Raw genomic sequence first — 144,179 nt, 5'->3', positions numbered from 1 at the left:
ATCTGTGCTGTACGCTCTCGGTTCCCTATAATGATACAGAGTATCTGGGATTTACGCTCTCGGTTCCCTATAACGATACATTGTATCTGTGCTGTACGCTCTCGGTTCCCTATAATGATACAGAGTATCTGGAATGTACGCTCTCAGTTCCCTATAACGATGCAGAGAATCTGTGCTGTGCGCTCTCGGTTCCCTATAACGATACAGAGTATCTGTGCTGTACGCTCTCGGTTCCCTATAATGATGCAGAGTATCTGTGCCGTACGCTGTCGGTTCCCTATAATGATGCAGAGTATCTGTGCTGCACGCTCTCGGTTCCCTATAATGATGCAGAGTATCTGTGCTGTAAATGCCTTGTTATACTGAGTATGATACGAAGTTACTGGTTCTGAAGGGGTTACTATTTAAAGTTTCTGTAAATCCAAAGTAAATCTCCCCTGGAGGGGTAATTGGCTTCGATATGATTCCATGTCCATATTCTGGGCTTAATAAGTCATTATCAGGATGTTCCCTGGGTGAGATTTGGTTTTCTTGCTTTGCCGTCCAAACCGTTTCTCTGATATTTGAGGCCTGTGAATTGCTGAGCGCATTAATTTAGCGCTGTCTGTCTCCTTTAATAAACTCTTCCATTCACTTCCTACAAACTGACGTCATCTCCCAAATATCAAACCATTGTATGTGTTTAACAGGAGAGATTTATATCAAGTGACTTATTGTGAGAAAATGCAATGTGCTGAGCGAGTATTTCACAGATACTGCTTGCTTAGTAAAGTAAAATACCGTGATTATTCCCCATACCGGCCAGAATCTGCTATCAGCAGTCTGTAGTCTCAAAACATGTCACCCCGAATCCAGGTAGGGGCCAGGGGGGATAGTGTCAGTTCATCTTCTGCCTAGATAACGCCCCTCAAAATACTCCTCTAATACCAGAGCTGCTCTATTTCTCGTTTTGATAAATATATTGGTTTCATTTAAAGGAAGACTTTTATTTTTTTAAATAAGCACAGCCCCCACTGTCCCCCCAAGCAAGGAGAAAACCTTACCCCTCCTGTCTCCACATCAGAGAGAGAACCTCTGTTCTCACTATCCTTGTAGCAGAGAGACCCTTAGCCATCACTGTCCCCAGAGCAAGGAGAGACACTCAGCCTTCAATGTATCCAGAGCAGAGAGAGACCCTCAGCCATCGCTGTCCCCAGAGCAGAGATAGACCCTCAGCCCCCACTGTCCCTAGAGAAGAAAGAGACCTTCAGCCCCCTCTGTCCCTAGAGAAGAAAGAGACCCTAAGCCATCGCTGTTCCCAGAGCAAGGAGAGACCCTCAGCCCCTACTGTCCCCAGAGCAGAGAGAGACCTTCAGCCATAGCTGTCCCCAGAGCCCAGAGACACTCAGCCATAGCTGTCCCCAGAGCAGAGAGAGACCCCCAGCCCCCACTATTCCCAGAGCAGAGAGAGACCCTCAACCATCGCTGTCCCCAGAGCAGAGAGAGACCCTTTGCCATTGCTGTCCCCAGAGCAGAGAGACCCTCAGCTATAGCTGTCCCCAGAGCAGAGAGAGACCCTTTGCCATAGCTGTCCCCAGAGCAGAGAGAGACCCTCAGCCCCCACTATTCCCAGAGCAGAGAGAGACCCTCAGCCATCGCTGTCCCCAGAGCAGAGAGAGACCCTTTGCCATAGCTGTCCCCAGAGCAGAGAGAGACCCTCAGCCATCGCTGTCCCCAGAGCAGAGAGAGACCCTTTGCCATCGCTGTCCCCAGAGCAGAGTGAGACCCTTAGCCATAGCTATCTCCAGAGGAGATAGAGACCCTTAGCCATAGCTGTCCCCAGAGCAGAGAGAGACCCTCAGCCCCTACTGTCCCTAGAGAAGAAAGAGACCCTAAGCCATTGCTGTTCCCAGAGCAGAGAGAGACACTCAGCCTTAGCTGTTCCCAGAGCAAGGAGAGACCCTCAGCCCCTACTGTCCACAGAGTAAGGAGAGACCCTCAGCCCTCGCTGTCCCCAGAGCAGAGAGAGACCCTCAGCCCTCGCTGTCCCCAGAGCAGAGAGAGACCCTCAGCCCCCACTGTCCCTAGAGAAGAAAGAGACCATCAGCCCCCTCTGTCCCTAGAGAAGAAAGAGACCCTAAGCCATCGCTGTTCCCAGAACAAGGAGAGACCCTCAGCCCCTACTGTCCCCAGAGCAGAGAGAGACCTTCAGCCATAGCTGTCCCCAGAGCCCAGAGACACTCAGCCATAGCTGTCCCCAGAGCAGAGAGAGACCCCCAGCCCCCACTATTCCCAGAGCAGAGAGAGACCCTCAACCATCGCTGTCCCCAGAGCAGAGAGAGACCCTCAGCTATAGCTGTCCCCAGAGCAGAGAGAGACCCTTTGCCATAGCTGTCCCCAGAGCAGAGAGAGACCCTCAGCCAGTGGCGTACATACCAGGGTCGCAGGGGTCGCGGCTGCGACCGGGCCCGGCCCACCAGGGGGCCCGGCCGCCCTGCGACCCAGGTATGTAGGTCACTGGGCCAGCCTCTTCTGCTGGGGGGCCCAGGAGCCGGCCACCTCCGGGCCCCCCGAGGCTGGCCCTGCTGTCACCCGGCTGGCTGGCTGGCAGGCGCGCGAGGGAGCTGAAGAGGGAGCACCCAGGGGACAGTGCTCCCTCGCGCGCCTGCCAGCCAGCCAGCCGGGTGACAGCAGGGCCAGCAACACCACTGGACCCCAGGGAATCCCCCCCCCAGCTCTCCCACAGGTAAGGAGGCTGGGGGGATTAAAAAAAAAAAAAAAGTTTGAGTGTGTTAGTGTTAGTGAGTGTTAGTGTTAGTGAGTGTTAGTGTTAGTGAGTGTGTTAGTGGTAGTGAGTGTGTGTGTTAGTGTTAGTGAGTGTGTGTGTTAGTGAGTGTGTGTGTTAGGGAGTGTGTTAGTGTTAGGGAGTGTGTTAGTGTTAGGGAGTGTGTTAGTGCTAGTGAGTGTGTTAGTGCTAGTGAGTGTGTTAGTGCTAGTGAGTGTGTTAGTGCTAGTGAGTGTGTTAGTGCTAGTGAGTGTGTGTGTTAGTGTTAGTGAGTGTGTTAGTGTTAGTGAGTGTGTTAGTGTTAGTGTGTGTGTTAGTGTTAGTGTGTGTGTTAGTGAGTGAGTGTGTTAGTGAGTGAGTGTGTTAGTGAGTGAGTGTGTTAGTGAGTGTGTGTGTTAGTGTTAGTGAGTGTGTGTGTGTGTTAGTGTGTGTGTCTGTTACTGAGTATGTGTCTGTCAGTAAATGTGTGCGTCTGTTCATGAGAGTGTGTGTCTTAAGCACTTACCTTTCTCCAGCGCCGGACTCCCTTAACGCTGGGGATCTCTCCGTCCCCATCCGCCTCTCAGCTCCGAATGCACATGCGTGGCAAGAGCCACGCGCGCATTCAAACCGCCCATAGGAAAGCATTACTCAATGCTTTCCTATGGACGTTCAGCGTCTTCTCACTGTGATTTTCACAGTGAGAATCGCAGAAAATCCTCTAGCGGCTGTCAATGAGACAGCCTCTAGAGGCTGGATTAACCCTCAGTGAAACATAGCAGTTTCTCTGAAACTGCTATGTTTTCAGCTGCAGGGTTAAAACTAGAGAGACCAGGCACCCAGACCACTTCATTGAGCTGATGTGATCTGGGTGTCTGTAGTGGTCCTTTAAGTGTATGTGTTTATGCATGCACTGGCATACATACCGCGGTCGCACGGGTCGCAGCCCTGCGACCAGGTGCCCGCCCCATGTGTTGCGGCCCCAGCCTGCGCAGAGTAAGCGCTCGCGCGGGGGGAGAGGGGGCCCCGGATCAGTTTTCGCACCGGGGCCCCATGGGTTGTGTGTACGCCACTGCCCTCAGCCCCCACTATTCCCAGAGCAGAGAGAGACCCTCAGCCATCGCTGTCCCCAGAGCAGAGAGAGACCCTTTGCCATAGCTGTCCCCAGAGCAGAGAGAGACCCTCAGCCATCGCTGTCCCCAGAGCAGAGAGAGACCCTTTGCCATCGCTGTCCCCAGAGCAGAGTGAGACCCTTTGCCATAGCTATCTCCAGAGGAGATAGAGACCCTTAGCCATAGCTGTCCCCAGAGCAGAGAGAGACCCTCAGCCCCTACTGTCCCTAGAGAAGAAAGAGACCCTAAGCCATTGCTGTTCCCAGAGCAGAGAGAGACACTCAGCCTTAGCTGTTCCCAGAGCAAGGAGAGACCCTCAGCCCCTACTGTCCACAGAGTAAGGAGAGACCCTCAGCCCTCGCTGTCCCCAGAGCAGAGAGAGACCCTCAGCCATCGCTGTCCCCAGAGCAGAGAGAGACCCTTTGCCATCGCTGTCCCCAGAGCAGAGAGAGACCCTCAGCCATCGCTGTCCCCAGAGCAGAGAGAGACCCTTTGCCATCGCTGTCCCCAGAGCAGAGAGAGACCCTCAGCCATCGCTGTCCCCAGAGCAGAGAGAGACCCTTTGCCACCGCTGTCCCCAGAGTAGAGAGAGACCCTTTGCCATAGCTATCTCCAGAGGAGATAGAGACCCTCAGCCATAGCTGTCCCCAGAGCAGAGAGAGACCCTCAGCCTTCAATGTATCCAGAGCAGAGAGAGACCCTCAGCCATCGCTGTCCCCAGAGCAGAGAGAAACCCTCAGCCCCCACTGTCCCTAGAGAAGAAAGAGACCCTCAGCCCCCTCTGTCCCTAGAGAAGAAAGAGCCATCGCTGTTCCCAGAGCAAGGAGAGACCCTCGGCACCTACTGTCCCCAGAGCAGACAGAGACCTTCAGCCATAGCTGTCCCCAGAGCCGAGAGAGACCCTCAGCCATAGCTGTCCCCAGAGCAGAGATAGACCCTCAGCCATAACTGTCCCCAGAGCAGAGAGAGACCCTCAGCCATAGCTGTCCCCAGAGCAAAGAGAGACCCTCAGCCATAGCTATCCCCAGAGCAGAGAGAGACCCTCAGCCCTCTCTGTCCCCAGAGCAAAGGAGAAACCACCAGCCCCTGCTGTCCCCAGAGCAGAGAGAGGTTCTCAGCCCCCACTGTCCCCAGAGCAGAAAGGCCATCAGCCCCCACTGTCCCCAGAGCAAGGAGAGGCTCTTATGTGATAAAAGTCACCCATCTCAAAGTAATGAAGTTATCAGAATTCACTCCCATCATTGGACCTTTTGTATTGACCGTGAAATGGAAAGAAATCAATAGCTCTCACGGCTAACATGTTGATAAATTTCCAGGAAGGGGGCAGCCATGTTAGTGTTAATGCAGACGTCACATTACCCTGGGCTCACTGTGACCTAATTATAGTGCGCTTAGTATATATTGACATACAGATACTGCTAAACAGATATTGATGAGTGACCGGGAAACCTTATATCACATTCGCTGGGATTAATATGCATATCTGCAGCAAAGTTAATAAGCGAGTCCCTGACTCCGACCCATGGAGTTTAATGATGACACAAAAAACTTGCAATCTAATTAGTGTCACTGCTGAAGGGGCTTATTCACTAAAGTGTTAACTGTCTGGAAGCAAATATGAGAAAAGATTCTAATTTGGTTAAATAGTGACATGAATGTTGCAGTTCTGCAGTTGTGAATTTGCCACCGTTCCCATTTTCGGAGATGAATCACACAGTAACATATAAAAGTTTTGGCAGTGGACCGAGTCGGAATCCAGACTATAATCACCTCGCACTGCAACTCACGGAACTTCTTCAAGAAATTCCACCGACTGGACGCTCGGATTGCTGGATGGATAAAGAACTGGCTGGTAGACAGTTGACAGAGCGATGCGTTCGGGGCCAAGCTTACTGACTCTCGCTTCGCATGTTTTATTCTATTCCTGGGTGTAATCTTGGGACATTTGGAACGCCAAGTAGTTCTTTTTGCAGACGATAATCTCCAACATACCAGCATCCTTCATCCGTACATTAATACATTGTTTAAATAAACTACGTAAACCTTAGCTCACCTTACATTGTTCTCAATGGCTTGCTACGTATTACACACCTTTTGGAGCAAAGCAACAGCTTGTTTCTTTGCAAACCTTGGCGCGTAATCATTGACAGCTGCTTCACCCTCTTGGTTTTCAGCGCAGCTAAGCTGATTCTTATTTATAATGAAGAAGTTTAGCAGTCTGCTCCACGGAGTAACTTATATTTTTCTCGGGTATTTATGTAGTCCACGCCGTCAGGGGGAGCATTTCTCAAACCGCAAGCGGGCGTCTGTGACTGTAGTTCATCTTTAAAGCCCCTGAGAAACACGGCATTCGCTTTGCTCTTAGTGATTGTAAATTCTCATTATTTGTATTTTTTTTTATATCGTTTTATACGATGGCGCTGTGCGCTGTCCAATTTTGTAGCAATTATAAAAATTCACTGCTTCTCACATTAACATTTTACCAACTTTTTAAATCCTTGCTTGCAGCCATGTACTTTATCTTAAGAGAAATTTTAATTTAACAAATAAAAATACAGATTTTGTGTGTGTGGGGCGGGAGGGATCCGACACGAGATATGATGCTTGTTTTTGTTTGTTTTTTGTCACATTTGAATTTTGAAACTCACTAACACAGAATTCATGTTGTTTGTTTCTCAGTTACTGAGGACTGATTTAGAGAGAGTACGCCCCCTATCAGTCACTATGGCTGGGTCGGACAATATTTTTGGAAGGAGGTACACGAATTTCTGTAACAGTAAAGTTGTCTTTACCATCAGTGAAGGTAAAAGCCATGCTCTTACACATCTTTAAACTATGCTATTTTAAGTGAGGCAATGTGGGCATCTATTTATCATAGTGCCCTGCTCGGTGATCACTCTCAGCCAGCCTGTCCCTTCCTGTCCATAGCATATTTTGTGCAACTTAACCTGTGTATAGCGCCCATCCATTAGCACCCCTTGACTAAAATCCCAGAACCCTAAACCTAGCAGCAGCATTTAAATATAGCAATGGTAAATGGTTTAACAAGGATCAACTCTTCATGGGTGACTAATAACGTACCTTGTGTCCTGTACTGACATAGTGATTATTGGATATTATTACCAAGGTATGGGTGAGACGGTATTTGTTCTAGGCTGCATCGCGATTCCCCACTACGTACATACATGATTATTGGGGTATACTTTAGCTCAACCTAATAGCAAATGGTTACTAGTCACCGAGTCCCGTCTGATAATTAGAGTTTTCTTATGCCAATGATAACATCCTGTGGCTGGAATCTCTCTACGGCTGTAAGGGTTGATGAGACGAGACAATGCCTCATTTATTCCAAATTGCTTCTCTGAGGAATATCTTTTAGATTTTGGTTCATGACCTTTGTATAATGTACGGAGATTAAAATTCGGCAGTGCCTTGCATATTGCAATTAGCAGGTCCCAGGCCTACGTGCACCCAACGGAGTTTGAGCATTAGAAATGTCACGGGCAGCCAGAAAGTGACCGTGACAATGTCTTAGGTGGTTGTTAGCTAAACAATGATTCAAGGTGAGTTTACAGCAAATGTGAAATTTGTAGCCAAAACAGCTAAGGCTGCGTTAGTGTCAGGTTTGGGTCCCGTTCGCCAGTAACCGAGCGAATCCCTGGACCCTCTAGACATGCCTCACCACATGTAAAAGGGACGGAGCAGTTTGTGGGAATCATGCTAATGAGTGAGGTGTGGCATGAGGAGAGATGCCTCCCCCTCCCTATTTAATACTCTCTGGAGTTCACTAGTCCTGTCTTTCTGATTCCCTTTATTCTGACCCCTGTGTGTTATTTATCTTGAGAATCTTCACTGCCTGGACTGGCCTTACCTACTGCCTGACCACGTCTTTGGACTCTCCCTTACAGTACTTCGCTACTGTTCTGCATATTGGGTTCCTCCCGCTCGAGACCCCTGAAATCATTCTGCAACATTCTGCAAAGTTGTGACTTCACTGTTTAGTAAACCAGCCGTCTAATATTGTGACTTTATCTCGTAGAATCTATAAGCTTTTTCTTGAACGCTTGAAAAAATAATTGAATTATCCATTAAATGAGGCTCAGAGATGTGGAATGTGCAACCAGGTTTAATCTGAAATTTATTTAATTAATATGTTATTTTTGCAAAAATAACAGACCCCATAGACAAGGATATGTGGTTGCTGATAGGTGGAGCTCCTTCCTGGTTGGGGAGGGGAGTCTGCCTGACATATATAGATATATTTATTGTAATGCGATAAACAATAGAATCCCATTTGAAAATCATATTTTTCCTACAACTCTTGTGGTTCCAATTTAAATAAGAGATGCTTGGGCACTCTACCGAACAAAAAGTAAAGAATCCAGACTTTTGCAGACATGTATAAAATAGGAAAATATCCGACAGTGCAACAAGAAGCATCAGAAAAATAATTTCCATATGTTTTTATTTTTTTATTTTTATAGCCTGAGCATTTTCTATTGTATTTTAAGGGCTTCAATGAGAAGAGGCTGTAAAATGGTATCATGTGTGCACGGCCTCTCCACCAAGATAATGAGATTATGTTGACGACAACCTCTTGAGTTGTAATGAGAAGATCCCTTCACGAGCCCCTCGTCCCGATGCTCCGGTGAGGGTATAGCTCCCTTAATGAGCAGTGTGTGCAAGAGGGCTACATATGCAGTGATTATCCCCCTCATTATAAACTAACGCCGGGAGATAGAGCGCCCAGAGTAATCACTGTCTACCTGGAAGCCGCGTCCTTCACAAATCCTGCCGTCTGTCAGAAAAACAAAAAAAGATTAAATATATTTTTTTTAAGGCTAATTTTCAGCTTTTGGAGAAACAGCAGACATTAGCTGAATTTATAGAGCCCGATCGAATTATATTATTTAGTACTCAATGTTTAATTCTATAATATAAACCCAGAAGTGAATTTCAAGCCGGATGATGGTAGACAGGAGAGTTTAGCCGGTCGAATGATGGAGGCTCCCTCGCTAACCAATAAATTACTGACCTTTTATTCATTGCGCATTGGAATCTGAGATATTTATCGTTTCTAAGCTCTGTCCAAGCTACAAACGTACATCCACCTCCTCATTGCCCTCAGTGGCGGAAAACAAGTCTCCGGATAAAACATTTATTCCCATGATGCGGCTGAGCCGTACATTTTGGCCAGAGCTGGATGAATCTTGAAATGATCTTGCAGTTTACTACAGAGAAAAGTAAGATCACACAGGAACACCGCTCTCGCAATGAACACAGGTTGTTTCGTTATTTGAGCATAGTTAAATATCCCAAATGTCAATTCTTACTAATAATCAAATTATAGTTTTGGATCTAGTGTACTTTAAATAGTCCCTGCCCCAAAGCAGTCACGGTATTAAAAACTGTTTGTAATCCTTAATAAACATATCAGCAGCATCCATCACCCACGGTCACTAACTGCCCCTCCAGATCGCCATTCGGACGCCATGTTTCTTTAGATGGTCATCTGATGTCTGATCTATGGTCCTTTCCGGTATATTACTGATCATTGATCCCCAGCCGCTACACATCACCCTGTATCGCATCATTCCCAGTCCGTGCATTGTGTCTTGTCTCGAGTTCTGAGATTATTCAGTATTCTATTGACAGATCATCTCTGATATAGAGAAAGCGAAGCCTTGACCGCAGTATTGTTTACCGTTAGGACAGATTCCTGATAAGACAATGCTGACAGGTTTGCATTGTCCTGTCTGTATTGATTTTAGCTCCTTGCTTGATAAGGCAAGATATTCGCCTATAGTTCATGATCAAGTGATCCTTCTGCATTTGTGTTTGTTGGATAAACTCTACTGAGTACAAGAGCAATAACTAAGGCTTTACCTGGACAAACAGAGGACGTGGAACTCATATTCCTCAATACCTGGAGACACAACTCATAGAAACAGAGCTTACTGTCTATTTGGAATATAAATCCACAGACAGATAAACAGACAGAAATAGACAGATAGACAGACAGACAGAAACCATGAGCTGACAGAACGTATACGTTGCGTTTCTCGAAAGTAGATAAAACAAGCATATGGCAGTAAGGAAGATTCTGTGGCACTGGGAGTGGGCGGAATAGCACTCCGAAAAACTATTCTCTTCACTAACTTTTACAATCTGCTAACAATGCTGCAGAGTTTGGGATATTTTATTCAGAAATAATTAACGCGTTGTGTAACACAGACATATGAGATTACCAAGCCTTTCTATGTCTTGGCTTTATTTTTTATCGATAACCATTTTCTTGACGTGTATATTACATTATTTCAATGAATCCTGCCATACTCCCACCATCTCCGTTATCCCCGGGACCTTTTTCCCAAACAGCGGACAAACTATGAGTAAACTGTGAGTGAGTCACGTGGACCGCCTGCTGTACAGGAAGCCCCTCTCAGTGGCAAACATGTGCAGAACACGTCTAAAGAGCCGTGTACTTGCATGTAACAACAAGCTTGCGCTATCCTCATTGGGGGGCAGTGGCGTATCCAGCATTCATATTTAGGGGGGCCAATGACAAAAGTAGGGGGGCAATTGTAAGATGTGTGTGTGTGTGTGTGTGTATGTATACATATAAATTATATATATACACACACACACCGTGGAGACATGTATAGGTTAACGGAATTCTGATTTCCCTCAACATTGTGAAATATGCTAAAGTCTACCTGCTTTAGATATGCAATTGTGACAATATCTCATGGCGCCAGAATGATTACAAAACTATCGTTTTTTTAAAATAGTATTTATTTTAAAATAATTTATAACATGCAATTTGAATCGAATTTTACTTAACAATTTATATAAATATTTCACAAAGAAAGTGATTTAATTCCTAAACTGCAGGTAATTGAGCAGTGAGACTGCAGGGGCATGATTTACACACCAAAACTACTTAATTAAGCTAAAATGTGTGCCCTGACCTGCCTATGACCTGTATAAAAATTGGTGAATCCTTAACCAACACAAACTAGAACTAACATTGCTTGTTTCGTTCTTATGCGCACAATATGAATCCTGGGTACATACATATCAGTTACTCAAAAGATTCAATTAAAGTTCCCATCACTTACAGTAGTAATGCCACTGTCTAGAGTGTCTGCTCCACTCAGTCCCTCTGAAAACTGCACTCTCAGGTAGGTAAGGTTTCACACTTTACGTGTGGCCGCACTGCAAACTGTCTGCAATCTCAGGTAGGTAACGTGTCATTGTCACACCAATGGAAGCTGTCTACAGTCACTGTCTACACACCAATGCGAGCTGTCTACAGTCACTGTCTACACACCAATGCGAGCTGTCTACAGTCACTGTCTACACACCAATGGAAGCTGTCTACAGTCACTGTCTACACACCAATGGAAGCTGTCTACAGTCACTGTCTACACACCAATGCAAGCTGTCTACAGTCACTGTCTACACACCAATGGAAACTGTCTACAGTCACTGTCTACAAACCAATGCAAGCTGTCTACAGTCACTGTCTACACACCAATGGAAGCTGTCTACAGCCACTGTCTACACACCAATGGAAACTGTCTACAGTCACTGTCTACACACCAATGGAAGCTGTCTACAGTCACTGTCTACACACCAATGGAAACTGTCTACAGTCACTGTCTACACACCAATGGAAGCTGTCTACAGTCACTGTCTACACACCAATGGAAACTGTCTACAGTCACTGTCTACACACCAATGGAAACTGTCTACAGTCACTGTCTACACACCAATGGAAACTGTCTACAGTCACTGTCTACACACCAATGGAAGCTGTCTACAGTCACTGTCTACACACCAATGGAAACTGTCTACAGTCACTGTCTACACACCAATGGAAACTGTCTACAGTCACTGTCTACACACCAATGGAAACTGTCTACAGTCACTGTCTACACACCAATGCAAGCTGTCTACAGTCACTGTCTACACACCAATGGAAACTGTCTACAGTCACTGTCTACACACCAATGGAAACTGTCTACAGTCACTGTCTACACACCAATGCAAGCTGTCTACAGTCACTGTCTACACACCAATGGAAGCTGTCTACAGTCACTGTCTACACACCAATGCAAGCTGTCTACAGTCACTGTCTACACACCAATGGAAGCTGTCTACAGTCACTGTCTACACACCAATGGAAACTGTCTACAGTCACTGTCTACACACCAATGCAAGCTGTCTACAGTCACTGTCTACACACCAATGGAAGCTGTCTACAGTCACTGTCTACACACCAATGGAAGCTGTCAACAGTCACTGTCTACACACCAATGGAAGCTGTCTACAGTCACTGTCTACACACCAATGGAAGCTGTCTACAGTCACTGTCTACACACCAATGGAAGCTGTCTATAGTCACTGTCTACACACCAATGGAAGCTGTCTACAGTCACTGTCTACACACCAATGCAAGCTGTCTACAGTCACTGTCTACAAACCAATGCCAGCTGTCTACAGTCACTGTCTACACACCAATGGAAGCTGTCTACAGTCACTGTCTACACACCAATGGAATCTGTCTACAGTCACTGTCTACACACCAATGGAAACTGTCTACAGTCACTGTCTACACACCAATGCAAGCTGTCTACAGTCACTGTCTACACACCAATGGAAGCTGTCTACAGTCACTGTCTACACACCAATGGAAGCTGTCTACAGTCACTGTCTACACACCAATGGAAGCTGTCTACAGTCACTGTCTACACACCAATGGAAGCTGTCTACAGTCACTGTCTACACACCAATGGAAGCTGTCTACAGTCACTGTCTATACACCAATGGAAGCTGTCTACAGTCACTGTCTACACACCAATGGAAACTGTCTACAGTCACTGTCTACACACCAATGGAAGCTGTCTACAGTCACTGTCTACACACCAATGCAAGCTGTCTACAGTCACTGTCTACACACCAATGGAAGCTGTCTACAGTCACTGTCTACACACCAATGGAAGCTGTCTACAGTCACTGTCTACACACCAATGGAAGCTGTCTACAGTCACTGTCTACACACCAATGGAAACTGTCTACAGTCACTGTCTACACACCAATGGAAGCTGTCTACAGTCACTGTCTACACACCAATGGAAGCTGTCTACAGTCACTGTCTATACACCAATGGAAGCTGTCTACAGTCACTGTCTACACACCAATGCAAGCTGTCTACAGTCACTGTCTACACACCAATGGAAGCTGTCTACAGTCACTGTCTACACACCAATGGAAGCTGTCTACAGTCACTGTCTACACACCAATGGAAGCTGTCTACAGTCACTGTCTACACACCAATGGAAGCTGTCTACAGTCACTGTCTACACACCAATGGAAGCTGTCTACAGTCACTGTCTACACACCAATGGAAGCTGTCTACAGTCACTGTCTATACACCAATGGAAGCTGTCTACAGTCACTGTCTACACACCAATGGAAACTGTCTACAGTCACTGTCTACACACCAATGGAAGCTGTCTACAGTCACTGTCTACACACCAATGCAAGCTGTCTACAGTCACTGTCTACACACCAATGGAAGCTGTCTACAGTCACTGTCTACACACCAATGGAAACTGTCTACAGTCACTGTCTACACACCAATGGAAGCTGTCTACAGTCACTGTCTACACACCAATGGAAGCTGTCTACAGTCACTGTCTATACACCAATGGAAGCTGTCTACAGTCGCTGTCTACACACCAATGGAAACTGTCTACAGTCACTGTCTACACACCAATGGAAGCTGTCTACAGTCACTGTCTACACACCAATGGAAGCTGTCTACAGTCATTGTCTACACACCAATGCAAGCTGTCTACAGTCACTGTCTATACACCAATGGAAGCTGTCTACAGTCACTGTTTTCACACCAATGGAAACTGTCTACAGTCACTGTCTACACACCAATGGAAGCTGTCTACAGTCACTGTCTACACACCAATGGAAGCTGTCTACAGTCACTGTCTACACACCAATGGAAACTGTCTACAGTCACTGTCTACACACCAATGGAAGCTGTCTACAGTCACTGTCTACACACCAATGCAAGCTGTCTACAGTCACTGTCTACACACCAATGGAAGCTGTCTACAGTCACTGTCTACACACCAATGCAAGCTGTCTACAGTCACTGTCTACACACCAATGGAAGCTGTCTACAGTCACTGTCTACACACCAATGGAAACTGTCTACAGTCACTGTCTACACACCAATGCAAGCTGTCTACAGTCACTGTCTACACACCAATGGAAGCTGTCTACAGTCACTGTCTACACACCAATGGAAGCTGTCAACAGTCACTGTCTACACACCAATGGAAGCTGTCTACAGTCACTGTCTACACACCAATGGAAGCTGTCTACAGTCACTGTCTACACACCAATGGAAGCTGTCTATAGTCACTGTCTACACACCAATGGAAGCTGTCTACAGTCACTGTCTACACACCAATGCAAGCTGTCTACAGTCACTGTCTACAAACCAATGCCAGCTGTCTACAGTCACTGTCTACACACCAATGGAAGCTGTCTACAGTCACTGTCTACACACCAATGGAATCTGTCTACAGTCACTGTCTACACACCAATGGAAACTGTCTACAGTCACTGTCTACACACCAATGCAAGCTGTCTACAGTCACTGTCTACACACCAATGGAAGCTGTCTACAGTCACTGTCTACACACCAATGGAAGCTGTCTACAGTCACTGTCTACACACCAATGGAAGCTGTCTACAGTCACTGTCTACACACCAATGGAAGCTGTCTACAGTCACTGTCTACACACCAATGGAAGCTGTCTACAGTCACTGTCTACACACCAATGCAAGCTGTCTACAGTCACTGTCTACACACCAATGGAAGCTGTCTACAGTCACTGTCTACACACCAATGGAAGCTGTCTACAGTCACTGTCTACACACCAATGGAAGCTGTCTACAGTCACTGTCTACACACCAATGGAAACTGTCTACAGTCACTGTCTACACACCAATGGAAGCTGTCTACAGTCACTGTCTACACACCAATGGAAGCTGTCTACAGTCACTGTCTATACACCAATGGAAGCTGTCTACAGTCACTGTCTACACACCAATGCAAGCTGTCTACAGTCACTGTCTACACACCAATGGAAGCTGTCTACAGTCACTGTCTACACACCAATGGAAGCTGTCTACAGTCACTGTCTACACACCAATGGAAGCTGTCTACAGTCACTGTCTACACACCAATGGAAGCTGTCTACAGTCACTGTCTACACACCAATGGAAGCTGTCTACAGTCACTGTCTACACACCAATGGAAGCTGTCTACAGTCACTGTCTATACACCAATGGAAGCTGTCTACAGTCACTGTCTACACACCAATGGAAACTGTCTACAGTCACTGTCTACACACCAATGGAAGCTGTCTACAGTCACTGTCTACACACCAATGCAAGCTGTCTACAGTCACTGTCTACACACCAATGGAAGCTGTCTACAGTCACTGTCTACACACCAATGGAAACTGTCTACAGTCACTGTCTACACACCAATGGAAGCTGTCTACAGTCACTGTCTACACACCAATGGAAGCTGTCTACAGTCACTGTCTATACACCAATGGAAGCTGTCTACAGTCGCTGTCTACACACCAATGGAAACTGTCTACAGTCACTGTCTACACACCAATGGAAGCTGTCTACAGTCACTGTCTACACACCAATGGAAGCTGTCTACAGTCATTGTCTACACACCAATGCAAGCTGTCTACAGTCACTGTCTATACACCAATGGAAGCTGTCTACAGTCACTGTTTTCACACCAATGGAAACTGTCTACAGTCACTGTCTACACACCAATGGAAGCTGTCTACAGTCACTGTCTACACACCAATGGAAGCTGTCTACAGTCACTGTCTACACACCAATGGAAACTGTCTACAGTCACTGTCTACACACCAATGGAAGCTGTCTACAGTCACTGTCTACACACCAATGCAAGCTGTCTACAGTCACTGTCTACACACCAATGGAAGCTGTCTACAGTCACTGTCTACACACCAATGGAAGCTGTCTACAGTCACTGTCTACACACCAATGGAAGCTGTCTACAGTCACTGTCTACACACCAATGGAAGCTGTCTACAGTCACTGTCTACACACCAATGCAAGCTGTCTACAGTCACTGTCTACACACCAATGGAAACTGTCTACAGTCACTGTCTACACACCAATGGAAGCTGTCTACAGTCACTGTTTACACACCAATGCAAGCTGTCTAAGGCTCCTATCTGCCTGCTTGCTCGGCTCCTCTCTACTTGCTCTGCTCCCCTCCCCTTTACTTGCTCTGCTCCCTGCTCCCCTTTACTTGCTCTGCCCCCCCTTACTTGCTCTGCTCTCTGCTCACTCTTACTTGCTCTGCTCCCCTCCCCTTTACTTGCTCTGCTCTCTGCTCCCCCTTACGTGCTCTGCTCCCCCTTACTTGCTCTGCTCCCCCTTACTTGATCTGTTCTCTGCTCCCCCTTATTTGCTCTGCCTCCCCTTACTTGCTCTGCTCCCCCTTACTTGCTCTGCTCCTCCTTACTTGCTCTGCTCTCTGCTCCCCCTTACTTGCTCTGCTTCCTGCTCCCTCTTACGTGCTCTGCTCCCCCTTACTTGCTCTGCTCCCCCTTACTTGATCTGTTCTCTGCTCCCCCTTACTTGCTCTGCCTCCCCTTACTTGCTCTGCTCCCCCTTACTTGCTCTGCTCTCTGCTCCCCCTTACTTGATCTGTTCTCTGCTCCCCCCTTACTTGCTCTGCCTCCCCTTACTTGCTCTGCCTCCTCTTACTTGCTCAGCTCTCTGCTCCCCCTTACTTGCTCTGCTCCCTGCTCCCCTTACTTGCTCTGCCCCCTTACTTGCTCTGCTCCCCCTTACTTGCTCTTCTCTCTGCTCCCCCTTACTTGCTCTGCTCCCCCTTACTCGCTCTGCTCTCTGCTCCCCCTTACTTGCTCTGCTTCCTGCTCCTCTTTACTTGCTTTGTCCCCTCTTACTTGCTCAGCTCTCTGCTCCCCCTTACTTGCTCTGCTCCCCCTTACTTGCTCTGCTCCCTGCTCCCCTTTATGTGCTCTGCCCCCCTTACGTGCTCTGCCCCCCTTACTTGCTCTGCTCCCCCTTACGTGTTCTGCTTTGCTACCCCTTACGTGCTGTGCTCCCCCTTACTTGCTCTGTTCCCCCTTACTTGCTCTGCTCTCTGCTCCCCTTTAATTGCTATGCTCTGCTTCCCCTTACTTGCTCTGCTCTCTTTCTTCCTCTTCTCCTCACTGCTCTTCTCTGCTTATGCTTTTCAGTGCCGTCTAATAAAGTATATCCAAAAAATAGGGGATAATCTGCTAAACCAATAAAAAACAGGAAAACATAGTGTATAACTGTGTGGATAATGAGCCACAAATGTTTTCCCAAATGGCCACTATTTATTCACTTACATAGAAGTTAAAAACAAGTTTTTATTACATACTCGATTGTGCACTACAACTTTATTCTTTCTTTTGAATGTACTCCAGCCAACCATGGTGATCTGAATACACTGTGAAGACTGAACCTTGGAGGGGATTTATGTTAAAGGCATTAATACTTCAGCGAAAGTGTGAGTGGCCATTTGGGAATACAACATTTGTGGCTCATTATCCACACAGTTATACACTATGTTTTCCTGTTTTTTATTGGTTTAGCAGATTATCCCCTATTTTTTGGATATATATTTCGTGGAAGACAGGAGGAAGTCTTCGGGGTACCTTTGGAAGCTTCACCTTGTACAGGGAAGTTTCTGTCTGCTAACATCTCATTTGCACGAATTGCACTTTTGGTTTGTATTCACATATATCCTGTTTTATCTACGCGTCTAATAAAGTATGGCCGCCCTGCACTGTGCGCTCCCACTCCGCTCCCTCCCTTTCACTCTCTATGGTCTATGACGGAACGCAAGCTGGCGCCACTCAGCCTCACAAGCAGCCGATACAATTGAAATCATTCAGGGAATTGACAGCCGTGCAAGGGTAAAGCAGTGCTCCCTCTCTGCGTGGTGGCATATTTTTTTGCTTTCAAAGTAAAGCGGGCGGAAGGCTGGTGGAAGGCAGGCAGGTAGAGCAGCAAGCCATAACTTTACTTTCAATTGGGTGGGTACAAGGGGGGGCCTGATCTAGAGGGGCCATGCCTCCCCCCCCCCCCCCCCCCCCGCCAGTGACGCCACGTTTGGGGGAGTATTTTGTGTGAACAATGGCCAAGGAAAATTCTGTCTGCGCTGCCAGAGAACAATGCTAGGGCCCATAATCAGAACTATCTAGCTAGATATGGGATAAAGTATTCAGAGTGGAAACAAGGGAATATTTCTGGTTACACTTGCTTCCTGGATGAGTTATATCTGCGAAGGTTCATTTTATAACAATCCTTCACATAGATTTATCTTACAGTTTAAATGTTATTTCCTTCTTATCTTATTGCTTGGACCAAGTCCCAGTGCGTAACAGCATTAACTACTATTGTAAAAAATAAATAGACTACATTTGCACGTGCTGGTCTTCCAGGATCCTCTAAAATCTGCGCGGAGGCCCAGGAGGAGGTCGGTTTTAGATCTTTGAGGCGCCAAACCCCGTTGATTAGTATCAATAACTCTACTTCCTACCACAGAGTCCAGGAGAACACAATGTTACTCCCCGGAACAATATCATGTTTTCTGAGATATTTATCAAAACAGTGGAAGCACATACTTATTAAAACTGAGAATTACATAAAAATGAAGGTCCACAGACCAATGCCCCAGTTTAGGAATCATTCCCAAAACACAAATATGGCACAAGATTTAAAATGCTCTGTTAGACTTTGTTTTGTAATATTAGTTTAATTTGTCTAGAAAGAAAGACCAGTGTTTTCTGTTTGTGCTGCATGTATCATCCTGTAATATCTGGGAGCTCTGATTTAGGTAAAAAAAAAAAGCGCCCCAACACATAGACACGTAATGAAATACAATGAATTGATGATAAGACGTCAGAAAAAATCAGGATAAAAAAACTTTGACAGCGCAGACAGAATTTACCTTGGCCTGGAGTCAGATTCATTTGATCTCTCAAATTTCTTCAATTACAACTTCAGTATACGGAACGGAAGAACAATTAATAGACGCGATGATGGCCTGAAAGGAGAGCCGTGGTGGAGATAAAGAGTTGAGCAGCTATGGTGGGGTAATTTCTTCTTCTTTTTTTTGTAAATCTTTCTTTTATTAAGGCATATATGGGGGATACAAAATAAAGAGAGGGAAATGCATAGGTAGTACATATTTTCGATGATATAACATTGAAAACATAGTGAGATACATTTCCAGGAATATAATGCCTTGTTTTTATATTTTGTGAGTCGCTTAGTGGAAACGAGTTTTAAACAAGCTAGAGTAAGATGTAATACCGTGAGTAAGAGCTTTCCATTAGAGATTATCATGTGGGGCATCTTTAGGTTAAGTAATGTAAGTTAAGGCTGAACCGTGCAGGCCAAGATAGCAGCGATGCCAACTATGTCAGCGGTGTTAGGGCAGCTATACTGTTTGGTAACGCTAACAGATGTCAGGCTGGTCAATACAGTGTATAATTTAGTGTCTCGAGTAGCTAAGTCATGGTATGTCGTTCAACGTCAGCCTATGTCAGCCAGACTGGGTTCTAGTGCATAAACAATTATCAGCGGCAAATTAACAGGTTGGTTCGCCTTCAAGGTGGCAGCTCGAGTAGCCCATAGTTATGTTAACATACGATGATATTTAACAGTGGGATGCATGTGGGCTATGGGCCTAGCTAATCAGTTGCGCTGGTGAAAACAATAGACAATAGACAACATTAAGATACAGCTGTTCAGTACTGGCTAAAGGGTGTTCATGAATGATTGGACACACTGAGGAGACATATATTAAGTCGTTTAGGCAGAAAACAGTGTGCACGGCAAATACTTAGATGAAAAATGTCCCGTATGTATGTTGCCAAGAGGAGTTTGCTTGCCGTGCTCAGGTGTGTACAGGTTCCGCCTGCTGAACCCTAAATTTAGTGTGGCCAGGCAGTCGGGCAGTCCGAAGCAGTCCACAGACATGTACCTGTCGGCGGTATCAGGGGTTTGCGGCCCATGACACGGGTAAGCAAGTGGGAAGTCCAGTTGGTGGCGGCCAGTGTGTCCGGTGATACTCTTAGTGCTCTTCTGCAACTCCCCCTGGGTATGCTGTTGTGTCTCACTTGCTTGGTGTGAAGATTTCCCGGCATTGTGGCAGTACCACTGCCATGGGTCACCGGCCTGAGGCCTGAGGCCTTAGCAGGCGCTCGTGCCCTATCGCCATTGATCCCATCAGCAGGATCGTGGGCCCCGGGTTCCGCCGAATCGCGGTCTTTTCCCAGGGAGTATGGCAGGCTGTAGAGGAGTTCCTCTCGGTGAGCGCCCAGCCCAGAAGAATGGCGTGCGGTCCCACGGGTAGCACCGTCCACGGGAGTAGAGCGATGTGCAGGGTCTTGGTTTTGGTATGTCACCGGATTTAGGGGCTGCTGTATGTTGTAGGTCACCATATGTTGGCAGCCTTGTGCTCCATGCCAGGACCTTTCTGCTGTCTGCCTCGGGGTCTGCGGTTCTGTCTCCGCACATGTGGCCGCCGCCATCTTGACCGCGGGTCTCAGGCCTGCTTGGTGGTCGAGCAATGTCTCCGAGTGTGGTCGTGGGACATGGACCGGGATCACCCGCCCCCCGGTCCGGTGGGGGGGGAACAGGACCGGGCCAGCCGATGTACCACTTGCATGTTCGGCTCCTTCGGGCGGGACAGTGAAGCGGCGGCCGTCCGCCTCGCTCACCGCCAGGTCGGGTCCTGCTGGGTACTGCAGGGATCCCACCTCCGGGGGACTGGAACTTCAAGAGCGAGCCTCTCCCCGGCTCCGGTAGCCCGCATACGTTGCGGGTCAGGGTTGTTGGTCGCTGGGTGCTTTATAATTTGCAGATTATAGCGTATATAGGGCTGATTGTGCAGGAGCTGTTCTTCCCTGCGACCGCTCGGCTTGGCGGCCCGGGCCTGCCCCCCCGGTAATTTCTTCTTAACGTGACTTTACGTGTCTGGTTAATAGCACAAACCCAGCCTGGAGTCACAGCAAGGGACTATAGATAGGCTGATACTACATGACATTAAAGTGTTACAATAAAGGATAATTCAGCCACCGATGTCTGGCCCACTTTGTCAATAAATCCATGATCATATTATCTGCCGGTTTATTCTCTGAGCAGTAAATTACAAAACAAAACATTGCAGTAAATGTTATAATTAAGATTTCAATTTGTTTCGCCAGTACATTCATTAAGCTTTTTTGGACATTTAGAGTATTTCTGGGTTTTCCCCAGAACACTCAATGTTAAACCTCTCACAGGTCATGTAGTATACCCCGTGCCAGCCATTAGCCAAAACCATTCACACCAAACTTAACTGGGTGAGGCTCAAACAAGGTTCCGATTCAGTGGCCAATCAAATTTACCCACAATCCATCAGTAAAATCAATCCCACAGAAGGCAGACAGCAGACACCTTGGATATAGGAGAACAAAATGGCTGCACCACGGTATTGAGATCCAGCGCACGGAAGAAAAGGAAATAAATATAAATAACGCAAAGTGGTTGTGGGGGTACAATCATAAAGATACAGGGGGGCATAACGAAAGAAAATACCACAAGAAAAAACATGACATTTTATTCCACCAGTATTTGAAAACAACATATGCCATCCCAAAAGTCATCAGGGAGGGAGCATTAAATCCTGGAGCAGAAAGTTAAATTATTTTATGATTATTTTTTATAACAATGATAAAGTCACTGTGTAAACATGTGAGCACGACACGGAGGATGCTTTGCTTCCAGTATATACACAGAGTTAGCAGTTGGTATATTAACCTCTCTACTCATTCTGACTGATTCATATTCATGTTTAGGGAATCAGCCTCAGTGGGTATAAGGTTTATCAGAAATGTCTGAATCTGCTGTCACGCCATGGTCACCCCAGTCACAGTCAACCCAGTCACAGTCACCCCAGTCACAGTCACCCCAGTCATGGTCATCCCAGTCACGGTCACCCCAGTCACGGTCATCCCAGTCACGGTCACCCCAGTCACGGTCACCACAGTCACCCCAGTCACAGTCACCCCAGTCACGGTCATCCCAGTCACGGTCATCCCAGTCACTGTCACCCCAGTCATAGTCACCCCAGGTAAGGTCCAGGGGGGAGCAACGTGCCTTGTAGTTTGGCATTAAGAATGTTTGCCTAACGCCCCCTAGGCTGAGTCCTGAGCGCTGGCTGCTGGCAGCTTCCCTTGTTTGACTCATTAGTAGTGCTGACGTGCTGGCGTCGGCTGCCTGTGTACCCAGTGGGCACGGAGCAGCAAGCAGTCTCCTGGCCTGGTATCCCTCAGACATGCTTAATATTCTGGGAAAGAAAGGAGCTTAGAGCTCCCTGGGTACCAGCGATCATTATGTCCCCTCGTTAGGACTGAACTAAACAAAACGCTAATTGTGTAAATTAAATTATTACCCAGGAATTGAATTAATCAGCTGAATAAAGGAATGAACTCACAGCTTTTATCAAGAGTCAGAAGGACAGCAGCGCAGCAGGATCATAGCGACAAATATGGACGCTGCATGTTAATTGGCTTTTTACCCTCTGATTTCTACACCTTTTACCTGTTTCCTATGAGCTAAAAAAACAACAACAAAAAAGAGTAAATATTCACATAAAGGGCCATTGTGAATAAACCAGCAGAATTATTAAAATTACAGAAATAATCTGCTATCCCCTCCTCATTCTCTCTGCCTCCCCTCTCTCATTCTCCCCCTCACTCTATCTCCCTCTCTCCCCCTCTCTCTCTCACTCTGTCCCCCTCTCTCTCACTCTCCCCCCTGTTATCTTTCTCACTCTCCCACTCACTCTGTATTCCTGTCTGTCACTCTCCCCCTCTTTCTGTTATACCTCTCTATCACTTTTCCTCCCTCTCTCACTCTGCCCCTCTCTCTCTCTCCTCTCACTCTTATTCTCCTGCTCTCTCTGTTACCCCTCTTACTCTCTCACTCTCCCCCTTTCTATATCTCCTCTCTCTCTCTCACTCTCCCCCTCTCTATATCTCCTCTCTCTCACTCTCCCCCTCTCTCTATCTCCTCTCTCACACTCTCCCCCTCTCTATACCTCTCTCTATGTCTCCTCTCTCACACTCTCCCCCTCTCTCTCAATCTCCCCCTCTCTATATCTCCTCTCTCTCTCTCTCTCTCTCACTCTCCCCCTCTCTATATCTCCTCTCTCTCACTCTCCCCCTCTCTCTATCTCCTCTCTCTCACTCTCCCCCTCTCTCTATCTCCTCTCTCTCACTCTCCCCCTCTCTCTATCTCCTCTCTCACACTCTCCCCCTCTCTCTATCTCCTCTCTCACACTCTTCCTCTCTCTCTATCTCCTCTCTCACACTCTTCCTCTCTCTCTATCTCCTCTCTCACACTCTCCCCCTCTCACTATCTCCTCTCTCACACTCTCCCCCTCTCTATCTCCTCTCTCACACTCTCCCCCTCTCTCTATCTCCTCTCTCACACTCTCCCCCTCTCTCTATCTCCTCTCTCTCACTCTCCCCCTCTCTCTATCTCCTCTCTCTCACTCTCCCCCTCTCTCTATCTCCTCTCTCTCACTCTCCCCTCTCTCTATCTCCTCTCTCTCACTCTCCCCTCTCTCTATCTCCTCTCTCTCAATCCCCCTCTCTCTATCTCCTCTCTCTCAATCCCCCTCTCTCTATCTCCTCTCTCTCAATCCCCCTCTCTCTATCTCCTCTCTCTCACTCTCCCCTTCTCTCTATCTCCTCTCTCTCACTCTCCCCCTCTCTATATCTCCTCTCTCTCACTCTCCCCCTCTCTATATCTCCTCTCTCTCACTCTCCCCCTCTCTCTATCTCCTCTCTCTCACTCCCCCCTCTCTCTATCTCCTCTCTCTCACTCCCCCCTCTCTCTATCTCCTCTCTCTCACTCTCCCCTTCTCTCTATCTCCTCTCTCTCACTCTCCCCCTCTATATATCTCCTCTCTCTCACTCTCCCCCTCTCTATATCTCCTCTCTCTCACTCTCCCCCTCTCTCTATCTCCTCTCTCTCACTCTTCCCCTCTCTATATCTCCTCTCTCTCTTACTCTCTCGCTCTCTCTGTTATACCTCTTGTAGCAAATTTAACCTAAAGGACCACTCATACTCGTTTTCCTGGCACTATAGTGCCCTGAGGGCTCTGGGGGATAGAAGGGGTTACATTTACCTCTTTCTCCAGCACCGGGCGGGGAACTCTCTTCCTCCTCTCCTCCTCCTTATCGCCGTCATCGGCTGAATGCGCGGCAAGAGCCGCGTGCATTCAGCCAGTCTCATAGGAAAGCATTCTCAATGCTTTCCTATGGATGCTGGCGTCTTCTCACTGTGAAACCACAGTGAGAAGCGCGGAAGCGCCTCTAGCGGCTGTCAATGAGACAGCCACTAGAGGCTGGATTAACCCTATTATAAACATAGCAGTTTCTCTGAAACTGCTCTGTTTATAGAAAAAAAGGGTTAAACCTAGCTGGACCAGGCACCCAGACCACTTCATTAAGCTGAAGTGGTCTGGGTGCCTATAGTGGTCCTTTAATGAATCAGTTTATTGTGTATAGATCATACCTCTGAAGTCTAACTGCTCAATTCTCTGCCATGTAGAAGTTAAATCATTTTTGTTTCTGTTTATGAAGCCTTAGTCACCCCTCCACTGACTGTGACTGACACAGCCTGCATGAAAACAAAATGGTTTAATTTTCACTTAGATGTCACTTAGATGTTCACTTAGATGTTACTTAATAAATTCTAAATTAAACAGAAAGTGCAATAAAGGAAGTTTAAACATTAGATCTCTCTTAACAGGAAGTGTTTAGGCAGGCTGTGTAAGTCACATGCAGGGAGGTGTGACTAGGGCTGTATAAACAAAGTGAGTTAACTCCTAAATGGCAGAGAATTGAGCAGTGAGGCTGCAGGGGAATGATCTAGACACAAAAACTGCTTCATTAAGCTAAAGGTGTTTTGGTGACTATAGTTTCCCTGTTATGTAAATTTTATAGATATATATTAACCATACCTTCAATTCAGCACGCCATGTCCTCCTCTTTGTAGGTGTTTCTCTTCTGTAACAACCTACTCCGCTTCGCCCTATCTCTTCTTCATCTTGTCCGGCGTGGGAGCACCAAGCAGGGCAAACCTCCTCCGCGATGTCGTCATTGCTAGAAAGCCGGCATTTAAACAGAGTGGTCTTACATCATATATTCCCTTTCCAGAGCTAGCAGTGTTGGCAATGGATTTACCATGGCAACCATAGAGCAAGATGGAGGGATATGGAAGAATTCATTTGGAAGAGTTGGCAGGCGTCAGTTCTGTGACCCCACTGATCACGAGATTTACTGCAGGCCAAGTCTTAAATTGATGGATTTCTACCGCCGTGAAATGCATGAATGCGCCACAGGCCGCGGGCACTTTATTACAGACGCAGGAACGATGTTGGCTGATATCAAGGTTCTTTGCTTCAAAAGGAAATTATTTATTTTAAAAAAATCATAAAATGCCACCCCGCCAGTGGTGTTTGCTGTGGATCCGGAGAGATGGTTAGAGATAACTCCAAGGAAGTGATCGACCAGCATTTTATTTGACGGCGTACAAAGTCACATCAATCTATTCAGAGACGACCGTGATTTGCATCTAAATTACTAGAATTTAATCAAAACCTTCATATAAATCTTACAGATGGTCATAAAATTAAAATACCGACTAAAGAAAAAAAATATGAAAATTCAGTATGAATCTTATAGTTAATCAGTAAAATGACCAGCACTCTGCCACGAATGCCCTATTTATGGGACGCACCACGAACTGTATTAAATTGACACGAAACTCCAAATAGGCTAGATTTTGTTAGCTTAAACGTTTCTAATCATTTTCAGTCCAAGATTTTAGTTTAGTAAATAGCCCCACATTAAATTCACCAGAATTAAAATAGTAATACTCTCTACTAACCCATAAATCTAACCACAAATATTAACAGATAACTGCGCTGACTTATACGTACAAACCAAAAATCTCTAGAAATCTGTTTAGCAACAAGTTATCCATATCGCAATATCTTCTCTCTTTCTCACTTACTGTCTTGTTACTTAACGTAATATTGTCTCTTGTAAAATACTGAATTCTGAAATAAAGTGCTATGTTTTTAGATCTGTGCGGCAATAAATTATCCCAAACGCGCCTTGGTTTGTTCTTGTGAATAAAGTCTATTTAGACATTAAGCCATTCTGAATACAGAGCCCCCCACTGCATTCTGGGAGGCAGTACGCTATTCTTGAGTGCTGGTGGTAGGGAGAGTGATAAAGATCTAGAGATTGCGTCATCCCGTCAATGCCACATTTGGAATTTATAAGTAAAGTACGAGTCACGGACGTTCTATATCTACAAGCTATATTATTACTTTATTACCGTATCAAAGTATAACAGGTTCATTTTAAATACTATAAAGGCTATAACTTGAAATTTGATTAAAAGTGACAAAATAAAAGGGAGATACGGCTTACTCAAATTTACAGAGGAGCAAATAAGTGAAAGTGCAAATTCAATGTTGATTAAAGAATTCTAAAGATGGCAATTACACTTATAATTTGTTTAAACAACGCATTTCGTTCTGCGCTCTGTGGGACTAAAGCATTAATAAATGATGTTTGGTGTTTTCCTAAACACTCATCGTACACAGAGCCCCCCTCGCTCGGCCCCCTTCTTTTACAATATGCAAATCTGGAAGAGATGGATTATAATGGCGGCTGTGGAACAGTTTGTTCTGTAATAGGCAGATGAAACATTTGACTTAAATGAGATATTTTGTTAATAGGGCTTTAATGAGTTTTATGGCCAGAGGCTGTGGCGTACCATTGTAATAAATCATACCGTACAAATTCTTTCAAACTCCCTGCCTATGGCGGCTTGTAACACTGAGCACACTGAAGATCATGAAAACAGATCCCTCCCCTGATTCTCCCGTCGCTGTCACAAGTTGATTTTTTAATAATCTGCTCGGGTACACTTTATTCAGAATGGAAAACGTTATCCTTTTAAAGTCCCTTTTTCGTTGTGAACTTGTAAGAAAAACTCACTTTTTTAAAATGTCGGCTCTATCATGCTTTCTTTCTTTATCAGATGAATGGGGGATTTAGTGAACATCCAAAATGAATGCGGCGCTGTAAAAATGATACGGATTGTGTGTCTGAAACAGGAAGAAGGCTGAGAGGGACACTTTCATTTTAGGGGTGTAAGTGAGGGTGTATCCAGGGGCGTGACTGACTGTTATTACTAATAATAATTAATATCATTAAAATGTAATTTATATCAAGAACAATGTACCGTATATACTCGAGTATAAGCCGACCCGAATATAAGCTGAGGCCCCTAATTTTACCCCCCTAAAAAACTGGGAAAACTTATTGACTCGAGTATAAGACTAGGGTGGGAAATGCAATAAATTTCTAAATAAAATTAGATCCTAAAAAAATTATATTAATTGAATATTTATTTACAGTGTGTGTGTATATAATGCAGTGTGTGTGCATGAATGCAGTGTGTGTGTGTATGAATGCAGTGTGTTGTGTATGAGTGCAGTGTGTGTGTGTGTATGAACAGGGCCGGCCTTAGGCCATTAGGCGCCCTGTGCAAAAAGACTTCACGGCGCCCCCCCCCAACAAGCTGCCTTATATATAGAGTCACACACACAGGCAAAGGCAGACAGTCAAACAAACAGTTACAAGCAGACAGTCAGACACGCTCAGTTACAGGCAGACAGACACACACACAGTTACAGGCAGACAGTCACACATGCTCAGTTACAGGTGTAGCGGATTGGTACCGGGCTGTCCTACAACATGTATGGGGATAATTGTATTTGGTCATATTGCTAGTTTAATGTGTGTGAACATGCATAGAAATCATTGTATCCGGGTATATTGGCAGTTGAATGTGTGTAAAGTACTGTATTCCTCTGGTTGTTCGGTAGAATCATTCGAATGAAACAAGGGAATGAAACTACCGAACAACCAGACCACCCTGTGTAAAGTGTGCCTTCAATTACCGTTTGCAACAATGTTGCAAACGGGTAATTACCTATTCGTGCAGTGTGGTCTTTGTCCTCTGGGTGGCCGCCATTCGGGATACGAACACGTGGCGGCGGCCATCTTAAACTACCGAACAGCGGTGTTTTGCCGTCGAGTGTCTGGAACTAAAATCGGACACTTGACTAGGCAAACACCGCTGAGACCTCCATACTTCCAGAAATTCGTATAGAATTACCGAATGACCCGCCGTTCGGTAGAAAGAAACTCACGAACTAGGGGATTCATGCAAATTCCCCTTAGTCTCTATAACCCAGGCAATTCGTCTGTTTCATTCCCTTTTCTGTGACCGACCGCAGGGCCAAAATGCATGGAACTGTTTTCGGATACTTTACCCATGCGGTTGGTCAAATCTTTGGAACCCCATATCTCACGAACCGTTTATCCGAATGGGCTGATTTTAAAATATGTTGTTCCTCCAGACTAGGGCTATCTGGAGATATTGGATTTGTGGATGTACCCCAAGTATTTAGGGTACATCTAAAACTCGGGTAAAACTATGTACATGATAAGGGGATTATGATGCTAGAGGAGGGGAGGAGATGTGTGGGAGGTTACTGTTCACAGATTGGATAATGTCTTAAGTGATAGAACCTCCTCCCTTGCATGGGAGAGGGCTTTATAAGGAACTGTGGAATAAAGCTTGTCAGTTCTACTCCTGAAACTGTGTGTCGTCCAGTTATTGGGATTGCGATGGGGATATTGCTGTATTACTCTACCTGCTAGAAACCTTGCCTGTGGACTTATCATCACCTTGTTCCTGAGCCTCACTGGGATCTCTAGTGGAGAATAGCTGTGAAAGATCGGCTCTCCGCTACAACAGGAAGACAGTCACAGAGCCAAACACACAGTTACAGGCACACAATCACGAACAGTTACAGGCAGACAGTCACACACACAGTAACAAACAAACAGTCATACATACTCCTTTACAAGCAGACAGTCACACACACTTGGTTACAGGCATGCAGACACTCACGCTGATAGGCACACATACAGGCACACACAATGGCACAGCTACAGCGACACACACAGTTGGAGTCACACACAGGCAGACAGCCACACACAGACAGTCACACACACACACACACACACAGGAAAAGCGTCACACACAGGCAGACAGACAGATAGTCACACACACACACACACACACAGACAGTCACACAGGCAGGCAGTCAGGCAGACCATCACGCACACACAGGCAAACAGTCACACACAGGCAGTCAGACAGACAGGCAGGCAGACACACAGGCAGGCAGTCACACACACACACACAGACACACACACACAGGCAGTCAGTCACACACACACACACACACAGGCAGCCAGTCACACACAGACACACACACACGCAAACAGTCTCACACACACACACACACACACACACAGGCAAACAGTCACACACAGGCAGTCACACACAAGCAGGCAGTCAGACAGTCACAAACACAGACAGACAGTCTCACACACACACAGGCAGTCACACACACAGGCAGACAGTCACACACACACACACACACACAGACACACACACACACAGGCAGTCACACACAAGCAGGCAGTCAGACAGTCACACACACACACACACAGGCAAACAGTCACACACAGGCAGTCACACACAAGCAGGCAGTCAGACAGTCACACACACAGACAGACAGTCTCACACACACACAGGCAGTCACACACACAGGCAGACAGTCACACACACACACACAGACACACACACACACACACACAGGCAGTCACACACAAGCAGGCAGTCAGACAGTCACACACACAGACAGACAATCTCACACACACACACACACACACACACACACAGTCACACACACACACACACAGGCAGGCAGACACAAAGACACACAGTCACACACAAGCAGGTAGACACACACACACACAGACTTACCTCTTTACATAATGGCTGAAGGGAGAGTGGAAGCAGTTAGATGTTGGGGAAGCAGGGACTCCTTCCTGCTTCCCTCTTCCTGTGCAGCAGTTACCAGGGACTTCGGGTAGGTATAAGCCCCGCCCTGTCTCGTGATAAGCCCCGCCCCCGCCGCTCGGTAAGCCCCGCCCCCGCCACCTCAAATTTTTTTTAAGTGAGTTTTTTGCTCCCCTGTCACCCGGCCATGTGCGAGCTGTGTCGGCCACAGGGTGCCCCCTGCTCCATGGCGCCCTGTGCGGCCGCACAGCTCGCACACCCCTAAGGCCGGCCCTGTGTATGAATGCAGTGTGTGTGTGTATGAATGCAGTGTGTGTATGAGTGCAGTGTGTGTGTATGAGTGCAGTGTGTATGTATGAATGCAGTGAGTGTGTATGAGTGCAGTGTGTGTATGATTGCAGTGTGTGTATGAGTGTAGTGTGTGTGTATGAATGCAGTGTGTGTGTATGAGTGCAGTGTGTGTGTATGAGTGCAGTGTGTGTGTATGAATGCAGTGTGTGTATGAATGCAGTGTGTGTATGAGTGCAGTGTGTGTGTGTGATGCACAGTGTGATGCAGAGCCTTGGTGGGGGGTGGGCATTTTTATTATTATTTTTTAATTATTATTATTTTTATATTATTTTTTTGTTGTTTTATTAGTCAGCGGGATTTGGTCATCGAGTGTCTGGAACTAAAATCGGACACTCGACCTCACGAACCACCGCTGAAGCTAACGAACACCTGCTTCCATTAGTTGCCGAACAGCTAGGAGAGCGCCATTCGGTAGTTTTATGCGTACGGACAAGGGGAGCAATCACTCCTATGAGCCAGGAGGATCCATTCGGTACTTTATTCGTTTTTGACCTTTTTCTGAATTGACCGACCGCACACGCTGAATTCGTGGAACTGTTTTGGGCAGGAGCCTCGTGTGTGGTCGGTAAAATGTGACTTCCATACTTTTTAAGAACCCATGAACCGATCTGGGTGAAATTTGGATATGTTTGTCCCCCAGATCGGGGCTATCAGGGGATATGTGAAAATTGTGTGCCCTCTGCCTGGAGATAATTGATTTAATCCTTAACTTATCTCAATATCTCCCAGGCAGAGAGAGGGCGGGTATTACTGTAAATCTGTATGGTGATTGGTTATTGTCTTTGTTTGCTGTGGGAGGTCCTCTTGCAGGAGGATTTCTCATAAAAGCCAGTGTGTTTTCAATAAACGTCATTCCTGTTACACCCTTCATGAAGTCTAGGCTCATGTTTGGGGGATATTCTATTTGCTGGGCAGAATCGTCTTGGGAACTGCATTCACCTACACTATTCCTCTACTCCCTGCTGCAGCTATAATCACTTATGCTCAGCTATTGGGAAAGGAATAGAAGACCGCAGTACCATAACCACTGCAGGTCTTAACAGGAGGTATGTCATAAGTCTATCAGTGGCCGTGTGGGCAGACATGTTCACTTAGATTAGGAGTGATATTTCTTACATGATAACATTAGAAATGCAAAGGTCTTCAGGGTCTGGCAAAGTGCATCTTTCTTGAAGTCAGATGGGTAACTCTAGTAATGTGATTTATGTGATTTATTTTTGTGTGTGTGTGGAGGGGAGATGAGGGAGTTTAATAAATATGATACCCTGATGTTGGACTTTTTAACTGTTCCACTTATCCCCATCACCTACCTGAGGAGGCCACGCTGCTGCAGTAAAGTCAGAATGAATAGCGCGTCCGTCTATGAATTAATTATCTCGCACACACCGAGCACTGATTTAGCAGTCACACTGTTTGTTGCCGCATATTTTGCTGTTCTGTCCTGTTGGTCTAATTATTTTGTCATTAGTCTCTCAGAGCAGCGGAGATATTAATATGCAGATGTCACACATGCTTTATACGCCCTGCTTTGACAATCCCACAAGCATTCGCGTCTTATTTCTAGTATAAGATTTAGAATGAGAAAGATAATGCGTTTTTAACCTGCGCCAGTTCACGCATCGATGCCCCATCTCCATATGGCACTGAGGTCACGGAAGAGAACTCGATTAAATTAGTGTTTAACGTCTACAAAGAAACCCCCATGGAAGGGGATCTTGATGAGTTTGAGAAACAAAATCTAATAAACTTGTCAAGTGTTTTCATTCACGTTTTACGTTCTGTAAGTTTAGTCTCCTTGCAGCACACCTGTTACCTTATCTCCTATTTTTACCTCAAATTAATTAAATAAGTCCAAGGATCGGCTGCAGGGGAGCAGTATTTACACTATATATATATATTTTTTTTTTTAAAAGCTTTCACAAATGACCAATAATGTTGAGTAAAGGTTTTGCCAATCTTGGTAATATGAAACTATTTCACCAGCACAGATACATTCAGGATTTGCAGGTTTCCAAGCACATGCTGGGGTGCAGACGCGTTAATGCCTGGCTTAATGATACCAAGTTTTAGTGAATTAAAAACTGAATTGGAACAATAAGGGCCAAACTATTTGATTTGTAAAAGTTCTCGATAATAGTATCATAACAGCTTGGCTAGTGCAGTCTAAATGTTGCTAGTCGCCAGCCTCCCAACTGTCCTGATTTTAGCAGGACTGTCCATATTTTAGGGTCCTGTCCTGACTTTGTTCTCTGATTTCCAATTTATGTTTCCAGACAGCACAGCCTGAGCACACCATTAGATGTATTAGATGTAAAGTTTTTTTTACAGTAAGAGCAATCAGGATATGGAATTCTCTGCCTGAAGAGGTGGTTTTATCAGAGTCCATACAGATGTTTAAACTGCAATTGGATAAATACTTAACATACAGGGATATCATTTCTAATTAGTGGGGTAATAGCTGCTTGATCGAAGGAGACATCTGACTGCTATTTTGGGGTCAAGAAGGAATTTTTTCCTAGTTTGTTGCAAAATTGGAAGCGCTTCAGACTAGATTGTTTGCCTTCTTTTGGATCAATAGCAAAAACAAATGTGAGGAAGGCTGAACTTGGTGGACGCAAGTCTCTTTCCATCTATGTAACTATGTATTGGCAATATTCTAAGAGCACTGAAACAGCAATTTCTGGAGGGTCCACCCATGGTAGGCCGGCCTGCGAGATTGGCACTTAGCCTGGCATGCATTCACTACGGAACTGACAATTTTTTAGCCAGATTATCCCCCTTCTATGTGGGTTCGTCCTGTTTGTGTGGCTCCAGTGACTTGATTTGCGTCATTGGCCTGCCCTATTTTAACGTGTTCACCGGTGTACCACTTGACAGGCCAGTGTTTGGGGGGTATGTAATCTGTTTCAGAACCCTGGGTGAGTTTTGGTGACTCCTAACTAATATGAAAAACACCTGCATATAATCTGAGGTTAATGTCCCCCAGCTTGGATATTTTGGGCTATACTTTGCCAAATCACCACAAAGAGACAGAGACAGACAGGCAGGCAGACAGACACAGATATATAGATAATGAATAGATAGATAGATAGATAGATAGATAATGGATCGATAGATAGATAATGGATCGATAGATCGATAATGAATAGATCCATAATGAATAGATAGATAATGAATCGATAGATAGATAGAGAGAGAGAGATAATGAATCAATAGATAGATAATGAATAGATAGATAATGAATTGATAGATAATGAATAAATAGATAGATAGATGATGAATAGATAGATGGATAGATAGATAGATAGATGATGAATAGATAGATAGATAGATAGATAGATAATGAATAGATAGATAGATAGATAATGAATAAATAGATAGATAGATAGATAGATAGATAGATAATGGATAGATAGATAGATAGATAGATAGATAGATAGATAGATAGATAGATAGATGATGAATAGATAGATGGATAGATGATGAATAGATAGATAGATAGATAGATGGATAGATAGATGGATAGATAGATAATGAATAGATAGATAGATAGATAGACAGATAGATAGATAGATAGATAGATAGATAATGAATAGATAGATAGATAGATAGATAATGAATAGATAGATAGATAGATAATGAATAGATAGATAGATAGATAATGAATAGATAGATAGATAGATAGATAGATAGATAGATAGATAGATGTGCAGGGGATTTTTTTTACATGGGGTTTTGTTATTGAAATGTAATTACAGTTGTTTTACGATGATGGTTTAAACGCTGCCTTTAACCTACTATCCTACTGCCTTGGAGATAGAGCCAGTCCTGTTTAACTGCTTACTGCTAATCGTTTCTTGAATCCATTGTTAAACCCCCAATGATATGTATACATTTATATTGTTTTATGGTTTATGCGCCATAGCATGTAAAGGGATTGAAGGTGAACGCAATGTTTTTATTGCACAGGAAGCTGCTTATTACAGCATTCTCCTGCTCGAAAAGAAAGACAAATTGATTTTTGCTTCATGTATCTAAAATGGATAGATCTGCGGGTCCACCGATCAAAGCGTGCCAAATCAATCCTTAGTTTATATTACACTGTAATTATCTGCGTTCCCTCCCTTTAAGGAGAGATTGGCAATAGTTTAAATGGATCAATACAAGCAGAATATGTCTGGAAGGTTCAGCGTAATGCTTTGTACAATCTTTCATTTATAGAAGCAATGTTACTATTTATAATTAGGGAATTCTATTTTTTATAATGCAGAGACCTGGCTGATAGCAATATTACTTTAACTCGACTCCCACATGTTTGAGTAATACATCATGTTATTTACACATATTTACCCATATATCTGCACCAGATCCTTTATCCTTTCTGCTTGTGTTTTATTTTTAGCTGTGTGTTAAGAGACTCATTGATAGACAGCTGGCCACATCAGTAGGTACGCCTATTATTCTATTCGGATATTTACATTTCTCCCAAGTGTCCCTATTTAGGAGGACAGTGCCTGTTTGGGCCCACATTCCTCTGTTCCTCTTTTCTATCCTTCTATGTCCATATTTTGCAAGAGTGATCAGGGCTTGTGCAGTACAATTGGCTGATGTATTTATGGATATTTTTAACCTATCTTTAGCTCAAGTCATTATGCCATCTCACTTTACAACAGCTAATATGGTACCTGTACCACACATGCTACTTCTAAGGACCACTTTTAATGTAGCCAAGTGTTTTGAGAGGTTGATTCTTGCTCATTTAAAATCTTGTTTGCCCCATGCACTGGACCCATTGGACGCTATCTATGGCAGAACGTACCTTTCCTTTCGTATGTTTTCCTTTTTATACGTTCGGGAGTAATTTGCCCAAACCCACTTTATTCGACTCCCGAACGAGAACCACCCCTGTACCCCATTAGAACCTTCACACCAGTGAACGTTCGTGCGAAACCACAGTGGAAGTAATTAATGAATGCTTCCCCTGTGTGGCCGCCGTTTTGTGTATCCGAATGCACGTGGTCGACAAAATGGTGGCGGCCATTTTGTCTCCCGAACGTGGGCAGCCGTACTTGGTCGTCAAGTGCCTGGAACCCTTCTCGGCTATGTGAACGACGTTCAGGAGATAAAAAAACGGGTCGCAAGAGTATTCTGAGAACGGACAGCAACTGAAATAGCCTGCCCTTCGGTAGGTCCCCGCTCAGAACTCAAGCTGGTTTTAGCTCATCTTGTGCCATTACAGAGAGAACATATCTGAAGCATATCAGACTGGTCCCACCCATATGGGTAGTCCAGATCCGAAATGCCAGCAAGTTCTCTCTGCACGAGAGATACAGCAACCCCAGACGATCGTTTCAGCCTTGTTAGGCATCATCAGTGAGGCATAGCTAATATCTCTCTAGGCACCGTGAGCAAGGGGTCCACGTCTGGATTACCCTTTAAACTTATGGAGAGAAAAAACGGGTCGCAAGAGTATTCTGAGAACGGACAGCAACTGAAATAGCCTGCCCTTCGGTAGGTCCCCGCTCAGAACTCAAGCTGGTTTTAGCTCATCTTGTGCCATTACAGAGAGAACATATCTGAAGCATATCAGACTGGTCCCACCCATACGGGTAGTCCAGATCCGAAATGCCAGCAAGTTCTCTCTGCACGAGAGATACAGCAACCCCAGACGATCGTTTCAGCCTTGTTAGGCATCATCAGTGAGGCATAGCTAATATCTCTCTAGGCACCGTGAGCAAGGGGTCCACGTCTGGATTACCCTTTAAACTTATGGAGAGAAAAAACGGGTCGCAAGAGTATTCTGAGAACGGACAGCAACTGAAATAGCCTGCCCTTCGGTAGGTCCCCGCTCAGAACTCAAGCTGGTTTTAGCTCATCTTGTGCCATTACAGAGAGAACATATCTGAAGCATATCAGACTGGTCCCACCTATACGGGTAGTCCAGATCCGAAATGCCAGCAAGTTCTCTCTGCACGAGAGATACAGCAACCCCAGACGATCGTTTCAGCCTTGTTAGGCATCATCAGTGAGGCATAGCTAATATCTCTCTAGGCACCGTGAGCAAGGGGTCCACGTCTGGATTACCCTTTAAACTTATGGAGAGAAAAAACAGGTCGCAAGAGTATTCTGAGAACGGACAGCAACTGAAATAGCCTGCCCTTCGGTAGGTCCCCGCTCAGAACTCAAGCTGGTTTTAGCTCATCTTGTGCCATTACAGAGAGAACATATCTGAAGCATATCAGACTGGTCCCACCCATACGGGTAGTCCAGATCCGAAATGCCAGCAAGTTCTCTCTGCACGAGAGATACAGCAACCCCAGACGATCGTTTCAGCTTGTGCAGTACAATTGGCTGATGTATTTATGGATATTTTTAACCTATCTTTAGCTCAAGCCATTATGCCATCTCACTTTACAACAGCTAATATGGTACCTGTACCACACATGCTACTTCTAAGGACCACTTTTAATGTAGCCAAGTGTTTTGAGAGGTTGATTCTTGCTCATTTAAAATCTTGTTTGCCCCATGCACTGGACCCATTGGACGCTATCTATGGCAGAACGTACCTTTCCTTTCGTATGTTTTCCTTTTTATACGTTCGGGAGTAATTTGCCCAAACCCACTTTATTCGACTCCCGAACGAGAACCACCCCTGTACCCCATTAGAACCTTCACACCAGTGAACGTTCGTGCGAAACCACAGTGGAAGTAATTAATGAATGCTTCCCCTGTGTGGCCGCCGTTTTGTGTATCCGAATGCACGTGGTCGACAAAATGGTGGCGGCCATTTTGTCTCCCGAACGTGGGCAGCCGTACTTGGTCGTCAAGTGCCTGGAACCCTTCTCGGCTATGTGAACGACGTTCAGGAGATAGGAACTACTGACTGGGGGGAGCATTCGCTCACTGAAATCGAGGGAATACATTGTACGGTGTTCACACAGGAACCCCTGAGCGGCTGGGGTACCTATTTCCATGGAACTGTTTTGGGCTAGCGCCAGAACTTTACCCCGGTGGCGATCCTATTCTACCAAACGGATGTGAGTGCTCTTTGGCCAAGTTGGGCACTGAGACCAGGGGTGTCATGGCAGGTGGGCTAAAGTCTCTCATGGCCATTGGAGAAACTAAATAACCGCCATTTGTTTAAATATGCATAGGCATTTGGGAAGAGTGCCGCTAACTTTTTTCTTTGGTTTTTACTGTATGTATTGGGGCTGATGTGTAGTCGTTGATGCCGCCCAGGAGTGTTGGGAGTTTGAGCACATGACTTGTTTTTTTTGTATTTGTATTCACTTTTGTATCACACAGCTATGTTACAATGCTGCCACCCATCTTATATGTTCCTTATTAGGGGTTAATAAGCATATGTGGGTGTGTAGTGAACCATGGGTAACCCGGCTGGTTACCTCCACTATTAATAAAGGACCAGACCCATTTCCCTCCCAGTAACTGGATGACACACAGTCCAGGGGTACAACAACAACTTTATTGGTCACAAGCAGCTTTATACTTTCCCCATGCAAGGGATGGATCACACATCACTCCTCTGCTCAGGGGTCGTATAATGGAACCGGAACCCCAGTCTCTTTGTCCCCTGTTCCCGCCACTCAGTGTCCCCTTCCAGGGCCCTCCCAGTCCTAGGGGCCACTGACGGAAACGGAACTCCAGTCCCTTTGTCCCCTCTTCCCGCCTCCTAGGGCCCTCCCCCTGCCCGGGGTCTTCTTCTCAGAAGTCTCTGTATCTGGGGGTCATAGTGCGGGAAACTTCCCGCCTCTTTATCTCCCAGTGACAGAGAGCCCGCCAACCTCCGCTATTGTCCCCAAAGGATGTCCCCACCAATCTCAGTGACCCCCAGAACGGTAACTGCCACGAACAGCCACCGTTCATGGGGTCCCTGTGTGGAACCAGGCAGGGAAGCGTCTCCTTTCGGGACATGAATGCTCCCCCTGGCCAGCGCTCGGATGTACTCACTAATTACTTCCCTTGCAATTTCACACTATGTTGCGAGTTGCCAACTTGATTGGTGTGAGCCGGGAACCGAACAAGGTGGGAAGCAATACCTGAATGCTCCCCCTGGATGGTGTTCATCTAATGAACGGGCTGCCACCCAGAGGAGGCACGCGCCAAGGATTCTCTTGCGGTTTGCGGTTTTAACACCTCATTATGAGGTGCGAACATTCTAAAACCACATTCTAAATGGGATTTCGTGCTGGTCCCCGTTCGGGAGGTGAACGGAGTCCTGTTCGTGGTGGTACTCCCGAATGGGGAGCAGGTAGTTCTATAGCACAACAAAGGAAACACAGGGTCAAGATAGGGATAACACATGAAAGGGATGTCAGGACAGTAACACACATTGCAGGGTAACCGGGGCAGTTCACAGTTTAGTGGGGGTTCCGCTCCATATATAAAAAAAATACTCCTTTCTGTCTCATTAGAGATATCTTTGCCGGAAACTCAAGGAAGCAAGGCGAATGGTTAGTGTAGGACCCACCTGAGAGGTTTGTGTTGACGTGGCAGGTGGGCTAAAGTCTCTCATGGGTATTGGAGAAATTAAATAATAATGTTTGCGGATGATAGTGATTGGCCTTGTTGGAAATGAAGATGAAAGGGCCTATAGTAATGAGATGCAGTCACTATTAGAGTGCTGTGCTAATAACAACTTGGCTCTTAATATCGAAAAGACTAAAGAGCTCATTTTGGACTATCGACGCACCAAGAAGGGATACACACACCCCTATTCATATAAATGGAGATAAGGTTGAATGTGTTACAGATTTTACGTTTTTGGGAGTATATATTTCAGATTATTTGTCTTGAAGCCCATGGAACAGCGCAGTCAGGGGAGTGGGCCTTGACAGAGCCAGGAGTAGGCAGGGGAGTAACCAGTTAAAGGGGCATGGTTATTGGTAAATGGGGGTTGGATAATAGGAGTATATTAAGCAGCCATTTTATGAGTAAGGGACATTTTAACTAAACTGACACTTACCTGGTAATTGTTTTTGGCAGGTCTGTGTTGGTTTTTTCTTTTGTCTTTCAGATCATGGCATCAATGGAAGAAATCCTGGAGGGAGTGAGAGCTGCTGTGCGGGATAGAGGCCTGGCCTGGCTTCATGAGCAACTGGGGGCTCAGGGTCCCCCCCCTACAACCCCTGCGGCTGAGCCATGAGGAGGGCGAGACCGCCCCAGCGGCTGAGCCCAGGCATGGAGCCCGAAGTCGGCAGACGGAGGAGCCCGTCAGCGGAGTCTGTTGGGGCCCTGGATGAGGTAGCGGGCCCCAGCGGAGTGGAGGTACCGCGGCCGGCACCGTCTGTTCGCCGCGGTGCTGGCCGGGCGCGGGCAGCAGCTAGGCCGAGGCCTACCACGCGGTGTGCGCCCCGCCGGGAGGCGGCAGGCGGGACGGTTGCGGCTGGAGCCAGGACACAGAGCGGATCGGATGGAGGAAGCAGCGAGCAGATGCGGCCCGGTGAGTCAGGGAATGGCGCTGGGGCCGGGCAGCGGGCGGGGGGCAGAGCGGAGACCTCTAGAGATCAGGCGGTCCCCCTGATGGCAGGGGGAGCCCCTGTGCAAGGGGACACACCGGGGGCGGCCTCTAGTGGGGCCAGGTGCAGCACAAGGGACACAGACGGCGGGTCCGCCCAGCCAGGTACCTTGGGGCCGTCAGGGCCCGCGGCTTTAGCGGACCGGAGGCGCCAGGACAGACAAGTGGAATCCCCAGTTCACAAGGCGGCCCAAAAGGGGCCAGGTTCAGCGGGTCGGGATAGCTCCCAGGAATCAGCCCAGGGCATGGAGACAGGACAGGCTGGGAGAGAGCGGGAGGGCCACAGGGGCGGCTCCCGGGGACGGCGGGGTCTCTCGCGTAGCCCTAGGCCGCATCGCAGCAGGGAGCAGCGCGGCATCAGTGCCAGGCATGACAGGAGGCAGGCTGACGGGTGGAGGGGTAGAGAGAGGAGCAGGTCAACAAGCAGGCTTAGCAGGAGGAGATCGGTTTCAGGGGAACGGAGGAGGAGGCAGCGGCACAGTGCGTCTGGGTCATTAGGCAGGAGCTCGCCTGGTCAGCGGTGCAGCGCTTACGGCCGGGAGGGCCAGGCAGGGAGGCGGGACATGGTGCGGAACTACAGGCAGGAGCATAAGGAGGTTGGGCGGGTATGTGATCATGTGGACACACTACCCAGGTGTCGTTCTCCTTGCAGGTCTCGCAGCACTACACCCGCGGTCCTGAGGCAGGGCCAGGCTGACAGGAGTCGGCGCCAATTGGATGCTCCAGAGCCAAGCCTGGCGGACGGAAGGGAAACGAACCCACGGCCTTCTGCGGCTTCGGGCTCAGGCGGTGAGTCAACTGTTGCACCACACGCAGGTTGCACCACACGCAGGTGTCAACACTATTGACTTGTTTAAAATCTTTCTTAGACTCATGGGCGGGTGGGGAAATGGCTTCACCTCAGTTTGGGAGAGTGTGGACGTGTGAGAAGGGCCAAGGGTCACCGGGTAGGGCCGTGGGTCCCGCACAGGATAGCGAGGTGGGGTTATCTGTGTCCGAAACTATTAAGGAGTCAGGGGAGAAGGTTGGTATTGGGGGCGAAATTACCGACGCTGCGCGGCAAAACGTGCACGTGTCTTTCTCGGGCCCATTAGGTTGTCATCTAAAAATGGACATAAAGGAGAAAATTTGGAAGGGTGAGTTTGTGGAGGTTTTTTCCTTACTCCCGTTGGAGGAGTTCTTAGACATGAAGGAGGAGGACAAGAAGGACGCGAAGAAGGAAGAGGAGGAGGAAAAGCGTAGGTATCGCAAGATTCCCAAAACATTTGGGAACTGGCTAAGGGCTTTTTGTATCCTGGCCAGCGTGATAGGAGAAAAGTCGCCGGATAAATGCTCCCAACTGTTTTGCTACCTAGACGGGATTGGGGAAGCGTACCGGACCTATGGCGGGGTCGCCTGGTGGCGGTACGACGAACAATTTCGCCAGAGGCTAGCGGCGAATCCCAGCATGCGGTGGGATCAAATGGACCTTCCCCTCTGGATGCGGCTCATGATGGCGCAGAAGGCTGCGCCCTTTCACGGGACGGCCGGTGCGGCCCCTGGGGGACCTGCATCGGCCGGGCAAAAGAAAGGCTTCTGTTGGCTCTTTAACGAGGGCCAATGCAAGTGGGGAACGTCGTGCCGGTTTAAGCACGAGTGCTCCAGTTGTTGGGGGGCCCATGGAGCCGGTCGGTGTTTTAAGCGAGGTAAGTCTGCACCAGGAGTGGGAGCCAATGGAGCGTCGGCCCCCTCCGCTGCCGCGGGGGGCAACCCCGGTGAAAGCAGGCGAGATGCTGCCGTGGCTAAAACAGTACGGTAACCATCAGGACGCCGAATTCTTATGGCAAGGCTTTACGGAGGGTTTTTCAATACTGTTTCAGAGTAGGGATGTGGGGAGGTTATGCAGTAACCTCAAGTCGGTGGGGGAGCCCCCGGGAGTTGTGCGGGACAAGTTGCTGAAGGAGGTGCAACTGGGTAGGATGGCAGGGCCTTTCGAGGCTCCGCCGTTGCCTGACTTGAGGGTGTCCCCGCTAGGGGTAGTCCCCAAGAAGGAGGCGGGTAAGTTTAGGTTGATTCATCATTTATCATTCCCGAAAGGGGCGTCAGTAAATGATGACATCGATGAGGCCCTGTGCTCCGTATCGTATGCATCATTCGACCATGCTGTCGAGTTGGTTCGGAGAGCAGGGCGAGGGGCCTTGATGGCGAAGGTGGATGTGGAGGCAGCATTCCGGCTCCTTCCTATCCACCCAGACTGTCACCATTTGTTGGGGTGCCTTTTTGAGGGTAAGTTTTTCGTGGACCTGTGTCTACCCATGGGTTGCTCCATCTCATGTGCGTATTTCGAAAAGTTTAGCACGTTCTTGGAGTGGGTAGTGCGTAAGGAAACGGGCGGGGGTACGGTGGTCCATTACCTGGACGACTTTCTGTGTGTGGGCCCGGCTGGGTCCGACAGATGTGCCCAAATACTGCGGGTTTTTCAGAGGATAGCGCAACAGTTTGGGATTCCTCTGGCGGAGGACAAGACAGTGGGCCCGACCGAGTGCCTGAGTTTTCTAGGGCTGGAAATCGACTCGGTCGTGGGGGAATGTAGGCTGCCAGAGGAGAAGTTGAGGGTGCTCCGCCAACAGGTGAACGCGATAAAGGGCGCTAGGAAAGTTACGCTTCGGGGACTGCAGTCCTTGCTCGGCAGCCTTAACTTCGCCTGTAAGGTGATCCCTATGGGTAGGGTTTTTTGTAGATTGCTGGCTAGGGCTACCTGTGGTGTTCGACTACCAAGTCATTACATCAGGGTGTCTGTAGGCATGAGAGAGGACTTGGACATATGGGACCGCTTCCTCACTAAATTTAACGGGCGGGTGTTTTTCAGGGATGCGATGAAGGCATCTGGCGACGCCGGGCTGTTTACGGACGCATCGGGGAGCGTTGGCTTTGGGGCTTACCTTGGGGGCAAGTGGTGTGCCGAGGTTTGGCCTAAGGCTTGGTCCGAGAGCCCCTTGATTCGGAACCTCGCCTTTTTGGAGCTTTTTCCAGTTGTGGTAGCGGTATCGCTATGGGGCGAGGAGCTCAAGGACAAGAAAGTTATCTTCCACTCTGATAATATGGCAGTGGTACAGGTAATTAATAGTCTATCGGCTTCGTCCCTTCCAGTGGTAAGGTTGTTGCGGCAGCTAGTGCTCTTGTGTATGTCTTGGAACATTGTCTTCAGGGCACGGCACGTGCCGGGTCTGCTGAATGTGGTCGCTGACGCTCTGTCTCGTTCGCAGTGGGAGCGGTTCCGGGAAGCAGCACCGGACGCGCAAGCGACAGGGCAGGCGTGCCCGGAGGAGATGTGGCGGCTCGGGACGTTGTGCTTGGGCGATATATAAGGAGCTCGCTGGCACCGGGGACTTGGGCCGCTTATACTAAGGTTTGGAGTGAATGGGAGGAAATGATGTCCCAGGCGGGAGCAGGCGATTCCGCAGCCGGTAGGTTGGATACGCTGTTGTGGCTTCTTTGCAGGTTGGTGGCAGGTGGGTCGTCCCCTTCTAGGGTGGAGCGCTACATGTCTGCGTTAGCTTTCCTGTTCAAGTTTAACGGGTGGGAAGACTTGACAAAACATTTTTTGGTGAAGCAAACTTTGAAGGGTTTCAAGAAGGGCAGGAGGTCCGTGGATACGAGGAGGCCGGTGTCCTTTGCCACCCTTCAAGGGTTGGTGGGGTTGTTGAGCGAAGTGTGCAGTTCGGCATTTGAGGTAACTTTGTTCTTTGTGGCTTTCGTATGGGCTTTCTTTGGGGCCTTTCGTATTGGCGAATTGGTGAGCGCCAATAGGTCGGGGGCATCGGGCCTCCGGTATGAGGATGTGGTTATCGAACAGGACAGGGTCGTGATTTGGCTCCGGCGCTCGAAGACGGACGTCTTCGGAAAGGGTAAGAAAATTGTCCTGTCCTCGCTACCAGGGTCCCCGGTGTGCCCGGTAGTGTGTGGGGACGTGTTTTTGCAGATTCGCCCGAAGGTTGGTGGTTGCTTCCTGATTCACGAGGATGGGAAAGCGCTGTCGCGCTTTCAGTTCTTACGAGTCTTCCGCATGGGGCTGACGAGATTGGGCTTGCAGCCCGGACAATTTGGTACGCACTCCTTCCGTATCGGGGCTGCGACTGAGGCGGCGCGTCTCGGGCTAGGGGAGGAGCGGATAAAGCAGATTGGGAGATGGGAATCCATCAGGTTCCGTGCATATGTGAGGCCGGAAAGGTTGGTGTGAATGAAATGTTGTGGATGTGGGTAAAGGGTGCTCTGCCGGTTAACTGAATTTGTTTCCTTTCAGGCTTGATCGCTTGGCTGGTGGGTCACTCATTTGTCTACTGGGCGGAGAAGAGGGCCGCAGTTCGGAGACAAGGCACACAACTGGGTTTTCTTCTGGACACAGTGGACCTTCGGTGGTTTGGTTTTCGGGGTTTCAGCTGGCAGAGCATAAGTGGGGAGATTTTTGGGATGTTGTCAAAGGGGTTTGCCCCGGATATACTTTTGATTCACGGTGGGGGCAATGACTCAGGTTTGGTCCCCCAGAAGGTGTTGGTCAGGAGAATGAAGAGGGACCTGGATAGGGTGAGGGCACTGGTCCCTGGAGTTACAATAGTGTGGTCTGAGATGGTGCCGCGGTTGAACTGGAGGCATGCCAGGGACCCGGCGGCTGTGGCACGTTGCCGAGGTAAAGTAAACAAGGCCATGTCTGTCTTTATTAGGAGGATAGGGGGGGTCCCAGTGAGGCACTTTGAATTGGAGGGCGGGTTGCCCGGTTATTTTAGGCGGGATGGTGTGCACCTGTCTGAGGTGGGGTGTGATCTATTAAATTTAGGTTTCCAGGAAGGTATTTCCAAAGCCCTATTTATGTGTGGTGGGGGTCGCTCGAGACATTAAGGGTTCAAGTCTCTTGCTATGGCGGGATAGGGCTTGGGTAATTGGAAGGTAGGAGGAGTATAAATTGGTTAGGCTGGATTAGACTGGAGTGTGAAATGGTTTGTGGGTTCGAGCTCATCGGTGGCTCCGAACCAGGTGGTGTAGGGGGGTCTCGGTACACCCCTACAGTTAAAAAAGTTATGGATATGGGGCCTCTTTGGTAGGCCATGTGTTATGTGTTATTTGTTATTTATAATGTTATTTATTGTTATTGGGCGGGGTCATTGCCGGGGGTAATTTATGTACGGTGGGGGGTGGAGGTAAATTTACATTACGTGGCAATGACCCCAATTTGTTACCTTGTTTATAATAATAAATAAAGCTGTGGACTTTTATATTCCAACAGAAATACGGTGTCTGTAAGTTATTGGGGGGTTGGGGTAAACAGCGCACCTGCCGAATAATCGACTGTGCGCATGTCATGTTGCACTAATTCTACTGCTGTAGTTAAGAAAGCACAGCAGCGTCTCTTTTTTTTTTTTTTTTAAAGTAAGTTGAATAAAGCCTGTTTATCACCATAGATAATGATTAACTTTTACAATTGAAAGCATTTTGACTTCTTGTATTTATCACGGTACGGTAACTGTCTTGTATAAGAAGGCTCTCCAACTAGCAGTGAAGACTGCTCACTATATTATTGGTGCTCAATTCCATCAATTGAAGACATTTACAACAAACGCTGTTTTCTGAGAATAAGAGAAATCATTAAAGACACATTTTATCCTAATTAGGGATTCCTTAACCCCTTAAGGACCGGCCTGTTTTTTCGATGCTGTACGTTAAGGACCAGGGCTCTTTTATTAACACTTTTGTGGAGTTTGTGTTTAGCTGTAATTTTCCTCTCTCTCATTTACTGTTCACATACAAGTTATATATTGTTTTTTTCAGGACAAAAAGGGCTTTCTTTACATACTATTATTTGTATCATGTCATATAATTTACTTTGAAAAAATGATAAAATATGGTGATTTTTTAAAAAAAAACATGTTTTTTTACTTTTGCTTAAAAAATATTTTACTTACCTACGAAAGCTAATGAATAAAACTGTGTGGGCTCTGTACAAGAGTTGACAATTATCGCCTAAAAAAAGTATTTTGATACCTACCTGCAAGCTACTCTGCTACAGCACAAGGGTTTCCAGGCGTCCGACAAGCAGATTGAGCCCGCACCGCCACTGAGGCCTACCTCGAGATGAGAGCCTGGGAGAAGGCTCCCTATTGCCTCTCCGACGGGAACAAGCTGACGTTATACGGGTCCCCGCTCCCCTCCGCCGGTGGGGGTTATCCCGACACCACCACCACAGCCAAGCTACATCCCTGACAAGCACATCGTCTTAAAGCAAAGACATAGAGGGGCGCAATCTGCCTCAAAATGGCGGCTACTGCACCAGCTGCAGACACACTGAACCGACTGCAGACACTCGAGCAGCGCCTTGACGACCTCCTCGAAAACTTCTGGAAGAGAATGCAAAACAAAGGGGCACAAACCCAGAGGGAGCCGCTACACCCTACACGACCGCATTATTCACCGCCGGAAAAACCACCTGGAGTGGCTGGCGGGAAGAAAAGACCGCACACGACGCCTGGAAAACGGAGACCAGTGAAGCGGAGAAGGCGGCCCATAAAATCCAAGGCTCGCATCTGCCTTCCTGGGCTGAGGGCCGAAAGGGAAACACCCTGTTGCGTACCCCACATGCCGGGAATTTTCCATCACACAACCGCCCGGGACCTCGCTTGCGGTGCTGAAAGTGACCGGAGCGTTGGAAAGTGCACGAGGGCCCATAAGAAGGCCGGGGGCCAGCGGAGTGGCTGAAATTGGATGCAGCCCCTAGACCAACCGGCTGGCAGCTTCCCGATCGTGGGCATAGGATGAACACATAAACACACTCCTGGACAGTACCACAGCGTGCACACCGGGACTTACTCACAGGCAGCTCTAAACAGGCAGATACATGTTGCCTCCTGAACGTTACCAGCACTGCCATAAATGTATATTCTGCTTTTGTTTTATTAGAAAAGTAAGATTTTTCTCTTTTTTCAGTCCAATGGTCTATTTCTTAACATGCCTACCTTGATGCAGACGCGCCCCAAAGCCTTGTGGTTTACAACTTTTAAGCCTGCTACATATATGTCTTGCCGAACCCTGCAGAATATGCGGCCTTTAGCCTTTGTGTATGTTTAGCCTGAAATAATTAAATCTAAGAGTATGCTAGCTCTAAGAAACGCTTTTCATAGTAGTACTCCTTTATTATCAATCGATAGGTCTTATTTACACCTCGTTTTTACCCACCTAGTACAGGCTATAACTTAAGACATAAGTACCTATCCTGCATTTACTAACAAAAAATTGTGCCATTCTTGCATGCCATAATACTGTATTCACTGTATTACTGGTTTAGCTTGTACACACTGTTGTGGCGATACGAGCTTGTTTATGTTACTCACGCACTGCAAAAATACAGATTTACCCCCCCCCCAAAAAAAAAAACTGCTAAATAGATTAAAAATTTTGACCTGAGTTTAAAAACACCCAGTATTTACGTGCATTTTTGCTTTTTTTTTTTTGCAAGTTATAGGGCTATAAGTACAAATAGGAAATTGCTGTTTCAAAATATATATTTTTAAAATGTATCAATAGTGACATTGTAACACTGTTATCTGTCATAAATCTTGGAATCACACCTCACATGAACATATTTTTTTAAAGTAGACAACCCAGGGTATTCAATATGGGGTATGTCCAGTCCTTTTTAGTAGCCACTTAGTCACAAACACTGGCCAAAGTAAGCATTGATATTTGTTTGTGTGTGAAATAAATTAAAAAATAAATTGAACGCTAATTTTGGCCAGTGTTTGTGACTAAGTGGCTTCTAAAAAAGACTGGACATACCCCATTTGAAATACCTTGGGTTGTCTTCTTTTGCAAATGGTATGCCATCATGGGGGTAATTCTAATTCCTGGGCTACCATACGCTCTCAAAGGCAATGTAACCAACCTGGCAATTTTCAATGTAAAAATATTTGACCCATGTATTTGACCCTGTAACTTTCAAAAACACTATAAAACCTGTACATGGGGGGTACTGTTATACTCAGGAGACTTTCCATGGAAAAGCTGGTCTGTTATAAAGTAAATAAAGCTGTGACCGTTGCCCTTACCCATAATTATGGTGTGGTGTGTTTATTTGCGGAGGGCAATGGGAGTTGGCAAAAGGAAGGGAGGGCATGACTGCTGACCAGCAGTAAGGGAGGTGGTCATAGAGGATACAAAGTTGCAAAAGGGGGATGAAAAGGGCTGAGCAGGGAGGGGACTCACCAGAAAACAGAAGGAGAGTAAGGGATCCTGGCTTTTTTCCCGCCCACCCTCCCTGTATTGGTGCAATGTACGGTGTTGGTTTTTGGTATTGTTTCATGGTTCTGGTTGTTTTTTCTTTCTCGTTGTCACAGCTGCAGTGGTGTTTCTGACCAGTGCATTGTAAATGGATGGAAATGATGATTCAACTTGTCGCAGCTTGCCGAGGGCTGATAAGAACTCATGGATAAGGAAGTGGAAGCTGTCTGGTGGGGAAGCCCCTCAACAGCTGACAGTTGGATGGAAAAGCTGGTCTGTTATACAGTTAATAAAGCTGTGGCCGTTGCCCTTACCCATAATTATGGTGTAGTGTGTTTATTTGCAGAGGGCAATGGGAGTTGGGTATTGGGGTAGCAGTCATGATATTTTGCGTCTTCACGCTCTGCATCCTCGTACAGATGCACAAAGCATACTACCCCCTTCCCATGCTTCCCAATGGGGCTGGATTGACTGAGATTGTCTGTAAGGATGATCTTAGCCATGAGAGAAGAAGTGCCCGAGGCAAGGCCAGCATAGCAGGGATCTAAAGGTAGATTGCTTTATTTAACTATTTAATAGGGGGGAGAGGAGGGCATACATCTAAATAGTCTTTATAACACGTCTGCATTCCTAAAATTAGAGTGTGCCGTTACTAACATTGATCGCAATAAAATAACAAATTATCACGAATTTTTAATACTGTGTATTTTTAACATGTCAAGCAACAACAAAAATACTGTCCTAGTTTGTGAATTAATTGTACGCAGGTATGCAAATTACTAACTGCTTGCTTTTTGATAATAGTACATTACTGCATTGATGAATTGTTGAAAATTGACCCTGGAATCTTAGGCCACAATAGCTGGGGAAAACAAATTTCAATCAAAGCTATATTTCTAGCTCTGCAGGTTTTGCCTAAGATTTTTTCTGGTGTATTTCTGGCAATTCAAAGTTTATTGAATAACCTTTACTGCTCTGTAAATAAAACCCAGGGATTAGTAGTATTACATTATTATTATTATTATTATTATTATTATTATTAATATTATTTTTATACATAATCGTCTAAATGAACAGAAAAAAGGCGTCTATTTAACGGGTTGTGGCGTCTATAAATTGCGGTTTTCCTACAATATCCGCAGAGAGTTTCTGGATATAAAGTCTTTGCTGCCCACCCATCCTCGCTCGCTGGGTTTAAAAAGACTACCATAGCAATCTGTAAAGTGTCAGCATAAACACAAGATCTCGCCGTTAATAGGCCTTTATTGACTTTTAGCGTCAGCGCCAGAAAGGAGTGATGAAGTACCAGCCTTGGAATGGAGATACAATTGTCTGTTTATTTATTTATTTGTGAAATCCTGGGTGCCTAATAAATGGGATGCTTTGTGTTTCAATACCGCTTGTTGATCAGAGTCTTTCGCTCTTTCTCGATTTGACCATTAGCGCGTCTGCAAAGCTTTAACATCAGCTGATTGCTGGTTAGCTAGAAGATAAATGAAAGTGTTGGGAATGGGATAAAATTACTGGGAATGAGAGCAGGGAGGAGGGAGGGAAGCAGCAGGCTGTGACTACTCAGTACTTTCCACGTTTGCCCTCCTGCAGATCCTGCGACGCACACCTCTGGCTTTCTATCAGGGTCACTTTCCTGAACGTATTCCTTTATGGCGAATAAAGTGGAAAGCAGAACTCTGCTATGCTTCCATTAAATGCAACCAATGACATTATGTATTATAAAGAATAATTGTTGCTTTTATTTTTACAAATTCACTGTGTCCTTCAGAATCTCTAATGGAAAACACAATTCTTTATTTATTCATCAACTTAACGCGTCTTTGTTCAGGTTTTGACTTCATTTGTGTTTTCATGCAGCTTGATAGCACTTGATTTCATGTGTTTTCATGCAGCTTGGTGGCACGTAGCACCAGGTGAGATAAAATAGCTTTTATTCACCGAGGAGCAAGCGGGAACAATTAGGGGCTTATTTACAAACTGTGACTTGTCAATGAGTTGGCGATTGTTTTCTATTTAGTTCAATTAGCTCCACTTGTGGAACTTCATCATAAATTTATTGTAGCCAATAGAGAATATAGCATCTGAATCCTTGTGAGGTTAGCTCATTCTGCCATTTTTCCATTTGGACACTAGAGTGTAAGCTCCCGGGGTCAGGGCCTCATGATGTCTGAACAAGATCATATTGCTAGATTGTTGTTTCCTGGGGTCAGAGTCTAACATTATAACATTAGAGTGTAAGCTCCTGGGGTCAGGGACTCGTAATATTGATACAGCCCTATACTGCTAGATTGTAAGCTCTTGGGTCATCGTCTCATTCCTTACCAAGAGTCAGTGCTGTTGCTCCTCTGTATGTTGAATGCTTTACTTACAGCTTGTATCGAGTTCTTTTTACATTACACAATGGTTTACTGTATTACTAAACAATCACAAAAGAAAACACATTAGAAAAGCAAAGTGTGTGAAATAACGAGCGTCCGCAGAGTGATATTTGGCTGTTCTCGGTTGCCTTGTAAATGGGCACAGGGGCTGCATTCACTGTGATGATTTCCATTCTCTTACAGGAACAAAAGCACTTGTTTTTCATCCTGTTTCCATTCTAACAGCCAATGTTAGAGTTGCTGATGGGTATCAGTCTGTTAAATCTGCGGTGGAAGCAGGACTGCGGATACTGTGAAGTAATAACAGAATAAACCGAAAGCCTTTCTCGGCCACTTGTCTTGAGCACCTTGGCTGGAGATTGGAGCATTGGCTTTCTGCTTGCCATATTTGTCTTGTTTTGTGATGCGAGGAGGAGAACGACGCGTCCAGCCATACTGATTAAAGACCAAATGGCGTTCTGGGCATCATGCGCTATGACACAGCTACAGGACAAATCAGTCCCAGGCTTTCCAAGGCATGCAGGCCCTATTTACAAATTAGCTAAATTTGCTCACTTCCAACCTACTCGATTACACAAGGACAGATTGGCGGCTGCACCAGCAGGATATTTTCAAAGAAAGGTTGTTTATATGCCTGTGATGGGGTGAAATGAATGAATGACCTTTGCAAACCTGCACGATTTATTAAAACCAAAACCTACAGAGATATTTCAGCAAAAAAAACTGATATTTGCGTATATTTTTTAGATGTGACCTAAGCAAGTCCAATGGAAAAAAAAAGATATCAAATATAAAGAACAGTTTTTTGCCCTGAAGAATGTGTCATTTTATCCAATATTTATCTGACACATACACAGCCAAACACTTTGAATTCCCTCTCTGGTGCCCTGCCAATTCATTCTTTCTTCTATTATATTTCATGCCACCAGCTGAAAAGTGCAATTTGTGCAGCAAATTTCCAGCAAATGTGCAACAGGAACCTGTCCCCAATTCCCCTAACGGACACTGAGAGCAGCCAGTGTGGGGAGCCGCAATCACAATCTGTTCCAAAGGGTGAAGACAGGGGAGCGAAACAGATCTTCAGTGACATCATGTCTGTGACCTTGTCTGGCACATGGCGGAGGGCACTGCCCGCATTTTAGATGTTTCTCTAGCAAGAAAACTGCATTTCTTGAAACTATTGCTGGTTTTAATCAATTTACAATAAAATCACATTTCCTCATTAGAGTGTTCCCTTATCACTTGCATAAAATAGCATTAGAAGAACACATTTTTCTAATTTGTGAATCCATGTCTGTCTGAGGGTCCAAGGTGGTCTCTGATCATACTCAAGGCGGTTTGATAAGATGAACGGCCGCAGGTTAAGACTTGTCTTCAATGTACTTTATCCAATTTGGCGTTTAGAAAGATGTAAAGTAACAATTTCCATTCAGACTGAATTGCCTATAGGACCCTGGGGTTAGTAGCTGTTTCCTACTGTAACGGACCGTTTTGCTCACCAGAGGTTAAAAATCGTTTACGCAATATTTCCCTTTCCAGATACACCGACAGCTACTGTAAGCACCAATCTCCCGAACTGAAAACACATGAACCCTGGAAATATCTGAACAGGAAAACCATACGAAAGGGTTACACTCAGGCCCGGACTGGCCATCGGGCACACCGGGCAAATGCCCGGTGGGCCGCGATGGCCGTGGGGCTGAGGCCGGCAGGGAGATCACAGGATCTCCCCTGCCGGTCTATGCAGGGCCGGCACTATCCGAGCGCCGGCCCCGCTGTTTTCAATGATGGGCCGGTGGGGAGATCAAAGATCTCCCTCACCGGCCCACATAGAGAATATTCCGGCCGCCAGCGGGGAGAGAGGGAGGGAGCCAGGAGAGGACCCGGCGGAGCTCTATCTTGCAGCTCCGCCGGGTTCCTCTCGCGAGATCCGGAGCGTTGCCATGGCAACGACCGGATCTCGCGAGAGTGAACTCTAGCCCGCAGGCTAGAGTTCACTCACCCACTGGACCACCAGGATAGTGCCTGAACCCCCCTCCCAGATACCACCATGCCGGTACCCCCCTCCCAGGCTAAAAGGTAAGAAGGGAGGGGGGGACATAATGCCTACTTTTTTTATTTTTATCTACCCCCCCAAACTCTCACACCCATCATCCATAGTACTTTCACACACACACATCACACACAGCACTCTCACACTCAGCACTCTCACACTCAGCACTCTCACACTCAGCACTCTCACACACACATCACACACAGCACTCTCACACACACATCACACACAGCACATCACACACAGCACTCTCACACACAGCACTCTCACACACAGCACTCTCACACTCAGCACCATCACACACACATCACACACAGCACTCTCATACACATACACATCACACTCAGCACTCACACACAGCACTCTCACACACACATCACACACAGCACTCTCACACACACATCACACACAGCACATCACACGCAGCACTCACACACACATCACACACAGCACATCACACACAGCACTCTCACACATCATACACATCACTCTCACACACATCATACACAGCACCCACACACACAAATCACCCACAGCACCCTCACACACATCACACAGCACCCTCACACAAATCAATCACACACAGCATCCACACACACAGCACCCACCGCACCCTCACACACATCACACCTCACACACACATACTGCACCCCACACAGAACCCCCCATGACACACTGCACCACACACATACACAATACTTCCAAACATATTTATATAATATATATAGATATATATATATATATATATATATAATATTCACACACACACACACACACTATAGCCTGTATGCACACGTTTGCTACATCCCCTATACACACATTCTCTACAGCCCCTAGCCACATATGCATTACATTACACCACAAACACAACACGACTAAAACCGACCTTATAACACAATACCACAACACCACAATCAGCTCACTCTGCACACACACAATGGCAGGCTCCAAACACATGCACAATACTCTTTCCTGGCATTTTTGTCTCCTGGTATCCATTTAGAAAAGACACCAGAGACAAGTTGCAAGGAAACACAGTGCAAGCATGTTATTAAATTTGCTTGCACTGTGCAGAACAAATACAGGGCTTTTTTCTCATGCTAGAGCTCTTCAGCAGAGCTCTGCGCATGGTCTGCCCTGGCCTGCACTTTGAGAGGGGGCGTGTTTGTCATTAATGATGACAAAACACACTCTCTCTGCCCCGCCCCCTTCTTAGTGGGCCGCTGTGATAAAAAAATGCCCGGGCCGAATTTTTTCCCAGTCCGGCCCTGGTTACACTCCTGGCAGTCAGCATACAATCCAATTCCCCCAAGAACGAGACGACACTTCGTTTTGAGGGTTAAGCAGAATCTGGCTGTACTGGCACATACAGTCTCTTTTATTCCCAATCCACAAACACAGTCCAGCCCACAGGGTTTTACAGAACAACCAATCAATCCGTACAATACCCACAGACACTCCCACACAAAATCCTCCCCTCTGCCTGTGATATGATTACTGAACACAATGGGTAATCTCATTATCACAGGCAGAGGAATAGTTTTTACACAATATTTATAACTTCTAAAATATACATGCCACAAACATAAAACATACATTATCATAATCAGCATGTGGGAAATAAACACATATTCAAAAATCAGGGCAATCGGTTCAGGGGTTAAAAAGTTATATGGAAGTCCTTTAGGGCTTTAGGAAGCACATTTTCATGCCCAAAACAGTTCCATAGATTTGGTCGGTCGGTCTATTTCAGGCTGAAAAAATGACTAAGTCCCATTCCAACGTGCGTTCGAATCTTCGAACAGGACTTAGTCTCTGCGGCTGCAAAATCACCGTGGGAGAAGGTAAGTGTATCGGACCGTTTCAGCACACAAGGGGTTAAAATCCGTTTAGGCGATATTCCCCTTTCAGACATAAAGGCAGCTTCAGTAAACCACCAACCTCCCGAACCGCATGCAAGGGAATGCTCCAAACTCCCGAACTGGATATAAAATAGCACTCCAAACTCCCGAACCGGAACCTCACGAATAGCTGCTAGCAGACAAATAGGAAAAGCATGCAAGCGGCTTACACTCCTAGCAATCAGTCTCTATCAGCATATAGTAAATCCCCCCAAAGACGAGACAAAGCTCCGTGTTGAGGGTCAAGCAGTGATCTGGTTTATTATGGGCTACCCGCCCAGTATTTATGCAGGTCTCCCACTTGGTGGACACTCCCCTAGGGGACCAAATGGGAGACTGTAACAAAAGACAGACAGGTATCAATTTAGGACATACAGTCACAATACTTTCCCACAATGCATCCTGGCTTCCTCCCTTCTGCCCTGGAGATAATTGAGAAGTAATTCAATTATCTCCCAGGACAAAGGCAAATCGCCATTATGCACGTGGTGGGCACAAAAACATTAAAACACTTTAAATTACACAAAGTCACATTTTATACATAAAACACAGACATGTCACACATCCCCAGATAGCTGGGATCTGAGCGCACAAAACTACCGAATAGCGCTCAGATCCTATTCACACAGTTCAATTGCCATGGAGCCAAAGTCTTTAATTACACGAATAGGCTCCATGGCATAGCTATCTGGGTTAACACATTCACATAACACAAGTACCGAATGAACATGTGTTCGGTTTAAACTGCATGAATAAGAACCAGGAGGCGGACGGCTCAGCGGTGTTCGTGCAACTAAGTGTCCATTTTTAGATCCATGGTGTAAGCGCTGAACACAGCTGGTCGCTCAGGACTTTTAAAATGGCCGCCGCCACGTGTTCGGTAAACGAACAAAGACCACCCTGCATTTGTCAATTAAGCTGCGGTTAACCGCAGCTTCAAGGAGGTAAATTGGCGGCACACTCCAGCTCCCAGGTGGACGCTCCTTCGGCAGTTTGTTCGGTAGATAAAATCTACCGAACACCCCGGCAGAAAGGCACGAATAAGCCTTTCTGCAGGGAAAATAAGTATTTTAAAGTCTGGTTCATAGTCCAAAGGCAGCAGGCGGGCAACCAGGCTTCTTCAATGCAATGTGGCGAGATTGCTCTCGTCACAGTAAGGCTGTGTAGCCAATTTCAGTTCCATGAATTTGGCTACACATACCGCTGACCGCATGGAATGAACCAAGATGGCCACCGCCACGTGTTCGTTTTTCGAATGGCGGTCACTTCGGCACTTCGACGGCATTCGAAGTGCCAATTTAAAAGTACAAACCCTTTCTCTGGGAGTAAAGGGCCAGCAGCAGCACACCAAAAATCCATTATGCCCAAATCTTGTAATTAAAGGGCCACATTTTGCCGGGCCATAGTCAGAAGGCAAGAGGCGGGCAATCAGCCCCCTCCAAGGACACGTGGCGAGGTCGGTTTCGCCACACCTACCCCAGTACTAACCAAACTCTGCACAGTTCCGAAAATCCAGACTATTAGAGGAAACTTTCAATACTTAATCTCACTGAGGATTTAGAAAAAAAGATTAATTTTCCCAGTTTGCTTCTAAAGTTCTAGAGCTCAAACCTCACTGAACACAAATGCTTAGCTTCAAACAGCCAGATACAGCCTGGAGAACAGCCAGATACAGCTTGGAGAAGGACATAGAATTTAAGGTATGCTTTCTATACTTAATCCCAAAGTGTGTGGTGGGTTAGTAAATAAGTAAAGTAATATTTTTCCACTCATTTATTTACGGACAACGATAAAAATATTTAGTGTCAGGTAAAACTCCCATAAAGAAACAAAGAAATAGTACAGGGGAATCGAATTTATTAGATAGACTATAAAACAGAATCTGAGAATGGATAAAGAGAAACTCCGTAGCTTGCCCTTCAGTAAATCCCCGCTAAGGGCTCAAAATAGTTTTTGCTCACTTGTGCCATTACAGTGAGAACATATCTGAAGCATGTAAGACTGGTCCCATGAGAGATGCAGCAACCCCAGATGATCGTTTCGGCCTTCCTTGGGCCTCGTCAGTGAGGTGTAGCTGTTACCGCTCTTACCACAGTGAGCACGGGGTCCACATCTGGATTACCCTTTGACTGTGGGAGAGCCTAGTTAATGCATTGCAACAACAACAAATAAAATTAGACTATGAAACTTACGAATAGATGTTTGGTACGTTTACATCAGAGTGTGGGCTCCCTACCTTTAACCAGCCAGCTGCATGGCGTGAGTTTTGGATAATTAACTGGGCTTATATATATATCTAGTAGGAGAGTATAGAAATTCAGAGCACGTTAGGAAGACATAGTCTCATAGTCGAAACACGTTGTGCTGTATTAGTATTGCTGCTGGGTTTCCTGTGCTGTTTTACTGGTTGGAGAAACCTTCTTAATTTTTACATGTAAAACTTGTGATTTTTTTATTTCAATAATTATCTGGATCTTTTTATAGTCTTGGTGTATTTTACGCTCTTGGAGGACTTGTGAAATCCCGGTTCCAGTTTGTTGGGGATATTTAGACCCACGCTGTTTTAACTTGAGTCGGTATTTAAGGGCTCAAGAATATGTGAGTGCACACACATTAGTGAAACAAATTGACATTGATGGATTTATACAGATATACTGCGCAGTATATTTTTATTTCATTTCTTCTAGCCCCCTATACTATCAGGAGGGTATAATTACATGTTTTCTCGATTACTTTGCTTTCATCTTGTTTTTATTTAGTGGCTTTGTAATGTCTTCCAATTTCACAAGTTGTGACAGGGAGCCACCAGCATCCACTCTAAGAAGTCAGTCATTAACAGCCCCTGTTATTCACTTTGGGAAGAGCATAGTCCCTGGTACCAAACCTCATCACTACTTTTACCGACTGACATTGACCCTTTAAATTGAATAGCTGGGAGCAGTTATATAATCTCGCTGCTAGTATAGGAGTGAATGTGTATTCTCAGTTTCTTTGATAAGTCTGGGTCTAGTTTGGCACATGAAATAGATCATTAGTTTGAAGGCTTAAAGGGACATTATAGGCACCCAGACCACTTCAGCTCATTGAAGTGGTCTGGGTGCATATTCCCAGGTCCCATAACCCTGCAACGGTAATTATTGCAGTTTTTTTTTATAAACCTTTGTGGTTTAACTCCACCTTTAGTTGCTGTTTAACCGGCCAGCCACTAGAGGGATTTTCGGTCATTACTTTTATTTGTCTGAAGCTGGACGTTTTTAACCCCTTTTGCACCACAGGGTGGGAGAGGGGCACTATAGGCTTGCTATAGTGCCAGGAAACCAACTTTGTTTTCCTGGCACTATAGTTTTTCTTTAATGTCAGGAAATGTAAGACACTGGAGTCATACATTTACACTACGTCCCAATACCGTGAGTCAGTCTAATAAATTGCACGGATCGTTCAAAAGAAGTACAAGCGTACATTTTATATCTTGCTTACGCTAGATTTTACATGCACCAAAAAATAGCGAAAAAAAACGAACGCAGCAATGTAGTAAAAAGTAACACGTAAGAAGAACACATTGATTATTCATGGTTATTCATATTCTTCATATTAATTAATTCATATTAAATAATTAATATATTTGCACATTTAAGACATTTACTAACTTCTCAACGCTGGATTTAAAAGTAAGTCGTTTGTTTTTTTTCACTGTGGTTGTACATCGCCCCCTGAAGCGCTTTATTTGGGGTGCTCTAAAGATGAGCGTCCATTTCTTGTTACATAGCGAGCGATGGATAGTGTCTCATCTCCCGGGAGCTACTCTGTTACTCTTAGTCACTAAAGTTCCTCTGGGCTAAATGAAATAAGGTCCCCTCTGTCACCAGATCTTGCTTGTTCCCAGCCCTTGGCACAATGTACTCTCTGCCTGTCTGCCCCAGAGAACATCTCACTGTGAGAATGCCAGCTGTTAAATGTCACTAACATCCTCTGCCATCCAGTCACCTGCACCGGGCGAGCGCTCTGACTCTGTGAGTGGAAATCATGACAGGCTTTGAGCCCTACAGCACAGGATTCGGCAATAAACTCAAATTATTTGATCCGTTCCTGTGCAAGAAGCTGATTCATGATTCATGAGGACAGTTCATGTTTCATGTTTCCAGGCATCATTCCATTGCTTTATTGTATCAGCCCTCACCACCTCTGCTGGGAGCTTAATCCACGCACCCTCTACCCTCTCTAAGCTATCATGTATTACTATCAATGTAAATTCAAAACTCTGATTCAGACAAAAGCCTCAACAGCAGTGTGAGTCATGTGCCTTAATAGTGTAGATTAATGAAGGTCATTAATGAATTTTCTTTGTTTTTCTTTTTATTTCAGTGCTTGTCATTTAATGGCCTTTTTAATAGCAGTTCTCAGAGACCGATAGATCGGCATAACTAATATCCACCGTGTGATCGTTTCTCCCAGAGAGTTAATGCCATTGTTTGTGGTGAAACTGGCAACCAGATGCAAATTGTGTTTAATGTGGGGAATACAGAGAGGGCTGCAAAAGTTATTATTAAAGGACCACTTTAGTGCCAGGAAACCATACTCATTTTCCTCTGGGCCCCCCAACGCCAGGCTCTAGGGTGAGGAAGTGGTTAATCCCTTACCTTTTTTCCAGCGCCGGGCTCCCTCGGCGCGGCTGAATCTCCTCCTCCTTTCCTCGTCATCGGCTGAATGCGCATGCGCGGCATGAGCCGCGCGCGCATTCAGCCAGTCCATAGGAAAGCATTCTCAATGCTTTCCTATGGACGCTGGTGTCTTCTCACTGTGAAAATCACAGTGAGAAGCGCGGAAGCGCCTCTAGCGCCTCTAGCGCCTGTCAATGAGACAGCCACTAGAGGCTGGATTAACCCTAGTGTAAACATAGCAGTTTCCATGAAACTGCTATGTTTACAGCAGAAAGGGTTAATCCTAGATGGACCTGGCACCCAGACCACTTAATTGAGCTGAAGTGGTCTGGGTGCCTGTAGTGGTCCTATTCCCCCATCTCCTCTCTTGCTGGGTGAATGACATCCAGCTTCTGTAGAGGAAAAAAGAGAAAAAGGCTGCGCAAAAAAATAAAACTAAATAAAATACAGTAAAATTAGTCCCAATGTGATAAGATGAATAAATAATAAAATGTCTGTTTCACACGTTCCACTGGTAAGATGTTCTCTCTTTCTATGATACTTCGGATCCTCCCGTGATATGGAAAACACAAAGGGAAAAGGACCAATTGTGCAGAGTGTATGGGATACGTGGCAGAAAAGTAATAAGATGTAATACACTCACATTTACATGAGCTATAGCCAGTTCAAGGGTAACAGGTGTTCAGCAGTATAATCCCTGCTTATAGGATATGTTGTATTCTTGTCCACTTTGGGTCTGGTGCTGTCCAATTCTCAGGAGAAGGGAAAAAATAGGGACAACAGATAGTGCTCTCTGATAATAAAATGTGGTATAAATAAAAAGAGGAAGAAATATACTCACAAATTAAAGTGCAGGTGACACTGCACTTGAGATATAGCGTGGGCGGTATAATCCCCACCTCAGGATATATAAAATGCCAGGAAAGGAAATAAAAAGTATAGTAATAAAAATAATAATATGAATGGCACAAAAGTATAGCCAAACTTAATTTATTATTTTAAAATACACAATAAAATCCATTAACGTGTTTCACCACTGGGGTTTTATCAAAATGGAATAACATCTGTAGAGCAGCAGAATCCGGATGCCGATTTCGTCACCATTCATTGTCTTAGAGCGTCAGCTGATCACTCGCAGCCAATGAATGCCATTCTGTGAATAGAACTATGCACAGAATTGACATTAGCCACCCGGAGGTCTTGCAATATACTGCTCTGATAAAACGCTGTAATTTAATCTAAATCTGACATCTTGATTGCATTTCCCACTTGGCTATGTTTGGCTTAAACATGTCCTTTTATCAGGAGGGCTTGATATCCCTAAAAGATAGTGACATTTGTTCAGAAACCACAGTGTGGGGAGAATTGGCCCATGTGAAACAGTGGGAAGGGGAGCTGGGGAGAGCTGGAGGGCTGGGCATGGCAAGACATCTGGGAGTGAAGTAAGGTCTCTGTGTAGGGGCTGCAGGAACAGGCAGTTAAGATGGTGATGAGATGGTACACCACCCCAGCCAAACTATACAGAATGGGTAAAAGCAGCTATGGTGTGTATTGGCTGTGGGGCAAAAGGCACCTACTCCCACATGTGGTGGGAATACACAAAGCTGAAGCCATTCTGGAAAGTTATCCGAGACATATTATCCCAAGTATTAACCCAAGTATTTGGTAGACCATTCGACCTTGATCCCTGGACTTATCTTCTATCTAGGCCTGTAGAGGGCCTGTCGGCCACATCCCATGACTTAATGAATAAAATAAAACAGCTAGGAGGACCCTATCAGCAAAGAGCCACATGGTCTAAAGCTTAGCAGAAGTCAAACACAGGAGGCCAGCTTACAGCCATAGTTCAGAACTCCACACATTCTTTCAAAAGGCTGTGGGCTCCATGGCTGGAGTTGGGAAGATAGGGTGATTGGTTAAGTGGGGGGCGGGTCGGTGGTCCCGCAGTGGGTCCCATTATTTATTTTCCTTTTCCTCACAGTTATTTAAATAACTAGGTCAGTTTCCCTGTCCTTTTATGCAAGAGGATAGTTCCATCGGCATGGGTGTTTGGCTTTTTTTGGATCCAATTAGTTTAATTTTAGGTTATGTATCTTTTCACTTTGGAGGGCATAAGCAGCACACTGCCTCAAACGGTAATGCCCTGTCCGACATCCCAGGAGACACTTAAAGTGTCTAAAAAGTCTTCTGTTGTGTACAAAGACTGGGGCGTTTCACGGACGTACGCCTTCCCAAAAGCCATATTAGAGGACAGGAAGACCAATGTGTTGTTGTTTAGCAGTCAACTGCCTTCTCCTTGAGCACAGATGACATTGTCCACCTGAGCATGTGCTCGACTGTTGTAACTTCAATGTTATGATTTGTTTTTGTACTTGTGGCGGAACCCACCCCGCCACTGAGCATTGGAGGGGCCTGGCTGCCTGCCTCTTACCCGCTGACTATGGCCCCTGGAAAACTGGTACACTTAAAGATTTATATTTGGGCATATTGTACTGTATCTTGCTGCTACTGGCCCTTTTAACAGCATCTATGGACACATTGGGACTTTTGGGACTACTGTCCCTTTAAGACTGTGAAGCATATTCTAGTGTACAGCCTGTAATATTATATATGTATTTATATATGTGTTAAGTTTAACCTGGGTGATTTGTATGCAGCATTCATCTGATTGTTCGGTAGAATCACTCCATTCATTATATTGAGTGAAACTACCGAACAACCAGACCACCCAGGAATGAGTGTGCCTCCAATTACCGTTTGCAACAATGTTGCAAACGGGTAATTGGCAATCAGTGCAGTGTGGTCTGTGTCCTCTGGGTGGCCGCCATTCGGGAGCCGAACACGTGGCGGCGGCCATCTTAAACTACCGAACAGCGGTGTTTTGCCATCGAGCGTCTGGAACTAAAATCGGACACTCGACTAGGCAAACACCGCTGAGACCTCCAGACTTCCAGGATTTCGTGGGGAAACTACCGAACGGCCCGCCGTTCGGTAGAAAGAAACTCACGAACTAGGGGATTCATGTGAATCCCCCTTAGTCTCTATAACACCAGCAATTCGTCTGTTTCATTCCCTTGTTTGTGACCGACCGCAGGGCCAAAATGCATGGAACTGTTTTCGGATACTTTACCCATGCGGTCGGTCAAATCTTTGGAAACCCATATCTGCCGAACCATTCATCCGAATGACTTGAATTTTGAGTATGTTGTCCCCCTGAATAAGGGCTATCCAGCGATGCTGGATTTAAAGGTGTACCCCCTGTTTTTGGGGTACATCCAGGAATTGGGGAAAAGTGTGTACTGTATAATTGGGTTAAGTGTTAATCTAAGGGGAGGAAATGTGTGGGAGGTACATCCATGTGATTGGTCACTTTCATCCTCCGCCTGGGAGTGTCCTGTATGTACCTGTTTGTGAATAAAAGCCAGGCTGGATGAGCCAGTCGAGAGTTCCTGTTTTACCCTCAAAGTGATGTGTCGTCTCATTATTGGGGGAAGGATTTGTTGCATGCTGTTCCAGTTGACTGCTAGGAGTACAAGCCTATTCGTATGGTTCCTATTCAATGGTCTACAGCATTCATATGCTTGTGAGAATTTAAAAGGTTTCTCGGATTCGGTGATTGTGGTGTCTGCCAGAGTGCTTGGAGTCCTCAGGAAGCACTAGGAGCATCCATTAACGGAGGTACCAAGTCGGGGTGCCAGGTGATCCGTTACAGTACTGTTACATTATTGTAGAACCGGTTTTATATGTGATGTTCAAAATATATGTCATTTAGTGCTTTGTTGGTGCCTGTCCTCAATAAATAATTTTCTTTTAAAAATCGCTTTATTATCAGTTCCCTCGAATTCTCTATTTAATGATTACATATCTTCGATTTTACATGTTTCTTTCTCCAATAGCATAATACATGCCAGCGGGCTTCTGACCTCATTGTTCTGATTGGTGAGAGACTGTCTTAATGCAAACCAGTTCATGTTAACCCTGTAAATATCTAAATCCTACCCTTTGGCCAAAACCACTATAAGGGCAGCTAAAGGTGATGTGTTATAACCTAACATTCCCCACCTTTTTGTGTTTATTTTGGAGGCAATGCAGGCGGGGGGGGGGGGGGGGGGTCAAATTCTAATGATGGTTACAGGAAAAGAGTAATGTTTCATTTTGCCAGCAGAGGAATACAATGATAGCTCTAGTGTGTATATTTTAGCAATACTGTATCCAGCACTTGTAGAAAACCTGCAAATGATAGAACCTCTCCCCCACACCCACTCCCCCATCTCCCCACTGCCCCCTCTGAAAACACTGTAACTCGAGAGAAGTAAAGAACTCAGGGCATCAAATTCAGTCTCTGTAAGATCAAGCTGATTCCTTGTGACTTGTCACCGAGGTGTCAGTGTAACATGATTTGCCTGGCTGTCACTTTCTCTCTTCCTGCCAGACACTTCCAGCTATCTGAGTAGGGTCTAAATTAATTATGTAATAATGAGGTCACGTCAGACAGTATCACTGGGAGAGAGCTCTGTCGCTGCTTAGATCCGGCTCTGGTCATGCAATCACTGATCGCAATGGCATGTTTAAATGTCCCCGTGCCCCTCTCTCCAGCAGAATCAATCAAAATAAGCTTTCTTTACCAGAAAGTGAACCAGGTTTTGCAAAAAAATCCACTTCACAGTTCAAAATCTCCCCAAATTAACAGTTTATACTAGGTTTGTCATATTCCACTTTTTATGCCACTTTCCAACTTTTCCGTTACTGTGCCACCCTTATACACAATCAGAGCATTCTTCAATTCCTTTACTGCGTTAGCCTTATACACAATCAGAGCATTCTTCAATTCCTTTACTGTGTTAGCCTTATACACAATCAGAGCATTCTTCAATTACTTTACTGTGTTAGCCAAATACACATCCTGAGCATTCTTTAATTCCTTTACTGCGTTAGCCTTATACACATCCTGAGTATTCTTCAATTCCTTTACTGCGTTAGCCTTATACACATCCCCATCATTCTTCAATTCATTTACTGCATTAGCCTTTTACACATCCTGAGTATTCTTCAATTCCTTTACTGTGTTATCCTTATACACATTCTGAACATTATTCAATTCCTTTACTGCGTTATCCTTATACACAATCAGAGCATTCTTCAATTCCTTTACTGTTTTAGCCTTATACACAATCAGAGCATTCTTCAATTCCTTTACTGCGTTAGCCTTATACCCATCCTGAGCATTATTCAATTCCTTTACTGTGTTAGCCTTATACACATCCTGAGCATTCTTCAATTCCTTTACTGTGTTAGCCTTATACACATCCTGAGTATTCTTCAATTCCTTTACTGCGTTAGCCTTATACACATCCTGGGCATTCTTCAATTCCTTTACTGCGTTAGCCTTATACACATCCTGAGCATTCTTCAATTCCTTTACTGCGTTAGCCTTATACCCATCATGAGCATTCTTCAATTCCTTTACTGTGTTATCCTTATACACATCCTAAGTATTCTTCAATTCCTTTACTGTGTTAGCCTTATACACATCCTGAGCATTCTTCAATTCCTTTACTGTGTTATCCTTATACACATCCTGAGCATTCTTCAATTCCTTTACTGTGTTATCCTTATACACATCCTAAGTATTCTTCAATTCCTTTACTGTGTTAGCCTTATACACATCCTGAGCATTCTTCAATTCCTTTACGGTGTTAGCCTTATATACATCCCCAGCATTCCTCAATTCCTTTACTGTGTTAGCCTTATACACATTCCGAGCATTTTTCAATTCCTTTACTGCGTTAGCCTTATACACATCCTGAGCATTCTTCAATTCCTTTACTGTGTTAGCCTTATGCACATCCTGAGCATTCTTCAATTCCTTTACTGTGTTAGCCTTATACACATCCTGAACATTCTTCAATTACTTTACTGTGTTAGCCATATACACATCCTGAGCATTCTTCAATTCCTTTACTGTGTTAGCCTTATACACATCCCAAGCATTCTTCAATTCATTTACTGCATTAGCCTTATACACATCCTGAGCATTCTTCAATTACTTTACTGTGTTAGCCATATACACATCCTGAGCATTCTTCAATTCCTTTACTGTGTTAGCCTTATACACATCCCAAGCATTCTTCAATTCATTTACTGCGTTAGCCTTATACAAATCCTGAACATTCTTCAATTACTTTACTGTGTTAGCCTTATACACATCCTGAGCATTCTTCAATCCCTTTACTGCGTTAGCCTTATACACATCCTGAGCATTCTTCAATCCCTTTACTCCGTTAGCCTTATACACCTCCCGAGCGTTCTTTAATTCCTTTACTGTGTTATCCTTATACACATCCTAAGTATTCTTCAATTCCTTTACTGTGTTAGCCTTATACACATTCCGAGCATTCTTTAATTCCTTTACTGCGTTAGCCTTATACACATCCTGAGCATTCTTCAATTCCTTTACTGTGTTAGCCTTATGCACATCCTGAGCATTCTTCAATTCCTTTACTGTGTTAGCCTTATACACATCCTGAACATTCTTCAATTACTTTACTGTGTTAGCCATATACACATCCTGAGCATTCTTCAATTCCTTTACTGTGTTAGCCTTATACACATCCCAAGCATTCTTCAATTCATTTACTGCATTAGCCTTATACACATCCTGAGCATTCTTCAATTACTTTACTGTGTTAGCCATATACACATCCTGAGCATTCTTCAATTCCTTTACTGTGTTAGCCTTATACACATCCCAAGCATTCTTCAATTCATTTACTGCGTTAGCCTTATACACATCTTGAGCATTCTTCAATCCCTTTACTGCGTTAGCCTTATACACATCCTGAGCATTCTTCAATCCCTTTACTCCGTTAGCCTTATACACCTCCCGAGCGTTCTTTAATTCCTTTACTGTGTTAGTCTTATACACATCCCGAGCATTATTCAATTCCTTTACTGTGTTATCCTTATACACATTCTGAGCATTATTCAATTCCTTTACTGTGTTATCCTTATACACATTCTGAGCATTCTTCAATCCCTTTACTCCACTGGCCTTATACACATCCTAGTGAGATAGTTCTGGGCATTGACCAATTACAAGGGTCAGAGCTCACTCTATAAATTATTGACTAATCTATAATGGTGCCAGGTAATTCATGTGTTTCCTGCTGCCTCAAATGAGAGGAACGGGACTAATTCTTACTGTAGAAACATATGTTGCAGAAATTGCGTAGATCCAATAAATAAATCTATTTCCAGAAAAGAGATAAATAAATCTCAAACCTGATGGATATTTTGAAAACCGAACGAGCAGACCTATCGCATTACAGGAAAGTTATTACAAATGCTGTGAACATAGCTCTAATAGAGAACACATTCAGTGTATTAGCCTTGACTGCCGATTTAAATGGTCTTCTGCGTAATGTTTGCAAACTGTCCTTCTGCTAAGTTGCTGGTTTAAAATTAAGTTGCAAACATTTCCCCTCCCTTGTTATTTGCCGAAAGAAAACAGAAAGGATTTTCTTCCTAATCTTCATCCCATGAGGTCTCATTTATTTCGGCAGAACCGCAAGTGGCAAGAAAAGGAGGATTTTAATGACTATTCAAGTGCATTTAACATTCAGAAGTAAACTCTCATTTCAGAACACTTCGATATTGCTTTTAATTGATATAACTAGCTAAACGGTTCTTGAATAAGAGTACTGAGTATTATGCATGAATTCCACCGTGGAACAAAACAACCGCTTTATCTAAAGCATCTCTACAACACCCATAACGGTTGTCACAGGCCCGGCGGCCCTGGGGGACCCGGCCGCCCGGGCCCCATGTGTAGCACACGCTAATGGGGCCCATCGGGTGGCCCACTCACTTAGGGCCACTTGATGGGCCCTGTATCTTAAGGGGCCCGGTCAGCGCTGCGGCCGTGCAATAGCGCGACCGGGCCCCTTTAAAAAAAATCTCAGCCGCAAAGTACTGCTGGGAGGAAGTGGCCGTCACTTCCTCCCAGGTCCCTCACCTCAGCGCCGCGCGGGAGGGAAGAAAGACAACCGCCGCTGGAGCCACGCCGACTCCCATCAGCCACAGCCTTCCACCTGCAAAAAAAGGTAAGAAAAATTTGCTGTATTTGTGTATGTTAGTATGTATCTATGTCAGAATGTCTGTATGTCTGTATGTCAGAATGTCTGTATGTCTGTATGTCAGAATGTCTGTGTGTATGTCAGAATGTCTGTATCTATGTCAGAATGTATTATGTCTGTGTATGTCAGAATGTCTGTATGTCTGTATGTCAGAATGTCTGTGTGTATGTCAGAATGTCTGTATCTATGTCAGAATGTATGTATGTATGTCAGTATGTCTGTATGTATGTCAGAATGTCTGTATGTATGTCAGTATGTCTGTATGTATGTCAGAATGTCTGTATGTATGTCAGAATGTCTGTATGTATGTCAGAATGTATGCATGTCTCTGTGTATGTCAGAATGTCTGCATGTCTGTATGTCAGAATGTCTGTGTGTATGTCAGAATGTCTGTATGTCTGTATGTCAGAATGTCTGTGTAGCGGAATGCAGTAAGCCTGTCCTGCAAAATGCCTGTGTGACTGTGTTCGTATAATTTTTCCCTATGTTGAAATTGCTGTTCGTCTGTTTATTATGTGAATTATATGTTATTCGGTAGTTTCCATCCGTACTATATACTTATGGAAACTACCGAACGGAGGGGCCACCCCGGAGAGAAGTGTGCCAGCAATTAAGGTTCACATTCTTCCCAAACCGCAAGTTAACCGGCATTAACATTGTATCTGGGTGGCCGCCATTCGGCATGCGTACACGTGGCGGCGGCCATCTTACGCATGAAAATCCCAGCGGTGTTTGGTCGTCGAGTGCCTGGAACTCAAATCGGACACTCAGACAACCAAACACCGCTGAGACCTCCAGAGCTCCGTAACTGCCGAACGGAGAGACATAACGAATCCCCATTCGGTAGTAATAAAGTACCGAATGAGGGAATCACTATCTAGGTGAATGTAGATGTGGATGGCAATTGTAAATGTCTATTTTAACTACCGAACGGAGACCGACCGCAGGGCCCATTCTCATGGAACCCTTTTCGGATACCAACTCGTGTGCGGTCGGTCAAACTTCACTTGCCGGTAACTGCCGAACCCCTGGTCCGATCTGGGTGAATTTTGGATATTATATTCACCCAGATCAGGGCTACCCAGCGGTACCCTGATATTAAAGATATATGATGGTTTAGAGGTACATCCAAGTTTGGGGTAAACTACTGTACAACTTAAGGGGATTATGACTCACTCTGAGGGGAGGAGATGTGTGGGAGGTAACAAGAATGGTATTGGTTACTGTCATAATTGCTGTAGTTCCCTCCCTTGCATGGGAGCAGGCTTTATAAGAAACCCTGGAATAAACGATTGTCAGTTCTACTCCTGAAACTGTGTGTCGTCCAGTTATTGGGAGTGCTGTGGGGATATTGCTGTACCGTTTTACCTGCTGGAAACTCTGCTGTGGATTTACTAATGACTTGTTCCTGAGCCTTCCTTGGATCTAAAGTGGAGAATAGCTGCGAGAAATCAGCTCTCCGCTACATTGGTTGGCAGCGCTGGGATCCAGACTCACAGAGGAACAAGGATTAATGGAGATTGACCTTTCTACGCTAAAGAGAACCACATTGAAAGATCTTCTGGAAGCAAAAGGTGTTTCTGCCAGCAGCAAATCCAAAGCAACGCTTATCACCGAAGTAATGGCAGAATACAGAGCAGAGGAGGTCCAGGCCACGGAACAAAGACCTGAAACAGAACAGGAGGAGTTCCAAAGGCAATTACAATACAGACTGGCCTTCTATGGGGAAAACCCACCCACAGAGATCATCTCTAAAACCATGACAGAGGTGCAGGAATTTGTAAAGAGAAACAGGAGACCACAAACACCAGAAAGAGGTACCGCAGGAGCTATAGCACAAGAGGGTAAGCCCAAAATTCCCTACCAAGCTTTTAAAACGTATGTGGAAGCAGAGGAGGATATAGATGCCTTCCTACAGGACTTTGAGAGACTATGTACACTGCATAACATACCAAGGGAAGAGTGGGTACCCATATTAGCGGGACGGCTGTCAGGAAGGGCAGCGGAAGCCTACCGCACTGTACCAGATGTGGAAATTAGGAACTATAACCGGGTGAAAGAGATTATCTTGGCCCGGTATGCAATAACAGCAGAGGCATACCGGAGACGTTTCAGGGAACTGAAAAAGGTGGACAAAGATTCACATGCGGAGTGGGCTTGCCGACTAGAAAGGGCAGCCCTTGGGTGGATGCAGTCGAGTAAAGCGAGGTCCATGGAGGACTTATTACAAATGCTGCTGTTGGAGCAGTTTTATGAGGGGATATCCTCAGAACTGCAGGAATGGGTGAGGGACCGTAACCCCACCACCCTCACCGAGGCTGCCAAAAAGGCAGATGACTTTATGGATGCTCGCAGACAAACCAAGACAGTGGGTAACAAACCGGCCATGCGGCCACTGGGGGTAAATTCATTTTCTCCTAACCCTCAACCCCCACCAAGATCCCTTCCTCCACCAGCACCAGCCGCAGCGCAGCCGAGATACCGCACACCTGCTTCTGTGCAATGCCACCGATGCCAGAGGTGGGGACATTACCAACGAGATTGTCCGCAGTCCAGGGAACGCAACACCTGGATCCGACCAGGGCCCCCACCACCACCACCGAGAGCAGCAGCACATCATTACCAGGACGAGGTACCACTTCCCTACAGCTCTGCCGTTCCAGTCACGACTGTGGAACAGTGGGAAGTGCTGCATGAGGCCAACCCCTTGCAGGCACAGGCGGATAACCGCCAGCACCATAGGCAAACCGTATATCTGGAAGGGAAGCCTATGCAGGGGCTCAGAGACTCAGGAGCCACCATCACCCTGGTGCAAAGCCATTTGGTTCCAGATAAGGCTAAACTGAATAAGACTGTGGCTGTCAGGGTTGCAGGGGGAGCCGTGTATCGGCTAGACACAGCCAGGGTACATTTGCATTGGGGTGCGGGGTACGGGAATGTGGAAGTGGGACTAATGCCGCAATTACCTGCTGAGGTGGTCCTGGGGAATGACCTGGGCAAACTCACCTCCGCATTTGAACCACAACCTACTGAAGAAGCACACCCAGTAGTCACCAGGCAACAAGCCCGCACCCAACAAAACAACGCACTGCCGGAGGTCCAGGTAAGAGATTCCTCCCCTTCCCTAGACTGTATCCCTTGGGCCCCTCCTGACGAGTTTGTAGCCGAGGTAGTCACTGACCCCACCTTACAGGTATACCGAGACAAGGTCACCTCTATCCAACCGGGGGCGGAGGGGGAAAGATTTGTATGGGACCGACAGTTATTATACCGGGAATCAAGTAAACAAATAGACGGGTCAGACCCCATTACCACAAGACAGCTGGTGGTACCTCAGAGGTACCGAACCGAATTACTCCGGATAGCGCACGATATTCCGCTATCCGGACATTTGGGGGTCAGCCGTACCAGATATCGATTGACCCAGAGTTTCTTTTGGCCAGGGATTAGCCAGGAGGTACGCAGGTACTGTAATACCTGCGACACGTGCCAGAGGGTGGGAAAGAGGGGGGATAAGCATAAGGCGAAGCTGCACCCCCTACCCATAATTGAGGAACCCTTTCATAGGGTTGCCGTAGATATTGTAGGTCCCTTCCGGAAACCCAGCCCCTCGGGCAAACGATACATCCTGACTGTAGTGGACTACGCCACTCGCTACCCCGAGGCGGTAGCTTTAACTAATATACATGCAGAGACGGTGGCTGAGGCGCTGATGCAGGTTTTCTCCCGGATGGGGCTACCCAGGGAGATCATCTCGGATCAGGGCACTCAGTTCACGGCAGAGGTTACCCAACAACTCTGGAAGTTCTGTAAAATTAAGCCTATAATTAGTGCTCCGTACCACCCCCAGACTAATGGGCTCTGCGAACGGTTCAATGGCACCTTAAAACAGATGCTCCGAACCTTCGCAGAGACTCACCGAGACTGGGAAAAATTCCTGCCGCACTTACTGTTTGCTTACAGGGAAGTGCCGCAGGAATCTACAGGATTTTCCCCTTTTGAGCTGCTATTCGGGAGGAGAGTAAGGGGACCCCTAGACTTGATTAGAGAGCACTGGGAGGGAGACCGTAGCGTGGACGGTACCCCTATTGTACCATATGTGTTGGCCCTCCGAGATCGCCTGGAAGCACTCACCAAGACGGTAAAGGAAAACCTACAGGCAGCTCAGACGCGGCAGCGCACCTGGTACGATAGAGGCGCCAGGGACCGCAGCTTTCAGGTCGGACAGAAAGTTTTAATTTTAAAACCTGTTCGACACGATAAGCTACAGGCCGCCTGGCAAGGTCCTTATAGAGTGGTAGAACAACGATGTGACACCACGTATATAATTGGCCACTGCGCAGGGAATGGGGGGCGACGCATGATCCATGTGAACATGCTGAAACCTTACCAGGAACGTTCAGAGGAGGTGACAGCGATCTGCGCCCCCACCTCTGAAGAGAGCGACAGCCTACCCCTCCCCGATCTGTTAGAAGACGGACAGCTGGCTGGGGATTTAGGAGCAGTTGTATTGGGGGATCGGTTGAGCCCACAGGAGCGTATCGAGGTACAACAGCTGCTGCAGGAAAAGCAGGAAACCTTTTCTAATGTACCTGGATACACCCCTCTGGCTACCCACCGAGTAGACACCCCAGGTCAACTCCCCATGCGCCAGACCCCGTACCGCATCCCTGAAGCGGTCCGGGAGAATATGCGCAAAGAAATTGAGGAGATGATACAGTTAGGAGTGATTGAGCCCTCAGATAGTCCCTGGGCATCTCCAGTGGTCCTCGTACCAAAGCGGGACGGCACGACCCGCTTTTGCGTGGACTACAGGAGACTGAATGAGAAGACCGTATCCGACGCATACCCGATGCCTAGGATCGATGAGTTACTAGACCGGATGGCCAGGGGGCAATACCTTACCACGATTGATCTGTGCAAAGGGTATTGGCAGATTCCCCTGGCCCCGGACGCCATCCCCAAGTCCGCCTTTGTCACCCCATTCGGCCTGTACCAATTTAAGGTCATGCCGTTTGGGATGAAAAACGCTCCAGCTACCTTCCAGCGGATGGTGGACCGTCTCCTAGATGGGTTCCAAGACTATACCTGCGCATATCTCGATGATATTGCCATATTTAGCGATACCTGGCAGGAACACTTGGCCCATATAGGAGCGGTCCTAGACAGGATCAGGGAGGCTGGTTTGACCCTAAAGCCAGCTAAATGTAGTATCGGGATGGCCGAGGTACAGTACCTGGGCCACCGAGTGGGCTGTGGTAAGCAGAAGCCGGAACCCGCCAAAGTAGAGGCGGTATCCCAGTGGCCTACCCCGACGACCAAAACCCAGGTGTTAGCCTTCTTAGGGACAGCAGGGTATTATCGGAAGTTTGTCCCCAATTATAGTGCCCTGGCCAAACCCCTCACTGACCTGACCCGTAAAAACCTTCCCCGCCAAGTAACCTGGACCCCGGAGTGTGAGCAGGCATTCCAAAACTTGAAAGATGCACTTGTTAATGCCCCTGTCTTGGCCGCTCCCAATCCAACTAAACGTTTTCTTGTCCACACAGACGCTTCTATGTTTGGATTGGGGGCAGTATTAAGCCAAGTCGGGGCCGATGGCGGAGAACATCCCGTGGCTTACATCAGTCGCAAACTTTTACCCCGGGAAGTAAGCTACGCCGCCATCGAGAAGGAATGCCTGGCTGTGGTGTGGGCCTTGAAGAAATTGCAACCCTATTTGTATGGACAGGCTTTTTCGCTGCTCACGGATCACAACCCGTTAGTCTGGCTGAACCGGGTGGCTGGGGACAATGCCAGGCTGCTGCGCTGGAGTTTGGCGCTACAGCCTTTTGACTTTAACATTCAATACCGCCCGGGTAAGCAAAATGGAAACGCCGACGGGTTGTCGCGACAAACTGATCTGGAGAAATGATCCGTGAGCACCCCGGTCATCCCCAAGCCGATCCGTGTGGGATCAGACTGTGTATGCCGGCTTGTGGGCAAGGGGGAGCAGTGTAGCGGAATGCAGTAAGCCTGTCCTGCAAAATGCCTGTGTGACTGTGTTCGTATAATTTTTCCCTATGTTGAAATTGCTGTTCGTCTGTTTATTATGTGAATTATATGTTATTCGGTAGTTTCCATCCGTACTATATACTTATGGAAACTACCGAACGGAGGGGCCACCCCGGAGAGAAGTGTGCCAGCAATTAAGGTTCACATTCTTCCCAAACCGCAAGTTAACCGGCATTAACATTGTATCTGGGTGGCCGCCATTCGGCATGCGTACACGTGGCGGCGGCCATCTTACGCATGAAAATCCCAGCGGTGTTTGGTCGTCGAGTGCCTGGAACTCAAATCGGACACTCAGACAACCAAACACCGCTGAGACCTCCAGAGCTCCGTAACTGCCGAACGGAGAGACATAACGAATCCCCATTCGGTAGTAATAAAGTACCGAATGAGGGAATCACTATCTAGGTGAATGTAGATGTGGATGGCAATTGTAAATGTCTATTTTAACTACCGAACGGAGACCGACCGCAGGGCCCATTCTCATGGAACCCTTTTCGGATACCAACTCGTGTGCGGTCGGTCAAACTTCACTTGCCGGTAACTGCCGAACCCCTGGTCCGATCTGGGTGAATTTTGGATATTATATTCACCCAGATCAGGGCTACCCAGCGGTACCCTGATATTAAAGATATATGATGGTTTAGAGGTACATCCAAGTTTGGGGTAAACTACTGTACAACTTAAGGGGATTATGACTCACTCTGAGGGGAGGAGATGTGTGGGAGGTAACAAGAATGGTATTGGTTACTGTCATAATTGCTGTAGTTCCCTCCCTTGCATGGGAGCAGGCTTTATAAGAAACCCTGGAATAAACGATTGTCAGTTCTACTCCTGAAACTGTGTGTCGTCCAGTTATTGGGAGTGCTGTGGGGATATTGCTGTACCGTTTTACCTGCTGGAAACTCTGCTGTGGATTTACTAATGACTTGTTCCTGAGCCTTCCTTGGATCTAAAGTGGAGAATAGCTGCGAGAAATCAGCTCTCCGCTACAGTCTGTGTGTATGTCAGAATGTCTGTGTGTATGTCAGAATGTCTGTATGTCTGTATGTCAGAATGTCTGTATGTATGTCAGTATGTCTGTATGTATGTCAGAATGTCTGTGTGTATGTCAGAATGTCTGTGTGTATGTCAGTATGTCTGTATGTATGTCAGAATGTCTGTATGTATGTCAGTATGTCTGTATGTATGTCAGAATTACTGTGTGTATGTCAGTATGTCTGTATGTATGTCAGAATGTCTGTGTGTATGTCAGTATGTCTGTATGTATATCAGAATGTCTGTGTGTATGTCAGTATGTCTGTGTGTATGTCAGTATGTCTGTGTGTATGTCAGAATGTCTGTATGTATGTCAGAATGTCTGTGTGTATGTCAGTATGTCTGTGTGTATGTCAGTATGTCTGTGTGTATGTCAGTATGTCTGTGTGTATGTCAGTATGTCTGTATGTATGTCAGTATGTCTCTGTGTATGTCAGAATGTCTGTATGTCAGTATGTCTGTATGTATGTCAGTGTGGCGGAACCCGCCTCGCCACTGGGCATTGGAGAGGACTGGCTGCCCGCCTCCTACCTGCTGACTATGGCCCCTGGTAAAGTTGTACTTTTGAATGCAATATTTGGGTATATTGTATTTTATTGTGCGGCTACTGGCCCTTTAAGCACAGTGAATGGACTTTTATTGTACTGTGCTGGCCTTTTAAAAACAGTGTATGGACATACTGAAACTTTTTGGACACTTCCTCTTCCCCTCCCCCGGATCCATTGTTCTCCAGCAGGGTGTTGTCCCAGGGACAAGGAAAAGCCATGCTTGCAAGTGAAAACAAAGGATTTCGACCTAACCGTTAAACCCCTGAACCAGGGCCGGACTGGGGATACAAAGCAGCCCTGGAAAAAAAAATCTATGCCAGCCCCATAAGTCATTGCGCCATATATTGTCGCAATATATATATATATATATTGCTTTTTCTAATATAATATATTGGTCCTTTCAGAGTAAAACATTTAATTATACAGTAAGCATACTCACATGCAGACACAGACAATCTCACTGACACACACAAGCTCATTGATACACAGCCTCATAGACAAACAATTTCACTAATATACATAAGCTCATTGACATAAAAACACAAGCTCACTCACTAGCAGGCACACGCACACACACACACATACACATGCAAGCAAGCTCACTAGCAGGCGCACACACACACAGCTTAATGTAGTGGTTCTGGTGTCTATAGCCTGTCCCTGCAGGCTTTTGAATGTAAACACTGACTTTGCAGAGAAAAGGCAGTGTTTACATTGCTTCCTAGTGACACCTCTAGTGACAGACACTCAGACGGTCACTAGAGGCGCTTCCTGTGTCAGTGCGGATTGGCTGAGATCATCAAGCTTGATGATCTCAGTCATAGAGGCAGAGACCAGCACGACGTTGGAAAAAAAAAAAAGGTGAGTAAAACACTATTTTTAAAAACACACACAGACACCACGACTGACACACACACCACGACTGACACACACACACACACACACCATGACAGACAAAGACACACACACACATCATGACAGACACACACCATGATACAGACACACCGTGACACAGACAGACACACACACAGCGTAACACAGACACACACACAGCGTAACACAGACACACACACAGCGTAACACAGACAGACAGACACACAGCATGACACAGACAGACACACAGCATGACACAGACAGACACACAGCATGACACAGACAGACACACACACAGCATGAAACAGACAGACACAGCATGACACAGACAGACACAGACACACAGCATGACACAGACAGACACACACACACTGCATGACACAGACAGACACACAGCATGACACAGACAGACACACACACACTGCATGACACAGACAGATACACAGCATGACACAGACACACACACACCGCATGACACAGACAGACACACACACACACAGCATGACACAGACACACACCATGACAGACACACACACACACACCATGACAGACACACACCATGATACAGACACAGCATGACACAGACAGACACACAGCATGACACAGACAGACACAGCATGATACAGACACACACACCGCATGACACAGACACACAAACAGCATGACACAGACAGACACACACACACCATGACACAGAAAGACACACACACACCATGACACAGACAGACACACACACACCATGACAGACATACACACACACCATGACAGACACACACCATGATACAGACACAGCATGACACAGACAGACACACAGCATGATACAGACAGATACACAGCATGACACAGACAGATACACAGCATGACACAGACATAAACACAGCATGATACAGATACACACAGCATGACACAGACACACACACACAGCATGACGCAGACACACACACACACAGCATGACGCAGACACACACAGCATGACGCAGACACACACACACAGCATGACGCAGACACACACACACAGCATGACGCAGACACACACACACAGCATGACGCAGACACACACACACAGCATGATGCAGACACACACACACAGCATGACGCAGACACACACACAGCATGACGCAGACACACACAGCATGACACAGACAGACAGACACACACACACACACACAGCATGATACAGACACACACACAGCATGACACAGACACATACACACACACCATGACAGACAGACACAAACACACACAGCATGACACACACACACACTTCCACTGACATACATATTTTTTAGTACCTGTGGGCAGGGGCGTACCTAGAGCATTTGGCACCCGGGGCGGACCCTGAGTGTGGCACCCCCCCCCATAAAAACCCTGCACCCCGATCGCATAAATGTCATTCACTCCCTACACATAAAAATCCTGCACACCCCCTTAATAAAAAACCCTGCACACCCCCTTAATAAAAACAAAAACGTGCACAACCCCTCTTAATAACAAAAAACCTGCACACCCCCTTATAAAAACCCTGCACACCCCCTTAACAAAAAAACCAAAATCTGCAGTGCACATCCTCCCTTAATAAATAGAATACTGCAACCCCCTTAATCAAAAAAAACCTGCACCCCATTATGTAAACCTCCCCCTTTAATTCTTTAATCCACAGCCCCCTTTAATTAATCCACACACCCCTTAATTAATACACCCCCCTTAATAAATCCTCACCCCCCCTTAATTAATCCACACCCCCCTTAATTAATCCACACCCCCCTTAATTAATACACCCCCCTTAATTAATCCACACCCCCCTTAATTAACACACCCCCCTTAATTAATACACCCCCTTAATTAATACACCCCCCTTAATTAATACTCACTCCCCCCTTAATTAATACACCCCCTTAATTAATACTTACTCCCCCCTTAATTAATACACCCCCTTAATTAATACTCCCCCTTAATTAATACACCCCCTTAATTAATACACCCCCCTTAATTAATACACCCCCCTTAATTAATACACCCCCTTAATTAATACACCCCCTTAATTAATACATCCCCTTAATTAATACTCCCCCCTTAATTAATACACCCCCTTAATTAATACACCCCCCTTAATTAATACACCCCCCCTTAATTAATACACCCCCCCCTTAATTAAACCTCCCTCCCCTTTAATTCTTTAATTAATCCATTATCCACCCCCCCCTTTAATTAATTTAGCCCCATGACATAAAATGACTACTTACATTTTATTGAAGTAGTACGCCACTGCCTGTGGGTGGGCAGACTGGTAGCTGTGCTGGCGGCTGCAGGAAGAACTTGAAAGGCGGCCGCAGGGGAAGCTTTTCATGAGGCCGGGAGCAGGCTCTTCTGGGGGAGCAGGCTGTTCTGTCTCTGCTCCCCCTCCCTCGCGCGCTAGAAAGACCGGGGCCGGAATATGACGTCATATTCCGGCTCCGGTCTCATTAAGCTGCGCGCGAGGGAGGGGGAGCAGAGACAGAACAGCCTGCTCCCCCAGAAGAGCCTGCTCCCGGCCTCATGAAAAGCTTCCCCTGCGGCCGCCTTTCAAGTTCTTCCTGCGGCCGCAGGTCACCCCGGCCCCAGTTGCCGACGGCCCACCGGGAAATTTCCCGGTATCCCGGTGGGCCAGTCCGGCCCTGCCCTGAACCTATTCAAGTGAATTTTGGATATGTTTGTCCCCAAGTTATACTGGTTAAAATAATATATGTATGTACGATGTTAACTCACAAAGTTATAAAAATGTATAAAAAGTGTAACTTTTCAGCTTGGAGATAATTGAGTAGATACAGTAATTGACTCAATTATCTCCTAAGCAGAGGGGAGGAATATGCTGGGTGTGTCTCTATTGTCCCATTGTGTCTGATTGGCTGTTGTACTTGCATTGTATGTGTTGTAATGTGTTTATTGGTTGTTCTGCAAAACCCTGTGAGCAGTACTATGTTTTGTGGATTGTGAATAAAAGAGGCTGTATGTGCCAGTACAGGGAGTTCCTGTTTAACCCTCAAAGTGAAGTGTCGTCTCATTATTGGGGGAGGATTTATTGTATGCTGTTCCAGTTTGACTGCTAGGAGTGCAAACCTATTCGTATGGTTCCTATTCAACTGTCTACAGCATTCAGAGGCTTGTGAGGATTCAAATGCTTCTCAGATTCGGTGATTGTGGTGTCTGCCAGAGTGCTTGGAGTCCTCAGGAAGCGCTAGGAGCATCCATTAACGGAGGTACCAAGTCGGGGTGCCAGGCGATCCGTTACAGTCAGTATGTCTGTGTGTATGTCAGAATGTCTGTGTGTATGTCAGAATGTCTGTATGTCAGAATGTCTGTATGTCAGTATGTCTGTATGTATGTCAGTATGTCTGTATGTATGTCAGTATGTCTGTGTGTATGTCAGTATGTCTGTATGTATGTCAGAATGTCTGTATGTATGTCAGAATGTCTGTGTATGTCAGTATGTCTGTGTGTATGTCAGTATGTATGTGTGTATGTATATATGTATGTATGCCAGTATGAATGAATGTCTGTCTGTGTGTATGTATGTAATGTCGGTGTATGCATGTGTAAGTCCTCATGCATGTGTGTCTGTATGTGCATGTGTAAGTCCTCATGCATGTGTGTCTGTATGTATGTTAGTATGTGTCTATCTGTCACTATGTATGCCTGTGTGTCTGTATATGTGTGTATGTCTCCGTATGTGTGTGTCAGTACATATGCCTATATGCGTGTATTTCTGTTTCAGTATGTGTGTCTGTTATTATGTATCTTTGTGTGTGTGTGTCTGTGTCCTATTGTATCAGTGTGTGTTTTTGTGTCTGTGTGTGTGTATTCCTGTGGGTGGGATTTGGAGGCGGACCCTGTGGGCGGGATTGAAGGCGGGCCCCAGGGGGCCCAGACCCTGAGCTGAGTTAGGGGCCCCAAAATTTCTGGTGGTGGCCCTGACAACACAACACCCAATCTCGATAGTCAGGATAGCGTGGGTATTAAATCCCGCGAAATATGGCATTTTGTGGAAGATACTGTGATAAAGTGAAGGCAGAGAGGCCTTTTAACCCCGGGGGAAGTAAGTGTAGTTTGTGTTGTAGGCAACACAAACCAATGTTTAGTTATGGGCCCCTGGGGTAGAGCATTTGAGAGTAGGGTGGGCCAATGCTCCACTCCGCAGTTTATACACAACTGGGAGAAATAAGGTCCAGGCCAGAGTTTTTTGGAACTGTCTCCAACCCACTGCTCAGCTGCAGACAATCAGCTGTAGCAGTGGGAATAATCCCCTCCCTGCTAGGCAGGTAAAGGGGGATTGTTGGCTTCCGCCCTGGAAGCAGGTAGGAGAGAGGCTGTTCTCTCCAGTGAGAGAGTCAAGGAGACTAGGCACTGGGAGTGCAGAAAGGAAGCAGTCAAGGCTGGCTTGGAGCACTGGGAGTGCAGAAAGGAAAGCAGTCAAGGCAAGGCTGGCTTGGAGCACTGGGAGTGGAGAAAGGAAAGCAACAAGCTAGCCAGCAGAGTGTTGCTATCTAATAAGGTTGGTGCGATATGTTTTTGTTAGTTTAACCCTGATAGAGAGGGATATTAAAAGTGAGTCAGTGCTCAGACGAGCTAGGTTTTTGTTTAAAGGGGAAACCTGTTATATTTATATTTTAGTTGTGTTGCTGTGTGGACTTGCCAATAAAGTTGCCTGGATTATATGAAAACCAAAGGACTGTGCCTGTTGTTTACCCTAGAGGACCGTGCTATCTACAAACAAGGATCACAATACACTGAAAACAATAAATAAATGACTAAAAGGTATGTACTGTAACTCTTCAAAAACCATGAAACATCAAGAAGCTTGCTATAAGGAAGGATATGCCTTGACCCAGTTAAGAAGGGGTTAATAATATATATTAACTAAAAGGACAGATTGGAATCATGTGAAAACTGTAATTGCATAGTCTCTATGCCACATTACAGGACCATATTCCAAAACAACAGACTCGCCTGTGTCCTTTCCAGGGGCCCCGGGAAACTTACAAAACTGGGATTGGAATGTTGAATGTATTCTATATTCAGTTCCACTGCTGCTATTTGCCAGTAATGATGCAGCAGGTAAGTGGTGTAACCTATATAGCAACCGCGATGAGTTTGTCTCCTGCGTAATACACGCAAAATACAAGTCTCTTTTGCCCAAAAGTGAATGACTTCAGATTGATATGTTCGTGGAGTTGTAAAAAATTTAAACATGGTGCAATATGTCTAGTGACCACACATGTCCTGCACTATACATTGACATCTGGTCATCCAGCATGACACGGTCACCTGCCCACTGGCGCAGTCCACGATCTGCATATTCATTGGCAGAGCCAGCTTTGAGTGACATGCGTCTGGGTCTAGCATGCCAAAGTCTTTCTCTCTGCTGTGGATGTAAAGGTTACACCAGACATATTTTATTTGAATTATTTATCGGCGCTTACATAAACCTTATACATTTTTCATGAAAGCTATAATTTGGTTTAGAAATCTAAATCACTAAAGAATCATGTAAAACAGCCTTTTCATATTCAGGAGGGGAAGCTTTCGTCTCCACAAGGTGAATGGGATCTCCGAACAGACAGGCAGCAACTTTGCAAACTTAGAACAGGCTACAATTATAAAAGTATATGAAGCAGTGGTCCAGCCACACAGAACATTATATCTTATTTCAGAATCTCTAGCATAAATTAAATGAAAAATCACCTTTATAAATGTATGTTTATCTGGAATAATGGTATAAAGTATTAACTGAGAAAGTTTAGAACGTTCATACACCTCATTCATCTTCCGATCTTGTGTCACTTTCTCTCACACTTCCATAAGTTCAGTAATAATTCCTGAACCAAGGCAGCACTATGAAAGGCTTCCTGCTGTGGTCATGGCAGCTCTACAAAAGGCTAACATCTGGAGCCATGGCAGCTCTCTGAGGTTCTAACTGTTCGAGCCAAAACAGCTGTAAAAGACTAATTACTGGAGCCATGGCAGCTTCAAGACAAACTGCTGGCGCCATGGCAGCTCCGACAGAGCCTACGTAATGGAGCCATGGCAGCCCAGAGATGTTATAACTGATGGAGCCATGGCAGCTCTGAGAGAATGTAACTGATGGAGCCATAACAGTTCAGAGAGAATATAACGGGTGGAGCCATGACAATTCAGAGGGAGGCTAACTGATGTAGCCATGGCAGCTATGAGAGTCTAACTAATGGAGTCATGGCATCTCTGAGAGAGGCTAACTGGTGCACCCATGATTACTCTTAAAGCCTTGAACTGAAAGAGCCATGGCAGCTGTAAGAGAGAGAATAACTGATGGAGCCATGGCAGCTCTGGTGGAGCCAGGGCAGCTCTGGTGGAGCCAGGGCAGTTCAGAGAAAATCTAACTGCCGTAGCCATTGCAGCTTAGAGAGAATCTAACTTAATGGAACCATGGTGTCAGGAATACAATTGATCTGACACGCAGTATTAGTATCTAACTTAGGAATAAAGATAATGTCTAACCCGACCTTAGAATGGCCGGGCTTAACGTACAAGAGAATAGTCGAAATACTAGCCGAGGTAGGGAACACAAAACGAAAAAGAGTTGCAAGGAATAGTCAATAGTCAGGGAAGCCAGAATTCAGGGAAGTCAGTACGAAGCCAAAGTCAATAACCAAAGAAACCCAATCAGGAACACACTCTCTGATAACCAGCAAAGGGAAACCGGAACAGGGCAATGAGTAGAAGAAATGAGTGAGTTTAAATATCCCTCTTGTGAATCCAATTGGGCGTACCTGGCCTTTGACCCCAAAACGTGTGCACGCGTCCTCGGCGTGATGTCACCCTCACATTGACGTCGCTTCCACTGTGGACAGACGTGGGGCTACATAATAGTGTGGATCTGCTGCAGCTGGCGATCCCTATCCACTGAGAATATTCACAGAAAGATTAATTAGAGAGTAATTGGTAAATAGAAAGTGCATATACAGACTAAAGAAATTGGCAGTCAGAGATAGGAGAGACGCACATACTGGAAACTGGCAGTTAGTAACAGGAAGTAGGTCCGAGGGACTGACAGGAAGCTTGCAGTTAGAGACAGGAAGTTAGAACTCACAGGAAGCCGGCAGTTAGTTACAGGAAGTAAGGACTGACAAGGAACTGGCAGTTACAGGAAGCATGTATTAGGACTTTACTGGAAGCTGGCAGATATAGAAAGTAAGGACAAGCATACAATAAGCTGGCAATTAGTTACAGGACGTAAGGACTCACAGGAAGCTGGTAGTTAGTTACAGGAAGTAAGGACTGACAGGAAACTGGCAGTTAGTTGCAGGGAGTAAGGACTCATAGAAAGTTGGCAGTTAGTTACAGAACGTAAGGGCTCACAGGAAGCTGGCAGTTAGTTATAGGATGTAGGTACCAGGGACTAACAGGAAGCTGACAGTTACAGGGAGTAAGGAAAGTTGGCAGTTAGCTACAGGAAGTAAGGGCTCACAGGAAGCTGGCAGTTAGTTACAGGAAGTAAGGGCTCACAGGTAGCTGGCAGTTATTTATATGATGTAGGTACCAGGGACTAACAGGAAGCTGACAGTTACAGGGAGTAAGGAAAGTTGGCAGTTAGCTACAGGAAGTAAGGGCTCACAGGAAGCTGGCAGTTAGTTACAGGAAGTAAGGACTGACAGGAAACTGGCAGTTAGTTGCAGGGAGTGATACCGGAGAAACTGACGGACCCAAGCACAGAGAGATGGACACAGGTTTCTTCAGGAAGGAAGAGATTCTTTATTCGATTCACCGAACGGGACTCAGAGGGACTAATGCCACCAAAATACAAGAAGATCTGAGCCCCGGACAATAGTGTAGGCTCCTTATATAGGCATGTAACTCCTCCCATAATAAGCTCCACCCACACATACTCTTACCCAATCAATCGAACAAGAACTAACTTCCTGTTTGACCGCATGGCTTGCCCAGCACAATGGAGGAGGGGAATACTACATCCGGTATTCTCGCACATGCTCCGTACACTACTGATTGTATCTTTGCCACGTGCAACCAACCGACCGATACACCAGTATATGCACGTACACATGCCACGTGGTAATCTCGGCCTACTAAATTTATTTTTACCGAGATTCCACCACAGGAGTAAGGACTCATAGAAAGTTGGCAGTTAGTTACAGGACGTAAGGGCTCACAGGAAGCTGGCAGTTAGTTATAGGATGTAGGTACCAGGGACTAACAGGAAGCTGACAGTTACAGGGAATAAGGACTCACAGGAAGCTGGCAGTTAGTTACAGGAAGTAAGGGCTCACAGGTAGCTGGCAGTTAGTTATATGATGTAGGTACCAGGGACTAACAGGAAGCTGGCAGTTAGTTGCAGGGAGTAACGATTCACAGGAAGCTGGCAGTTAATTACATGAAGGAGGTACTAGAACTAACAGGAAGCTGGCAGCTAGATACAGGATGCAAGGACCCACAGGAAGCTGGCAGTTAGCTAAAAGAAAATATGTACTCATAAAAAGTAACAAAATAAATTAACACTAGTTTCAAGAATGTAAATATAATTCAGATTGCATGTTTGCAATTACCCACATAAAAAGTAGATACAACAGCTGTGAGTGTATCATTTCTTGGTTGTATAATTGTTGCTCAAATCTTATTCTCTAGAAACAGAGAGAGAGAGAGTGAAAAAGATACAGAGAGAGAGGGAGAGAAAGAGAGACTGGGAGATATATATATACACCGAGACAGATAGCTAGAGAAATAGGGATAGAGAGAAACAGAGAGAAAAAGAGAGACAAAGACAGGATGAGAGAACGAGAGAGAGAGAGAGTCAGAGAGATATATAGAGAAAGAAGGATAGAGAGACAGACAAAGTGATAGATAGATAGTCATAGAGAGAGAGAGAGAGAGATCTAGAGAGATAAAAAGGTAGGGAGAGAGATAAAGATATGTACACTAAACTGTAAATGCTTCATTCGAAGGTTAATACTGTCCGTAAAGCTGCATTTTGGGCTTTGCTAAGAATTTAAAATAAATATCTTGCAATAAGAGCTTGCACTTTTGTTGTGGTAGATACTGAAATACATGCATATATATATTGTATAAAAGGATGGAACCAAAATCACTCCCCAAAAATAGAATAGTGCTCGGAGCATCTGGGACACGAAGAGAGCTGGCTCGTCTGCAATGTGACCTTATAAATCTCCGGCATCTTAAAGTGCTCCCCCTGCAGAAATGTACAGGTTGAGATACCTCTACCCTGATCTGGGAGCCCAAGTCATTTATTAGGATGCAGGACAACAAGAACACATTGGACCCCAGTGTCCGCCGCACTGGCCCCCAGGAACCTCTGGAGAATTCCTTCTTTTCATGTTAACGTCACATTCAAAGATGAATCTAACTCTAAAGTAATAAGTCACATCCCAGGCTTAGCTGTCATCTCTAGCGGGGACTTCTAAGTGAGATTTCCGACGTGTCTAATAGGTCAACGGTTTGGTACAATGAGAGGGCAAATTTTGTGACGTTACGTGGAAACTTATTACAGAATGACAGAAGGTGACTCCCAGCAAATGCTGAAAATATCACAAGAGAGAGAGCTAAGGTGACCTTTTACATCTTCATCAGTAAATGAGACAAAAATATTTTGCCCATAATTCGCTTAACTACGTGAATAATGGTTTGTGCCACACTATGCATTCAGTTTCAATCAAAGGATTTGCTCGGTATCTATGGCAATTTATTAGATGATATTTGTATGTTCAACTCAAAGAATCTGTTCAGGAAAGACTACCGATGCTTAACTCTTTGAGTCCCTGTGGGACCAGATATGCAACTACAATCATCATCCAAAGAATTTAAAGATAATTATTGGACCACAAAGACTGTGGCATCCGGTAAATGAAGCAATGTGACACGTTAGTCAGCTGGCATCATGGAAAGGCCATACTGAGATCACGCAGGAGAGATATATAAGAGTTAATAAAAGTTACATTTTTTGTCACTGATAAGAAGAGAGACCCATAATATGAACCTGCACGGTGTCTTATTATTAGAGTGTTTTATCATTACAAAGCATGGATAGATTACATTAAAATATACCTGAAATTACTAACATCTTTAGAGAGGTCAGTTAAAGGACCCCTATAGTCACCCAGACCACTTTAGCTCAATGAAGTGGTCTGGGTGCCAGGTCCCCCAGGTTTTAACCCTGCAACTGTAAACATAGCAGTTTCAAAGAAACTGTTTACATAGCAGGGTTAATCCAGCCTCTTGTGGCTGTCTTCCTGACAGCCGCTAGAGGCGCTTCTGCGACGCTCAATGCGAAAATCGCATTCAGCGTGCAGAACGTCCATAGGAAAGCATTGATGAATGCTTTGCTATGGGTGTTTATAATGCGCGCCCTGCTATTGCCGTGCATGTGCATTCCGCTCCACTCGGAGGGGGAGGAGAGGTCACCAGCGCCGTGGGAGCCCGGCGCTGGATAAAGGTAAGTGGCTGAAGGGGTGGTGGGACCCTAAACATTATATAGTGTCAGCAAAATGAGTTTGTTTTCCTGACACTATAGTGATCCTTTAAGATTTCACTATATAGTATCCGTTGGTGCAAGGTTTGCAGTGGAGGTAATTAAAAAACACATTAAGGTTTATTCACTATACTCCATATGTTAGTGAAAAACAAATTGCTAAATTTAGGCAAAAAAATTCAAACTGTGAGACTTATTTACTAAAGTAAGAATACAAAATTAATTGTAATTTTAATGCAAAAATAGCCAAACTTAAAAAAATTCTACCAGTCAGCTATGCTCCCAGTTTTCCTAAAAATAAAATGTAAATGTTAAATTCACTTTGCATTCACTATGAATTCTAACTCTAGCGAACAAGTCCGTGCTACTAGCAGTGGTGGAGAATTCATTTATAGAGCCTACAATTTGCAATTCATAGAAACATAGAAACATAGAATGTGACGGCAGATGAGAACCATTCGGCCCATCTAGTCTGCTCAATTTTCTAAATACTTTCATTAGTCCCTGGCCTTATCTTATAGTTAGGATAGCCTTATGCCTATCCCAAGCATGCTTAAACTCCTTCACTGTGTTAACCTCTACCATATTTTTTTTAATATTTTTTTTTGAAGGAAGTAATTGTGACTACACTTAAGAAAACAAATTTAGACCCCGTTGCAATTTAGACCTCAATTGAATTTGTTTGAATAAGAATCAAAAATTATTCCATTCTGTTATACAAAAAAAAAAAATAAAAAAAACTTTTTAAATGTTTTATCTACAGAAGTCACTATTAAAGTCTATGGAACTTTTTGTAGATAAATCATTTGAAAAACAGAATGAACTAATTTGTAACAGAATTAATTCATTTCTGATTCGCATTCAAACAAATTCAATTGAGGCAATAAGAAGCAAAAAGTTTGGTAAAAATTTCACAATAATATCAAAATGAATAAGAAATAAAAGCCGCACTTTGGTGAAGGTAATTATGATGTAAATAACATTCCAATCCTACATAAACTAAAATATATTATGGACTCTGTTCTTCTTTCTTTTTCTTCTTCTATAGAAATATGAACAAACTAACCAACAACTGTGGTGAGAACTTTAAAAAAGGCAAAAGTAGCAGGGATCGAACACAGACCTGGATGTCATATTTTTGGATAAGCTTCAAATGATCTAGAGAAGTCACAACTAAAATTTATGGGATATCTTGTATAGAAATAATTTAAAAAGTTTTTGGTTTTTTTTTCAACAGACTGGAATAATTTCAGATTCTGATTGGAATTAATTAATTGGAGGCCTGTAGCCTTAATTTTATATTTTTGGAAAGGCGTTTAAAATTACTTGATATTTTTTAGATATTTTTTCAAAAAATTACAATATAGTAAACAAAATCATACATAAAAAATAGTAATATAGAAAAATCTTTTTTAAAAAAATATAGATTTTCAAAAATATTAAATTATTTTAAAAGTGTATCCAAAATATTAAATCATTTAAAAAGTTTATCCAAAAATATTAAATTCTGGCCTCTGACCTTAACTAATTATTGTTATCTAAACTTTACAAATTAATTGTGATTTTTGGATAAACTTTTTAAACGTTTGCTTTCAACATATTTAAATAGCAAAAAATACAATCATATGTAAATAATATATCAATATAATAAATATAATCATTTTAATTAACATTTTAATAATTTTAAAAAATTTATATTTTTGTAAATATATAACTTTGCATATTAAATTGAGACCTAAATCGAAGCCAGATTGTTAATCATTTTAGCTCCATTTAGTAATTCCAGTACAGGATTGAAATAATGGGCATCCCTAGTAAATAACTTAAGAGTAGGATAATATCTTTAAAAAATCAGCTACTTACTTTCTGGATTTGACATCGCACATTGAAATATGAAGCAATTGTGAGAGACTTGGACAGCCAGGGAAACAACCTGGGAAAAGATTAGATAATATAACTGGGACCAAATACTGTCTACAAATACCATCTCTAACTACACATTTGTAGTGCAAAAGGATAGTTTGCAACAGTTAGTGAAGATATTCCCCCAAGTGCTATCAACTAGTAGACATGTGCAAATCGTTTCATCTCAAATGTGAATTCAGACGAATTTCATCAATTTGGACATTCGGATGCTTCCGAATGTCTGAATTTCGGAAGTGATGAACCGAACCGAATTGCCAAAGTGCTAAAGTGCTTTGTATATCTGTAAAGTGGCAAAACAGTAGAGGGAGGAAAAATTAAGGGAACGATGAAAGGAATCTAACCCTATCCCTACCGCTAACCCTACCCCTTACCCTACCCCTAATCCTACCTCTACTAGGGGTAGTATGATAGCATCACGCATTTCGTAACTCAAAATAATAATACACTAAATCTATATATTGATAGAACCAAGCTATATTTGGATTTAAGAAAACGTATACACAATTTTTAATTATCCAGAAAATGAGAATAGAACAATAATAGGTCTTTTTTTTTTATTAATAGACAAGGTTTCGGTTTCAAGTAATGAAAGCCGAGGCTGATGTTTCAGCATCCCATGATGCATTTCTTGTGATGAATTCGGTTAAAAATAATTGGCCGTCAGTTAAACACGTTGTTGGGTAAAAGATCGCTTCTCCATGTGATCTTTAGCTAGGTAAATGAAAGCTGAGAAACTTCTAGAGGGGACTGTGAAGTCTATGAAGCTCCAACCTTTGTTGCTTCGAGTCTGTGATGACATCTCAATGTTGCTGCTACTTGTTAGCAAGCCTTCTGCAAGATGAAAGCTGCGGAACATTTCCTCGTGTTTGAGTCAGACCGCACAGTAACGCTATGGAGTAGCGAGGTCTGCTACGGAAACCTATACAAGATAATGAATGGGACGCTTTTGGATAAGAAAAATTTAATTATATAATACAATACCGACTTGGCATAAAATAAAATAAAATAAAATACGGCCTGCATTAAAGATAGTCTGCAAATGTTGAAATTTTCTTTATTTTAAATGTTTAAATAAATCAGTGATACATCTTTTCCATCTTATCTCTGAGTGCGTGCTCGACTGACGAAATGTGAGATTGCGTTTGTAGAACACTTCTTTGAAAATAAATTGTCGATTGGCTGACGTCTGCTGCAGTTTCACATTTAAATACACATGTTCGATCATGCATACAAAAAAACAACGAAACACAAAAAACATAAATATGTGCAATCCTAAAGCTTTTAGAATAATGGTATCAATTACAGGGAAATTAAGCTTTTTAAATAAAATAATATTCGCACTAATAAACAGCTTGTTTTCAGATAGTCTGTAAACGAGCACTGCAAGTACAGTTGGTTTGAATCTTGTACCAGTCACACAAGACACAGAAATTGAGTTTTTGCTAAAATCTAACATAAAGCCAGTCTTTCTAGTGACTGATTAGTAACCTTTAGTAGAGATAAGACGAGAAGGAACAATAGTGCAGTATTTGAATTTTTGGGCAATTAAGTCAGTTCACTAATCAAAATGTCTCGGACAAGTTGTATTCAATAAGGACTGTTGCCCCTTTTCTGTTTTAACTGAACTTGTCAACGTGGCTGTGTCTGCACGCAGGGAACGTGTACTCTGTAAAATGCCACGTGGAGCTTTATGCAGTAATTACAGACATAGCTTTGCTGCCCCCGCTGCCTTCCATTCTCATTGGTACAAGAGCATCTGTCTACATCTAATGCTTCCTGTGGCCTGCAGGCATGAATCCGTCTTACCTGCTCTCCTACATTACAATGCCCAGGAAAGGAACAAGCTGAGTGCAAAGCTTGCACTTTCTCTGATTCAGGATTTTTCTTCATTATAATTATTAAAGGAAGATTATAGGGTCAGCAACACAAATATGTATTCCTGACAATATAGTTTTAAATACACCATGTAACCTCCCCTGCCCTCCCCTCTAAATATAGTGAAGTCTTGCTTTTAATCCAGTCTGCAGCTGCTGACTCTGCCTCTGATCTGCCTTCTTGGCTGATATAATCAGAAGTGTTGTTCTGAGCCAGTCACAATGCTTTTACATAGGATTGGCTGAGACTGTTAAGGAGGCAGAACCAGCACAAGCTAAACACAGTCCTGGCCATTGAATCAATACATCTTTATGGGGAAAGTTCAGTGTCTCCATGCAGTGGGTGGAGACATTGAATGTCAGTCACACTGTGCAATACTGCCCCAGGAAGCACCTCTACTAGCTATCTGAGGAGTGGCCAGAGGAGTTATCCCTAGGCTGTAATGTAAACATTGCATTTTCTCTCAAAATACAGTGTTTACTGCAAAAAGCCTGAATGGAATGATTATACTCACCAGAACAAATACAATAAGCTGTAGTTGTTCTGGTGACTTTAGTGTCCCTTTAAACTTTGGAATTTGCTGTGTGAGACCTACTCACATTCCACTACAGCTGTTCTTCTGACTGGGAGACAGTGGCACTAGCATCTCCTGGCTCCAAATCTCCTGTACTCAGATTTTGGCCACGGTCTATCTCTCTGTCGCTATGTAATGTCTTCTTCACTGCATAGTCCACAAGAGTGAGGGCATTCTAAATTTAAACTGAACCAGTCGTGAAAGTTGCAATTTCACCAAAAACATCAAAGTCATTGACTGCATACATTTAATAATTATACATTTAATCCAAATACATTGAATGTATTATATATCACAGAGATACATGTCTCGGACATTCAACGTAACGTTTTGAGATATACTTACCTTGCCTCCGATCCAGCAACGCAGCTTCCCCAGCCTTGGGACCGTTACACATACAGTTGCAAGAAAAAGTATGTGAACCCTTTGGAATGATATGGATTTCTGCACAAATTGGTCATAAAATGTGATCTGATCAGCATCTAAGTCACAACAATAGACAATCACAGTCTGCTTAAACTAATAACACACAAAGAATGAAATGTTGCCATGTTTTTATTGAACACACCATGTAAACATTCACAGTGCAGGTGGAAAAAGTATGTGAACCCTTGGATTTAATAACTGGTTGAACCTCCTTTGGCAGCAATAACTTCAACCAAACGTTTCCTTTAGTTGCAGATCAGACGTGCACAACGGTCAGGAGTAATTCTTAACCATTCCTCTTTACAGAACTGTTTCAGTTCAGCAATATTCTTGGGATGTCTGGTGTGAATCGCTTTCTTGAGGTCATGCCACAGCATCTCAATCGGGTTGAGGTCAGGACTCTGACTGGGCCACTTTAGAAGGTGTATTTTCTTCTGTTTAAGACATTCTGTTGTTGATTTACTTCTATGCTATGGGTCATTGTCCTGTTGCAACACCCATCTTCTGTTAAGCTTCAGCTGGTAGACAGATGGCCTTCAGTTCTCCTGCAAAATGTCTTGATAAACTTGGGTATTCATTTTTCCTTCGATGATAGCAATCCGTCCAGGCCCTGACGCAGCAAAGCAGCCCCAAACCATGATGCCCCCACCACCATACTTCACAGTTGGGATGAGGTTTTGATGTTGGTGTGCTGTGCCTCTTTTTCGCCACACATAGTGTTGTGTGTTTCTTCCAAACAACTCAACTTTGGTTTCATCTGTCCACAGAATATTTTGCCAGTACTGCTGTGGAACATCCAGGTGCTCTTGTGCAAACTGTAAACGTGCAGCAATGTTTTGTTAGGACAGCAGTGACTTCCTCTGTGGAATCCTCCCATGAAACCCATTCTTGTTTAGTGTTTTACGTATTGTAGATTCGCTAACAGGGATGTTAGCATTTGCCAGTGACTTTTGTAAGTTTTTAGCTGACACTCTAGGGTTCTTCTTCACCTCATTGAGCAGTCTGCGCTGTGCTCTTGCAGTCATCTTCACAGGACGGCCACTCCTAGGGAGAGTAGCAGCAGTGCTGAACTTTCTCCATTTATAGACAATTTGTCCTACCGTGGACTGATGAACAGCAAGGCTTTTGGAGATACTTTTATAACCCTTTCCAGCTTTATGCAAGTCAACAATTCTTAATCATAGGTCTTCTGAGAGCTCTTTTGTGCGAGGCATCATTCACATGAGGCAATGCTTCTTGTGAAAAGCAAACCCAGAACCGGTGTGTGTTTTTTATAGGGCAGCTGTAACCAACACCTCCAATCTCATCTCATTGATTGGACTCCAGTTGGCTGACATCTCACTTCAATAGCTCTTGGAGATGTCATTAGTCTAGGGGTTCACATACCTTTTCCACCTGCACTGTGAATGTTTACATGGTGTGTTCAATAAAAACATGGCATCATTTCATTCTTTTTGTGTTATTAGTTTAAGCAGACTGTGATTGTCAATTGTTGTGACTTAGAAATCCATATCATTACAAAGGGTTCACATACTTTTTCTTGCAACTGTATATAACACCTATCAATTGTCTGCCTTTGCTCCTCTTGCAGTGTGCTTTAATTTGTCCTGCTTTTGGAATGCCCTTTGTGACATCAACTTGCCGTCTTCATTACAGGAGCACCAGAGAGGGAGTTGCCCTATGCACATGCGCTGTGGTTGCTATGTGTGGAGAGCAAAAATACCATCTGTGAAATGTCTCTTCTGCTCTCCTTTGTCAATCAATTCCTCGGCATAGAGTCTATTGACTGGCAGGTAGGAGAAAGACCTTTTTTTCTCCCAATCTGTTTGTTTCCTAGCAATTCTGCTATTTCAACATATAGATGGTGTAACAGATCGCCTGGCACCCCGACTGGGTACCTCTGTTTGACGGATGCTCCTAGTACTTCCCGAGGGCTCCAAGTACTCCACTAGACACCATAACTACTGCAGACCCCACAAACCGCTGCAGCTTGGTTGGGGTCCCATCTTCTTCCACCCAGTCTGGACCCAAGAGCAGGATCCAGCTTCCAGTAGGTAGACCTCTCTTATAATCCAGAGAGCAGGAACAGGAACAGCTCTTACAAGAGCTGGATTTGGTACATGGTGGACTGGGTTTGGTATATATGGGGGTACTGGGATTTATTATATATGGGGGGACTGGGATTTAATAGAGGGGGTGCTGTGGTTTAGTAAAGTGGCATGCTGTGGGGTTTTTATACTGTATTTTTCAAAATAAACCTACATTTCTATGAAAATTTAAGGTGTTTTTTTATTTTTTTGCGGCCAACATAAACCTTCTTTATTTGGCTTGTGCTAGACTTTGAGTTTGACATTCCTGTTCTACAGTATGAGAGGCACTGTGTATAGTCAGGTTGGCTAGCTGGGTATTATACAGTTTGTGGCTCTGCAGTATGGGAGGACCTGGACATCAAAGACCATGAAGCAATGTAAGTCAATGTTAATGCCAGCTTCCTTTCTGCACTGATTCTGGGCCCTGGTGTTACCTTAGACTCTGGGATAGTAAGAAATAACTGTTGTCCCAACTTATCGTTACCCTCTCATCATTTCCAGCTTTAAAATAAAAGAATCATCCTAGCTATGGGCAAGAAAATAGCTCTTGGCCACAGCTAGATTCTTGCTGGAGATTAGGTTGAATAAATTTTAAGGGAAAACTGATTTCTGAAGAATTTCTAAGCCATCAAGTTCCACAAGGAGCCGTTGTCCAGATACAGAATATTCAGTATCCGGTGCTTCTAGCTGGCAGTGTGACAATCTTGTCTCGCTCCTGTCTCTAATGATTTTTCCATCTTTTCCCTCTCTCGGTTTCTCGTCTCCCTGAATGGTGACTCTGCCAATCTACATTCGAAGGATTACTCTAAAGCATGTCATGGCTGTGAAATATTAATGAAGAGAGTGCCTAGCTAAACACTGTATCGAGAGGCAGCAGGAGGATGGAATGACGACGTTCATGCAAATGACGTTTAGGGTCAAAGTCAAGATGCTAATTAGCGCACATTTTTTGTATTTTGTATTGTATTAATGTGGGGTTAAAACCTCCAGTTTTGCTACCTTCTCCCTGCGGTAAAGTGAATGAACAGTACTGTTACTGTATCAGATTCTCTGTATCATTTTGCAGACTCTTTTAGATGAGACATCTAAGAAGTGAACATTAAGTGTGCGATTCAAACTGTCTTTCCTAGGTAAGAACAATACAAACAGGAGCCTAATTGTCAAATCCGAGTGAACGTATTCTCTGTGTCGGCTTCTCCGTTACTCCCTCTGTGATGACCGCGTTGCTCTTTACAACAATAATAAGGATTACACGAAATTGCCCAATTCTGCAATGTTACCATGGTAACAATGAAGCCCAGATGCTTTTATCAGACACTTTGTACAAAACCAACTTTTTACAATGTGGTGGTTACAGGGTCACAAGGCAAGGGCTTATTTAAACTTGTATTCTCCTCACTGCAGGAGTAAAAGGCAGGGGCATGAGGGTAGATAGAGTTCATGAGCATTACCGTGGCAAGTTGGAACTTGGTTTATATTAAAATCGGTTCCTGATGGTATTGCCACAGATTAGTCCTGTTACAATATACAGTCAGATCTGATTAAACCCTAATTCCAGCTGGATCTATCCCATTGATCTTGGCTGGATCAAGTAGATTTAGTGTTACTATGCATCTGATTGTGTGTGATGGACCGCTGACAGAATGCATGCCAGAAGAGACAATTAGCCCCTCGAATAATTAAGGAATCCATATTTGTTGCAGCATGTTCTGCGTGATCATTTGGGCTGTGCCCCGTCAACCTCCATGTTTCACAACATAACCTCGTTTAAATAAAATAACTGCAATGTGTTTGTCGTAAGACTCCCGCGGACGTCAGGTTGCAACTCACAAATCACTTTACTTGCTCACTTAGTAGTTTAATTAGAGTGTTATTAGATATCTAAAGTAGCAAATTCACAATTAATTGAAATGTTTTGAAAAATAAATAGAGAAATACAAATCTCGGTTCGTTGATGACATTTTGAAAATGATTGAATTAATCTAAAAAAACAAACAAAAAAAAACTATTGTCTTACTAATTTGCAATTTGTTTTGCTGTATTCATTTTACCCGTCACTTGAATTTCAGTGAATGCACCAGAAGCAACGTCTCAGAGGCGGACAGAGTGGCGTTTTTCTGCGGCTTCTAACAGCATTAACCTTTAATAATCTAGCAGCATGTCAGGATGGAACGATGATCTCTGATTAGACGCTAACCTTTCCTCTATACAGAGAGAGCACGTGAAGAGGTCACACAGCAACTACAATTTCTGGACACAGGATACTACTTCAGCCCAATCAGTTTAATGAGTAAAAAAATTGTTTCTCTAACTGTCTACATGGCAAATCACTAAATTCCAATTTCCTGCAATTCTCTTGCATATCTAGTATCCAAAGCGACTGTAATTATCCTTTAAAAATGCTACCATGGGGAACTTCTAACTTAAGTGTGCTGTATATTTCTTAGCGCTTGTTTTGCATTGGGGACGGTGTGTCTCTGAGCGACGAATACGTATTTTCAACAAGGTATGTAGAATAAAAATGTCACATTTCAGCTAGTTCACCTCGGAGAATCTCACAACGAGCTTTACCCACAGGGCGCAATACTGACGCAGTGTCTTTGACGGCGTTATAATGAAAGGTCATCTCCCTCATCACATGTATCGTCCTTATGCAATTAATACAAGGGGCTGAATGGCTAAATACTGGTTTGCTACAAGCTGACAAACCAACCAACGTGCACAATTTAAAATATTCATGTTTGAGCATTTTTTCCCAACATGGGCCTTGACTTAATATTTTTGGATAAGCCTTTTAATTTTTTTTTTTTTATTGCAATTTTTTATAATTTTTTTTCTGAATATTAAAATTTCAACAAATATGTCATATAGAAAAGTATTTAAAAATATTAGATCGAGGTCATAATTCTTGTGGTCTAAATTTTCTAACTCTTGTTTAGATTCTATCAAGAGATACACTGAGCTCTGCTAACATGGTAGTAGGTCTCCCATTGCAAGATAAGTACTTGTCTCTTATAACAGAATTTCGGTTTTAGGGTTAGACCTTCCTTTCCGGAAAAAATGCAGTTTAGTTGTCATGGTTTTCCAGCCACTTACCCTAAATAACAAGAACAGATAGCCTTGACATTCAGACTGCTCGAGTGTTTCTCCTTACACTAACCTCTTGCTAAATCCCCATTTAGTCCATTTTTCATTTTGGGAAGAGCTTCCCTACCCTGATCATTAGTCTTTGCCCATAATGATCCAGACTAAAATTCATCCCCAGTTTCCAATCTTCCTCTCGTCCTCTGTTTGATTTACTCCATGTGAAATTGCACCGGACGACCTGCTTGTCTCTGGTATTTGATAATTGGCAAAATCGGCCTGAGATGTTGTAAAAGTTTTGAGTTATTCAGAAGGTCAGAGGTGATTTTTTCACACAAAAGATGCTGGATTGCATTGCTAGCTGTGTATACAATATAAATCAAAAAGAGAGCCCATTATTAATATATAAGCCACTGGGCAGAGAATGCCAAAAAAAAGCCTTATTCCGAGCCTCTGGGAAAATGTAATTGCCTTTGAAGGGTAGGTAGCAGACAATGCAGAGAACTTTGTCTGGTCTCCAGATTGAAAAATAATAAAATAAATGTCTGTTCTATCTATAAAAAGGATTTTGCATATCTGTAACTGTATTTTGTGTAAGCAGTGCAGATAGGAGTCGATAGGCAGTTTGTATGGGATAGACATAGAAACATAGAATGTGACGGCAGATAAGAACCATTCGGCCCATCTAGTCTGCCCAATTTTCTAAATACTTTCATTAGTCCCTGGCCTTATCTTATAGTTAGGATAGCCTTATGCCTATCCCAAGCATGCTTAAACTCCTTCACTGTGTTAACCTATACCACTTCAGCTGGAAGGCTATTTCATGCATCCACTACCCTCTCAGTAAAGTAATACTTCCTGATATTATTTTTAAACCTTTGCCCCTCTAATTTAAGACTATGTCCTCTTGTTGTGGTAGTTTTTCTTCTTTTAAATAGAGTCTCTTCCTTTACTGTGTTAAAAAAAAACGGTTAATTCCCATACCGGGAGTCAAGCCCAAGCTGTCTGGGTGAAAACCAGGAATCCTAACCTCTAGACCATATGGGAGACACATTGGGATCAATCAGGTTCAATCAGGTTGTGATGTAGATCAACAGGAATCAGTCAAACAATTACATGAGGTTAATCAGTGTAAGTTAATTTAATGTTGAAGATAAGAGACCCCATCTTAAAGGGTTACTATAACCCTTATGAGAGGAGGGAAACTTACCAGTATAAAATACTCTATTGGGCACTGCGGAGAAGGTCCCCCTCTCAAATTGTTGTAAAATCTGCAACAAAAATAAAGCTTTTAAATACCTTGTATCAGTGGTGTAACTAGAAACCACTGGGTCCCGTTGTGAAAAATACCCTGGGGCCCCCCTATACATCCCGTCCCCGCCACACACATCCTCCCCCCCACATGTTCCCACCCCCCCACCACACGTCCCCACCCCCCACCACACGTCCCCACCCCCCCCACGCAGACAAACAGATACACATGCAGACACACACACACATACACACACATACAGGCACACATACATACATACATACACACACATACACACAGAGACCCATACATACAGACACACATACATACACATACAGACATGTTGATCGGGACAATATACTTTTGATGAAATAATTGATTAATAAATAACACTTGGATAAAGACCTTTTGAGTGCACCTTTCAACTTATTGGATATTACACAGACATGTAGACACATACACATACATACAGACACACACACATACATACAGACACACACACACAAACACACACACATACATACAGACACACACACACATACACACACACACATACATGGCGGTCTGCAGGAGTTTTTCCGGGGAGGGGGGGTGGGGGGCTTTATCACATAAAGCCAGGGTGAATAGCGTTTTCACAACTACGGTGTCAAGAATACATGTTTGTACTCCTGACACTATAGTGTTCCTTTAAGCAAATTACTTGACGCTCTAAGCCAATCGCTAGTTCCCGGCTCATAAAAATGCTTTTTTTATGAATGGGGAGCTACTGATTGGCTTAGAGTGCCAATCTGACCGCTCTAGCCAATCATTGACACCCCTACCCTGAGGCATTCTGTGCTTCCTGACACTCAGTAAATAAAAGAGCTACTGATTGGCTTAGAGTGCCAATCTGACCGCTCTAGCCAATCAGTGACACCCCTACCCTGCGGCACTCTGTGCTTCCTGACACTCAGTAAATAAAAGTGAACATATTAACACTGATATTTTTTTTTTACCTGGGGAGATGAGAAGGTCCAAAGTTTCCCTGCCAGGCCCAGGTACTAATGCCTTATGATGTGGTGCCCAGAATAAAGTGGAGGGTTCACTTCACTTGTCCTTCCTGCTCCAATCTCCTTTTCTTCTCCTTCATTCGACACAGTCTTCTTTTTCTTCTGACACTGTCTTCTCTCCTCCTTGGCTCCTTCTGCTCTTTTACCTTTCTGCTACTTTCTGCTTATTTTGCTCCCTTCTGCTCCTTCCTCTTTGTGATCCCTTTCTGCTCCTTGCAGACCCTTTCTGCTCCTTCTCCTACTTTACCTTTGTGCCCCTTTACCTTTGTGCTCCTTTACCTTTGTGCTCCTTCAGTCCCTTTCTGCTCCTTGCAGACCCTTCCTGCTAATTTCCGCTCCTTCTCCTGCTTTACGTTTGTGCTCCTTCTGCCCCTTCCAGCTCATTGCTGACCCTTTCTGCTCCTTGATGTCCCTTCCTGCTAATTTTTGTTCCATCTCCTACTTTACCTTTGTGCTCCTTCTGTCCCTTCCTACTCCTTGCTGCCCTTTGCAGCTCCTTGCTGACCCTTTCTGCTATTTCTACTTTACCTGTGTGCTGCTTTACCTTCCAGCTCCTTGCTGACCCTTCCTGCTTCTTGCTGACCCTTCCTGCTCCTTGCTGACCATTGCTGCTCCTTGCTGACCCTTCCTGCTTCTTGCTGACTCTTCCTGCTCATTTATGTTCATTAGAGCTCCTTCTCCTACTTTACCTTTTGTTCTCCTTGCTGTCCCTTGCAGCTGATTGCTGCCCCTTCCTGCTCATTTATGTTCCTTCTCCTCCTTCTCTTACTTTACCTTCCTGCTTCTTGCAGACTCTTCCTGTAGGCTGCCCCCCCATCCCCCCCTTATCTGATCTATAGGCTGTCTCCCCCCATCCCTAACTTACCTGATCTGTATATGGATACCCCATGTCTAACTTACCTGATCTGAATGCTGCATCCCCCCATCCCTCACTTAGCTGATCTATAGGCTGTCTCTACCCCCCCCCCCATCCCTCCCTTACCTGATCTATGGGCTGTCTCTCCCCCTCATCCCTCGCTTACCTGATCTATAGGCTGTCTCTACCCCCCCCCATCCCTCCCTTACCTGATCTATGGGCTGTCTCTCCCCCCATCCCTCCTTTCCCTGATCTATAGGCTGCCCCCCCATCCCTCACTTCCCTGATCTATAGGCTGCCCCCCATCCCTCACTTCCCTGATCTATAGGCTGCCCCACATGCCTCACTTTCCTGATCTATAGGCTGCCCCCCATACCTCACTTTCCTGATCTATAGGCTGCCCCCATACTTTCCTGATCTATAGGCTATGTGGCTGCCCCCCATATCTCACTTTCCTGATCTATAGGCTTCCCCCCACACTATATCTCCCCCCCCCATGCCTCACTTACCTGATCTATAGTCTTCCCCCATCCCTCACTTACCTGATCTGTAGGCTGTCTCTGCAGTCTAGGAGTTGCTGGCTGCTTGTGCTGCTCCCCTGCAGATGCAGTCAGGAGAGAGAAGCAGGGATAAAATGTAGCTTCCCATACCTGTCTCTCTCCATACACGGTATTGCACTGTATTTTCAATCTCACACGAAAAATAGCAGAACAAGCTGAAAAATCCAGGGGGATGCGGACGCCCATGGACACATACATACAGAGACATGCATGCAGACACACATACACTAACATACATGCAAAATGTTTGTCACCCTCCTGGGTGCAGGAGGGTGACTTTCCCTGGGATCCATTGGCTCAGGCTAATGGGAGTTAGAGTTCCCACTCTGACCCTCTCCTCTCCTTCGTTCGCATGGCTCCCAGTGGTTGCTGGGAATAAGTGACCAAGGCAGTCACTTCCTTCCAGCATCTGACATCATCATAGGGGGCCGCAGTGCTGACCGGGCCCCTGTAAATGTATTTCGATCGGGTGGCCCTAACAGCATGGATCACACAATGGGCCCCTTAACGTGCAGCCCCAGCGGGCATGGCCAACTTGCACCTCGGTTGCAGGGGTCCACAGGGCGGCCAGGCCTCCTGGAGTGACAGGCCCGGTCGCAGCTGCGACCCCTGCGACCGCGGTAGTTTTGCCACTGATTTGTATGCATCTTCTGCGCCCCCATCCAACATCACTGTGGCCACGCGATCCAATCACAGGCTTCTCATAGAGAAGCCTGTGATTAGACCATTTTGCTGGCTCAGAGTGCATGCGCGCACTCTGGGCTAGCGAGGGGAGTGAGGGAGAGGAGGGAGTCTTTAAAACAAATAAATCAACCAATGATGAGGTGGGAGAGAGCATCCACAGGGAGTGAGGGTGGGAAGGGACAACGCGTATTCCCTTGCAGGCGCTCTGCTTGCGGGGGGGAGATTTTAGCATGTTTTTTAATTGCTGAACACGGTGCAACAGACTTAAAAAATATGCATAGAATTGACATTAGGCATCAAGCTGAAACACAACACATTCTGACTCCTACCACCCTGACCACCAAAAGTCACTGAAGTGTTCATGGTGGTTGAAGTAACCATTCAACAATATTTTTTCAATGTAAATAAAACAATATGCATCATCATCATATGCCTGTGTAGAGTTTCACGGAATGACCTGTCTCTCATTTGTAGAGTTTTATAGAATCTCCTGTCTTTCTCCTGTGTGGAGTTTCTCTGTATCTCCTGTCTTTCTCCTGTGCGGAGTTTCACTGTATCTCCTGTCTTTCTCCTGTGTGGAGTTTCTCTGTATCTCCTGTCTTTCTCCTGTGTGGAGTTTCTCTGTATCTCCTGTCTTTCTCCTGTGCGGAGTTTCACTGTATCTCCTGTCTTTCTCCTGTGTGGAGTTTCTCTGTATCTCCTGTCTTTCTCCTGTGCGGAGTTTCACTGTATCTCCTGTCTTTCTCCTGTGTGGAGTTTCACTGTATCTCCTGTCTTTCTCCTGTGTGGAGTTTCACTGTATCTCCTGTCTTTCTCCTGTGTGGAGTTTCACTGTATCTCCTGTCTTTCTCCTGTGTGGAGTTTTATGGCATCTCCTGTCTTGCTCCTGTGTGGAGTTTTATGGCATCTCCTGTCTTTCTCCTGTGTGGAGTTTCTCTGTATCTCCTGTCTTTCTCCTGTGCAGAGTTTCACTGTATCTCCTGTCTTTCTCCTGTGTGGAGTTTCACTGTATCTCCTGTCTTTCTCCTGTGTGGAGTTTCACTGTATCTCCTGTCTTTCTCCTGTGTGGAGTTTCACTGTATCTCCTGTCTTTCTCCTGTGTGGCGTTTCACTGTATCTCCTGTCTTTCTCCTGTGTGGAGTTTCACTGTATCTCCTGTCTTTCTCCTGTGTGGAGTTTCACTGTATCTCCTGTCTTTCTCCTGTGTGGAGTTTTAGGGCATCTCCTGTCTTTCTCCTGTGTGGAGTTTCTCTGTATCTCCTGTCTTTCTCCTGTGTGGAGTTTCACTGTATCTCCTGTCTTTCTCCTGTGTGGAGTTTTATGGCATCTCCTGTCTTTCTCCTGTGTGGAGTTTTTCTGTAACTCCTGTCTTTCTCCTGTGTGGAGTTTTATGGCATCTCCTGTCTTTCTCCTGTGTGGAGTTTCTCTGTATCTCCTGTCTTTCTCCTGTGCGGAGTTTCACTGTATCTCCTGTCTTTCTCCTGTGTGGAGTTTTATGGTATCTCATGTCTTTCTCCTGTGTGGAGTTTCATGGTATCTCATGTCTTTCTCCTGTGTGGAGTTTTATGGTATCTCGTGTCTTTCTCCTGTGTGGAGTTTTATGGCATCTCCTGTCTTTCTCCTGTGCGGAGTTTCACTGTATCTCCTGTCTTTCTCCTGTGTGGAGTTTTATGGTATCTCCTGTCTTTCTCCTGTGTGGAGTTTCACTGTATCTCCAGTCTTTCTCCTGTGTGGAGTTTCACTGTATCTCCTGTCTTTCTCCTGTGTGGAGTTTTATGGCATCTCCTGTCTTTCTCCTGTGTGGAGTTTCTCTGTATCTCCTGTCTTTCTCCTGTGCGGAGTTTCACTGTATCTCCTGTCTTTCTCCTGTGTGGAGTTTCACTGTATCTCCTGTCTTTCTCCTGTGTGGAGTTTCCCTGTATCTCCTGTCTTTCTCCTGTGTGGAGTTTCACTGTATCTCCTGTCTTTCTCCTGTGTGGAGTTTCACTGTATCTCCTGTCTTTCTCCTGTGTGGAGTTTCACTGTATGTCCTGTCTTTCTCCTGTGTGGAGTTTTAGGGCATCTCCTGTCTTTCTCCTGTGTGGAGTTTCTCTGTATCTCCTGTCTTTCTCCTGTGTGGAGTTTCACTGTATCCCCTGTCTTTCTCCTGTGTGGAGTTTTATGGCATCTCCTGTCTTTCTCCTGTGTGGAGTTTCTCTGTAACTCCTGTCTTTCTCCTGTGTGGAGTTTCTCTGTAACTCCTGTCTTTCTCCTGTGTGGAGTTTCTCTGTATCTCCTGTCTTTCTCCTGTGCGGAGTTTCACTGTATCTCCTGTCTTTCTCCTGTGTGGAGTTTTATGGCATCTCCTGTCTTTCTCCTGTGTGGAGTTTTATGGTATCTCATGTCTTTCTCCTGTGTGGAGTTTTATGGTATCTCGTGTCTTTCTCCTGTGTGGAGTTTTATGGCATCTCCTGTCTTTCTCCTGTGCGGAGTTTCACTGTATCTCCTGTCTTTCTCCTGTGTGGAGTTTTATGGTATCTCCTGTCTTTCTCCTGTGTGGAGTTTCACTGTATCTCCAGTCTTTCTCCTGTGTGGAGTTTCACTGTATCTCCTGTCTTTCTCCTGTGTGGAGTTTTATGGCATCTCCTGTCTTTCTCCTGTGTGGAGTTTCTCTATATCTCCTGTCTTTCTCCTGTGTGGAGTTTTATGGCATCTCCTGTCTTTCTCCTGTGTGGAGTTTCTCTGTATCTCCTGTCTTTCTCCTGTGCGGAGTTTCACTGTATCTCCTGTCTTTCTCCTGTGTGGAGTTTTATGGCATCTCCTGTCTTTCTCCTGTGTGGAGTTTTATGGTATCTCATGTCTTTCTCCTGTGTGGAGTTTTATGGTATCTCGTGTCTTTCTCCTGTGTGGAGTTTTATGGCATCTCCTGTCTTTCTCCTATGCGGAGTTTCACTGTATCTCCTGTCTTTCTCCTGTGTGGAGTTTTATGGTATCTCCTGTCTTTCTCCTGTGTGGAGTTTCACTGTATCTCCTGTCTTTCTCCTGTGTGGAGTTTTATGGTATCTCATGTCTTTCTCCTGTGCGGAGTTTAACTGTATCTCATGTCTTTCTCCTGTGCGGAGTTTCATTGTATCTTCTGTCTTTATCCTGTGTGGAGTTTCATGGTGTCTCCTGTATTTAAACCTTCTCTGGTAATACAATACAATCCAATGTCCAGCATGGATTTTTGCCCTGTCAAATTTACATTACTGATATGTTCTAGCCATCCCTCTTTCTTCAATTATGATGGAACCTGACTATTAAACATGTTCTACACTCAGGAATTAACCAATGATCTGAAGTCAACAATGTATTATACTCAGAAAAGGAGAAAACTCATGCCAGTGTAATTATATTGGCCATAAACCAATGATTGAAGGCACAATATTATTATGATAATAAGTGGAGCAGACTCTACTGGGCTCCGTCAGAGCTGTATTTGGCTTCATCATTAGGGTAATATTGATCTTAAGAAAGCATTGTTAACATCTGAAATACGTTGGCCATCCCGGGGTTCCTGTATACTGTTCCCCAACATGGCTTGTGGAGCGAATTTTGCAGCACATGTAGTGCAGATAGGTGTGGATATTTATATATTTGTTGTTTAACTATATGTGGATTGAATAAAATTATTAGGGTTTACTTATGATGTGCTGAAAGTACTAGATGGGAATATCAATCCCCCTGGCTTGCAAAATTTGCATTTGTCTATCAGAAAGGTCTGGAGTGGGATGGTATACCCATGACACCAGTGTACTGAGTGCGGACACACAGTTGGTCTGACTCCCCGGCATTACATTTGCAACATTGAGTTATTTACTAAAGTGGGAATTCTAAGTAAATTTCACATTTCAGATGGGAGCAGCCAAAAAGAGAGCATTGATGGGGTTTTTTTTCCATTTTTTCCAATTGTGATATTTTGACCTTAAATTTGAAATTCTCTTTGAATTCTCACTTCAGTGAATAGATTCAGACTGGAGTCCCGAGTGGGATCTTGAAAAACCCACAGGATTGTTCACTAAAGTAAAAATGCAAAGTGAATGTCAAGTCCGAGATCGAAATAGCCACAATGGAAAAGATCTCTATGTCAGCTCCATTTCGTCTACTCTGGCCTTAAATGTGAAACTCACTTTGAATCCTCACTTCAGTAAATAACCCTGTGGGTTTTTCAGGACCGTGCTCTGGGCTCCAGTCAGGATCAAATACAGGGTTTTCAAAGTGAATTTGAAATTTAACGTTGCCGAACTGGGAAAATTCAGCCGTGCTTTTCATTTAGGTACTCGGGCCTTAAATTTGAAATTCGCTTTGAATTCATCTTGAATTCTAACGTTAGTACAAACACAGTGAGAGAGAAACAACCCTTCCAGTTAAATCATGTCTGACAGTGTACCTTGAATGCAGCATAGTTGGAGTTAATTATACAGCACAGTGCGGGGGTATTGCTGTGGGTGGAGGGTTTTGATGCAGTGGGTGCAGGTTAATGCTGTAGGCACAGGGTTAATACATACCTGCCAACAGTTGGAAGGGGAGAATCGGGATGGGATGGCGGCAGCGGTGTGACAGCAGCAATGCCCACTGACAGGTTCCTTTACAGGCCCCCAGCCTTTAGAACCATGCAGAGACTGCAGCTGAAACACTCGTAGCATGGTCCTAGTGTCCGTTTCACAGGGCCAGCGCCCTTGGGACAGTTCCCTGCTGTCTCCAGATGTGGGACACAAGGGAACCGAAATGGGAACGCTGGGACAGGACACCGAAAGTGGGACAGTTGGGAGGTCTGTTAATTGCATTAATACAGCATGGTGTGGGGTTAATACAGGATGTTATTGGGTTAATCTAGCATGGTGTGGGGTTAATACAGGATGTTATTGGGTTAATCTAGCATGGTGTGGGGTTAATACAGGATGTTATTGGGCTAACAAAGCATGGTGTGGGGTTAATACAGGATGTTATTGGGTTAATACAGCATGGTGTGGGGTTAATACAGGATGTTATTGGGTTAATACAGCATGGTGTGGGGTTAATACAGGATGTTATTGGGTTAATACAGCATGGTGTGGGGTTAATACAGGATGTTATTGGGTTAATACAGGATGGTGTGGGGTTAATACAGGGTGTTATCGGGTTAATACAGCATTGTGTGGGGTTAATACAGGGTGTTATTGGGTTAATACAGGATGGTGTGGGGTTAATACAGGATGTTATTGGGTTAATACAGCATGGTGTGGGGTTAATACAGGACATTATTGGGTTAATACAGCATGGTGTGGGGTTAATACAGGATGTTATTGGGTTAATACAGGATGGTGTGGGGTTAATACAGGATGTTATTGGGTTAATACAGCATAGTGTGGGGTTAATACAGGATGTTATCGGGTTAATACAGCATGGTGTGGGGTTAATACAGGATGTTATTGGGTTAATACAGGATGGTGTGGGGTTAATACAGGATGTTATCGGGTTAATACAGCATGGTGTGGGGTTAATACAGGACATTATTGGGTTAATACAGCATGGTGTGGGGTTAATACAGGATGTTATTGGGTTAATACAGCATAGTGTGGGGTTAATACAGGATGTTATTGGGTTAATACAGCATAGTGTGGGGTTAATACAGGACATTATAGGGTTAATACAGCATTGTGTGGGGTTAATACAGGATGTTATTGGGTTAATACAGCATAGTGTGGGGTTAATACAGGATGTTATTGGGTTAATACAGCATAGTGTGGGGTTAATACAGGACATTATAGGGTTAATACAGCATGGTGTGGGGTTAATACAGGATGTTATTGGGTTAATACAGGATGGTGTGGGGTTAATACAGGATGTTATCAGGTTAATACAGGATGGTGTGGGGTTAATACAGGATGTTATTGGGTTAATACAGGATGGTGTGGGGTTAATACAGGATGTTATTGGATTGATACAGGATGGTGTGGGGTTAATACCGGATGTTATTGGGTTAGTACAGGATGTTATTGGATTGATACAGGATATTATTGGATTGATACAGGATGTATGTGAAGTTTATTAATATATATTTACATAATACTCTAAATGAATTCAAAGATACCAGAGGTCGTGTATAAAAATGATCGCCTTTGCTTTCATGTTCAGATTTTTTCCTGTCGATTTTATCATTGATGACACTCACAAAATAGGACAAATGAGGAGAATTACCAAGAAACAAAAAAGAGACAATTGCAGCTTGAAGGATTTTTTATTCCTTATAAAAAGGACAAACCTGACAGCTGTTTACCTGACACGGAAAATCTCACATTCTGACACTGGCAGAATAAATGTCAAAAAGAAAAAGTGCACTTTAGTATCTGTTTGTGAAAAAAACCAGGAGCCAAAATGAAACAAAAAAATAAAATGATGGAAGAGGCGCAGTAAGGAACATTTTAGTAATAAAGGAACAAGATAATTGCAAATAGAAGGGCCATATAAACACCCTAAACAGTGCATGTGACAACTGAGAAACAGAAACTATAATAATATTAATATCAGAATGGGTAAAATGCACTGAATAGAGGGATAATCGTGGTCGTAGCCCATGGGACAGTTCACTGTACATAGCACTGAATTTCAGATGTAATTCCTTTAAATGGACACTATAAGCACCTAGAGAACTTTAGCTTAAAGGGACACTATAGGTACCCAGACCACTTCAGCCCCTTGAAGTGGTCTGGGTGTAGTGTCCCTGTCCTACTTAGTCCTCTATTGTAAATTATTGCAGTTTGTGAGAAAATGCAATGTTTACATTGCACGACTAAAACTGCCTCTAGTGGCTGTCAATCAGACAGCCACTAGAGGCACTTCCTGCATACTTGGCGACTTTTGGTCACCTGACGTTGGACATCCTCACGCTCTGCATGAGGATATCCAGTGTCAGAGAAAACCCCACAAGAAAGCGCGGCAGCAATGCATTTCCCAAGTCGTTTAATCTCATAAGAGCAGGCATTAGGTTGATAGAGTAGGACCTGCCAAGAATGGGGTACATTGACGTTGTGGCAGCTTATGCAATGTATGATTGTAACGGACCGTTTCAGCATACAAGGGGAAAAATGCGTTTAGGCGATAATCCCCTTTTCCATAGACAGGCACAGCTACTGCAGAACATCAGAACTCACGAGCTGGATACGAAATAACACTCCGAACTGGAACAGCTGAACAAGAAAAGCATACAATCGGCTTACACTCTTGGCAGTCAGCTTACAATCCAATCCCCCCCAAGAACGAGACGACACTTCATTTTGAGGGTTAAGCAGGAACTCAAGACTGGGACACCCAGTCTGGCTTTTATTACCAACAAGTACATACAGGACACTCCCAGGGGGAGGATGAAATTAACCAATCACATGGATGTACCTCCCACACATTTCCTCCCCTTAGATTAACACTTAACACAATTATACTGTACACCTTTTTCCCCAATTCCTGGATGTACCCCAAATACATATGCTACACCTCCAAAACAGGTATCCCCTGATAGCCCTTATTCAGGGGGACAACATATGCAAGAATCAGCCCATTCGGATAAATGGTTCAGGAGTTATGGAACTTTAAAGTATTGACCGACCGCATGGGTAAAGTATCCGAAATCAGTTCCATGCATTTTGGCCCTGCGGTCGGTCACAAACAAGGGAATGAAAACAGGCGAATTGCCTGTGTTATAGAGCCTGGAGAGGGTTAGAATGAATTCCCTTGTTTGTGGGGTTCTTTCTACCGAACGGCGGGTCATTCGGTAGTTTCCATACGAATTTCTGGAAGTATGGAGGTCTCAGCGGTGTTTGCCTAGTCAAGTGTCCGATTTTAGTTCCAGACACTCGACGGCAAAACACCGCTGTTCGGTAGTTTAAGATGGCCGCCGCCACGTGGTTGTTTCCTGAATGGCGGCCACCCAGAGGACACAGAACACATTACATGATTGCCAATTACCCGTTTGCAACATTGTTGCAAACGGTAATTGGAGGCACACTTAGTCCTGGGTGGTCTGGTTGTTCGGTAGTTTCCTCAATACAATGAATGGAGTGATTCTACCGAACAATCAGATGAATGCTGTACACATATATAACCCAGGTTAACTGCATACAAAAATACATACATGACATGAAAGTATTAAAGGCAGGATTACTGTACTACGCTCCACAGTCTTAAAGGGACAGTAGTCCCAAAATGTCCATTGCTGATTTTAAAGGGCCAGTAGCAGCAATACAAATTAGTACATGCCCAAATATAGTCTTTAAAGTGCAATATGTCCAGGGGCCATAGTCAGCGGGCAGGAGGCTAGCAGCCAGGCCTCTCCAGTTCACAGTGGCGAAGCTGGTTTCGCCACATTTCTCCCCTTTGTCAATTAGACTAACAGGGTACCTGACTTTCTGCCGGTCAGTGCCCTGGTTAGTCCAGCAACCCACCCACGAAACAGAAATAACAGAGCAGCCCACCCACACTAACCGGTTACTACATCTGGGTGAGGAAGGATTTTGTCCAAGTTCTGGTGTTTCACCACTGCTGGGTGGGAGACGGGTAGGCTGCCTTGGTGGGTTGCTGAGGGGGCAGAGACCAGCGGTACTCTGTCCTGTTGCCAGCCCTACCACGGGAGTAGTCTGGTGGGCGCCTGGTTGCTGGAGACTGGCTGTCTCCCCTTTAGGTGCACAGCTCGACTGCCGGAGGGGGAGACCGACTGTCTCCCCTTTGGATCCATCACACTGAGGCTGGGGAACAGGACCGACCGTCCCTATCCCTTGTGCTGTAAGTGCAGAGACTACGGTCCCATCTGCACAGTTGTGGGGCTTAACATCTCCCCTTGGTGGATTAGGTTGCCGTGGGAGAGAGGGTGTAACAAGTTCCTCTCTCTGGATGGCAAACTGCCGCTGGGGAGAAAGGATGGCACCTTCTGCTCCCTGAGGTACACACTGCCGCTGGGGAGGAAGGACGCTGCCCTCCTCTCCCTTCACCTCACACTGCCTTCCTGGCACATCACTTTGTTGCTGGGGGGCAGGAACAACAACCTCTGCCCCCTGTAACTCAGCCTGCCGCTGGGGAGGATGGACGACACCATCAGCTCCCGGAGACACACACTGCCGCTGGGGAGGGAGGACGCTGCTCTCCTCTCCCTTTACTTCACACTGCCTTCCTGGCATATCACTTTTCTGCTGGGGGGCAGGAACAACAACCTCTGCCCCCTGTAACTCAGCCTGCTGCTGGGGAGGAAGGATGACACCTTCATCTCCCTGGGACACACACTGCCGCTGGGGAGGAAGGACGGCACCTTCAGCTCCCTGAGGTACAATCTGCCGCTGGGGAGGAAGGACGACACCTTCACCTCCCTGGGGTACACACTGCCGCTGGGGAGGAAGGACGACACCTTCATCTCCCTGGGGTTGCTCACAGGACCAGTCTATGAGGACCCCTACTTCGGGTTCTTCCTGCCGCCTCAGGGGGGGGCGGCTAACCTCCTCGGATGCAGCCTCTACTCTGCTGCTGTACCACTCTTCCTGCTCATCATACTCTTCGTCCATCTTTGAGTTTTGCTCAGCCATGACCTGGTTCCAGATCCCCTGGAATGTGTCCATGGATATATAACCCCCATACTGGGCCACTTGCTGCCTCACCTTGGCCATAAAATCATCTTCAGCGTCAGAGCCTTCCATACTTGTCTGCTCCAAGTCGCTGGATACCTCTGCTACCTCGGGTACTGCTGGTTGCTGTTGGGCGGGAGGACCGGTTGTCTCTTCCCAGGCCTCATTGATGAGTCGCAGGTAATCCCCCTCCAGGTTCCATTCCTGGTTAACCAAATATCGTAGGTCTGCCTCGAGGTCAATAGCGCCAAAGAGACCCAGCATGTTCTCTCGGATGCCGTACAGGTCCCAAAAACGATAGTCGGTATCTTCCCCAAAGTCCTCGTCACCACTATTATTCCAAAATCGACCGGGGCCAGTGTAATCTCCGCCTTCTGGGAACTCATACTCTGCCATCCTGGGGACACACTGAGCCGCGTACCACTGTAGCGCCTGGTATGCGTCGTCGAGCACCAGTTCTGCGTATACTAGAATCTCGAGTCTAGTCACCCACTTTTCTGTGGTCTGTTTTCTCAGGAGGGGCATCCGCTCTGCCATTCTAGCCAGAATTCGCTGCCTTCTGCTGCGGCGCTGATCCCCTCGTGAATACTGTACTTCCTCTAGGGCTTCGTCCCACAATTTGGCTCTGACAGTCTCTCTGTACATCAACATGTTCTCCTCTGAGACTGCTCCAGACTCCAGGACGTAATCGTCCAATCTAACTTGAAACTTCTCCTCCATTTTCTGAGTTCCTTTGTAGATAGGGTCGCTGTACGGATACTAGCGTTGCCCTCAATTTGTAATCCAAAAAATGGTGTTGTCTGTAGCTGTCCCTCTGGTTGTAGGAACGATCCCGCCGCTTGCCACCAATTGTAACGGACCGTTTCAGCATACAAGGGGAAAAATGCGTTTAGGCGATAATCCCCTTTTCCATAGACAGGCACAGCTACTGCAGAACATCAGAACTCACGAGCTGGATACGAAATAACACTCCGAACTGGAACAGCTGAACAAGAAAAGCATACAATCGGCTTACACTCTTGGCAGTCAGCTTACAATCCAATCCCCCCCAAGAACGAGACGACACTTCATTTTGAGGGTTAAGCAGGAACTCAAGACTGGGACACCCAGTCTGGCTTTTATTACCAACAAGTACATACAGGACACTCCCAGGGGGAGGATGAAATTAACCAATCACATGGATGTACCTCCCACACATTTCCTCCCCTTAGATTAACACTTAACACAATTATACTGTACACCTTTTTCCCCAATTCCTGGATGTACCCCAAATACATATGCTACACCTCCAAAACAGGTATCCCCTGATAGCCCTTATTCAGGGGGACAACATATGCAAGAATCAGCCCATTCGGATAAATGGTTCAGGAGTTATGGAACTTTAAAGTATTGACCGACCGCATGGGTAAAGTATCCGAAATCAGTTCCATGCATTTTGGCCCTGCGGTCGGTCACAAACAAGGGAATGAAAACAGGCGAATTGCCTGTGTTATAGAGCCTGGAGAGGGTTAGAATGAATTCCCTTGTTTGTGGGGTTCTTTCTACCGAACGGCGGGTCATTCGGTAGTTTCCATACGAATTTCTGGAAGTATGGAGGTCTCAGCGGTGTTTGCCTAGTCAAGTGTCCGATTTTAGTTCCAGACACTCGACGGCAAAACACCGCTGTTCGGTAGTTTAAGATGGCCGCCGCCACGTGGTTGTTTCCTGAATGGCGGCCACCCAGAGGACACAGAACACATTACATGATTGCCAATTACCCGTTTGCAACATTGTTGCAAACGGTAATTGGAGGCACACTTAGTCCTGGGTGGTCTGGTTGTTCGGTAGTTTCCTCAATACAATGAATGGAGTGATTCTACCGAACAATCAGATGAATGCTGTACACATATATAACCCAGGTTAACTGCATACAAAAATACATACATGACATGAAAGTATTAAAGGCAGGATTACTGTACTACGCTCCACAGTCTTAAAGGGACAGTAGTCCCAAAATGTCCATTGCTGATTTTAAAGGGCCAGTAGCAGCAATACAAATTAGTACATGCCCAAATATAGTCTTTAAAGTGCAATATGTCCAGGGGCCATAGTCAGCGGGCAGGAGGCTAGCAGCCAGGCCTCTCCAGTTCACAGTGGCGAAGCTGGTTTCGCCACAATGATCATATAATGTAATAATGTATTATTTTTTGCCTAGGTGAGGTCTTTTTTAAATAAAACTATTACATTCATTGAGACTTGAAATTGTTGTCTAGTGAATAAGCAAGTGTGCTGGATCTTGTATGTTACATTTATTAATATGCAATATATAAATTCTCATTCATTTTTACTGTTCCTCCTTGTTCCCCTCAGTTGGTCACTTCTCACTTGATCTGTGGATGAAGTCAACTTTTAGTGACTGTCCCCCTAACCATCAAACATATTTTGTTTGTGCCACGGGCGGAACTCTGAATCCCAAATCAAACAGACGTGCTTGTTCATTGTGCAAATCATTTGTATCATGATTAGTCTATATTATATTTCTATGTTAGTCTATACGGCAGTTTGGAAATTTTATGTTTAATTTTATGTATGACATTTATGTTTAAAACTGTCAATTTAATATTTTAGGGCTAACTAGCCAAATTAGAAAAACAAGTGAGTTTTGGGTTGAATTCTGAGTTGAATTCTTTTACCATCTCTCCACAATCACACATGCTACGTTGCTTTTATTTTCTGGCTCTTTAATTCTCCTGTCATGCAGCAAGAAAAGTGTGCAGGAATGCCATTTAATATACATTGTTAGAACATTTAATATATTAGGACCAGGCCCGGACTGGCCATCAGGCCCACCGGGCAAATGCCTGGTGGGCCGCGATGGCCTTGGGCCGAGGCCGTTAGGGGGGATCACAGGATCTCCCGTGCTGTCCGAGCACCGGCCCTGCTGCATTCCTTGACGGGCCGGTGGGGAAGAAGGGAGGGGGGCATATATGTTTTTTTTGTTTTGTTTTTTTCCCCCACCACACAATCCCTCCTAACATATAGACACATGCAGCACTCTCACACACATCACCCACACACGCATCACTCAACGCCAACAGAGTCCGTAGCGCTTTACAATAATATGAGAGGGGTATTTAACTATAAATAGGACAATTACAAGAAATCTTACAGGAACAATAGGTTGTAGAGGACCCTGCTCAAACGAGCTTACAGTCTATAGGAGGTGGGGTATAAAACACATTAGGACAGGAAATATCAATCAAATAAGGTGGGAGTGAAGCAGAGCTGGAGGAGAGAATAAAGTGCTGCCCTTTAGGAGAGAGCAAGAGACAGGTATGTGAGGTAGAGGTTACTCTGGGAGGCCATAAGCTTTCCTAAAGAGATGGGTTTTAAGGCACTTCTTAAAGGATTGAAGACTAGGGGAGAGTCTGAAGGCGGTAGGCAGGCTATTCCATAGGAAGGGAGCCAACCGCGAGAAGTCCTGCAAGCGTGAGTTGGCCGTACGGTTGTGAGCAGTGGACAGGAGAAGGTCACGGGCAGAGCAGAGGGACCGAGAAGGGGCATACCTGCGGATCTGTGAAGAGATATAAGAGGGGCTGGAATTGGTCAATGCTTTATAGGTATGGGTTAGCACTTTGAATTGACTCCTATAGGATACAGGAACCCAATGTAAGGACTGACAGAGGGGTGAGGTGTGAGAGGACCGACCAGAGAGGAAAATCAGTCTGGCGGCGGCATTCTTTACAGACTGTAGCGGGGAAAAACGGCTTTTGGGAAGACCAATCAGGAGCATGGACTAGAGCATGGACAATCAGGAGCATGGAACTAGAGCATGGACAAGCTCCTTGGTAGCATCTTTTGTAAGAAAGGGGCGGATGCGGGCTATGTTTTTAAGTTGAAATCTACAGGATTTGGCAACATACTGGATGTGAGGCTCAAAGGTGAGGCCAGAGTCAAGTATGACGCCAAGACAGCGCGCTTGCAATGATGGACTGATGTGGATACCACTGACTTGAGGGGAGAGTGATAGAGGAGGATCAGAATTAGGAGGAGGAAAGACAAGGAGATCAGTTTTAGAGAGATTGAGTTTCAGAAAGCGGGAGGACATCCAGTCAGAGATGGAAGAAAGGCAAGCAGTGACACGTTGCAGGACGGCAGGGGAGAGGTCCGGGGAGGAGAGATATATCTGGGTGTCATCAGCGTACAGGTGGCAGTGGAATCCAAAAGAGGCAATAAATTTGCCAAGAGAGGCAGTGTAAAGAGAAAATAGAAGTGGACAACATAGGGTAATATTGCCAGAATATAATGGGTAAGTATTTATGGAACATGGAGCCTAATAGATCCATATGGCTCTCATGAGTAGCGCTGAGGGACTTTTAAAGGATGTCCCTAATCCTTCTTCCAGTGGATTTCAGTGGTAATAGAGTAGAAGGACCTTCTTAGGTATAAACACACCTTATTGGGTCAGTAAGCACATACAAAAATGGTATATATATATAGGGACATAAAACATAAGTCCAGGATAAAAATAAATCCAATAATGTCAATCAGTCCAAATTGGTACCTTGATAGTAGGTTAAACAGTCCGATACTGATTTCATTTCTTAAATTATTACATCCAAGATATATAGAAGTCAAATATTATTAAGAGAACCTTTAAAATACCTGTAATTAAAAGAAATGGCAAATCTCGAAGTCTGAATTCAGGCCGTGTGGGATCACAGTGTTAAAATTAACAATTAATTTCATATCTTCGTTTCCTATTTTGTTATTGTAGTCCCCACCTCTCCAATCTTTTTTTAACTCATTTGAGGGGGCAAATTTTGATGATGATGAATTTTGAAATGGTTGGAGACACTATGGGTCTCCAATGCTTTTTTCATATTTCTTATGTGCTCTGATATTCTCACATGTACGCATCTAATAGTCCGTCCAATGTACAGCAAGTTGCAAGGGCACTTACGAAGATATGCTACACCTTTTGAATAACAAGTCAACTGATCATTGATGGAATATGTCATATTGGTGTGTTCTTTAATATCTCTCATGTGTCTTTTTTTGCTTTTAGTCTATCTACACGCTAGGCATATTCCGCATCCCAAAAAATACGTGCCAGTACTTTTTAATAACCTTATTGACCTTATTGTTATTACTATTAAAATTACAGATAAAAGGGGTATCTTGCTGGTTTTTTTTTGTCTGCTGTTTTTTTGTTTGTAAACTAGCAGTCGCTCTCTCGGAATGCTTCTTGCTTCTTACATTGCTACGGATAAAAGAGCGTCATCATATCCCTTCTCAGTGAAAGGGTTTCTCAAAAAGAGAGAATAGAGGAAGAAGTCTAAGTAGAAGCCCATTAAGAGATGGAGAGCGTGATCAACGGTGTCAAAGACAGCAGAGAGGTCAAGAAGAATTAGTATGGAGTAATGGCCTTTGGATTTAGCTGCGATTCGGTTGTTAGTAACTTTGATAAGAGCAGTCTCAATAGAGTGGAGAGGGCGGAAGCCAGACTGAAGAGGGTCAAGGAGAGTGTTGGAATTGAGGAAGTGAGACACACGGGCAAAGACAAGTCTGTGGCGGAACCAGCCTCGCCACTGGGCATTGGAGAAGACTGATTGCCAGCCTCCTGCCATGTGACTATGGCCCCTGGGATGTATTGCCTGCTCTCCTGTACTGCTGATGATTGCTACCAACTAGGTGGATTTGGCTATGGAGCTTGTGTAGTGCCCTCTGTTGGTAGCAACAGTAATATGCACTACCTGAATAGCAAGACCAGTAATTTGCATATTTGGGTAGGTTTGCATATCGCTAATTCTGCATGCAGGAGAGACATTTTGTGTTAATTATGGTCTTCCCCACCCATTTATAAATATGTAATTATGTTATAATAAGTCACTGTATGTTGCCTGCTATGATTTGACTGTTTTAATTTTATTGAGTTTTCACAGCAATGTTAATGTAATGACCATATGGGCTAGTGCCAAGTAAAATAAAGTTTTAGACAGTACTACTTCACCCTCAATTTGGAGTCCTGTCTCTTAATGGGGGAATCTGCTACAAGGGATTGCTACTCTCTGCATATTTCCTTGCTATAATCACTCCTAAGCTCTTTTAAGAGCTTGTTCCTGCTTCGCTCTAAAGGAAGAGAGGTTTGGTCTGTGGTGGTTGTGGTATCGGCTAGAGTGCTTGGAATCCTCAAGAAGTGCTAGGAGCATCCATCAACGGAGGTACCCAGTCGGGGTGCCAGGTGATCTGTTACAAAGTCTTTCCAGAAGCTTTGAGAAAAAAGGGAGCAGGGGTATGGGACGATAGTTAGGATAGTTAGAGGGAGAGGACGGGACAAGATATGTTTTTTTCAGGATAGGTACTACAGTGGCATGTTTAAGATCTGCAGGGACAATGCCAGAAGAGAGAAAACAGTTGAAGATGTGTGTTAAGGAAGGCACAAGACAAGGGGAGAGAGATCTGTTGAGGTGGGATGGGATCTAGTGGGCAAGTGGTGGGGCGAGAGGAAAGGAGAAGTGCAGCCACTTCTTGTTCAGTACCCGGGGAGAAAGTCTGAAGGGTAGGAAAGGAATGATCTACGTGTGGTTGAGAAAGAGAACGGCAAAGTGGGGAGAATTCTTTCCTTAGCTGTTCAATCTTGTCGGTAAAGTAACATGCAAAGCTATCGGCTGTAAGGTTAGTTTGGGGGATGGTCACAGCAGGGCAATGAAGAGAATTAAAGGTGTCAAAGAGACGTCTGGGATTGTGGGAGCATGAACTAATGAGAGAGGAAAAGTAGGACTGTTTGGTGAGGTCAAGGGCTGCGCTGTATGAACACAATATGAATCTATAACGGAGAAAGTCTGACTGGGTGCGAGACTTCCTCCAGGAGCGTTCAGCACAACGGGAGCAACTCTGCAGATAGCGTGTTGATTTATTATGCCAAGGTTGGGGGCGTGTCCTCCTCGAGGTGCATGTTTGGAGCGGGGCTGCAGCATTCAAGGCAGAGGTGAGAGTAGTGTTATATGTGGAGATGGCCTGTGAGGGACAGGAGAGGGAAGGGATGGATAGCAGTTGTGAATCAATGTCAGCTGACAGCTGCTGGAGGTCAATAGAGTTACGGTTCCTCCTGAGCTGAGGGGGGTTAGGCTGAGGTTGTTGGGTGAGGGGGTGCTGGAGAGCAAATGATAAGAGGTGGTGATCAGAGAGAGGAAATGGGGTGTTGTAGATATTAGATACTGTACATGAATAAGAGAAAATAAGGTTGAGGGTATTACCAGCTACATGGGTGGGAGAATTAGCCCACTGCGATAGCCTGAGGGAGGAAGTAATTAAAAGTAGTTTAGAGGCTGCTGAGGTCAAAGGTGGGTTAATGGGAATATTGAAGTCTCCAAGAATTAGGGATGGAATGTTAGAAGAGAGGAAGAAGGTTAGCCAGGCAGCAAAGGTGTCAAGGAATACGAAATGGGAACGATAAATAATGGCAATGTTAGCAGAGAAGGGTGTACACATACTACAGCACCCCTCATACACACACTGTACCCCTCACACACATACTGCACCCCTAAATACATTACATTCCAGACACACACACGATCTCTTACCCAACTCTGGATCATCTACACACACTAAATCCCTATATACACTCTGAATCCGCTATATACGCACACTCACTAGATCTCCTGTACACCTTTCCGGTCCTTCAAACACACACTAGACCCATATACACACACACTGCACCACCTACACACACACTACATTCCTGACATACACACTTTGGTTCCCCTATACACACATTAGATTCTGTGTAAGCAAACACATACTACATTCCCTAAACACACACTCTCTACAACTCCTACAAACACTACATCACCTATACACACACTATAGCCTGTATGCACATCCCCTATACACACTTGCTACATCCCCTATACACACACTCTCTGCAGTCCCTAGCCACACATGCATTACATTACACCACAAACACAACACAACTAAAACCGACCTTATTACACAATACCACACCAAAATCAGCTCACTCTACACACACGCAATCCCACATGCAGGCACAATACACGTGCACAATACTCTTTCCTGGCATCCTATTTTTAGAGACACCAGAGACAAGTTGCAAGGAAACACAGCGCAAGCATGTTATTAAATTTGTGTGCACTGCGCAGAACAATTACAGGACCCTTTTCTCATGCCAGAGCTCTTCAGCAGAACTCTCCGCATGGTCTGCCCTGGAAGAGTATTGAACCAACATGCTCACTTTGCGAGGGAGCGTGTTTGTCATTGGTGATGACAAAACACTCCCTCTCTGACTTGCCCCCTTCTTAGTGGGCCGATGTGATTAAAAAATGCCAGAGCCCATTTTTTTTTCCCAGTCCGGCCCTGGTTAGGACATTTAAAGGATCACTATAGTGTCAGGAAAACAGAGGACATTTAATATCGATTGTTAACATTCCTCACCTTGGCTCCACGTTATCTTCTCCTCGGTAACCGTCTAGTTTTGATGATTTTCCTGGAGGTTACTGGTCAGTGGGAGAATAGAGAAGATTAAGTGGTTTTAAAAAATAATGGAAAGGAAAAATCAAGGTGAATTTTATCAGGAGCCAAAAGGTTGTCTGCCTGGGGGAGAGGGATAATCCTAACTCATTAAAAGACACATAGTAAGGACCACAACTACTACCATTCTTTGTGCTTTTACACTTTTTGTATTGTTACAGCTTATTGTACCCCAACCCATCATTCCATCTTATTATATTACCACTTCTTATCAAATCACAATAGATTATCATATGCTTTCAGTTTATGTTTTATCACAGCTCAATGTATTATTATAGCTTATTGTATTATTACAGCTCACTGTTTTATCACAGCTCATATTATCATTATAACCAATACTATCATTACCATATTTAGTATCAACATTGCTCATTATATCATACATAGAAATGTATTGCACTGTTACAGGTTATTGTATTATTGTAGCTTATTGAATTTTACAGTTTGCTATATTACTAGAGCTTATTCTTTTATGTCTTATTGTATTATTACATTTTATTTTAGCATTACCGTGTAATGTATCATCGATTATTATATTATCACATCTCACTGTATTATTACATTAATCATTATATTAACAAGTAGTGTTATAACAAGTACCTAGGGCAGCAGGGATTGGCTGAGAGTGTCTGACCTGCCTGCAGCCAGTGGTGTTATAACAAGTACCTAGGGCAGCAGTGATTGGCTGAGAGTGTCTGACCTGCCTGCTGCCAGTGGTGTTATAACAATACCTAGGGCAGCAGTTAATGGCTGAGAGTGTCTGACCTGCCTCCAGCCAGTGGTGTTATAACAAGTACCTAGGGCAGCAGTGATTGGCTGAGAGTGTCTGACCTGCCTCCAGCCAGTGGTGTTATAACAAGTACCTAGGGCAGCAGTGATTGGCTGAACGTGTCTGACCTGCCTGCAGCCAGTGGTGTTATAACAATACCTAGGGCAGCAGTTAATGGCTGAGAGTGTCTGACCTGCCTCCAGCCAGTGGTGTTATAACAAGTACCTAGGGCAGCAGTGATTGGCTGAGAGTGTCTGACCTGCCTGCTGCCAGTGGTGTTATAACAAGTACCTAGGGCAGCAGTGATTGGCTGAACGTGTCTGACCTGCCTGCAGCCAGTGGTGTTATAACAATACCTAGGGCAGCAGTGATTGGCTGAGAGTGTCTGACCTGCCTGCTGCCAGTGGTGTTATAACAAGTACCTAGGGCAGCAGTGATTGGCTGAGAGTGTCTGACCTGCCTGCTGCCAGTGGTGTTATAACAAGTACCTAGGGCAGCAGTGATTGGCTGAACGTGTCTGACCTGCCTGCAGCCAGTGGTGTTATAACAATACCTAGGGCAGCAGTGATTGGCTGAGAGTGTCTGACCTGCCTGCTGCCAGTGGTGTTATAACAAGTACCTAGGGCAGCAGTGATTGGCTGAACGTGTCTGACCTGCCTGCAGCCAGTGGTGTTATAACAATACCTAGGGCAGCAGTGATTGGCTGAGAGTGTCTGACCTGCCTGCTGCCAGTGGTGTTATAACAATACCTAGGGCAGCAGTGATTGGCTGAACGTGTCTGACCTGCCTGCTGCCAGTGGTGTTATAACAATACCTAGGGCAGCAGTGGTTGGCTGAGAGTGTCTGACCTGCCTCCAGCCAGTGGTGTTATAACAATACCTAGGGCAGCAGTGATTGGCTGAGAGTGTCTGACCTGCCTGCTGCCAGTGGTGTTATAACAATACCTAGGGCAGCAGTGGTTGGCTGAGATTGTCTGACCTGCCTGCAGCCAGTGGTGTTATAACAAGTACCTAGGGCAGCAGTGGTTGGCTGAGAGTGTCTGACCTGCCTGCAGCCAGTGGTGTTATAACAATACCTAGGGCAGCAGTGATTGGCTGAGAGTGTCTGACCTGCCTCCAGCCAGTGGTGTTATAACAATACCTAGGGCAGCAGTGATTGGCTGAGAGTGTCTGACCTGCCTCCAGCCAGTGGTGTTATAACAATACCTAGGGCAGCAGTGATTGGCTGAGAGTGTCTGACCTGCCTGCTGCCAGTGGTGTTATAACAATACCTAGGGCAGCAGTGATTGGCTGAACGTGTCTGACCTGCCTGCTGCCAGTGGTGTTATAACAATACCTAGGGCAGCAGTGGTTGGCTGAGAGTGTCTGACCTGCCTCCAGCCAGTGGTGTTATAACAATACCTAGGGCAGCAGTGATTGGCTGAGAGTGTCTGACCTGCCTGCTGCCAGTGGTGTTATAACAATACCTAGGGCAGCAGTGGTTGGCTGAGATTGTCTGACCTGCCTGCAGCCAGTGGTGTTATAACAAGTACCTAGGGCAGCAGTGGTTGGCTGAGAGTGTCTGACCTGCCTGCAGCCAGTGGTGTTATAACAATACCTAGGGCAGCAGTGATTGGCTGAGAGTGTCTGACCTGCCTCCAGCCAGTGGTGTTATAACAATACCTAGGGCAGCAGTGATTGGCTGAGAGTGTCTGACCTGCCTGCTGCCAGTGGTGTTATAACAATACCTTGGGCAGCGGTGATTGGCTGAGAGTGTCTGACCTGCCTCCAGCCAGTGGTGTTATAACAATACCTAGGGCAGCAGTGATTGGCTGAGAGTGTCTGACCTGCCTGCTGCCAGTGGTGTTATAACAATACCTTGGGCAGCGGTGATTGGAAGGAACCGATTAAAAAATCATGCACTTTGGAGCTGACTTTTGAACAAAAACTTCTCAAAATAATGTAGGGCATTTTTCTATTTGGAAAAAGGTGTCTATTTCTGGCTTAAATTATTATTACATAAAAACAGACTCAAAATGTACGAGCACAGCACCACATTTCCCATGGAAACACGTTTCTGCATAGCCCCCACCTGATCACGTCATCAGCTCGTTTGGTACATGGTGCTGTACAGAGGCAGGATTCTTCTAATGTGTTCCTGTCCTTCAGTAGGATATTAGGACGCTGGCATAGCAGATTATCCACCAATGTGCTATGCATCCGGTTCCGTCTACATAGAATGCGTACGGCAGGGTGTCCTCGTATCCACGGTCTCATCTACAAGGAAAAACACGCACAAGGCTGCTAGAATTATCAATTCCAAACCCTTTACATCCCTGCAGCCAAGCATAAAAATTAATTCAAGCAAAACCTAATTTAGAAATATAATAATATAGCTTTCTAATGCATTGTACATTAATCGCAGTACAGACAGTTACTATAGCAGCGCTGCTAGATTACTGGGATAAAGGAAACCTTGCACAGAGCAATCTGCACGTTAGCGCAGATTATAGTTTGTTTAAAAAAAAAATGCGCCTTCAGATTAACCTAATATCTCTCTTATTAATGTTTTTATGCATAAATCATTAGCTGCTGGCAATGTGCTCTGACCTGAGCTCTTTGTCGTATTAATTTACAAATATTTGCATTAGGAAGTGCAGAGATCACATAAGATCTGCTGGGAAAGGTTAGTAGTGTGTCTCGTCGTATGGTTCCCACCATTCTCAGCCAGGTCAGAGTGCTAGGAGTTGGAGTCCGATTGTAATCTACCTCTCTGTCTCTCTCTGAAGCCTTCTGAGTAGATAAAGTGACTGTCATTCTATTACTCTCTCACATTCTCTGTTTGCTAGTCTGTCTTTCTATTTGTCTGTCTGTCTATCTATCTATCTGTCTCTCTCTCTCTCTACAGTTGTAATCAAAATGATTCAACCCTCATTGAAAACCAGGCTTATTGTCAAAAATGTACAGACTTTCAGCTGTTTGCAATGAACAAATCAAACAAAATCAATTGAAATAGCTCAACACAATGAATACTTCAAGGGGTTTCCCCAAATTCAACTGAAAATGCAACTTATAATGACTTCTTCAGTCTCACAATAATCCACCCCACTGAATAGAAATCCCTCACAACAGCACAAATATGCAAAACGGGTGTTGTCTCAAGCACATCTGATACAACTAATCAAGGACTTCATTTGTTACACCAGGTGTGATTAAGCTGGAACACTTGAAATACCTGAACTGGCTAGAGGTTTGATGAGTGTCACGTTTGACTGCATGTTAGAAATATGACTAAGTCAAAAGAATGGTGCACAGTAAAGAGAAGTAAAGAGAAGAGATCATCGCCCTTCACAAACAAGAAACAAGATACAAAAAGATTGTGATGGCAATGCATGTTCATAGAGACACCGTTGGAAGCATAGTTCCCAATTGTAAAGTTGAAGGAACAGTGGATTCGCTACGTGGACAAGTGTTGTTATGAGTCAAATTACACAGCGTGGGAAAATTTCAAAGGACTTTCCCATGCTGTGTAAAATGACACAAAACACTCTGATTGGTGGATTTCAAACCAACCAAACAGAGTGCTGTGACAGGTAAATGTAGAGACTCACCTGTCAGTCTCTTCATTTACCTGTCAGAGCACTCTGATTGGATGGCTTAAACCCACCAATCAGAGTGCTCTGAGCCTAATTGCAGGGCGGGGCAAGGCTTTATAAGCCTTGCCCCGCCCTGCAGAGCTCAGTCTGCGTGCGTGGAGCCACAGGCTGCTCACTGTTTACTAGACATGCTCCTACTCGCGGTATAGCGAGTAGGGGCAGAATTTACTAATACTAAGTAATTTTTAGGTCTTTCAGCCTTTTGGTAGATAACTCCCTAATACCGTGGGAATTAGGGAGTTATCTACTAAGTGGCTGCAAGAGAAGTCCCGAAGTGCCGAATTCCCGAAGTCCTGAAATTCCGAAGTGTCGAAGTGCCGAATTTCTGAATTGCTGAAGTTCTTAAGTGTTGAAGTGCCGAAGTGCATAAGTGTTGAAGTGCCGAAGTGCCGAATTTCTGAAGTGCCGAAGTTCCGAAGTGTTGAAGTGCCGAAGTCCCGAATTGCAAAAATCCTGAATTTCGGAATGCCGAACCGAACCGGAAATTTTCCCCATGCACATGCCTACTACTAAGTACTAAAGATACTTGCCATGAAGGGGGTTGAACAATTTTGAGACTGGAGAATTCATTATAAGTTGTATTTTCAGTTGAATTTGTGAAAACCACTTAAAGCCTTTGTTGTGTTGAGCTATTCCAATTGCTTTTATTTGATTTGTTAATTGCAAACAGCTGAAAGTCTGTACATTTTGACAATAAACCTGATTTTCAATGTTCAAAGGGTTTTCAAAGGGTTGAATAACTTTGATTACAACTGTATCTATATCTGTTTGTCTTCCTGTCTATCTAACAGTATCTATATATCTGCACCTATCTGTCTATCAGTATCTAGCTGCCTGTCTATCTATCTGTTTGTCTGTCTGTCTAGCTATCTGTCTATCTATTTACCGCTGTCTGTCTATCTATCTATCTGTATCTGTTTGTTTGCCTGTCTGTCTGTCTATCTGTCTCACAAGAAGCAGGACATGAGTTGTGTCAGCCCCCCACATGACATGGGCTTATAACAATCTCATTATATTATAGCATACAAGGCATCTCATTAGGGGGTTAAGGATGTACCTGTGTTCTTCACATGGGGTAGGGATGGTCCATTGACTGGGCATTTTTCTTGGCACTAAATGTTGGGGTTCATACACCTTAATGCTGTCAGGATACAGGACAGTCCCTTATCATCATATTGGTACCATGGCAGCTCCTGGTCACGGTACGTAATACTGCCAGGGGCACACTCATATAATGGGTACAACTAAATCTATACTGTGTCAAGAGCCCAAAGAAGCCAGTGTTGGCTCACACAATGCATTGTTTATTAAGGTCCATAGTCTGAGCAGGAGTGATGAATTTTGCTGTCCCCATTTAAAGCAGTTAATCTATAATATAGAAGGGAACAAAGCTAACTTTAGACTAAAACATCAAAAAAAATCCTCAGCTCTAACATGTATTTTTCCAGTTCTGCTAATGTGGCCTAGAATTTGCACTTTATGGTTTAGTAAATAAATACATATGTGGTTAATCTAAAAAAATCTTTCAGAAAGGCCTTTCTGGGAAGTAATCATATGATCATTTTCCAGGATACACAAACAGGACTATAAATATTCTTACTGAATTTTATATATCTGGATTTGCCAGCAATATTTACTGACGTATTCTCATCAGATTGCAAGCTCTTGGATTCTGAAACAGGAATATAAATACAGTTTTCTGTCAACTTTTTATGTTATATATTTGTGCATCTTACTAAACACTCCTCAATGTATCTTAATGAAGTTGCCATGTTTTGTCGATGTGATTTAGTAATTCAGCACCACGGACAGCTGCCGCTATGCTTACTCCCGCCGTCCCCAGCAGGTTCTCGTGTCACATTGATTGACACAGTTTACCTAAATCCACTGAGAATCAATAAACTTGGCAGAGACGTCCAATCACAGGCTGTTTAACCTCCTGGGCAGAGCGAGCTTCATTAAGCATAGCAGAGATTAGAAGTTACTGTTTCAGAAGATCGGCCTCTTGCTATAATCCACCGCCGATACACACAATGTTTATTCTGATTTAAACCACAAACATATTATTCTATGAACTGGTGCCGACCAAAAGACTTTCCCGTAACGGCACGAAATGTCCTTGTTAATGGAACGAGGCGTGTGGGTAATCCGCAGCCAGGCATATATTAATCCTAATATACATAAATGAATGCATAATTACAGCAAAGGGCTTCCTGCATGTGAAACCCAAGGCTATTAGGGATTATTGATTCCTTAAAACGGCTGCATTTTAAGCAGGGAGTTTAAAGCAGGGATTTATAAGCAAAGTTTAAATAAAAGCAAGCAGACATGGTGTTTCACCTGCGGCAAATTATAATAAATAAATACCAGATTCCAACAGAACGCGCGTTTACTAAACAGACGCCGTTGTAGAAATGATTTTAAAAATGAAATAAGAGTGGGGAAAAAAAAGTCACCATAACGATTGATCTGTGTTATTTTTCACATGAAATATAAATATGTACACATAAGAGAGTATATTACTAATTAGCAATATTCCTATAGTTGTATTGTATCAGCAAACATGTTTATATTGTATTATTGTGTTAAAGGGACGCTATAGTAACGCAGACCATTTCTTCTGATTGATGTGGTATGGGTGCAGTGTCCCTGTCCCACTTAGTCCTGTAATGTAAATCATGTTTTAGAGAAAATGTAATAATTACTTTGCCTAAGACTGCCTTTAGTCGCTGTCAATCAGACCGCAACTAGAGGCACTTCCTGGATGCTATCGGACTCTAGGTCCCCTAAATGAATCTGGACATCCTCACGCTCTACATGAGGACATCCAGCAACAGTGAAATACCAATAGCGAAGCATTGAAACAATGCTTGTTGTGCATGCGCATTAGCCCCTCCCCCACCGGAAGACATCAGAGGAAGCGGAGCACCGAGCCAGCGCTGAGGGACATTGCAGTATCCTGGAACTGGGAGCCTCCGTCTTAGCTTCCTGTCAATCATTGTTATAAGCCTTGCACCCAATAGAGAGCAAACAGAGAAAAGGAGAGACAGAAACAATGAGGGAAACTAATCAAACTGTCACTGCCAATTTTATGTCTAATTTTCAATAAATGTTTGTTGCAATTTATTAATTCTGTCAGATTTTTTTCGTCTCTTGCTTCTTCTTTTTTTTTTAATATAGACCATTTTTTAAGCAACGCAAAAGATTCACACATCTATCTGCCATTTTTTCCAACAGAAAACTGCTCTGTTTCACTTGCCTTTTTCTCGACACTCTAAACACTCGAGACACTCCGGAGCTCTTCTGAAATGGAAATAGCTGCAAAAACTGGCCGTATTTATGAAGAAAAGTCACTTTTTTTAGAATACTTTGCTAAAACTTTCATAAACAGAAGGAAAATAATGATGGAAGTTAACTGTCAGTTTTTAGAACACTTTTATAAATCTCCCACAAGGTATCTGTCTACTGGCGGAGTGTATCACGACTACAGACGGGGATTTTTTTTTTTTTTTTTCAATACATATTTTTTTTTTTATCTAGCTTTTAATTTTCCCAATCAAAATTACATTTGCTGAGTGAGAGCTGTACTTTCTGCCACTCGTGTGCTCACTACAAACCATTGAGCAAGCCACGGAGAGATGCATTTTTGGGGTGCTATGGGGGCATCTGAGAAATCTGTGTCTACAGAGATGTAAATCCAGCCCTAGCTCTCGAGCTGCCACAAAAGGGCTGATTACTTGAAGTTGTTTAAATGTCTCAATATCTGGGACTCCCTGTTAGCTGCGTGATGGAATGCTAATTGAATTGCCCATAAAAACAGTAAAAACAGTCAGTAAAGCAAACGTATTAGATTAAAAAAATCAGCATTGTGCGTAATTGTAGAATTGTATTCACATTTGCATTTATTTATAACAGTATATGTTTCTCAATTATTACGGTGTTTATAATTGTAAATATAACCGTTATCTGTGTTTTGTTTTTATAACTCTGAAAATGACACTTGAAGGAGATTTTGAATACAGTTCACCCCCTCTCTAAAACCTCGTCCTTTTCTGTAGCAGACGTCACGGAGTTAATAGTTAGTTAAATCTGCCTTTTGATGTATTTTCCAGTGTACAATAATGCAGTAAAACAAAGGCTTGTTAGTTTTATCTTGCAGACTAAGACAAGATGAAATATTACACTTAAATAAAGACAATATGCGGCGGTAAAACCCTTTTATTTATGGGAATACAGCCACTGTGACTAACTGAAAATGCTATATCTTTTAACAGGCCATTTAAAAATACCAATAAAAAAACACATCATGAGGCTTTCTGTGCCAAGGGGATTCAATTTGGGCATGAGGCGCTGTGTGCCAGTTTGTTCCTGATGTAGAAAGATGCCTTGGGATCAGGTTGTTAATAAGGCAGGTCTGCCAAGAGATGTCAATATTCTCTAGCAGTCTCCCAGGCGCTCTCTGCTGACCCTCTGTGAGTTAGTAGATTATTCTAGATGGAGGAAGCGGATCCACTAGAGATAGGATTTGATTTAAAATGCTTGGAGATTGGGACCTTATTGCTGCAGCGTCACTGTGAAGGCAATCACACAGAAAGGTGTTGGGTGAATTTGCCCAGATAAAGGTCAATCCTAGCAAGAATTATGGGAGGAGATAGATAGATATATAATATTGCTATCGTATCTCAGAAGATAACTGCAGCTAAAATTAGCTCAGCTCGGGAGATAGGCGGCTCAGAACGGCAGTAAAACTAATATGTACAATATGTTATTATATTTAGGGTCTTATTCATTAAAACATCTACTGTGATCAAACCTACAAGATTTAACCAATCCACCCCATTAAATGAATGACCGTACATTCATTATTTGTCTCACTTATCCTGTATTTCAGATCAGTTACTTTGTGACTTTGTTACGGCTGTGAATTCATCACAATTTACAGTTTAGATAATACACCTCATATCGTCTTAACGAAATAAACAACAACTCAATTTCTGTCTTTTGGAGGTTTTATAATGAAGGGTAATACTGGGTTCATTGGGAACTGTTATGAATTTGGTTTTGCGAGCATGTGCCATTACTGGTGTATATTCATTTAATTGGCAAACTGCAATCAAAAAAATATCTATGAGAATCACTGTGTGACTTCCTTCATCGACAGAGAAATACATGGGCTCTGACTGGTTATTGGAGACATGCGCTTGAGTCCTGAAATTATTTTTAAAAAACGTTATGGTTTGATGGATAAAATGTGGCTATTCTCACTGTCTCTGATGCAAACACTGGTTCCCCTGATAAATGGACACTGGGAGGAATTAATACGTGAAAAATCTACTTCCTGCTGCCTTGTTACAGCCATGTACTTAACGAGAAATGAGGCCCATTTATCTCACGACTTTACCTGCCGCAGTTTGAAAGATCTGCCATGTCTCCTGCCCTATGATAAACTCCTCATAATCAACATTCTCATCCATATTTTGTAAACATTTAATGAGTTATTTGATAGCACTGCATTATTTAATGTCTCCTGAATAATTCTGTTTATGGACGAAGATGGCATTTTCCAGCCGTGACGGTGTTTGCTTCGATATTGTGTATTCATTTCAAATTCGTTATACCACGTCTGGCATCGTTAGTCAGGTGAATGTTCCCACAGTTTGTAACGTTATAGACTGGAATTAAATTGAATATTATTGCTATTGTTACCATTTGAATTTAAAAAAAACACAAACATACCTACCAGGTTGAAGACACAGCATATAATTTTTATAGTTATTATTATTATTTATTATTATCACAGGGTCATGTATAATCTCACTATTGTGCAAGATACATTTTTCCTTTAAGATAATGTTGAAAATGGATTTTTACAAGCCATTTGCTCTGTATGCATTATTGCTGTTTGGATATTAAATACATATATAAGGGTCACCTCTATACTCTTTGACAAAAAAGACAGGAACATAGCTACTTTTTCTATGTTCCATTTTTTTCCTTGAAAATGACCTTCAATACACTAAAGTTTCCATTAAAGAAATATGTAAAATATCTTGGCTTCATGGCAGTAGGTCGCTGTAAACATTAAGAGTAGAGAGGTCTGACCTGTGAGACAAGAATAATGTCTGCTTTGGTATTGAATGGCCTGCCCAAACATAGAATCTTTTACATATATATCTATAAAACGTGAGAGTATCTATTATAGCCCAGGACTGACTCATATCTCACATATAAATTCGCTTTCATTGAAAGTATTTTCCTGAAGATAATGTTTTATTTCGTGCACCTAAAATGTTCAGCTGGCGTTGACTCGCCTGAGAGATAGAGGTAAACATCCGTGGTCCTGGGTAAATCACCCATAACTGTGTTAATAATAACCGAGCAGAGCACGTTGGCGTTAGGTTAAAACGCCAAAGATACTATTAAATCACTCCTTCATCTATTGTGTCAAAGGCGAAACAAAGATATTGTGTGTGAGGCACTGCCAGGCCGTAAAACTCACTACGAAGAAGACGTTAAGGGGAATATAGTTTTATTCCTCTCAAACAAGCTGACAAATTGTATGTCAGAGGACGCCGCAGCGATATAAAGTTTGTGAAGTCCTGGGTGAAAATCGAGGCTTACCTCTTACAGAAGGTAAAGAGGGGCATTAAAAATACATCCACCGCTGATAGGCCAAATTCATTCCACTTGGCATAAATAGGGCAGACGTGTTACTCAAACGAATGGTGAGGATCGCGTCATGAAATATGGATCAGCTGTGTGTGGTCTGCAGCAATCAGTCCTTCTCTGCAAAAATGAATATTTTAATGTTCTTGGGAAAAATATGTTTTTAAATGTGTTACATTTACTTTGTATTGGTTTGTTGTATTGTGTTGTATTGTTTGTTGCAGTGTGCTGTGTTGCACTGTTTGTGGCATTGTGCTGTGTTGTATTGTGTTGTATTGTTTGTTGCATTGTGTTGTGTTGTATTGTGTTACATTGTTTGTTGCATTGTGCTGTGTTGTATTGTTTGTTGCATTGTGTTGTGTTGTAATGTGTTACATTGTTTGTTGCATTGTGCTGTGTTGTATTGTGTTGTAGTGTATTGTGTTACATTGTTTGTTGCATTGTGCTGTGTTGTAGTGTTTGTTACATTGTGTTGTGTTGTATTGTGTTACATTGTTTGCTGTATTGTGCTGTGTTGTATTGCATTACGTTGTTTGTTGTATTGTGCTGTGTTGTATTGCATTACGTTGTTTGTTGTATTGTGCTGTGTTGTATTGCATTACACTGTTTGTTGCATTGTGCTGTGTTGTATTGCATTACACTGTTTGTTGTATTGTGCTGTGTTGTATTGCATTACATTGTTTGTTGCATTGTGCTGTGTTGTATTGTTACATTGTTTGTTGCATTGTGCTGTGTTATATTGCATTACATTGTTTGTTGTATTGTGCTGTGTTGTATTGCATTACATTGTTTGTTGTATTGTGCTGTGTTGTATTGCATTACATTGTTTGTTGTATTGTGCTGTGTTGTATTGTTACATTGTTTGTTGCATTGTGCTGTGTTGTATTGCATTACATTGTTTGTTGCATTGTGCTGTGTTGTATTGCATTACATTGTTTGTTGCATTGTGCTGTTATATTGCATTACATTGTTTGTTGCATTGTGCTGTGTTGTATTGCATTACATTGTTTGTTGCATTGTGCTGTGTTGTATTGCATTACACTGTTTGTTGCATTGTGCTGTTATATTGCATTACATTGTTTGCTGTATTGTGCTGTGTTGTATTGCATTACATTGTTTGCTGTATTGTGCTGTGTTGTATTGCATTACGTTGTTTGTTGTATTGTGCTGTGTTGTATTGCATTACATTGTTTGTTGCATTGTGCTGTGTTGTATTGCATTACATTGTTTGTTGCATTGTGCTGTGTTATATTGCATTACATTGTTTGCTGTATTGTGCTGTGTTGTATTGCATTACGTTGTTTGTTGTATTGTGCTGTGTTGTATTGCATTACGTTGTTTGTTGTATTGTGCTGTGTTGTATTGCATTACATTGTTTGTTGCATTGTGCTGTGTTATATTGCATTACATTGTTTGTTGCATTGTGCTGTGTTGTATTGCATTACGTTGTTTGTTGTATTGTGCTGTGTTGTATTGCATTACATTGTTTGTTGCATTGTGCTGTGTTGTATTGCATTACATTGTTTGTTGCATTGTGCTGTGTTATGTTGCATTACATTGTTTGTTGCATTGTGCTGTGTTGTATTGCATTACATTGTTTGTTGTATTGTGCTGTGTTGTATTGCATTACATTGTTTGTTGTATTGTGCTGTGTTGTATTGCATTACACTGTTTGTTGCATTGTGCTGTGTTGTATTGCATTACACTGTTTGTTGTATTGTGCTGTGTTGTATTGCATTACATTGTTTGTTGCATTGTGCTGTGTTGTATTGCATTACATTGTTTGTTGCATTGTGCTGTGTTGTATTGTTACATTGTTTGTTGCATTGTGCTGTGTTATATTGCATTACATTGTTTGTTGTATTGTGCTGTGTTGTATTGCATTACATTGTTTGTTGTATTGTGCTGTGTTGTATTGCATTACATTGTTTGTTGTATTGTGCTGTGTTGTATTGTTACATTGTTTGTTGCATTGTGCTGTGTTGTATTGCATTACATTGTTTGTTGCATTGTGCTGTGTTGTATTGCATTACATTGTTTGTTGCATTGTGCTGTTATATTGCATTACATTGTTTGTTGCATTGTGCTGTGTTGTATTGCATTACATTGTTTGTTGCATTGTGCTGTGTTGTATTGCATTACACTGTTTGTTGCATTGTGCTGTTATATTGCATTACATTGTTTGCTGTATTGTGCTGTGTTGTATTGCATTACATTGTTTGTTGCATTGTGCTGTGTTGTATTGCATTACACTGTTTGTTGCATTGTGCTGTGTTGTATTGCATTACATTGTTTGTTGCATTGTGCTGTGTTGTATTGCATTACATTGTTTGTTGCATTGTGCTGTGTTGTATTGCATTACGTTGTTTGTTGCATTGTGCTGTGTTGTATTGCATTACATTGTTTGTTGCATTGTGCTGTGTTGTATTGCATTACATTGTTTGTTGCATTGTGCTGTATTGTATTGCATTATGTTGTTTGTTGCATTGTGCTGTGTTATATTGCATTACGTTGTTTGTTGCATTGTGCTGTGTTGTATTGTTACATTGTTTGTTGCATTGTGCTGTTATATTGCATTACGTTGTTTGTTGCATTGTGCTGTGTTATATTGCATTACATTGTTTGTTGCATTGTGCTGTTATATTGCATTACGTTGTTTGTTGCATTGTGCTGTGTTGTATTGTTACATTGTTTGTTGCATTGTGCTGTGTTATATTGCATTACGTTGTTTGTTGCATTGTGCTGTGTTGTATTGTTACATTGTTTGTTGCATTGTGCTGTGTTGTATTGCATTACATTGTTTGTTGTATTGTGCTGTGTTGTATTGCATTACATTGTTTGTTGTATTGTGCTGTGTTGTATTGCATTACATTGTTTGTTGTATTGTGCTGTGTTGTATTGCATTACATTGTTTGTTGCATTGTGCTGTGTTGTATTGCATTACATTGTTTGTTGCATTGTGCTGTGTTGTATTGTTACATTGTTTGTTGCATTGTGCTGTGTTATATTGCATTACATTGTTTGTTGTATTGTGCTGTGTTGTATTGCATTACATTGTTTGTTGTATTGTGCTGTGTTGTATTGTTACATTGTTTGTTGCATTGTGCTGTGTTGTATTGCATTACATTGTTTGTTGCATTGTGCTGTGTTGTATTGCATTATGTTGTTTGTTGCATTGTGCTGTGTTGTATTGCATTACATTGTTTGTTGCATTGTGCTGTGTTGTATTGCATTACATTGTTTGTTGCATTGTGCTGTGTTGTATTGCATTACGTTGTTTGTTGCATTGTGCTGTGTTGTATTGCATTACATTGTTTGTTGCATTGTGCTGTGTTGTATTGCATTACATTGTTTGCTGTATTGTGCTGTGTTGTATTGCATTACGTTGTTTGTTGTATTGTGCTGTGTTGTATTGCATTACATTGTTTGTTGCATTGTGCTGTGTTGTATTGCATTACATTGTTTGTTGCATTGTGCTGTGTTGTATTGCATTACATTGTTTGCTGTATTGTGCTGTGTTGTATTGTGTTACATTGTTTGTTGCATTGTGCTGTTATATTGCATTACATTGTTTGTTGCATTGTGCTGTGTTGTATTGCATTACATTGTTTGTTGCATTGTGCTGTGCCTTGCTTTTTTTGTGCCTGGTTGTACTGTTTGGGTGCTAAATTTCAGCCTCTCAGTGTTTCTGGAATTAATATTGATTGTGCTTTGGACATCTTATAGTTAATCATTATAATTTATACATTTCAAAAGGACACAATGTCTCATATTTATTGAGGGGAAATGGGTGCAAATCTGCGGTAAATTTGGAGTAGTCATAATAGATCATGGAATGTGTTGCCGATTGCTCCAGAGTTACCATTGCCCACGGGGGAGAGGCATGTACTTTAGCAATGCAGATAAAAACCACAAAGACCACTATGACCTAGGCAGGAACGGTCGCATATTACAACCATCAGACATCCAGATGGCACGACAAAAACAAAACCAAACGAGATCGCAAAGGTTTTTGAGGAATTCTACAAACAGCTGTACAATCACACACCAGATAGGAACTCCTACGACGAACTCGAGGAGGAATATATCCACGGATATCTAAGCGGCCTTGGGATGACCAAACTGAATAGAGAAACGGTAAGTAATCTGGCTGCAGAAATCAGCGAAGACGAAGTATATAGAGCCATCTCAGGCCTGAAAGGTAACAGAGCACCAGGACCAGATGGATTCGATGGCACGTATTACAAAACCTACAAGGAGGAACTTACACCTCAACTGGTGAAACCTTTTCGACAACCTAAGACGGGGAGGACATTTGGACCCAGACATGGCCCTTGCTACCATTGCATTGCTGTCCAAACCCGAAAAGGACCCACTCCAGCCAGAAAATTACAGACCCATCTCGTTAATTAACCAAGATCTGAAGATCCTAGCAAAAATACAAGCTGATAGGTTGAACCCCTTGTTAAACTCGCTCATACATGCAGATCAGGTAGGTTTCATCCAAGGCAGGCAATTGTTTGAGAATACCAGGAGGAATGTAGACCTGATATGGAAACAAGCGGCCTCCGTGACACCCACCTTAGTGGTTTCCATCGACGCAGAAAAAGCCTTCGATAGGGTCAGGTGGCAGTTCCTGTTTACGGTGTTGAAACACCTAGGCTTCCCGGGGGAATATATAATGATCACGCGGCCCAACTGACACAGGTGGCTATGTGGCACTCCCCGCCGTAAGAAAGGAGGTGGGTAGACATAGAGTCTATGCTCGTGGGCTTGGATGTCCCCCAATTTACAATGTGGGTCCCATAGGAACATAGACCTATAATACGAGCGACTTGCCCGGCCATACTCAACTCGATCCAAATATGGGACGCAAACAACACCAAGTATGGGCTAGCAGCGTCCCCCTCCCCTCTAACTCCAATACTTAGAAATAGAGAATTTCAACCTGGAATGGCCCCCAGAGAATTTCGAAATTTAGAAAGAACCAGACTACAGAGGATCCATCAGTTATATCGCAACGGAGAACTCGTCCAATTTGAGGAACTCCAACATGACAATCACTTGACCCCAATGTTTTTTTTAGATATATTCAGATACGTGATTTTGCTAGAAAATCACACATAAGAGCAGCAGCCCAGGGAAGGCTGACTTTTTACGAGAAACTATGCTTAGACAGAGCGGCCCCCAAGGGTATGATAACACTCCTATATGCTCACCTCAGTGCAGAAAATAAAGAATGGGGTAGATTGACTTACACCGATTAATGGGAGACAGACCTGGGAGAGGTGTTGGAGGGAATCGAGTGGCAGGATATATGGGAAGCGAACAAAAATGCCTCTATACATAGGCGTGCGCACGGGGTGTGCCGGGTGTGCCTGGGCACACCCTAATCCCCGCGGCACGCCGATGTATTGAGACCGGCAGGGGAGATCTCAGGATCCCCCCTGTCGGTCCATGCAGAGCCGGCGCTATCCGAGCGCCGGCTCTGCTCTCAGCCTCCCCTCACCGGCTCACAGGCAGTGAGGGAGGCAGGAGAGGACCGGCGGAGCTATTGCCAGCAGCTCCGCCGGGTTCCTCTTGCGAGATCTGAGCGTTGCCGCGGCAACGCTCAGATCTCGCGTGAGTGAACTCTAGCCCTGCGGGGCTAGAGTTCACTCTCCACTGGACCACCAGGGATGGATGGCGGCAGCAGGATCCCCCCTCCCAGGCATAAGGTAAGAAGGGAGGGGGGATAACTGATCTGCCCCCACCTCCACTGGACCACCAGGGAAAGCAGCAAGGAAATATCCCCCCTCCCTACATAAATTAAGAAGGGAGGGGGGATATTGAGTAATGTACCTCCACCCCCACAATCACCCACACACACATATACACAGCACCAACACACATACAGCACCCACACACAGCACCCACAGACATACACAGCACCCACACACATACAGCACCCACACACAGCACCCATAGACATACACAGCACCCACACTCATACACAGCACCCACAGACATACACAGCACCCACACACATACAGCCAGGGCCGCCACCAGAAATGTTGGGGCCCCTGACAAAGCACAAGGTCTGGGCCCCCCCGCCCCGCCCCATCCCCCCCGGCCCACCCACGAGTCCGCCCACAGGACTCTTACCTAGTCCGCAAACAATGATGCAGGACTGAATGTGGTGTGTATCGTGGAATTAGAATGTGTGTAATGGATGTAATGTTTGTGTGTATTAGATACTGTTTGTGCAGTGAATGCAGAGTGTGTGTTTGTGTAGCGGATGCAGTGTGTGTAGTGGATGTAGTGTGTTTGTGTAGTGGATGTAGTTTTTGTGTGTACTAGATGCAATGTGTTTAGTGGATGTAGTGTGTGTTTTAGACGCAGTGTCAATGAATAGTGAATGCAGAATGTTTAAATGTGTGGTGGATGTAGTGTGTGTACTGTGAATACAGGATGTTTGTGTAGTGGATGCTGTGTGTATAGTTAATGCAGAGTGTGTGTCAGTGTAGTGAATGCAGAGTGTGTGTCAGTGTAATAAATGCAGAGTGTGTGTGTCAGTGTAGTGAATGCAGAGTGTGTGTGTCAGTGTAGTGGATGCAGAGTGTGTGTGTTAGTATAGTGGATGCAGAGTGTGTGTGTTAGTGTAGTGGATGCAGTGTGTGTTAGTGTAGTGGATGCAGTGTGTGTGTTAGTGTGTTTATTAGTGTATGTATGTAATGTAATGAACGTTATTCCCCCCTCCCTGTTTCTTACCTTGTTCAGGGAGGGGGGAAGATTATTTGATCCCTGGTGGTCCGGTGGCATTCTGGGCCCCCCGGCTCCCTGTATTTGCAGAGGGGGCCCAGCGGACTGCAGGAGCACTTTCCAGCATTTCGCTGCGTCTAACTCCCGCGAGACGTGGTTTGCGCGTCGCGCGGAGCGTTGCCATGGTAACCCATGGCAACGCTCTACCGACCGCACATCTCGCGGGAGTTAGAGTCAGGCAAATGCTGGAAAGTGCTCCTGCAGTCCGCTGGGCCCCCTCTGCAAATACAGGGAGCCGGGGGGCCCGCGGCTGCACATATATATAGCGATGATCGCTATATATATGTGCAGAGTGTAATTGTGGGGCCCTGGACTGCCAAAGCAGTCCGGGCCCCCCAGGACCGCCGGGCCCGTGACAACCGTCATGGTTGTCACCCCCTGATGGCGGCCCTGCATACAGCACCCACACACAGCACCCATAGACATACACAGCACCCACAGACATACACAGCACCCACACTCATACACAGCACCCACAGACATACACAGCACCCACAGACATACACAGCACCCACAGACATACACAGCACCCACACACATACACAGCACCCACACACATACACAGCACACATACACAGCACCCACACACATACACAGCACCCACACACATACACAGCACCCACACACACATACAGCACCCACACACACATCACCCTCACAAACACACAGCACTCTCACACACATTACACAAACAGCACTCTCACACTCACACAGCACACTAACAGTACCCTCACTAACACAAACAGGACCCTAACAACAGGACCCTAACAAACACACACAGCACACTACCAGTACCCTCACACACAAACATCACCCTCACACACAGTACATTTACAGCACCCTCACAAGTGCACACACACACACAAACAGCACCCTGACACACAGTACATTCACAGCACCCTCACAAGCACGCACACACAAACACCCTCACCCACATAGTACACTACCAGCACCCTCACACACACATCACACTAACAGCACCCTCACACAGCACACACACAGCTTTGTGCCTGTGTGTGTATATATGTGTATATATACATACATACATACATACATACATACATACATATATACATATATATATATATATATATATATATATACATATATATATATATATGCCGCGTGTGCTTGTGCTTTAGGGTGCACACCCTAATGCAATAGGCTGCGCACGCCTATGCCTCTATATGCGTCACACTCCAGGAACAGACGTGGAAAACCATGTTCAGATGGTATACTACACCCGTAAAACTATACAAAATGCACAAAATAGACATGGATTATTGTTGGAGGAGTTGCAGAGTCCGAGGAACATATATCCACATGTGGTGGGAATGCCCGAAAATACGTAGATTTTGGAAGGCAGTTGAGGAATTATTGAAACAGACGTTTAACAGGCCCCTAGTTCTGGATCCATGGATATATTTGTTGAATAGATCCATTGACGGGTTGACTAAAAGAGAACAGAAACTAGTCCATAAGATAACTCTAAGTTCGCAACGAGCAATAGCAACCGCATGGCTCTCACCAGAAGGCCCGGTGAGTTCCTGGGAGTGATATCCAGGATACGAGAATGTAGGATAATGGACGACCTGACAGCAAGGGTAAAGGGGACGACGGTAGCATTCCAAAGATTGTGGGAACCATGGGTCAATAGCATAGTGGGATCCAGTGAGGACAGGTAGGACTGAAAAGGAGAGTAGATGCGGACTAGCCACGGAGATCCCCTTCCTACGAAGGACATAACTATCGCATTGAAAACAGAGGAGCCCTCCACCATCCCCCATCTTCTCCCCCCTCCTCCCCCCCCCATCTTCACTTTACCTCTTCCTGATGCTATATTTTATCTCTATTTTCTTCCTTAGAACTTTCTATCCTTTCTTTCCTTGTTGTTTTCTTTTTTTTGTGCTTCCCTGCCTTTCAGGGGAAGGATTCTCTCTTTTTTAATCTTTCCATGTTTCTTCAATTTATCCCAGGCATGATCAAAATAATGGAGGAATAAGGAAACCCAAGGGCTAATGGGCAGTTGCCCAAAATGGCTGATATTGTGTGAAATGTGAGCTGCGCTCCTTCCCATCTAATAAAATGATTTATATATTGCTAATGTGCCGGACAGAAATCAGAGATTCTGTTTTTTTGCACTTTAAATATATTTGCTTAGTTTAGTACATGCACCGTGCGTCTTTTAAATTACATATGAATTATTCTGAGGATGACAATTACCGCAAAGACATGCTAATTAATATTTCGGCGAGAGCATGTGTGCAGTTATTGTATGCAGATGACTTGATCTCTACATCATGCTCTTAGGAAATCGTAGAAAAAAAATGTGTTATTATTTTTTAATGAGTTTTAATGAAAAATGACAATGTTCTGTGTTTGAGATGGAGTTTTAGGAAGGCAGATGTTCCTCTCCTTAAACAGATTAGAAAGACTTTACATTTCGCAGAACTATTTAAATGAATTAGATGCCTCCAAGCAAAAGGCACAAACACCACACAAATAAACATGAAGGCGTGAGCGCCGTGTTGCCGATCATTACGAGTGCGTTTAGTAAGGGTTTAAATGGAGTCACCCCAATGTGGCAATGCCTCTAGTGACAACTTCTTCAATGCATTATACAAATAATGCGTAAAAATGTATGCAAAAACCATAAACGATAAAAGAAAAACATAATGTTATAAAGTATAAGATTAATTTTGTATCTGTGTAGTTACTGGGCAGTGAGCTCTGCCCAGACCGGGAAGTGACGCTGCAAATCACACTGTTCCTTTAAATTCACATGGCTATGATTTGAAGCTGTATAATTGGAGCAGAAATAGGTAACAATGAGGTTGGTGTACGCAGTAAAACTATTTATTATGGGAGCCTGGAGTGTTCCTTTACTACACACAGCCAGAGAGCTACTATGAGCAGCGATTCAAGTCTACAACGAGAAAGAAAATCAATTCTTTAACCCCGAGTTTGATTTGCATGTTTGAAAAAAGTTTATAATACCCATAATGCATTGCACCATAATTGGACAGAAAATGAAAATACGAGTTTTCAAAAATGGTTTATTGGCTTCAGCTAACCAGTTTGTTCGTAATAGTAAACCTTTTTATAAATATGGCAAAGGGTGCAGACAGAGGGACTACTAGAACTTAAAGGGCTCCTCCAACCAAAAAAACTAGGTTTTCATAAAACATTAGTTTGTTTCAGAGTAAGCTGTGTTATCCTGGTAAGCCCTCTAAAAAAAAAAAATTAAAAAAAAAAATCCTAAAGCTAAGTTCTCCCAGCAAATGATCCTACTACGCTGACATAACTCTTCACCATTTGAAGGGAAGGATGTAGGGTAGGACAGACGGAGGGAAGAAATGGGCAGAACGGTGGGAAGGGTTGTGCGATTGGATGCCTGTTGACATCGGATGTCGAATATGCACAGAATTCACATGTTGCAGACTGGCTAATGATGCTCTGCTGACGCTGCCCACAACGGAGTTGCACCTCCCTCAGTGAAAGGGTTAAACTCTGTATGTTCAGCATTTTATAGCAAAACACTACAAATAAAGACTCCAGGCTAAAGTGGTCATGGTGCTTGAATTAACCCTTTAATTCTCAAACTAACCTTTAATTTAGATCCCAAATGCTGTGCTGGTGAGCTTGACACCCCGATAATGGGAATTGTTGAGGAAGTGAGTATTACTCTATTATGTCCAGATTTATTGATCAGCAGAGAGATTATCAGGACAAGCCGGCAGACCTCTTGGACCAGAGGAATTTACAAGACATTCTGTCTCCTGGCATGTCTTAAACTGGAAAATTTCAAAGCAGATGTTGATGTCAGTACAGCCCATAGGAGGTCTAACCTTAATTAAAAATTTACCAGTCTAATCCGGCAGACTCCAAGCAGAGAGTGAGTTTGATGCATCAATTAGAAAGTGGCTCAGTCTGGCCGTGCAAACTGCACTCCGAGTGACACGCTCCCAGGGCGATGCAAAGGATGCACCAGTTGCTTAATCTATCACATGGCAGCAAATCCACGTCACCTCGGCCGCAGCGTCCTCTCCCAGCACCGATAAATATTTCAAATACTCCAGCTGCTCCTGATTACCGCCTAAATCTACCAGGCTGGGCTAGACTATTACATAGCAAGCACTGAGACTGGCCTGGGGCAAGGATATACTCATTATGGCTATATACTGCATCCTCTCAGTGTTAGGATATACTCATTAGGGCTATATACTGCATCATCTCTGTGTTAGGATATACTCGTTATAGCTATATACTGCATCCTCTCTGTGTTAGGATATACTCGTTATAGCTACATACTGCATCCTCTCTGTGTTAGGATATACTCGTTATAGCTACATACTGCATCCACTCTGTGTTAGGATATACTAGTTATAGCTATATACTGCATCCTCTCTGTGTTAGGATATACTCGTTATAGCTACATACTGCATCCTCTCTGTGTTAGGATATACTCGTTATAGCTACATACTGCATCCTCTCTGTGTTAGGATATACTCATTATGGCTACATACTGCATCCACTCTGTGTTAGGATATACTCGTTATAGCTATATACTGCATCCTCTCTGTGTTAGGATACACTCGTTATAGCTATATACTGCATCCACTCTGTGTTAGGATATACCCGTTATAGCTATATACTGCATCCTCTCCGTGTTAGGATATACCCGTTATAGCTATATACTGCATCCTCTCTGTGTTAGGATATACCCGTTATAGCTATATACTGCACCCTCTCTGTGTTAGGATATACTCGTTATAGCTACATACTGCATCCACTCTGTGTTAGGATACACTCGTTATAGCTATATACTGCATCCTCTGTGTGTTAGGATATACTCGTTATAGCTATATACTGCATCCTCTCTGTGTTAGGATACACCCGTTATAGCTATATACTGCATCCTCTTTGTGTTAGGATATACCCGTTATAGCTATATACTGCATCCTCTCTGTGTTAGGATAAACCTGTTATAGCTATATACTGCATCCTCTCTGTGTTAGGATATACTCGTTATAGCTATATACTGCATCCTCTCTGTGTTAGGATATACTCGTTATAGCTATATACTGCATCCTCTCTGTGTTAGGATATACTCGTTATAGCTACATACTGCATCTACTCTGTGTTAGGATATACTCGTTATAGCTATATACTGCATCCTCTCTGTGTTAGGATATACCAGTTATAGCTATATACTGCATCCTCTCTGTGTTAGGATATACCCGTTATAGCTATATACTGCACCCTCTCAGTGTTAGGATATACTCGTTATAGCTATATACTGCATCCTCTCTGTGTTAGGATATACCCGTTATAGCTATATACTGCATCCTCTCTGTGTTAGGATATACCCGTTATAGCTATATACTGCATCCTCTCTGTGTTAGGATATACTCGTTATAGCTATATACTGCATCCTCTCTGTGTTAGGATATACTCGTTATAGCTATATACTGCATCCTCTCTGTGTTAGGATATACTCGTTATAGCTATATACTTCATCCTCTCTGTGTTAGGATATACTCATTATAGCTATATACTGCATCCTCTCTGTGTTAGGATATACTCGTTATAGCTATATACTGCACCCTCTCTGTGTTAGGATATACCCGTTATAGCTATATACTGCACCCTCTCTGTGTTAGGATATACCCGTTATAGCTATATACTGCACCCTCTCTGTGTTAGGATATACCCGTTATAGCTATATACTGCATCCTCTCTGTGTTAGGATATACTCGTTATAGCTACATACTGCATCCTCTCTGTGTTAGGATATACCCGTTATAGCTACATACTTCATCCTCTCTGTGTTAGGATATACTCGTTATAGCTATATACTGCATCCTCTCTGTGTTAGGATATACCCGTTATAGCTATATACTGCATCCTCTCTGTGTTAGGATATACTCGTTATAGCTATATACTGCATCCTCTCTGTGTTAGGATATACCCGTTATAGCTATATACTGCATCCTCTCTGTGTTAGGATACACTCGTTATAGCTATATACTGCACCCTCTCTGTGTTAGGATATACTCGTTATAGCTATATACTGCATCTTCTCTGTGTTAGGATATACTCGTAATAGCTATATACTGCATCCTCTCTGTGTTAGGATATACTCGTCATAGCTATTTACTGCATCCTCTCTGTGTTAGGATATACTCGTTATAGCTACATACTGCATCCTCTCTGTGTTAGGATACACTCGTTATAGCTATATACTGCATCCTCTCTGTGTTAGGATACACTCGTTATAGCTATATACTGCATCCACTCTGTGTTAGGATATACTCGTTATAGCTATATACTGCATCCTCTCCGTGTTAGGATATACCCGTTATAGCTACATACTGCATCCTCTCTGTGTTAGGATATACCCGTTATAGCTATATACTGCATCCTCTTTGTGTTAGGATATACCCGTTATAGCTATATACTGCACCCTCTCTGTGTTAGGATATACCCGTTATAGCTATATACTGCATCCTCTTTGTGTTAGGATATACCCGTTATAGCTACATACTGCATCCTCTCTGTGTCAGGATATTCTCGTTATAGCTATATACTGCACCCTCTCTGTGTTAGGATATACCCGTTATAGCTATATACTGCATCCTCTCTGTGTTAGGATATACTCGTTATAGCTACATACTGCATCCTCTCTGTGTTAGGATATACCCGTTATAGCTATATACTGCATCCTCTGTGTGTTAGGATATACTCGTTATAGCTATATACTGCATCCTCTCTGTGTTAGGATATACCCGTTATAGCTATATACTGCATCCTCTCTGTGTCAGGATATTCTCGTTATAGCTATATACTGCATCCTCTCTGTGTTAGGATATACCCGTTATAACTATATACTGCATCCTCTCTGTGTTAGGATATACTCGATATAGCTATATACTGCATCCTCTCTGTGTTAGGATATACCCGTTATAGTTACATACTGCATCCTCTCTGTGTTAGGATATACCCGTTATAGCTATATACTGCATCCTCTCTGTGTTAGGATATACTCGTTATAGCTACATACTGCATCCTCTCTGTGTTAGGATATACTCATTATAGCTATATACTGCATCCTCTCTGTGTTAGGATATACTCGTTATAGCTATATACTGCATCCTCTCTGTGTTAGGATATACTCGTTATAGCTATATACTGCATCCTCTCTGTGTTAGGATATACTCGTTATAGCTATATACTGCATGCTCTCTGTGTTAGGATATACCCGTTATAGCTACATACTGCATCCTCTCTGTGTTAGGATACACTCGTTATAGCTATATACTGCATCCTCTCTGTGTTAGGATATACTCGTATAGCTATATACTGCATCCTCTCTGTGTTAGGATATACTCGTTATAGCTATATACTGCATGCTCTCTGTGTTAGGATATACTCGTTATAGCTACATACTGCATCCACTCTGTGTTAGGATATACTCGTTATAGC

Source organism: Pelobates fuscus, chromosome 6, assembly GCF_036172605.1.
Source record: "Pelobates fuscus isolate aPelFus1 chromosome 6, aPelFus1.pri, whole genome shotgun sequence".
In the NCBI taxonomy this organism is placed as follows: domain Eukaryota; kingdom Metazoa; phylum Chordata; class Amphibia; order Anura; family Pelobatidae; genus Pelobates; species Pelobates fuscus.
This window is presented reverse-complemented; position numbering follows the sequence as displayed.